The sequence below is a fragment of the Gopherus flavomarginatus genome, chromosome 18, assembly GCF_025201925.1.
Source record: "Gopherus flavomarginatus isolate rGopFla2 chromosome 18, rGopFla2.mat.asm, whole genome shotgun sequence".
Classification (NCBI taxonomy): domain Eukaryota; kingdom Metazoa; phylum Chordata; order Testudines; family Testudinidae; genus Gopherus; species Gopherus flavomarginatus.
In genome coordinates, this window is record NC_066634.1 from 6,957,627 (window position 1) to 7,096,617 (window position 138,991).

The window sequence follows — 138,991 nt, forward strand, 5'->3', positions numbered from 1 at the left end:
AGGTACTATAGAAACTGCTACAAGTAGCAAATTCTCACCTTAAAAGCTGTTTTAGGCAGATTGCAGAGATTCTTGGAAGCTAGCTGCTTTTGCTTGTAGCTTAAAACTCCAGGTATTTCTTTCACAGACGAGACACTTCCAGCCTGGGCTCAGTGCCTCTCTTTCCCCGCCCCCCAGTCTTTGTTTCTGATTTTTTCCAGTCATTCTGGGTGTAGATTCAGTGAAGAACTATCCTGTTCACATCAGTTCCCAGCTTTAAATAGGTTTTGCATGTGGTGGGAACCTTTGGTATGGGAACTATGTTTAAAAACAAATCAGTGGAAAAACACTGGTATTCCAAGATGGATTCCAGTACAGGTGACTTGATCACATGAGCCTGCAGCCATAACTCAAAAAAGTTTATATGAAGCATCCATAGGAAGCTGAGATTAGCATCTTCAAAGACCTATTGTTCTTTGAGTGATTGCACATGTGTGATCTACAATAGGGGTACGTGCCCACCATGTGCACCAGTGTCAGAAGTTTTTCCCCTAGTAGTATCTGTAGGGGAGCACCCCTGGAGTGGCGCCCCCATGGCATGGCATAAGGGCGCTGCACGCTTCCCTCCCCCCCATCCCCCCAATCCTTAGTTCCTTCGTGCTGCCAGTGAAGGTGCTTCGGAACTGCTCTACTCCAGCTTTGCTGCAGCTTGTCCCCAGAACTCTTGTCTGTTCAGTGTATGGTACCTGTAGTTAAGAGTTTGATTAGTTTTAGTTTAGTTTCATTAGTGTGGCCAGGCTAGGGCATGCCCCGTGCCCTGGGATTTAAGTTGTTACACTTGTAGGCAACCAATGCCAGTGAGTGATCCGCACATGGACTGTTTATGCTGTTTGAGTGAAATCCATCTCGGTGATCGCTGCAAGATTTGCAAGTGATTCAAGCCTCTGACTGAGAAAGAGAGACACTAGGCTCCGGGCCATCCTGATGGAGTCGGCATTGACCCCGACTCTGGCATGCTGCTCTGAGTTGGCACTGGGTACCACGTTGTCAGTGCATGGCACCATCTCCTAGTCGGCACTGCTCCCCGTCCACGGGGCACGCCAAGAAGCCTAAGAGGAGGCTTTCTCCACTGGAGCAAGACTGGGAGAGAGGCTAGACCCATACTGGGCAGTCCTTGGTCCCCATCAGCCTCTAGGCCTCTGACCCAAGTTGAGTGGTGTAGCCTGGCCTGAGCAGGCTTGTCCTGATGCCCTCCACGCCAGAGGCCCTGCAAGCGACCCGGGACGTTATGTCCATGGCGGTACCAGGAGCGCCCCCAACGTTGGCCCCGCAGTCCAGAGGCAAGCCGCCGCTGGGATCTCTGCAGTCGCCCCCAACTCAGTAGCGGTCACAGTCGAAGGAATGTTCCTGACACCATTCGCTGCTCAGCGACTGTCCCATGCGTAGGCCACATAGGTCACTGTTGACCCCCACCAGGTTGTCTGGCTGGGCTCCGTCTGACAGACTCCAGGTACCGCTCCACCTTGAGGAGTGGACACCGACGGGACTGAGGCAGAGAGGGGCTATTGTAGCCTGTCGCAACATGAACTTCAATGCTGTTCCTGTTCATCGTCTCGCTCCAGGACCCTGCCACGGCACTGCTCCAGCAGCCCTGGGCGTCGATTGCTAGCGCATCGCTGCCATGGATCTGCCTGCCGGAGCCGATCACAGAGCAGCTGCTACCGGTGGTACTGTTCCTCCACGTTGGGGTCGCGGTCTCGTGGTCGGCACCATTCCCGACACCCTTTCTCCTAGTCCAGGGACAGTGGCAGGCTGTACGTCAGCCCGGCCTCCCTTCGTAGTCGTCCATCGATGGGTCAGTCCGGCCAAGCCGAACAGCCTGTTCTGCCAGTGCCACAGTAGGTGCGGTGACACCAGGCCCTGTGGCCGGCACAGTGGTACCAGTGGGCACAGTGGCCCCCGACGCAGCTCCCAGTGGGGCTCACTCGGTGGCAGGAGCCTCAGAACAGCCATTGGCCACCGAGGAAGGAGTCGGTGGGACATGCATCTCCAGTGCCATGCCGGGAGAATGACCAGGTGGTGGATCCTCCAGTGCTGGTGGACACGCAAAGTGCCGCGCCCACCTCCTCACCCTTACCTCAGGAGGTGATTATGACCCCTCCATCCTGCAGGAGGGCTCTAAAGCCCACCAGGAGCTATTGAAAATGGTGGCATCAAACCTCAACCTTCAGGCAGAGGAGGTGGAGGAGCCCTCGGACTCCCTTTCTAACGTCCAGTCCGCCTCGGTACCAGGCAGAGTGGACTTGCCACTCCGTGAAGGGGTGGCGAAAATTTCAAATGCCTTGTGGCAAACCTCAGTCTCGCTGGCCCCCATCTCTGAGAGCGGAATGCAAGGGGCATGAATAGCTGTACACCCACCCTGCTCCTAACTCCCTGGTGGTCGAGTTGGTCAACAACAACGGAACAGCAGGGTCAAACAGCCCCTACTCAGAAATATTAAAGATTCAAGGAGGCTGGATTCATTTGGGAGAAAAATGTATCCATCCTTGAGCTTCCAGTTATGGGTGGCGAACCATCAGGCTCTCCTGGGCCCATATGAGTTCAATCTATGGTGGTCTCTGCCCAAGTCTGAGGACTCCCTCCAGGAGCATGACAGGAAGGGGTTCAAAGCTCTGGTGGAGGAGGGCACAGCGGCTGCCAGGGCAACCCTGCAGGCAGCATCAGATTGGGCGGCCACAGCTGTGTGGTCCATGGTCTCCGCAGTGTCCATGAGGAGGGTGTCGTGGCTCCTGCTCTCTGGGCTGTCCAGTGAGGCACAGAACTCCTTGCAGCACCTACTGTTTGATGGCAGGCTCTGTTTGCAGAACACACGGACATAAAACTGCGTGGCCTGAAGGGCTCCCACACTACGCTTAAGACTCTTGACCTCTATGTTCTGGCTCCGGCTAGACCTAAGTTTAAGCTGCAGCAGGCTCCCACTCAGGCCACCCACTCTAAATATGAGCCCCCTTATAAAAAGTTGCGGGACTATAGGAAATTTCCGCAGAGACAGTCTAGGTCTGCCTCCCAGCCTGGGTCCTCCAAGGGCAAACAGGCAGGGAAATGGCAGTTTTGACAGGACTCCCGGGGGTGACCTATCCATTCTCATCAGGTTATGTCTCTTTTTCCCGGAGGGGTCGCGACTGACCTCAAACCGATGGGTCCTCAACACCATCTCCTGGGCTTACACCCTCCAGTTTACCTCTACTCTGCCCAACCACCCTCCACCCCCATCCCTCTGGTGGATCCCTCTGACAAGGCTCTGCTCGAGCAGGAGTGGGGTGGCTTCTTGGCCTAGCAGCGGTGGAGGTGGTGCCAGCAGACTTCAAACGCAAGGGGTGCTACTCCTGCTATTTCCTTATCCCGAAGGCCAAACGGGGGCTCAGGCCTATTCTGGAGCTATGAGGCCTGAACTGGTACATGGTAAAGCTCAAGTTCCACATGGTCTCCATCATCCCCTTCCTGGATCCCAGGTACTGGTATGCAGCCCTCGATCTGCAGGAAGTGTATTTTCACATCCATATATTTGAGGGGAACACGCTTCCTCTATTTCATGGTGGGGCAGGAACACTACCAATTTACAGTCCTCCTTTTTGGCCTGTCCAGGGTATTTACAAAATGTATGTCTGTGGTGGTGGGCTACCTCAGGTGCTGTGGGGGTCCAGATCTTCCCCTGTCTGGACAACTGGTTGGTCAAGGGCAGCTCCCAGTCACAGGTGCAGGACCACATGATGCTCGTTCTGTTTACATGCGCCTCTCTGGGCCTGTTGGTGAAAGATCCCAAGTCCACATTAGTCCCGGTACAACGTATAGAGTTGATCCGGGCAGTCCTGGATGCCATGTTGTCCAGAGCCTCCCTCCCCCTAGACAGGTTCGAGACTCTGAAAGGGCTCATCAACACAGTCACAAGGTTTCCCGTGACAACAACCAGAGAGTGTCTCCAGCTCTTGGGTCACATGTTGGTGTGCACATATGTGGTTCATCACACCAGACTCAGGATGAGGCTCCTCCAGCTCTGGTTGGCCTTGGTGTTCTCCCAGGCCTGAGACAGGATGGTCAAGGTCCTCACTGTGCCTGAACCGGTGGGCATCTCCCTATGATGCTAGTCCAGGGAACATGCTCCATGGGGTCCCCTTCAGAGGCCGGCCCCCTGCCAATGGAACTGGTGTCCGACGCTTCAGACCTGGGGTGGGCAGCCCATGTGGGAGACGTTCAGCTCCAAGGTCTGTGGTCTGCACACTACCTGGCCCTCCACATAAACATCAAGGAGCTGTAATAATAATTAGAGATATACCTATCTCCTAGAACTGGAAAAGACCTTGAAAGGTCATCAAGTCCAGCCCCCTTCCTTCACTAGCAGGACCAAGTACTGATTTTTGCCCCAGATCCCTAAGTGGCCCCCTCAAGGATTGAACTCACAACTCTGGGTTTAGCAGGCCAATGCTCAAACCACTGAGCTATCCCTCCCCCTCAGGGTGGTCCAGCTGGCATACTTGGCCTTCTGTTCGCACCTGGAGGACAGGTGGTCAGGGTTCTTGTGGACAACATGGCCTCGATGTTTTACATCAACAGGCAAGGTGAGGCCCACTCCTCTGCCTGGAAGCCCTTAAGCTGTGGGACTTTGGTACAGCCCACAACATTGCCTACAGGCCTACCACCTACCAGGCACTCGGAACTCACAGGTGGATCACTTGAGCAGGGACTTCTCCTCTCAGCATGAAGTGGTGCACAGACTTTTCCAAGAGCAGGGAACTCCCAGGTGGACCTGCTTGCAACTCAGCAGAACCCTCGCTGTCCCTGGTTCTGCTCCTGGGGGGCTGGGACAGGGCGCTATCTTTGATGCCTTTCTCCTGTCCTGGTCAGGCTGGTTCCTCTGTGCCTTCCCCGTTCCCGTTGATCGGCAAGGTCCTGGAAAAGATAGACAGACATGGCCCGGGTCCTCCTAATTGCCCTGGCATGGCCCAGGCAACATTGGTACGGGAGCCTCACGAGCCTGGCGGTCGCCCCACCATGGCTGTTACCATCCTTCACAGATCTGCTCGACCAGGGCCTTCTCCACCCCAGCCTAGCGGCTCTCCACCTCACAGTGTGGCTGCTCAATGGTTAGGCCGGGAGGAAAGGGTGTCCTTGGAGGGGGTTCAGTGTGTCCTCTTAGAAAGCAGGCAACCTTCTGCGCACCGAGCTTGCTTGGCAAAATGGTCTCGGTTTTCCCAATGAGCGGCTGCCCGATCCAACTCATCTTGGACTGCCTCCTTCACCTTAGAGCCCAGGGCCTGGTGCCCTCGTCCGTCAAGGTGACTTGGCGGCCATATCGGCCTTCCACCCGCTGGTGCAGGGGCACTCGTTATTCTCCCGTGCTGCATCTGGCCGATTCCTCAAGGGATTGGATCATCTCTTCCCGTACGTTACGCCCCTAATCCCACAGTGGGACCTGAACTTGGTGCTGGCCTAGCTGAGGGGCCCCCCGTACAATGTGTTCCATAAGAATAAAGTCCAGCTCTGCTCACATCCTTTGTTCCTCCCGAAAGTTGTCTCCACCTACCTCCTGGGTCAGGACATTTTCCTACCGGTCTTCTGCCCCAAGCCCCATGCATCTAGTGAGAAGCAGCACCTCCACACACTGGATGTGAGACGGGCTCTGGCTTTTTACCTGGAGCGGATTAAGCCATTCAGGATGTCTTTGCAGCTGTTCATCGCCTTGGCTGAATGCATGAGGGGGCAGCCGATCTCCACTCAGTGACTTTCCAACCGATCACCTCGTGCAGCCCTACCTGTTACGAGCTGCTGGGAATCCCTCCGCCGTCAGTTGTGAGGGTGCACTTGACTAGGGAGAAAGGCTCGTTTGCTGCCTTTTTAGCCCATGTCCCCATTCAGGACGTTTGCAGGGCTGTCACATGGTCTTCCATTCACCTCACATTATGTGATCGTCTCCTAGACCAGGGAGGACGCCGGGTACGCCAGGCCTGTGCTCCGTCCCAAGAGTTTGTGAACTACTATCTACCTCCAACAGATATAGCTTGGAATCACCTACCGGGGAATACACATGAGCAATCACGTGAAGAAGAAAAGAGAGTTACCTTTTCTGTAAATGATGTTCTTTGAGGTGTGTTGCTCATGTCCATTCCACGTCCCATCTTCTGTTGGAGTTGTCTGGCAAGAAGGAAGTGAGAGTGGGGGGGAGCACACAGCCCCCTCTTATACCACGCCAGGACCCTACTGTGCTAGGTGCTGTACATTGTGCTGGGTGCTGTACATTTATTAGGGTAGCACTGGAAGCCCCTGTCCTGTCTCAGGACCCCTTTGTACTGGGCGCTGTTCAAACCCCGACCAAATCGACAGCCCCTGCCCCAAGCAGCTTCCATTCTATGTGGAACACACAAGCAGAGATGCTACAGACAGACGAATAGCCGGGTGAGAACAAGGAGACAGTGCATAATGGGTGGGGGTCTCAGCACACCCACCACCCTCAGATCTGCTCTGGCCCTGAGCGCCATCAGGCTCGTCTCCACAACACCTCCCCACTCCACAAAGCTCTCTTCTAGCCTCATAGTCTGTGAACCTGCACTAGAAGCCACCAGGCCACTATCTAATTCCCCTGGGCTTCTTCCTACGGTATTTCCCATCGCTGCTGTCTCTGGGTTCCCCAGTCTGTGCTGTCCCTGGTGACTCCTGACACAGCAGGGTCTCGGTGGGTACCTGAGCCTCTGCTTGGGTTACAACGTCTCCATTCTCCACAGCCTTGGGCTTTGGCTGAGCTGGAGCCAACGGAGCGCGTCCTTCCCCTCGGGCGGTCAGCCCCAACTGAGCTGAGCTGCTCCTGTTTAAACCAGTGCACCTGGAGCATCCCAGTAGACTAAAAGGGGAAGTGGCTTCCTCAACCCACAATGTAGGGTTAACTCTGCCCCGTCACACCCTCCTGGTTCCAGCGCCCCTGCTCCTGCGCCGTGAGTGGGGCACCTCACGCTACTGTAATACACCTAATAAAGTACAGTGCCTAGCATCATGGGGCTCTGAAATACAAGTAATAATTGTCTCTTCCCTTATCCTGCTGCTTCCTTCATCTCCTCCTCGACCATTCATTTACACAGCCCCTCCCTCCTACGTCTGCTCTCTCCTCCTGCTACCCCCATCCCCAGGGCAAGATTGAATCAAGAACCCAAACAGTCTGGGAGCTGGTGGCCGTGCCCCTCGCCCCTGCCCTAGTCTCTGGCCTGTGCTGGCGTGCAGCACCCATGAAGGGTCTCAGAGCAAAACTCTAAAGCTACGGGTCACCGAGAGGCATTGTCCATAGTGTCACAGAGCGAGCAGAGGCCCCACAAGGTCCTTGTGCTTTCGCTCCTTTGGCACAACCAATGCTGGCTGTAGGGTCAAACCCTGGTGCCCCCAGGTCTAAAAGCACAATGTTAGTGCATGACCCATGACTTCTTCCGTGCACCATCTGCAACCGCTGATCAGGCCTCCGGAGGGGGCCAGAGAGTCACGCTGCAGAGTTGGGTCACATGTCCAGTTGCACAGAATCTCTCACGTTTTATCCAACTGAGATCAGCATCACAGAGAACTTGAAACCCAAACAGGCACTCAGAGAAGACCTATGGGAGCTCGTCACAGGCTAGCTGGCCCTTCACGGGGACTTGGGCCCAGCCTCACCTGTGACAGATGAGTGGCTCTCCTGACCAATCCTGATCGGCTAGGAACCCGCTGGCCTTGTTTCTCCGGTAGGCTCTGGAGAAGGGGAACCCCCCAGCAGATGGCCCAGAGGAGGGCTGAGTAGGGTGCAGGAGTCCCGCTGGCCTCTTGTGACTGGCCCTGAAAGAAGGGAGAATCTCAGAGTCAGTGGCCTCTGCAGGAGGGTGAGAAAGAACTGACCCTGGAGCCCAAGAAAGGTAGAAGAACTTTTGTGTGTTTCCTTGGGACTATTAACTAAGTTTGCTGCCAGCACCTCACTGGGTGGTGCCAAGAAAGCCTCCTGCCAGGGGCATGGGGGCCAACTCCATTGGTGCTCTGGGGCTGCAGCACCCATGGGGAAAAAATAGTGGGTGATCAGCACCCACCAGCAGCTGCACCGATCAGCTCCTCCCCCTCCCCCGGATCCTCCCCTTTTCTCCAAGCTCCTCCCACCCACTGATCAGCCCCTCCCCTCCCCGGCTCCTCCCCTTTCTCCAAGCTCCTCCCACCCACCGGTCAGCTCCTCCCTCTCCTTCTTGGCACCTCCCACCTGCAGGTCAGCTCCTCCCAGCTCCTCCCACCCACTGATCAGCTCCTCCTCCTCCCTCCTGGCTCCTCCCACTCACCGGTCAGCTCCTCCCCCTCCTCCGCACCTCCCACCTGCGGGTCAGCTCTTCCCCCTTCTTCTCGGCGCCTCCCGCCCGCCGATCAGCTCCTCCCGCTCCTTTCCAGCTCCTCCCTCTCCCTCCCCCCCAGCGCCTCCCGCCCGCCGTGCTCAGATGCTCAGCGGCCTACAGGAGGTGCTGGGGGCATGGGCGGTGGGTGAACCACCGGCTCAGGGAGGCTAGCCCCTCGCCCAGCCCACCGCTTCCTCCTGAGGCTCCACCCCTCCAAACTCAGACTCCCCCGCAGCCGCAAGCCCCCCCCACCCCAGAGCACCAGGTGGGCGGCCCCCAGGAGCAATGGGCATGGGTGTGGTGTGAGGCCCTTCCCCCCGCCCCCCTAGAGCACAGGGCGGCATGCAGCCCCCAGCCCTGGCGCACTGGGCAGGAGGGCAGTGCATGGCCCTCCCCACACTCCCCAGAGCATCGGGTGGTCACGTGGTCCCCAGCCCCAGAGCACAGGGCAGGTGGGCGGGCAGCACGTGGACCCCGCCACCCAGCACCAGAGTGGTGAGCAGCTCACAGTCCCCCCCTTCCTTCCTGCGCTGGGGCGCCGGGCAGTGCGGCCCAATTGCCAAGAGCCCCCCCTTCCCTGCTCTGGGCAGCCCCAGCTACGCCCTGCCCCAGCCGCCCCAGCCCCATCAGGCTTCTCTTCCTGGAACAGGAGCAGCCCGTGAAGAGGCGGGCGGGGACAGAGCAGGAGTGGGAAGAGGCAGGTGGGAGTGGGGCCTAGTGGGAAGGAGTGAAGGGGGCGGGGCCTGGGGTGGAATGGAGGGCAAGTCCCCTCCCCCGGGAAATGACAAATTGGCACCTCTGACACAGGTCACTTGCCGCTTTAAACTAGTGCAAATGGAGAATTCTGTGTAACTTGGTGTCTTTAAACCATGATTTGATGACTTCCGTAACTCAGTGAGAGGTTAGGGGTCTGTTACAGGTGTGGGTGAGTGAGGTTGTGTGGCCTGCGATGTGCAGGAGGTCAGACCTAGATGATGACTGTGACAGGTTAGGTCACAGAAATCCCTTTGTGACTGCCACCTGATGTGCTGGAACTACCTCAAAGCCCGTTTTCCCTGGCAGCTTGGGACTTCAGTATCCTGCCTGGTTGTGCCGGGCACGCTAGCCTGCTGCAAACCCAGACCCAGGTCTGAACCATGCCCCCAAAAGCTGTAGGCTTAACTGAAAACAGTTTAGGAAGTGCTTCTGTCTCTAGCACCCAGATACCCAGTTTCCAATGGGATCCAAACCCCAAATAAATTCATTTTACTCTGTATAAAGTTACACAGGGTAAACTCATAAATTGTTCACCCTCTATAACACTGATAGAGAGAGAGATGAACAGCTGTTTGCTCCCCAAAGTATTAATACATGCTCTGGGTTAATTAATAAGCAAAAAGTGATTTTATTAAATATAAGAAGTAGGATTTAAGTGGTTCCAAGTAATAACAGACAGAACAAAGTAAGTTACCAAGCAAAATAAAACAAAAACACGCAAGTCTAGGCCTAATACAGTAGGAAACTAAATGCAGGTAAATCTCACCCTCAGAGATGTTCTAATAAGCCTTTTTGACAGACTATTCTCCTTTCTAGTCTGGGTCCAGCAATTACTCACACCCCCGTAGTTACTGTCCTTTGTTCCAGTTTCTTTCAAGCATCTCTTTGGGGTAGAGATGTTATATTCTGAGCCAGGTGAAGACAAACTGGAAGGGTATCCAGTGGCTTATATAGACTTTCTCTTGTGGGTAGAAACCCCTCTCTTCTCCTGTGTAAAATCCCCTCAACAAGATGGGGTTTTGCAGTCCCCTGGGCAAGTCACATGTCTATGAATGATTCAGCTTCTTGCAGGCTGACACCATTGTTTACATGTTAGTTTGAAGGTTCCCAGGAAAGTTCAGCTGTGGATTGGCATCTCCCAAAGTCCATTGTTAGCTAAGTGCTCCCAATTACTTGAATAACTCCTTTACATTTTATTGACCAAATCTGTCTTATATGCCTCCTGCAGCAAACACCTTAAATACAAGCACGGAGCCAACTCTCATAACTTCAGATATAAAAATGATACATGCATACAAATAGGATGAATATTTTCAGTAGACTATAACCTTACAGAGATATGTTACATGGTATATCTAGCATAAAACATATTCCAGTTATGTCATATTTACATGCATAAGCATATTTCTATAAAGTATTATGGAGCATTTCTGTAAAGCATTATCACAAGCACCATGGTCCCTTCTGACCTTAAAATCTGAGTCTATGTCAAGGCTAGAGGGTGGGCTGGTCATTTTCCCTAACCGTTTTTAAATGGGGAACCGGCGCCTTGGGGAAAGCAGAGCCCTTGCCGGGAACACAATGGGTTCAGTCCCTTTCTCAACTGGAAGTCTTTTAAAATGATTTTTGAATGGAAACGGGGCCTGGGGGCGTGTTCTGAAGGCGAACGTTGTCCGGGCCGGTTGCCAGCAATGTTCCACTTTGAGATTTAACGGGACTTTTTGAAAAACTCTTTGAAAGGGTCGAAATCAGAAGGAAACATTTTGATTGGCCCAAATGTGGAGCAAGGGGATCAGCCTCCCTCCGGGGTTGTTCCACACAGAATGTCCATGTCAGCCACTGGGCCATGGAGACTAGGGGAGCCAGGTCTGGGTGAGATGTGAAGGGGGTGGGGGGACACACAGAACCCCTGGGGGTTTGGGGAAGGTGGAAAGGGACGACATGGATGCTGGCATGGGAGGAGATGAAGGATTCCTGCTACAGATTGGAATAGGAGACACACAGATTAATGAGGAGAGCCCAGGTTCTGACCTCACCAGATGGGCTCAGAGCCACCTACCCAAGATGCCAGGTACAGAATGTGGCTTCTGCAGGGGCCGGAGCATGGCCAGCAGTTTACAAGCCAGCGAGTTAATGCACTAGGTCCTTTTGCTCAAGCACCCAAAAGCCAGGCTCTGGAGGTTCTGGTTTAGCCCCTGTGGGTGTCACTATGCAAGACTGCCTTTCCCTTCCCAGGGAGCATGCACCTCCCTGGCCATGGGGATCTCCAGCATGCAGGCTGGTGCACTCGGCAGGGAGGAGAAATGGTGCCTGCGGGGCAGGATGCTTAGCTTAGCAGAGGGACCCTCATCCTTGGCCCGATGCAGTCAGTCCCATGAATGAGGTTGTTACAAGGGGACTAGAGAAGCTGGGGCTAAGCCAGCCCTCACCATGGCATGAGCCCTGCCGCAGGGGAATCAGGGAATGTCCAATGAAGAGCAGAACAGGGATGCAATAAGCAGGGAAGCCCAGGGAGATGCAGGGACACTGGGATATCCCGCAGGGAGGAGAAGATGCTATGACAGGACCATCACATCAGGGAGCTGGTAGAGGTAAAACCCTGTGAGCAGAAGGCACCAGGGAGTGGGAAGCCCCTGACTGCATCTGGGACGGGAGGTCAGGGCCCCAGCAAGGGAGAGCTGGGCGGACGGACTGGGAGATCAGACTGGGATGGAAGAAGCAGACGCCAGAGCCAAGCGTGGACTTTTTGTGTCGTGGGAATGGATTGAGCTTGGGATTCTGGGTTGTCATAAGCTGGTCTCGATATTAAACTAGCCCCCGGCTGGGGTATTGTTAACCAGGGAAAGCCTCTGGGGGTTTTAAAGGGCCCAGAAGAGAAGAAAAACGGGGGGAGCCTGCCAAGAGGAGTGCTCAGGTAGTAGCCGTCCTGTTACAAAGACCGTGAGGTGCCGATCCTCAAAGGTACTCAAGTCCCATCGGATTTACAGGGCTCATTCAACGTCGCTGATCAGAAAGCTCGAGAGGGGCCATGAGCATGGTGGATAAGCACCGGAGGAAAATCCCAGGGGCTGATGGGCTCTTGAAGCTAGCAGAGAAAAGCAAAACAAGGACCAATGGCTGGAAGCTGAAACTGGACAAATTCAACTTAGGAAGAATTTTTTACCAGGTGATTGACAATTGGAGCAAACTCCCGAGGGCGATGGTGGAGCCTCTATCTTTAGTCAAACTCAAGGCTGAACTCCGGGGAATTGCCCTGTGCTATACAGGAGGTCAGACTGAATGGGCTGATGGTTCACAGGCGCCAACTTTTGTCGGCACCGGTGGGTGCTTGTGCCTCCCCCTGGCCCTGCCCCAACTCTGCCACTCCCTGCCCATATAGGCTCCCTCCCCCAAATACCTGCCCCAGGCCCGCCTCCTCCCCCAAGCGCACCATCTTCCTTCCAGGTTTGCCGCATGAAATAGCTGTGGTGGGGTGGGGAGCTGCCAGTGGGTGCAGAGCACCCACCAATTTTTCCCAGTGGGTGCTCCAGCCCTGGAGCACCCATGGAGTTGGCACCTATTTGATGGCTCCTTTTAACCTTAAACTCTACAGATCTCCAAGATAAAGCTAGGAAAAACACGCTCCTGCTGTGTGCGCAGATGGGGCTAGGCCCCAGACACTGGATGCTAGTAAATTTACAGGCCTCCTGAGGTCTTAGATGGTGCTACTGACATTGCACCCCGTAGTGCTTTATAGAAATATGCGTATGCGGGTAAATATGACATAACTGGAATATGTGTTATGCTAGATAGGCCATGTAACATATCTCTGTAAAGGTTATGGGCTACTGAATATAGCCATCCCATTTGTATGCATGGATCATTTTTATGGCTCTGTGCTTATATTTAAAGTGTTTACTGTGGGAAGCACATAAGGCAGATTTGGTCAATATCGTGTAAAGGGGTTAGTCAGGTAATTGGGAGCACTTAGCTAACAATGGAGCTTGGAAGATGCCAATCCACAGCTGAGCTTTCCTGGGAACCTTCAAACTAACATGTAAACAATGGCGTCGGCCTGCAAGAAGCTGAATCATTCATAGACATATGACTTGCCCAGGTGACTGCAAAACTCCATCTTGTTGAGGGGATTTTACACAGGAGAAGAGAGGGGTTTCCACCCACAAGAGAAAGTCTATATAAGCCCCTGGAAACCCCTCCAGTTTGTCTTCAGCTGGCTTAGATGATAACCTCTCTACCCCAAAGAGATGCCTGAAAAAAAACAGAACAAAGGACAGTAAGTACAGGGGGTATGAGTGATTGCTGGACCCAGACTAAGAAGGAATCTATTCGGTGAAAGAAGCTGATTGGAACATCTCTGAGGGAGAGATTTACCTGCATTTAGTTTCCTACTGTATTAGGCTTAGACTTGCGTGTTTTTGTTTTATTTTGTTTGGTAACTTACTTTGTTTTCTCTGTTATTACTTGGAACTACTTAAATCCTACTTTTTATATTTAATAAAATCACGTTTTGCTTATTAATTAACCCAGAGCAATTATTAATGCCTCAGGGAGCAAACAGCTGTTCATATCTCTTGATCTGTGTTATAGAGGGCGAACAATTTATGAGTTTACCCTGTATAACTTTATACAGAGTAAAATGAATTTATTTGGGGTTTGGATCCCATTGGGAACTGGGTGCTGGAGACAGAAGCACTTCTTAAGCTGTTTTCAGTTAAGCCTGCAGCTTTTGAGGGCGTGGTTCAGACCTGGGTCTGTGTTTGTAGCTGGCTAGCATGTCTGGCTCAACCAGGCAGGGTACTGAAGTCCCAAGCTGTCAGGGAAAACGGGCTCAGAGGTAGTCTCATGGGGGTTTCTGTGACCCAACCCGTCACAGTGCTTCAAAGTTCTGTGCTGTCCCGGTATTCCTTGGTCTCCGCTGGAATATGGCTCGGTGAAGCACTGTGCTTTGCAGGAAAAGAAAGAATAAACTAAGCAAGACCCAAAGCTGAGTCTCCATGAATGAGATCAGTGTGTGTGTGTGTCCCTGTGCCCGGAGCGATGCCTGCAGAATGACAGCTGGACTCTCCACCCTGCAGGAGGGCTTAGGTTACAGAGGGCATGATCATTTAACAGCTTGGTTTTGTTTTACGAATATCAGGCTTATTGGGTCTTTTCTTCCTTGCTTTTCTTGAAGCCTCCCTTGGAAGAGCTACGGAAGTAGATATTTTCTTAGCCTTTCAGCCAAGGAGCAAGGGCCGGGGGATGTGCAGGTTAGAGCTTTACAAAGAACCTTCAACAAAGACATCTTTTCTCCCTACTGTGGCGCAGGGACTGGAGTTAAATGAGTGTTTAATTGAAAACAATCCAAGCTTTCAAACGGCCTAAAACCAAATCAGATCCTGTCTCTGTTAATCGGCTGCCATTCCCCTGGTCACAAACCATACAGCCTTTCAGGAGAAACAGGGCAGGGAAGAGGTGGCTCTATGGAGTGTGCCCAAGCGACTGACTCATCGACTGCTCTAAAGTAACAAGGAACAGACCCAGAAATAAGCAGGAAATTCTGCATCTCGGCAGCTGGATACTGAAACCTGGGGAGAGGATACCCGTGACTGGCATGTTAAAAATCAGTGGTTCTAACCTATCGAGGAAGGATCAGGAGCACAAAGGGGGAAGGAATGTCAAAAATGGCATTACTTGTTTCTGAGGCACTGGCAACTCAGAAGCAAATGATATTAAATACTTACGGCTCAATGTCCTAAAACTTAACACACAAGACGGCTGCTATTGGGGTTGGCTAGAGATGCCCCCCTCCCTCCACAAACCATTTGATTTTGTTTGTTAGTTTTGACAAATATCCATATTTATTTTAAGCTAGTTTTAGATTTTAATTTTTCGAATGTTCAGAGTTGCAGGAAAATATGCGGGGGAGGGGGAGAATCAGACAATTACTTAATATCAGTGCACGCTAAGATTCAAAAAGTTAACGCTTTAGAAACCATTAAAACACAAGTTGTCGACATCACATGTCAAAATGTACAAAGTACTTATCTTTTAATCAACAACTCATACCTCACTATTCATTCACTAGTCTATTTATAAGCATATAAGCGTGGCCATACTGGGTGGGACCAACAATCCATCTAGCCCAGTGGCCTGTCTTCTGACAGGGGCCTGTACCAGAGCTTCAGGGAGAGAGTACAGAACAGGGTAATTACGGATGGCTCCACCCTGTCTTCCATTCCCAGCTTCTCGCAGTCAGAGGTTTAGGGATGTGTCTATGCCCATAATGGCTAATGGCCATTGCTGGACCTATCCTCCAGGAACTTATCTCGTTCTTTTTTCAACCCAGTTATACTTTTGGCCATCACCACATCCAGTGGCAATGAGTTCCACGGGTTAACTGTGCATGAGTGAAAAAGTACTTCCTCTTATCTGTATTAAACCTGCGGCCTATTAATTTCACTGAGTGTGTCCTGGATTTTGTATTGTGCGAAAGGATAAATAACACTTTTCTATTCACTTTTCCACACCATGATTTTATGGACCTCTATCCTATCCCCCCTTAGTCGTCTCTTTTCTAAGATGAACAGGGCCGGTTCCAGGCACTAGCTCAGCAAGCAAGTGCTTGGCGCGGCCAAGGGGAAGGAGCAGCACGTCGGGGTCTTCGGCAGCAATTTGGCGGCGGGTCCCTTTGTCTTTCTCGGAGGGAAGGACCTGCCGCCGAAGAAGAAAGTGGCACGGTGGAGCTGCTGCCGAAGTGCTGCCAATTGTGGCTTTTCTTTTTTTTTTATTCACTGCTTGGGGCTGCAAAAACCTTGGGGCTAGCCCTGAAGATGAACAGTCCTAATCATTTTTGTCTCTCCTCATATGGAAGCTGTTCCAGACCCTTGTTCATCTTTGTTGCTCTTCTCTGAACCTAGTCCAGGTCCCCTACATCCTTTTTCAGAAGAGGTGATCAGAACTGGACACAATTCAAGGTGTGAGTGTACCATGGATTTACAGAGTGGCATGATAATTTTGATCCCATTCCTAATAGTTCCTGCCTGCGGGGTAGTTGTGGCCATGTCACTCCCAGGATATCAGAGAGACAAGGTTGCTGAGGTCATGTATTTTTATTGTGGAGCTGGGAGCACCTTTCCCAGAGCCGAGGAAGAGCTCCGTGTGGCTCAAAAGCTCGTCTCTCTCACCAGCAGTTGGTCCAGTAAAAGATATTACCTCCCCCATCTTGTCTCTCTAATGGTTCTTACCGTTCTATAGCAAGCTTACTTCAGAAGTCTAGTATCAAAGGGGTAGCCGTGTTAGTCTGGATCTGTAAAAGCAGCAAAGAGTCCTGTGGCACCTTATAGACTAACAGACATTTTGGAGCATGAGCTTTCGTGGGTGAATACCCACTTCGTCAGATGCATGTACTGGAAATTTCCAGGGGCAGGTATATATATACGCCATCAAATGCCAGCAATGCCCCTCTGCTATGTACATCGGCCAAACTGGACAGTCTCTACGGAAAAGGATAAATGGACACAAATCAGATATTAGGAATGGCAATATACAAAAACCTGTAGGAGAACAGTTCAACCTCCCTGGCCACACTACAGCAGACCTTAAGGTGGCAGCAAAAAACTTCAGGACCAGACTTCAAAGAGAAACTGCTGAGCTTTAGTTCATCTGCAAATTTGACACCTTCAGCTCAGGATTAAACAAAGACTGTGAATGGTTTGCCAACTAGAAAAAAAGTTTCTCCTCCCTTGGTTTTCACACCTCAGCTGCTAGAACAGGGCCTCATCCTCCCTAATTGAACTAACCTCATTATCTCTAGCTTGCTTGCATATATATATACCTGTCCCTGGAAATTTCCACTACATGTACCTGACGAAGTGGGTATTCACCCACGAAAGCTCATGCTCCAAAATGTCGGTTAGTCTATAAGGTGCCACAGGACTCTTTGCTCATTTTGGTTACGTTGCCCATCTACATTTTTATTATTGTTGATGGAAATATTTTTTCATCCTCCCCCTCCCGCCCCTCTCCCGGGTTAGTGAAATCTCCATTTACTGACACAAAGCTAATCCTTCAATGCCTCATTATAGATAACTATTTCCTAGTTCCAACCTGGGGCACCTCTCGGTAGTAGATCTTCTCTTGACGCGTCAGGAGGGCTTGATCACAGAACAAAACGTGGATGGTCTCTGAGCTACAAATGAACATGACTTGATCACATGTGTGATGTGCAAACAATACAGGGCCAGTTTCACCAAACTGAAAACAACTAGGTACTGGAAGGAAGAATTTAAAGAGATAAAAGGCCTATGATGCTACCCAAGATTGTGTGGCATGTTGCTAGCAGTTGCCCTTTGTGCGAGGAAGGCTGGTCTGTGCCTGCCGGGAGCCGGTCCCACAGCTCCAATGGCCAGGGGCAGCGCTAGTCCCACTCCCTCAGGCTACACCGGTCTGTTGTCCCTTAGTGGTAGACACACTCCAACCCACAAGCCCAGGGAGGGTCCAGCCCCTTGTTGCAGTACTCATAGATTCGGGGCCCCCCCAAAGAAGCAGGGCACCCCAGCTTACCAGTTCCCCCTCAGCTCACCGTTCCGCCTAACACACTCCACTTGGGTACGTTCACAGCAAAAGCAAGGGAAAGTTTGCTGGACAAAGAGGGGAGACTCAGACAATGGCAAATAGAAATACTGGAAACAAAGGGTTACATTTCAAATCAATACACACATTCTAGAGCAGGGATGGGCAAAATACGGCCCACAGGCCACATCCGATCCTCCAGCTGGTGTAAACCGGCCCTCAAGCTCCTGCTGGGGAGCGGGCCTGGGGCTTGCCCTGCTCCTGCGCTCCAGCCGGAGAGCAGGGCTGGATGCTACTCTGTGAGCGCATGCCGAGGCTCCTGGAAGTAGTGGCAGGTCCTCCCTCCAGCTCCTACACTGCGGGACAGCCAGGGGGCTCTGCGTGCTGCTCCCGCCCCAAGCGCCACCTCTGCAGCTCCCATTGGCCGGGAGCTGCAGGGCAGCACCTGTGGACGGGACAGTGTGCAGAGCTGCCTGGCCACACCTCCGCATAGGAGCCGGAGATGGGACCTCCTGTTGCTTCCAGGAGCTGCTTGAGGTAAGCGCCGCCTGGAGCCTGCACCCCTGACCCCCTCCCACACCCCAACTCCCTGCCCCAGCCTAGAGCCCACTCCCACATCCTGAACTCATTTCTGGCCTCACCCCCAGAGCCCACAACCCCAGCCAGAGCCTTCAACCCCCGCATACCAGAACTCCAATTTTGTGAGCATTCATGGCCCTCGGGCCAAAAAGTTTGCCCACTTCTGTTCTAGAGCCTAATGTACAGCGCCAAGCACAACAGGGTTCTGGCGCGGGGGCTGATTTAAGGAAACGATTCTTAAACTTACTAGGATTAATGACCTGTTGTGTTAGCACGAGGCCCAGAGGGGGAGTTATGCTGAAGGCTGGGAGGTAGCTGAATACTATAGATCTAAGGAGATGACCTGCCCCAGGTCAGATATTTTCCACTCTCTTCCTAAGAGACAAACAGGTAACCACGAACGGGTCCAGCTCACCACAGGATTCTGCAAGACGGGAGTGCTGGGGGCCTTTAGCAATTAGGTTTCCATGCAATGGCTGAGCCGTTAGACCACATTTACATACAGGAACTAAGAAATAAGTGTTGCGAATCATGAATATTAATGCTTGATGCTTAATTAGAGACACCCCAAAGGCCTCATATGGATCGGGCCAGCTAATGACCTTATTATAATCAGGGTTAAAGATCAAATGCGGTTCATGGCCGTGCTTATTACCAGAAGAAAAGGTATAAAACACCACCCCTACTTCCCATTTCTTTGGCTTCATCGGGTCCCCGAGACAGTGTAAACGGAATCAGGACCTCCCTTCTGGTTGGCACCGCTCTGTTCCCCCTCCATCTCTGCTTCCCCCTCGGCTCCGTAAGCTGTAAGTATGTGCAATGCAGGACAGGAAGTATGAGCCATGCCAGAATCTACTTTACTGTGTTTATTCTACCCGTTCTGTGTATTGATCCTTGCCCAGGATATTGTCTGTATTAAATACCGTTTCTGGGTGTGTTTCACCAGCTTCTTAGTTAACTGTAAACAGGGCCGGCTCCAGCTTCCTTCGCTGGTGCCTGGAGCCTGCCCTGACTGTAAGGTATCTGCCTAGGAAAAGAACCTGTTATCTATGATTGGGGCAGGTCACCACCCAATTCGCAACCTGTGTAATCACTGTTCAGGCTGTCAGAGGCAGAGATACGAGAGAGGTCTGCCTAGCCAATGCTGCCTTGAACCCTGGAAACCACTGTGGCTCTGTCTCTGTCCCTTTGCCCCGAGTTGCTGGTGTGTGTGTCTCTGTGTGTGTCTGTGTCTGTGTGTGTCTCTCTCTGCAAAGGCCAGTTCTTCTTCGAGTGATTGCTCATATCCATTCCAGTTAGGTGTGTGCGCCGCGCGTGCACATTCGTCGGAAAACTTTTACCCTAGCAACTCGGTGGGCCGGCAGGTCGCCCCCTAGAGTGGCGCCATCATGGCGCTTGATATATATCCCTGCCGGCCCACCCGCTCCTCAGTTCCTTCTTACCGCCCGTGTCGGTCGTTGGAACAGTGGAGCGCGGCTTAGCTGACCTCCACTTCCCTAGCTACTCGTAGTTCTCGTATATAGTTATGCAGTTATAATTCTTTTATATATATATTTGTATAGTTATACGTTTTTTCTCTGCTAACATAGTTAGTTTGATAATTGTTAGCGGGGTTCAGGAAGTAGCCCCTTCCATGAACCCGGTGCCGGAGCCCATGCACGGCTCACCGGGTTTTAAAATGGGCTCGGCCTGCCAGAAGCCGATGCCAAAGGGAGATCCACACGACTCCTGTTTGAAGTGCCTCAGGGAATCACTTGACAGCTAAGTACCCCATTTGCAAGGCTTTTAAGCCGAGAACAAAAAGGAGCGGGACTTTCACTTACCCCTCCACCTTGGGCGCCGAGCGATGATCAAGTGGCTGGCAGAAGCGCCTCCTCGGCACCGGACCCCGCCGGTACTGCCAAGGCCTTTCGGCACCGGCCGTCGCCGGCACCGAAGTCGACTCGGCACCGCTCCCTTCCTCCGAGGTTGAGAGAGCCTACAATTCCTGCTGGTGCCTGACGGCTCCCCGGCACGCACCGTGGTAGAGCCCCCTGCTCCTGCTGCTTCCGTGCCACCTGCATCGCAGCCAGAGAGCTCGCCTAAGTCGGATGGCCCGACACCGACACCTGCTAAGGCACCGATGACATCGGCACCGTCGATTCCAGTCCCACAGGGCCATTGAATCCGGTGCCTGACAGCTCCCCGGCACGCGCCGTGGTAGAGCTTACTGCTCCTGCTGCTTCCGTGCCAACTGCACCGCAGCCAGAGAGCTCGTCTAAGTCGGATCGCCCGGCACCGACACCTGCTGAGGCACCAACGACGTCGGCACCGTCGATCCCGGTCGCACAAGGGCCGTAGAATCCGGTGCCTGACGGCTCCCCGGCACGCGCCGTGGTTGAGCTACTGCTCCTGCTGCTTCCGTGCCATCGGCACCGCAGCCAGAGAGCTCGTCTAAGTCGGATCGCCTGGCACCAACACCTGCTGCGGCACCGACGACGTCGGCACCGTCGATCCCGGTCCCACAAGGGCCGTAGAATCCGGTGCCTGACGGCTCCCCGGCACGCGCCGTGGTTGAGCTTCTGCTCCTGCTGCTTCCGTGCCAACGGCACCGCAGCCAGAGAGCTCGTCTAAGTCGGATCGCCTGACACCAACACCTGCTGCGGCACCGACGACGTCGGCACCGTCGATCCCGGTCCCACAAGGGCCGTAGAATCCGGTGCCTGACGGCTCCCCGGCACACGCCGTGGTTGAGCTACTGCTCCTGCTGCTTCCGTGCCAACGGCACCGCAGCCAGAGAGCTCGTCTAAGTCGGATCGCCCCGCACCGACACTTGCTGCGACACCGACGACGTCGGCACCGTCGATCCCGGTCCCATAAGGGCCGTAGAATCCGGTGCCTGACGGCTCCCCGGCACGCGCCGTGGTTGAGCTACTGCTCCTGCTGCTTCCGTGCCAACGGCGCCGCAGCCAGCTCGTCTAAGTCGGATTGCCCGGCACTGACACCTCTGAGGCACCGACAACGTCGGCACCGTCGATTCCAGTCCCACAAGGGCCGTGGAATCCGGTGCCTGACGGCTCCCCGGCGCGCGCCGTGGTTGAGCTTATTGCTCCTGCTGCTTCCGTGCCGACGGCACCGCGGCCAGACAGCTCATCTAACTCGGATCGCCCAGCACCGACGCCCACCGAAGCTCTGACGACCTCGGTACCGTCGAACCCGGTCCCACGAGGGCCGTCGAATCCGGTGCCTGACAGCTCCCCAGTATGCACTGTGGTTGAGCCTGCTGTTCCCTCCATGCTGGAGGCATTACCAACGGCGAGGGATCTCATTGCCATGACAGAGTCGATGCTGCCTGACCCCGACACCGCCGGTGCGGGTAATACAGTCTCTTCATGTGATCGTCCTCTGTCAGCACAGCAGAGCGGCACCGTTCATGATCACGGTCCCGCAGACACTCCAGATCCTGTCGGCGCGCCTGACACCACTTGCAGTCCTGGTGCTGTTTTCCTCATCGGTACTAGTCGCACTCGCTGCACCGGTCGGTATCCCATTCGCCGACCCGCTATCGGCACCGTTCCACTCCCGGCACCGCGACAGGTACCTTGACTCCTGTAGCCTCTCCCCGAGCCTCGAGATCTCGGTCGACCTCCAGGCACCATTCTGGTTGCGGGTCTGGATCTCGTTCCAGGTACCGGTACGCATCCCGGTGCCGGTTCCCGGTGCCGAGTTGGGCAAGGTCCGATAGAGTCAGAGACTCTGCCTGTGCCTTCTTTTAGTACCTCCATGGCCATCCGGACACGCATGCGTGTCATCCCACATGCGCAGATCTTATGCTCAGGACCATGGTTCTGATATGATGGCCAGCGGGCGCCAGCCCCGAAACTGGCCAAGAGTTCGCTGCCGTCTTGGAGGACGGGGGAAAAAAGGTACCCAGAGCATCCCTCCAGGCCTCGTTGGATGCAGCAGACTCTGCAGCCAGGACTCTGGCCTTTGGTGTCGCCATGAGGTGCATCTCATGGCTCCAGGTTAAACCTCCGGCCGGAGCTGCAGTATGCCATTCAGGATTTACCCTTTGTGGTAAAGGCCTTTCGCGGCAAAGACAGCCCCAGGCTGCCAAGCCTAATGGACAATAGGGTCCTAATGCGCTCTCTCAGCATGCATATGCCAGCGACCAAACGCAGGCCTTTCTGCCCCCACCCGCCATACTCTGTGCCTAGCCAGAGACAGGACTTTGGCAAACGGCGAGGCCAAGGCGGTCGCAGACGAACGTCAGGACCCCTAAAGAGCCCAGGTCAAGGTCCCTTGCAATTACCACTGGGACCAAAGACGAACCTTCCAAGGTGCGCCTGAGGGCGGTGTACCAGTCACAGACCAGGATCCCAATCCCGCTTTCTCCTGGCGTGGCCCTAGTTAATTTCAGATCGCTGAATCCTGCGCACGGTGGAGCATAGATACCACCTCTAATTTGTTCCAGCCCTGTCCCCGTTCAGGGACCCCTCTCACGAGCAATTCCTCGTACAAGAGGTGCAGACGCCGATGGACGAAAGGGGCAGGGGGTTTTACTCCCGTTATGCGCTAGTCCCCCACTCGAACGCAGGTCTCAGACCTTCCTAGTCCTGCACGGACTCAACCGGTTTAGGATAAGGTTGAAGTTCTGCACGGTATCCCTGGGAACCATTATTCCATCCTTGCCTCCTGGGGGCTACTATGCCGCCCTGGATATGAAGGACGCGTACTTTCGCAACGCCATCTTCCCTCCGCACAGGAGATACCTCCGCTTTCTAGCCAACTGTCAGTACTTCTGGTTTACGGCCATAGTCGCCGCCGACCTTCGCTGATGTCGGATATGCGTTTTTCCATATCTGGACGATTCGCTTATCCGAGGAGACTCTGAGACACAAACCACTCAGCGCGTGGGCATCGTCACGGTCTTATTCACAGGTCAAGGCCTGATGATTACTATAGAGCAATCCACTCTGGTTCCCACGCAGAGGTTGGACTTCCTAGGAGCTATCTTGGTCTCCTACCTAGCCGGAGCCTGCTTATCACAACTGCGGTTTTAGGCGATGGCAACAATCATCTGAGGTCTGCAGGCTTTCCCAACGACCTCGGCTCGTACTTGTCTCAGTCTCCTGGGTCCATGGTTGCCCGCAAGTTGGTAACCAAACATGCCAAGCTCCGCCTCCGTCCTCTCCAAGTCCGACTCACCTCGGCGTACCACCCGGACAGGGAGCCAATGGTCATGGTAGTCACCGTTCCCTCGAGCACCTTAGGCTCCCTAGAGTGGTGGCTAACTCCCTCCCTGGTGTGGGCAGGGAGGCGGTTTCCTCCGCCCCAGCCCTCACTGCCCCTGACGACGGACGCGTCATCTCTCTGCTCAAGTGCTCACGGTCACCTCCGAGCTTAAGGCCTTTGGTCTTCTCGGGAGCTGGCATTCCACATCAATGCCCCAAAAATGAGAGTAGTCCGCCTGGCGTACCAGGGGTTCCAGCGGCAGCTGCGAGGCCGTTGTATCTCAGTGTTTACAGCCAACACAGCGGCCATGTGCTTCATAAGTATCCAGGGAGGGACATGGTCCTCCCCCCCCCCTTTTTGTCAGGAGGCCATCCATTTCCGGGACTTTTGCATGGCCTACTCGATGGAGCTGGTGACGTCCTTTCTCCCAGGCGTTCGGAACGTCTTGGCGCTTTGACTCAGCAGGTCTTTCCTGTCTTACGAGTGATCACTCTGCCCCATGTGAGGCGTTCTGCTGTCCAGAAGGGGAGATATTTCCTCACATAGACCTGTTCGCTCACCGAGAGAGCAGAAAATGCCAGATGTTCTGCTCCTTCCAAGGTCTCTCCTCAGGATCGGTCTTGGACGCATTTCTGATGCCGTGGAAAGGCCAACTCCATTATGCCTTCCCACTGTTCCCACTGGTTCATTAGGTCCTGCTCAAACTCCGCAGGGGCAGAGCGCGCATCATCATGATCACTCCAGAGTGGTCCAGGCAGCACTGATATACCACGTTGCTCGGCCTGTCAATAACAGACCCAATTGCCCTGCCACTCCACACAGACCTCATCACTCAGGGCAACGGCAGGCTTCGTCACTCGGACCTGCAGCCTCTTCGCCTCACGGTGTGGCTGCTGCGTAACTGAGCCGGGGTGACAGGAAGCCTTCCACCTGGTCAACGTACCGGGCCAGGTGGAAGCGTTTCTTCTACAGCTGCAATACACTCGATCCTGCTCCTGCTGAGGTCTCGACCCCCTCTATTTGGTCTACCTCTGGCCTTCAGCGGCAGGTCCTGGCGGTATCATCGCTGAGGATACACTCAGCAGCCATCTCTACCTTCCAGCCAGGCTAAGGTGGACGTTCCGTGTTCTCACGCTCTATGGGTTCGAGATCCCTCAAGGGCTTGGAGAGCTTGCACCCTCGGGTGCGCCGCCAGCCCCAACCTGGGACCTCAACCTAGTTTTAATCAGACTTATGTCTCCCCCAGTCGAGCCGTTCACGACTGGCCCTCATATATACCCGTCTTGGACGACAAACTTTCCTCGTAGCTGTTACATCGGCCAGACGGGTCTCCGAGCTCAGAGCTCTTACGAGGGTTCCGCCGTACACTAGGTTTCACAAAGACAAGGTGCAGTTATGACTGCACCCGGCTTTCCTCCCTAAGGTGGTTTCGGCCTTTCATGTTACCCACAGCTCAACGCAATGGGCACAACCATTGCACTCCTTGGACATCTGTGGAGTGCTCGCATTTATATTGCGCTGCCAGAACCATTTCGTAAGGTGCCCCAGCTCTGTCACGGTAGCGGGCCAAAGAGAGGGCTTGCTTGTTTTCCTCTCAGAGGATCACATCTCGGGTGATGGCAGACTTCCGCACTTGTTATGATTTGGCTCGTATTTCCCCAAGCCACATCATCGTGCAGTTTACCAGGGCTCAGGCTTCATCTGCCGCCTTGCTGGCTCGTGTTCCTACCCACGAGATCTGTCGCGCAGCTCCATTGGTCCTCGGTCCATACCTTTGCTTCGCAGTATGCCCTGGTTCAACAGTCAAGAGATGCTGTAGCCTCTGGCTCAGCAGTTTTCATTCTGCCACATTTCACTCCGACCCCACCGCCTACGTAAGGCTTGGGATTCACCTAACTGGAATGGATATGAGCAATCATTCGAAGAAGAAAAGACGGTTACTTACCTTTGTAACTGTTGTTCTTCGAGATGTGTTGCTCATATCCATTCCACACCCGCCCTCCTTCCCCACTGTCGGAGTAGCCGGCAAGAAGGAACTGAGGAGCGGGTGGGCCGGCAGGGGTATATATCAAGCGCCATGATGGCGCCACTCTAGGGGGCGACCTGCCGGCCCACCGAGTTGCTAGGGTAAAAGTTTTCCGACGAATGTGCACGCGCGGCGCACACACCTAACTGGAATGGATATGAGCAACACATCTCGAAGAACAACAGTTACAAAGGTAAGTAACCGTCTTTTCTTCCCCCCGCCATCTGGCACCTTTCCCCAGGGCCGCCCAGAGGATTCAGTGGGCCTGGGGCAAAGCGGGGGAGCTGCAGTGCTTGTACTCACCCGCCGGCGGTCTGGGCCTTCGTCAGCATTTCGGCGGCAGGGGCCCTTCAGTCGCTCTGCATCTTCGGCAGCACTGAAGGGCCCCTTTGCAGTCAAAATGCCGCCGAAATGCCGCCGAAGACCTGGACCACTGCTGGGCCAGGGCTTGCGGGGCCCCTGTGGGGCCTGGGGCAAATTGCCCCACTTGCCCCCCCTCTGGGTGGCCCTGCCTTTCCCCTCAGTTCTCCAGCTGGGGCCTTTGCCCGGCTTCCCTGCAAAGAGGTGGGAAAATCCTCATCCTCTTGCTTGTTGGTTGCTAGCCCGTTGGTTTCTGCCAGGCCTTTACTGATCCATTGGTTCCACCCCAGACAGCGGCGTCACCTGACACCCCGAGTCTCTCGCTCTGCCCCAAGAACTGTTTATACTCCGTGCAGAGCAATGTAAAGCAAAGAGGGAAACTGAGGCACGCCTACACCTATTACCAAAATTCCCTCTCCAATAGTGCTGGGCCAATTGAATCAGCTGGGGACCAGGGACCACTGATTGCAAGGCAGCAGTTCTGCTTTACACCAGCTGGGGGTCTGGCCCCACATTTCCTTGATGGGGACGTGTATTTATCTGGGTGCTGACTGCAGAGGCCCCATAAAGTTTCCTCATGGCAAGTGGGATGTGCCAGCCCAGGGAAGTAACTTGCCAAGCTTTGATCTGAGCAGTGACTCACCCGCCCTGCACTGCTGTCTGGCTGGGAGCAGGAGGAAGTTCTCAGAGCCCGTGTTCAGCTCGTCACCCTGTTCCCTGCCCCTAGATCCCGGTGTCTCTGGCCAGCAGCCCCCACCCTAGAGCCCCTCCTGGTCTGCCAGGGGCCACACCGAGCAGGACTGGGAGTCGGTTGCACCAGGAGTGAGTGTGAGCATCTGTCAGCAGAGACACGGACCCTTCACCACCCACCATGGAGCCCCAGGTGAGCCCCACCTTTCCCCCACCACCCCTGCCCCATGGAGCCCAGGGGAGTCCTCTCTGCCCCCCACCTACCCCTGCCCCGTGGAGCCCCAGGGGAGTCCCCTCTGCTCCCCACCTACCCCTGCCTCATGGAGCCCCTGGGGAATCCTCCCTCCCCTCACCTCCTCCTGCCCACAGATGACTTCCTTCTGTGCCCCACTGCCCGCTGACCTATGGAGCCCCATGGGCAGGAGTAACGGCAGCCTTTTTGGCGCCCTAGGTGGTGGAAGATCCCACCCCCCCAAAATGGCACCCCCGACAGAGGCGGCGGAAGGTCCTGCCCCCAAAATACCGCAGACGACCATGGCGGCCGGATGTTCGGCTGCTGCGGTCGCTGCCCCCCAAATGTCAGCGTGGTCGCCTAATGGATTGCGCTGGCCCTGCCCACAGGGGGATCCCTTGCCCCCATCCTGTCGGTAGCTCACCAGGGGCTAGGACATGTGAGCTGGGGGCTCTGGGTTGTGCCCATGACTCGGGGGCACTGACACTGTGAGGTCCTGTGCAGGTGCCAGGACGGATGCCCAGGGCTGGACTCCTGCTGCTGCCCCTTCTCCTTTGCTTCGGGCCAGAGACCGCTGGAAGCATCAACCAGGCCGCGCTCAAAAAAATCGTGGATCATGTGAACAAGTGAGTGACCGACCTGGGGTTTGTCTCTGTCCTTCCCTGCCCCTGTACCCAAGTGCAAAGAGCAGCAGAGAATGTCCCTGGTTGGATCCCACTGGCTTGTAGGGATGCCCAGCAAGGTCAGGGGGGCCCCACTGTGCCCAGCTCTGCTCAGACCCTGCCTGAGAGCAGGGGCTGTCGTTGTGCCAGGCACTAGAGACACCTAAACGAGGGCAGAGAGCACTCAAGGCCAGCATGCCAGAGATGTACTGACCCCTGCATTAGATTACTCACAGTCTCGATTCTAGGAGTGATTCTGGAGGTGCAGGGGGTGACAGAGCCCACAGCTGGGAGAGGCGATTCTGGAGGTTCGGGGGGAGGTGGAGCCCACAGCTGGGAGAGATGATTCTGGAGGTTCGGGGGGAGGTGGACTCCAGAGCTGGGATGTTTTTTCAAGGGCCTATTCCCCTTTCTTTTCCTTTTACTTGGCATCTCCTGGCTCAGTCCCAGGAGCCCGGTGCCCCCGACCCCTCTTTGTCCTGCTGTCTTTCAGTAATGGTGGAGTTAACAAGCAATACGCCTTCGCCACTGCACTGCCCCATGGCACCTGCAGCAACCCCCAGGATGTGGCCACCTATCTGCCCATGGCCCAGCTAGCAGCCATGAGAATGAAGATTGGCCCGTTCGGTGCCCTGTACAACCCGTCCAACGGGAGCATCGTGGCAGCTCGGCCAAAGGCAGTGATTACACCGCGTGGGAATTACACGGAGCACAGCGAGTGGCGCCTGCTCTCCGGCCCAAACAGCCTTGTGGCCCAGCTCACGGCCAGGACCTACGGCCAGAACAGCTGCTTGATCTTATTTACCTTCAATTCACCCTGCTCCACCAAGTGTCTGCGCGAGGCCGGGCGCTTCAACATCGTGAACATGACCAGCGCTGCCTTCTTGGCCATCAACAACAACTTCAAGGCCTTCGTGTTTCAGAAGATCTTTGACTATGACATGAAGCCTAAAGTGACCCGCCAGGCCCTGCTGGACGCCTGGCACCGGCTGCGTGACGTGCCTCTGCTGCGCTGCGACAACAACGGCTGCCAGGACTGTGCTCCGGTGGACCCCCAAAACAACCCCTGCCTGGCTGGGAAGAGGTAGATGACGGAGCGGAGCCAGAAACCACGTGCGACTCTTTGTGCCACTGGCCTCCCTCGCTGCCCATGTGCTTCTGGATTGTTGAGTGTAACAGAAACACGTCCCAACCGGGAATCAGGCTGCAATCCAGGACTCCACTCTGACGTGTGCTCCAATCTAGAACCCCAATCCACAGGGGTGCTCCAATCTAGAACCCTTTTCCCGGGCATGTGTTGATCTAGAATGTGATTCCCCAGTATGTGCCAACCTAGAACCCCTGCCAGAGTGTATTCCCATCTAGAACTCCATGCATGGATGTGCTAAAATCTGAAATCTAGAGCCCCATTGCTGGGTGTACTCCAATGCAGTACTCCATTCCCATCTCTGGTTGTGCTCCAGCCTAGAACTCCATCCCTGGGTGTGCTCCAATCTGTGATCTAGAAGCCTGTCCCTCTCCCCAAGTGTGCACCAATCCAGAATTGCCACCCCCACAGTAGGCCTCAAGCTCCGTTCTAAACCTTCGTCCCCCACAGTGCATCAAGCTCCAATCGAGAACATGGTCCCCATCCCTGGGTGGTCTCGGAGCTGCAGTCTAGAATCCACATTCACCCAGTGAACTCCAACTCCGATCTAGAACCCAGCCTCCATCCCTGCACAAGGCCGGAGAGGGGACCGTGGACGGGAGCAGGCCTGACGACTGTATTATGGGGCTGGATCAGAGGGGAGAGTCCCTTACTCAGATATTGGTGGGTGGGAGGATTCCTGGGTATGGACCATAGCCAAGGTAGGACAATGGGGATCTCGGAGCACAGGGCTCCATCAGTGGGGGCTGCTTTGGGGTTGTTCCATTCTGCAGGTGACACTTTTTGCTGATTCTCTGACATACAATTGCTGCCAATAAAGCTTCTGAGCATCTTGGGGCCTCACGTCTCTGGCCACGCGTCCTGGTCTCCCATCTCTGTCTGTGTGTCGGGGGTCTCATGTCGTCCCCTGGGTGGGCTGGGTCCCCAAGGGCAGCCCCTCATCGAGCCTGGGTCCCAGCTGGCAGCCTGCAAGGCAGATTGGGTTTTACTGGGTCCAGAGCCCCTGAGTGTTCCTCTCCTCATCCCTAGAACCCTCATCCCCTGCTCCTTGGGCAGGGATCACCTGAGCAGACAGCCCTGATCCCCCAGGGAGAGGGGGTTGTGACACTCTGTACCCCAAAGAAATACCCTGGCATGGTTTCGGGTAGCTGAGCTCTGTAATGAGAAGGAGACAGGCCATGGGACAGACCCCGGCATAGTCACTGCGCCCCATCCTTACCGCACAGTCCCAGAGATGTGGCCCCTGGGAGAAAACCCAGCCAGAGGAACCTCTCTGAGATCCCAGAGATTCATCGGAGCTACGACTGAAACTACTTGAGGACCTAAATCCAGAGCATCCTCTGTACCCATCTATCTACTTAATGGTCCCCCCCAGCCTGGTTGCCAGGACGCCTGGGTTCTATCTCTGGCTCTGGGATGGGACTGGGGTCTAGTGGTTAGATCTTGGGGGAGAGGGGGCTGGGAGTGAGAGGTGCTGGATGCTGCACAGACACGGTGAGAAAAAGCCTCCAGCCTAAAGCCAACCTGACTCTCTAACCAGACACATGCTGCAGGGAGGATGATTAGCCCCCGTTCATACAAGGGGAAATGGAGACACAGGCAGGTTAAGTGACACCACAAGGTCCCCTGGGAGCAGGGATCCCCCTGCCTCCCTCAGCCCTGAATCTCAAGCAGCTGGGAACACGCCAGTGACTCCATCCCTGCTTCCCGGCCGGGTCAACCCTCTGCTGGGCCCAGAGCTCAGGGCAGAGCCTGGCTCTGAGCATCCCATCAGCATGGAAACCCTTTGTGGGTCTGCCTGGGTGTGGGGCTGGGAGTGGGGATGCCGAGCCAGGCCTCAGATCTGTTACAATGATCTCCACAGAATTACTGGGATCCGACCAGTTGGGAGGCTCCGATCTGGAGCAAGATCGGCAGTTGTACAACCCTGTGTCTCCACATCTAGCGCTGGGCATGGTGAATTCACCCCTGTCCCCAGCAGCATCCAGCTCCTGGATTTGGATTCCATCTTTATACAGAAATAACCTCCTGGCCTCGCACCGGCACTGACAGCGGAGGGTAACAGCTCCCTCCACACTGCTGGGGGTGATGGCGATGGAGGGCCAGGTGCAGGGAACTCTGCGTTCACACACAAACAGAAGTGAGAAAGGGAGACACAAACTCCTTCCCCATGCGTCTGTAACCTGCCCTTAGCGCCTAGCCCCAGGGGAGCGCCAGGGCTAACAGACACCTCACTGCAGCCACAGGGAACCTGTGGGTTGGGTTCTGATCTTAGCCCCCAGGGTCACTCCGGAGTCACCCCTGACTGCACTGGGGACAGGGACAGGTTCTGATCTCAGCCTCCCCAGGGGCAATACAAGGAGGCTAAAGTGAATTTTGGGGTGAAGATTCAGGTCTCAATGCCTCTTTTCCCCTCCTCCTTCCCACTGTAGGATATAGATATTCAGGCCTGTCTGCAAAGGCCTGTACTTTAAGAATTTAGGTGTATTTTTATCTCTTAGCTAGTTATAGAGGTATAAAAGAAAGAATCAAAATCACTGTCTGTGTAATGGCCTTCTCTTACTGTGACAGGCTAAGATGTAGTTAGGCAGCCATAAGCTGGGAAGTGTATGGTCACATCCTCACATTCCAAACTAGTCACATTAAAATAAGGTGCTATTGGGCTATTAGGAATACAATCCTGTCCTGATATTCCTATCACCTCCAGAGCAAGGGAAGAGCCTAGAAGATGTAAAAGGAAACTTAGTTTAATAGCATCCTGTCTGGCAAGAACTCACTTATCAATAGACACAGCTGGAAAGCCCTTATGTCTGTATAGATGTAGTTGCAAAATACTCACTTCTGTATTGTTTTGTATGTTTATTTGCATGGTCTCTGTCTGGTTCTGTAATTGTTTTTGTCTACTGTATAGTTAATTTTGTTGAGTGTAAACCAATTAAGGTGGTGGGGTATAATTGGTTAAATAACCATGTTACAATATGTTAGGATTGGTTAGTTAAATTTTAGTAAAATGATTGGTTAAGGAATAGCTAAGCAGAACTCAGGTTTTGCTATATAATCTGAAGTCAATCAGGAAGTGGGTGGGAGGAATGGGAACAGGGACTGGGGATGGGGGAATTGGGATCATGTTTTGCTAAAGGGGGAATGGGAACAGGAACAGGGACACAGGCAAGGCTCCGTGGTGTCAGAGCTGGGAAGGGGGACACTAAGGAAGGAAACTGGAATCATGCTTGCTGAAAGTTCACCCCAATAAACATCGAATTGTTTGCGCCTTTGGACTTCGGGTATTGTTGCTCTCTGTTCATGCGAGAAGGACCAGGGAAGTAAGACGGTGAAGGAATAAGCCCCCTAACACCCACCCACCCTGTCTTTAACAGTAAAGTTTCCCCAGACCCACAGATATTCATGGCCCGACACCCTGCTCCACCCGGCCAGCCAGCAGCCTGGTTTGAGCACAGATCCTGCCGACTATGCCACTGTGACAGGTTAGATCACAGAAACCTCTTGGGAGCTGCCAACTGATGTGCCAAGACTACCTCTGTCCCTGCTTTCCTGCCCCGTCAGCTTGGGACTTCAGTGCCCTGCCTGGTTTAAGCCAGACACGCTAGCCTGCTGCAAACCCAGACCCAGCTGCAAGCAGCTTACAGAAGTGTTGTTTTCTTTAACACTCAGATGCCCAATTCCCAGGGGTTCTAAACCCATATAAATCCGTTTTACCCTGTATAACGCTAAACTCATAAATTGTTCGCTCTCTATAACACCGATAGAGAGAGATGCACAGCAACAGACAGAATAAAGTGAATTACCAAGTAAAATAAAATAGAACATGCAAGTCTATGTCTAAGAAACTGAATACAAATACCTCACCAGCTCCAGTAAGCTTCCTTTTAGAGACTGGTCTCCTGCTAGTCTGGGTCCAGCAATCATTCACACCCCCTGTAGTTACTGTCTTTTATTCCAGTTTCTTTCAGATATCCTTGGGGTGGAGAGGCTCTCTCTTTAGCCAGCTGAAGACAAAATGGAGGGGTCTCCCATAGGCTTAAATAGACTTTCTCTTGTGGGTGGAGACCCCCCTCCTCTCTCCTATGCAAAGTCCAGTTCCAAGATGGAGTTCTGGAGTCACCTGGGCAAGTCACATATCCATGCACGCACGACTCACAGTTTTTGCAGGCAGAAGCCATTGTCCACAGGGTATCTTGAATGTCTCCTGGAAGACTTCTTATGTGGATTGGAGCATTCCAAGATGCATTGTTCCTTAATAGCTGAGCCATTACAAACATTGAATCCTGGAAGTCCTGGCACAGTCAAGGAAGTATCATGTGATTGGAATAACAGAGACTTGGTGGGATAACTCACATGACTGGAGTACTGTCATGGATGGATATAAACTGTTCAGGAAGGACAGGCAGGGCAGAAAAGGTGGGGGAATTGCATTGCATATAAGAAAGCAGTATGGCTGCTCAGAGCTCCGGTATGAAACTGCAGAAAAACCTGAGAGTCTCTGGATTAAGTTTAGAAGTGTGAGCAACAAGGGGGAAGTCATGGTGGGAGTCTGCTATAGACCACCAGACCAGGGGGATGAGGTGGACAAGGCTTTCTTCCAGCAACTAGCAGAAGTTACTAGATCGCATGCCCTGGTTCTCATGGGAGACTTTAATCACCCTGATATCTGCTGGGAGAGCAATACAGCAGTGCACAGACAATCCAGGAAGTTTTTGGAAAGTGTAGGGGACAATTTCCTGGTGCAAGTGCTGGAGGAACCAACTAGGGGCAGAGCTCTTCTATACCTGCTGCTCACAAACAGAGAAGAGTTAGTAGGGGAAGCAAAAGTAGATAGGAACCTGGGAGGCAGTGACCATGAGATGGTCACGTTCAGGATCCTGACACAGGGAAAAAAGGAAAGCAGCAGAATATGGACCCTGGACTTCAGAAAAGCAGACTTTGATTCCCTCAGGGAACTGATGGGCAGGATCCCCTGGGAAAATAACATGAGGGGGAAAGGAGTCCAGGACAGCTGGCCGTATTTTAGAGAACCTTTATTGAGGTTGCAGGAAAAAAAAATCCCGATGTGTAGGAAGAATAGCAAATATGGCGGGCGGCCAGCTTGGCTTAATAATGAAATCCTTGCTGATCTTAAATGCAAAAAAGAAGCTTACAAGAAGTGGAAGACTGGACAAATGACCAGGGAGGAGTATAAAAATATTGCTCAGGCATGCAGGAGTGAAATCAGAAAGGCCAAATCACACTTGGAGTTGCAGCTAGCAAGAGATGTTAAGAGTAACAAGAAGGGTTTCTTCAGGCATTTTAGCAACAAGAAGAAAGTCAAGGAAAGTGTTGGCCCCTGCTGAATGATAGAGGCAACCTAGTGACAGAGGATGTGGAAAAAGCTAATGTACTCAAGGCTTTCTTTGCCTCTGTCTTCACAAACAAGGTCAGCTCCCAGACTGCTGCACTGGGCAGCACAGTATGGGGAGAAGGTGACCAGCCCTCTGTGGAGAAAGAAATGGTTTGGGACTATTTAGAAAAACTGGACGAGCACAAGTCCATGGGGCCGGATGCGCTGCATCCGAGGGTGCTAAAGGAGTTGGCGGATGTGATTGCAGAGCTATTGGCCATTATCTTTGAAAACTCATGGCGATCTGGGGAGGTCCCCGATGACTGGAAAAAGGCTACCGTAGTGCCCATCTTTGAAAAAGGGGAGAAGGAGGATCTGGGGAACTATAGGCCAGTCAGCCTCACCTCAGTCCCTGGAAAAATCATGGAGCAGGTCCTCAGGGAATCAATTCTGAAGCACTTAGAGGAGAGGAAAGTGATCAGGAACAGTCAGCATGGATTCACCAAGGGCAAGTCATGCCTGACTAACCTAATTGCCTTCTATGAGGAGATAACTGGGTCTGTGGATGAGGGGAAAGCAGTGGATGTGTTATTCCTTGACTTTAGCAAAGCTTTTGATACCGTCTCCCACATGCATCTGACGAAGTGGGCATTCACCCACGAAAGCTCATGCTCCAAAACATCTGTTAGTCTATAAGGTGCCACAGGACTCTTTGCTGGTCTCCCACAGTATTCTTGCCAGCAAGTTAAAGAAGTATGGGCTGGACGATTGGACTATAAGGTGGATAGAAAGCTGGCTAGATCGTCAGGCTCAACGAGGAGTGATCAACAACTCTATGTCTAGTTGGCAGCCGGTTTCAAGTGGAGTGCCCCAAGGGTCGGTCCTGGGGCTGGTTTTGTTCAATATCTTCATTAATGATCTGGAGGATGGCATGGACTGCACTCTCAGCAAGTTTGCAGATGACACTAAACTTGGAGAAGTGGTAGATACGCTGGAGGATAGGGATAGGATACAGAGGGACCTAGACAAATTAAAGGAGTGGGCCAAAAGAAACCTGATGAGGTTCAACAAGGACAAGTGCAGAGTCCTGCACTTAGTATGGAAGAATCCCATTCACTGTTACAGACTAGGGACTGAATGGCTAGGAAGCAGTTCTACAGAAAAGGACCTAGCGGTTGCAGTGGACGAGAAGCTGGATATGAGTCAACAGTGTACCCTTGTTGCCAAGAAGGCTAATGGCATTTTGGGCTGTATAAGTAGGGGCATTGCCAGCAGATCGAGGGAGGTGATCATTCCCCTCTATTCAACATTGGTGAGGCCTCATCTGGAGTACTGTGTCCAGTTTTGGGCCCCACACTACAAAAAGGATGTGGAAAAATTGGAAAGAGTCCAGCGGAGAGCAACAAAAATGATTAGGGGGCTGGAGCACATGACTTCTGAGGAGAGGCTGAGGAAACTGGGATTGTTTAGTCTGCAGAAGAGAAGAATGAGGGGGAATTTGCTAGCTGCTTTCAACTACCTGAAAGGGGATTCCAAAGCGAATGGATCTAGACTGTTCTCAGTGGTAGCAGATGACAGAACAAGGAGTAATGGTCTCAAGTTGCAGTGGGTGAGGTTTAGGTTGAATATTAGGAAAAACTCAGAGAGTGGTGAAACACTGGAATGGGTTACTGAGGGAGGTGGTGGAATCTCCTTCCTTAGAGGTTTTGAAGTTCAGGCTTGACAAAGCCCTGGCTGGGATGATTTAGTTGGGAATTGGTCCTGCTTTGAGCAGGGCGTTGGACTAGATGACCTCCTGAGGTCCCTTCCAGTCCTGATATTCTATGATTCTTATCTATCTCCCCATGTAAGTATTCTCACACTTCTTATCAAACTGTCTGTACTGGACTATCTTGATTATCACTTCAAAAGTTTTTTTCTCTTACTGAATTGGCCTGTCAGAGTTGGTAAGACAACTCCCACCTTTTCATGCTCTCTGTATGTGTATATATATCTCCTCAATATATGTTCCATTCTATGAATCTGAAGAAGTGAGCTGTAGCCCACAAAAGCTTATGCTCAAATAAATTTGTTAGTCTCTAAGGTGCCACAAGTACTTCTGTGCTTTTTATTGTTCCTTAAGTGCTTCTTGACTGGGCACTTAACTTTTGCAAATTCCTTTCTAAAGAAGCTGACCAAATGCCTTACAAAGCTTACCTAGAAATCAAGCCAGTATACAGCCAATATTCATAACTTCAAGTACAAAATGATATATGTGTACAAATAGGATAAATAGATTCAGTAGAACATAACCTTTACAGAGATAAGTTACATGGCACATGTAGCATAAAACATACTCGTTAAGCCATATTCCCAAGAAGCATTATGGGATACATCATCACTCCCCCTCCCATGGACACACCCCATTTGTCTCTGATACTCACCTAGGAAGAGGATGGTGAGAGCAGATGCCATGATGAGGACAGCAAGGGGCCCCTCAGCACTGCCAGCAACACCCTGGTGTACAGTTTCACAAGCCCCGAGCAAGGAACTCAGCTGGTGGCTCCAGCTACAGGAAGCTGCTGGTGTTGTGTCTCTTCCTGCGTCCATCACACCATGTCTCTAATCGGCAGCTGAAATCTAACATGGCCAAAGTAAGCAGAGGTCCCTGCAAAACCCTGGAACCATCAGCCTGGTCAAGCATCATGCAGCTCATAGCTTGTCTGTGTCTCTGTAGGGAGGGGAGAGTGGTCACCCTTGATGTACCCTGCAGCCTTGGGGAAGGTGCACCAGGCTGGGAGCCAGAAGGCTGTAGGGTCTGGTCTTCAATCTTCAGCAGATTCTAGTCCCCCTCTCCACCTTTTACAGGCAACCCATGTAGGTAACGTTAATACGTGATCATGCAATTAAAGAGTGGAGTCACAATGTATGTGCACGAGGGGGCAGAGTTAAGATTGTTCAGGAAATCTTAATTGTGGCATTTCGTGGTGCTGGAGCTTTTGACTCTGCAGCCTTCCCGCTTAGCCTGCACGGTGTGAGGAGCGGGCGCGATGGGGAACGCCTGGGTTTGCTGCTCCGTCCACCATCGCTGAGTGGTGATGATGGCTTAATGCTATAAAGTTTTACGGGTCTTTTCTCAGCATGTGAATTTAATAAACCAGGTTCAAAAGAAAAGCCAAGGAAAAGGAATTCCATCCTGTGTCACTAGTGGGTCACCAGCCAGGAGAGACCCAGGGACCCTCTAATGTCCCCGCAGAGACCCTGCCCCCTGAGCTGAAGGAGACACTGTTAGTGGTTATGTGGCTAGGCCCCTAGAGAGGAATATGACACAGGCTTTGTTTATAAAGCCATTGGCTAGTGCAGTGGTTTTCAAACTCTTTTTCTAGTGACCCAGCTGAAAAAAATGGTTGATGCCCGGGACCCAATGGAGCTGGAGATGAGGGGTTTGGGGTGTGGGAGGGGCTCAAGGCTGGGGCAGAGGTTGGGGTGTGGGGTGAGTGCTGCAGAGTGGAGCTGGGAATGAGGAGTTTGGGGTGCAGGAGGGGGGCTCTGGGTGGGGGGGGCTCAGGGCTGGGGCAGGAGCTTGAAGTGAGGGAGGGGGTCAGGGCTCTGGGCTGGGGGTGCAGCTCTGGAGTGGGACCAGTAGTGAGGGGGTTGGAATGCAGGAAGGGGTTTCAGGTTTCGGGGCCTCTGGGCTGAGGATGAGGGGTTGGGGGGGCTCAGGGCTGAGGCAGGGGATTGGGGCACAGGGTTAGGGCATGGCCTTACCTTGGGTGGCTCCCGGTCAGCGATGCAGTGGGGGTGCTAAAGCAGGCTTCCTGCCTGTCCTGGCACCATGGACTGTGCTGTGCCCCAGAAGCAGCCAGCAGCAGGTCTGGCTCCTAGGCAGAGGTGCGCAAGCGGCTCTGCATGGCTCTCACCCACGTGCACTGCCCCCCCTAGCTTCCATTGGCCGGTTCCCAGCCAATGGGAGTGCGGAGTCGGTGCTCAGGGTGGGTGCAGCACGCGGAGCCCCATGGCCCCCCTGCCTAGGAGCTGGACCTGCTGCTGGCCGCTTCTGGGGCACAGTGTGGTGTCAGAACAGATAGGAACTAGCCTGATTTAGCTGGGCAGCACCACCAACGGGACTTTTAACATCCTGGTCCGCAGTGTGGACCAGAGCCGCCACAACCCAGTGCCTTACATTCAGCGACTAGAGGGCAGTAGAAAACTGTGGATCAGGGGACTCTATTCCTGTCCCGGGGAGGGGAGTGCTGTCTAATGGTTAGAGTGGTGGGGAGGTGAGGGTAACACACTGCTGAGTAACACCAGGGGCAATGCGACTTGGGAACAGCATTAAAGGTGCTTCAGCTCCCTGGCCAGATGGTCCCAATGGACCTTCTTAAATCCCTGACCCCACTGCTCACCACCTGCTCCCCAACTGCTTTGGAGCCTTTCCCCTAGGCTGCCTCCAGCTGCATGGAGCAGGAGGGGGACTAGCAGCAGATTCGCTGCCTAGCAGAGTCATCCTCTGTGATGAAGTGGGGGGGATTTTCTTAATGGTTTTCATGACTATGGTGTGTGCCTTAGTTTCCCCTGTGCTGTGTGTGTAAGGAGGTGATGGGAGAGGGTTTGTTGTTGCAGAGGACCAGGTGTGGGTTTGCCTAGGAATTGGGACCCCGGACAACGGCCTGGTGACTGGGGCGGCCCATGCAAGGTTGGCAGGCAGCCCGTTCTGGACAAAGGGGTGGGGGGCCAGTGCGCCTCCAGATGCAGTGGAGGAGTGGGGAGTGAAGCTCGGGCTCCAGTGGGTGAGGAGGGTGGAGGAGCTTCAGGTGGAAGGGGAGGCCGGTGGGGCTAGCCTCCCTGAAGGGGGGGTTCACGCACCACCCAGGTCGGGGGTGGGGGTTCACATGCCGCCCATGATGGGGCTGTTGGGGAAGGTGAAATAGGGTGATCGGCTGGAAGGAGGGGGCTGCTGGACTGGACCCCCTCAAACCCTCCCCCCCACTGCCCATCCCACCTCACCCCCCCCAAGCATCCCCCCTCACAACCCCATCACCTGATCCCTGGCCCTGTTTCCCCTCAAATGCCCATCCCCCTGCCCCTCAGTTAAGATGGCTGCCATCTCTTAGTGGCCCCAGTAGGCTTCGGGCCAGGCTGCCCTCTGGAAAATGGTGGCCACTAGGGCTGGGAGGGAGGGGGCAGTGCAGGGGACAGGGGAATATGGGGGTGGGAGAATATGGGGGGAACATTGGGGGTCGGGGGGGTTGAGGCTGAAGGGTTAGGACTGGGGGGGGGAGCACAATGGAAGCTGCCCTAAGGGGTTGTGGAGCATCTGGGTACCCCACTCAAGAGCATTTCAGGGTCAATCTGCCACATGGCCATGGGTGGAGCTGGGGGGCTACGCCTGCCCCTCATCCCCCCACCCCCAGCTCAGCCAGAGTTTTGGCAGGAAAACAAATACCCACCCCCACCCCATCTGCTGACCCCAACTCTATGACAGTGGATCCCCTCTCCCCACCCCATTCCCTCTCCAAACACTGTCCCCTCCAGGCTCCCATCCTGTCACCCCACCCTCCTGCCCCAGCCTCAGCCCATCTCCCCTCAAACCCCCGTCCGCCTCCTGCCCTGCCCTCAACCTGTTCTCCCAAACGCGGGTATCCCGGCTGCTCTTTGCAGAGGATCTCACAGGCCTAGAGGGTTCAAGGGGGTTGGAAACTCTCTCCCTCACCAGCGTTACACTGCGAGGGGGCCGGGGGGCTTGTTTCAAACCGAGCCCCTGGTTTTACTCTGCTCCTGGGCAAACCCCCAGCAGCAGCCGTTCAAAGCCGGTTAAGTTGGATATTAGGAAAAACTTTTTCACTCAGAGAGTGGTGAAGCACTGGAATGGATTACCTAGGGAGGTGGTGGAATCTCCTTCCTTAGAGGTTTATAAGGTCAGGCTTGACAAAGCCCTGGCTGGGATGATTTAGTTGGGAATTGGTCCTGCTTTCAGCAGGGGGTTGGACTAGATGACCTCCTGAGGTCCCTTCCAACCCTGATATTCTATGATTCCATGATTCTAAAGGCAAAGCTTTTGGGCTACACCCACAAACATCCACTGCATGCATCCGATGATGTGGGCTGTAGCCCACGAAAGCGTATGCTGAAATAAATTGGTTAGTCTCTAAAGTGCCACAAATACTCCTGTGCTTTTTGCGGATACAGACTAACACGATTGTTACTCTGGAACCCACAAACAAATAATTAAATGAGGCCTTTTTACTGAAATGGGCCGAGCGACCACAGACAACAGCTAGGGTTGCCAGGTGTCTGGTTTTCGACCAGAACACCTGGCCGAAAAAGGTCCCTGGCGGCTTCGGTCAGTACCAGCGACTGGGCTGTTAAAAGTTCAGTTGGCCGCAACGGCTGGCTCTGCGCAGCTCTTGGAAGTGGCTGACATGCCCCTCCAGCTCCTAGGCAAGGGGGTAATCAGTGGGGTTCCGCATACTGCCCCTCCACCCCCACCCCTCCAGTGCCGGATCCGCAGCTCCTGTAGGCCAGGAACTGATAGCTGGGGCAGTGCCTGAGGACAGGGAGTTGGTGTCTAGTGCAGGTAGAGGAGTGTCTGGCTGCATGCTGACAGGCTTGGGGGAGCTGGTGCTCGGGGCTAACTCATAACTGGGGGGAAGGTGTCCCCTCGGCCCTCCATAAATGGAGCCCCGGCTGCCTTGTCAGGCATGCGAAGGTGCTGGGGCTTGGAGCTTCAGCCCTGCCAGGCACGCTGGGGTCACGGTTGAAGCCCATGTGCCCTGCAGGGCTGAAGCCCCAACCTCACCGTTCTCCATGGGGCTGAAGCCTCAAGCTCTGGTGCACTCTGTGGAGGTGAAGCCCCAAGCCCCTGTGTGCCCCGCACCTGCCAGGGCTCCATTTAGGGAGGACTTGGGGGACACCAGCTCCATCTCCCCCACAAGTTACAAGTCAGCCCTGGCATCTGCTGGGGCTTCCACTGTCAGACTCTCAGGGGTGGGGCTCCATTTAGGGAGGGCAGGGGGTAAACCTGCCACCCTGATTTGTCAGCCCTGGGTGCCAGCTCCCCCAAACCTGCCAGCACCTGGCCCGTCACTGCTTTACCCGCACTAGCCCCCACCCCCTAGCACTAACTGCCCACTGCCTGCAGTCCACCCATCGACTACCCTGAGTATATTACACAGCATTGTATGTGTTCATTGAATAGGGGCATCTGCGGTGTGAAAAATGTTTCTCTGGAACCCGGACCCTGACAATACCTTGCTCAAGAAATGTGAACCTTGAGAAAAAATAATTCACTGCCCTGGCCTAGACTTATTTAACTAGATACTTTCATGTCTTTTGGAGCACAATTCAACTCAAAGACCTTCCAGCATTGTTCTGCCAGGCCATGCATTTCTCATGGAATGAAATATGCTGCCAGCTTGTCCACGAGGTAATGGATCTAGGGGACACCTCGGCACTCCCAGATATACCCAACTAGTTTTTTCATCTTAGTCAAACAGCACCCCCTCCTCCTTGTTTTTCTTGTATGTTTTCTCTCTTGCAGATCTCACAACCTTATGCTGGGTATCAGGCTCTGCAATGTGAACAGATTCCACTTCTGAAGTGAACAAGACTCAGCCCAGCGAAGGAGATGTCACCTCTGGGTGTCCTGCCTGATCTCCATGGCTTTAAGAACATCATTGCCAGTACAGATACAGAAATTATCATCTTAGTGTACATTTCGGAATGATTATGATAACCAGTGGCCTACTGGCTCCCAATAGGTACTTCATATTCCACCCTTTGTTGGGCGGATATGTATTTACCTGACCCAGGGGATCCCTGTAAAACTTTATGTCTCCCTTGTGCCCTCTGCCAGTGGGCACAGAGCGGTTCCTGGGTCATCCCTGTGGCCATCTCTTTCCCTCCTGCCATCCCCAAAGGCCATGGCACCATGTGGCTGTGCGACCCCCACTGCTGCCCCCTTCTCTCCCTATCCCCCTGCCGGCCACAGCACCTTCCAGCTGTGTTATCCTCACAGCCACCCCTTTCCCCCGACGGCCACAGAGCCTTCCGGCTGTGTCATCCCTGTGGCCGCCCCCTTCCCCGATGGCCACAGGACCTGCCGGCTGTATCGTCCCCGTGGCCGCCCCCTTCCCCCGACGGCCACAGGACCTGCCGGCTGTATCGTCCCCGTGGCCGCCCCCTTCCCCGATGGCCACAGCCCCTTCTGGCCATGTAACAGCTGGGTGGGCCTGGCATGGGTGGCCACTTGGCATGAGCGTGGTGACCTCTGACCCCAGCCTTGGTGGTACAATGACCAGAGGATCCCATCCCCCATAAAACAGAGATTGGGTTCCCAGCAGGCTCAGGCACGTTTGGGATCGGGATTCTACCAAATTCCCCACCCAGAAGCGTCAGCCTCCCTAAAAGCCCACGGACCGGAAGTCATTCTGCCCTCACTAAAGATGGCGGCCCGCGGACTTCCGCCCTGAACCATACCCGACCCCCCGAGCCCTTTGGAACGTTGCGTCATCTCCGCACCAGGAAGGCGAGGGCTCGGCGGAAAGTGCCGAGGGTGCAGCGGAAAGTGCCGAGCCCTGGGTGGGCGGTGCCGAGCGTCCGGCGGAAAGTGCCGATGCTGTGGCGGAAAGCGGCGAGGCTGGGAGTGGGCGGTGCCCAGACGCGAGACGGAATGCTGCGAGGTCCAATCCGTCGGCGGCGGAAGCAGCCGAAGCGCTTCCGGAAAGTGCCGAAGCCCTTCCGGAAGGAGCCGAGCGGGCCGGCCGTTGCCGACGCACCCGTAGCGGCAGCAGCCTGGGCGGCCCCGCTCCGCTTCCCCCCGGGCCCGGCAGCAGCGAGCGACCGACGCGGCCCAGCGCCGGGACCCCGCACAGGCCGCGCCGAGCCCCGCCCCCCGGGCCCGCCCGGCCCGGCCCGGTTCGGTTCGGTTCGGCTCCCGGCCCGGCCCGCCGGCAGGATGATCAAGCTGTTCTCGCTGAAGCAGCAGAAGAAGGAGGAGGAATCGGCCGGAGGCACCAAGGGCAGCAGCAAGAAAGCGTCGGCCGCGCAGCTCCGCATCCAGAAAGGTACCGCCCGGCCCAGGTCCTTCCCCGGCCCGGTACCGCCCCTCCCCCTCCGCCCCGGTACCGCCCGGCCCAGGTCCTTCCCCGGCCCGGTACCGCCCCTCCCCCTCCGCCCCGGTACCGCCCGGCCCAGGTCCCTCCCCGGCCCGGTACCGCCCCTCCCCCTCCGCCCCGGTACCGCCCGGCCCAGGTCCCTCCCCGGCCCGGTACCGCCCCTCCCCCTCCGCCCCGGTACCGCCCGGCCCAGGTCCCTCCCCGCCCCGGTACCGCCCCTCCCCCTCCGCCCCGGTACCGCCCGGCCCAGGTCCCTCCCCCTCCTCCTCCGCCCCGGTACCGCCCGGCCCAGGTCCCTCCGCCCCCGGTACCGCCCGGCCCAGGTCCCTTCCCCTCCTCCCCGGCCCGGTACCGCCCCTCCCCCTCCGCCCCGGTACCTCCCGGCCCAGGTCCCTCCCCCTCCTCCCCGGCCCGGTACCGCCCCTCCCCCTCCGCCCCGGTACCGCCCGGCCCAGGTCCCTCCCCCTCCTCCCCGGCCCGGTACCGCCCCTCCCCCTCCTCCTCCTCCTTCTCCCCGGCCCGGTACCGCCCCTCCCCCTCCGTCCTGGTACCGCCAGGTCCTCCTCCGGCCCGGCCCATTACCGCCTTGCCTAGACCCTCCCCGCCCGGCCTAGCCCCACCCTCTCTCTCTGGCCCGGTATCGCCCGACCCAGGTCCCCTCCCCCCCGCCCTGGTACTGCACTGACTGGCCCAGGTCCCCTCCCCCTCCCTGGTACCGCCTGGCCTAGATCTCTCGACCCCCATCCCGATACTGCCCAGACCAGACCCTCGTGGGGAACTGCCGGGCCTAGACCCCGCCCCACTCCCCAATTCAGTACGGCCCAGTTCAGATTCTCATTGGGAGTAGCTGGGCCAGCCGGGATGCTCTGACCCTGGCAATACCCGGCATGGTACTGTCTGGCCTGGCCCAAATCTTGATTGGTAGCAGCCCCCTCCCCGGCTCAAATTCTCTATCCACCTGACCTAGTACCACCCGGTCCCAGTATTGTCTGGCCCTAACCTGCTGGTACCATCTTGCCTGGTCCAGATTCCCTGACCACCATCCAGCCCAGACGCACCTACTGGTACCACTAGAATGGGCCCAGATCCCCTCAACTTAAAAGATGTAACCCAGCTGAAGCTGCTGCTAAGGGAGAGACCCGCCCAGACATGAGGGAAACCCTTACTCAGAAACATACTAGCTGGTGCAAATCCTGGGGTGATTCACAGATCCCCTACCTTCAGCGAAAAGGTACTGCCTGGCTCAGGTGGGTGCTGGGAGTTGGGGGGCCAGCCTCCTTCCTCTACTCTGCACCCCCACCAACAGCCTGTATTGGTGGGGAGAGACCCCATCCACTCATTGGGAGGCACCCACAGCCAGACCCCAAAAATGCCTCCCAATGGGGGGAAGCACAATGGGGAAGATCCCCCACCTGCGCCTTCCTACACCCACACTAGAAGGTGGCTACTCCCCCTCCCCCCCATGAGTGAAAGCCCCTCTATGTTGTGGGGGCCCGGCATCCCCTGCTCACATATTGGGCAGACCTCCACGTTCTCCTGCCCATTGCAGAATCCCATGAGCCCGGTGATCCTCTTGCTAGGGAATGGGGGAATCCCTTCTCCTCCTCCAAAGGGGCTTTCTGCTCATCTACCCCCACTGGGGATCTGCTAAGTTCCCTGTAAGCCGTGTGGCCATGCAGCAGCCTATTTAGCACCAGGCAGGCACTCAGGGAATCTGGCCAGGGACTGGCCAGGGGTGGGAAAAATTAAAGGGAACACTGCTCTGCTCCCCCCTCCACCACTTTCTCTGAGCGCCACCCCCCATGGAGGTCTTCCCCAATGGGCCCCATGCTCTTCACTGCTGAGGGTTCATACAGTCTCCCCAAGATATACATACTGAAATGCCCCAGCCTAGACACATGCTGGGGAGGGCTTCTCAGGGGGAGGAATATTCACTGGAGGGGGGGAACAGGCGAGGGGATGGCGAGTGTGGCAGGGCTCAATATGAGGGCGTTCTAGTGGAGGTCCTTAGACGTGTGTGGGGAGGGTCTCATGGGATTTCCCCGGTGGGGGTGGGGGCCCCCAGTGTGTGTCTGGGGCTTCTGGGTTTCCCCAGCAGGGAAGGAGGACCCCCCGTGTGTGTGTGGGTCTCCTGGGATTTCCCTGGCGGGAGTGGGAGCCCCACACAATGGGAACTCATGTTCATGGGGGAAGGGGTGAACCCCCTGGAGGCCTCTGATACAAACCCCACTGCATAACAAATCAGGCATACCTGCAGGCAGCACTAGCTGTGCAAGTGTCTTCAAAGGGCAGAAACCTGGGTTCTCCCCACTTCTGGCTGTGCCCAGAAAGATACCAGGGTCCATACCCATTTGCTTGTGTCCCAGTCTGGCGCTCCAGTTCACTCTTCCAGAGGGGGCAGGTCAGTGCCCTTGGCTCTCTCTGCCCCATCGTGAGCTGATAGGGGATCCTGGCTGTGCTCTGGGGACGTGCCCGGTGAGGTTCAGCCTATGCCCTATTGGGAATGTGTGCCCCCTCCCTGGCACGTTTCTGTACATTGCACCTTCACCATGGGCCTGATCCTGCTGGGGCCCCATCCCATGAGGGAGGGCAGTCGGAGACCCAGTGCCAGGGTGAGCTGGGACACAGCCTTAGCACATCCTGTTGTGTGAGTTAGGGCAAGGCTGAGTGCCTGGGGGTGCACTCAATATGGCATCTCCCCCAGTCTGCTCCCTGAGAGCCAGTGTCCTGACCCCAGCCAGAGTATCATGGACCTCCAGTGAAAAGGAGTTAGTAGGAGGCCCCCAGGTCTGTCTCCCTCCCAGGGTGGGGGGCAGGTAAGGATTATCCCACCCACTGTTGCAATGCCCCTTTCTGATCCAGAGATCTGCCCCCTATGGAGAGTGCAGTGGGCATGGGGCTCCTCCGTGGGGGGAGGGATCTGGGGTTATCCTCCGAACTGACTCATCTCTCCCTGCTTCCCTTCTGCCTCCCAGATATTAACGAACTGAATTTGCCGAAAACATGCGAAATAGATTTCTCCGACCAGGACGACCTCCTCAACTTCAAGCTAGTTATCTGCCCTGATGAGGTGAGGTGGGGGTGGGCAGAGAGGGGGTCCGGCATGTGGGTGGGGAGCAGGGAGTCCTGCATGCCGGGACTTGACTTTCTCTTCCTGCTCCCGGGGAAGCCCCAGCTGCAGCTCAGCTGACAGGCTCAGCCTGTGCCCAGACTCTGGTTGCTGCTTCTTGCTGGGCGGGCACTGGCCCAGGCCCAGGGTGCCAGGCTGCCAGAGGCACAGCTGGTGCTACAGCAGACCTGGGAGGGGGGAGAGGCAGCTGGACGGCACCTCCGTGTGCATGAGGTGATGGGGTGCTGGAGCCCGGGGAGTGAGATGGGGGAGGGGCTGCAAAAGATTCATGGCTCTGCACATGCCTCTGCTGTCCCATCCCCAGATCCAGCCCTGCTGGTGCCCCTCAGTCCTGGCTGTCCCCGCCACTGCTATCCCAGCTCGCTCACCACAATGCTGCTGGTGCCCCTCAATCCTGAATATTTCCCTCCTCTTACCCCCCTGCTATCCCAGCTTGCCCCCACAGCCCTGCCAGTGCCCCTCAATCCTGACTATCCTCCCCACTGCTGTCCCAGCTCGCCCACCACAGCGCTGCCAGTGCCCCTCAACCCCACCCTGGATCAGGCCCCACAATGCCAGCTGAGCTGAATGGCACGTGGAGGGAGTGTGATCAGAGCCCCTAGTTGCTGCATTTCTGTTACCCTGCACTTGGATGCATGGGGCCGGGCTGAGCCCAGGCCCCTTGGGGTGCTGGGGGCCCGCATGAGAAACCTCCCTCGCTGAAGGTCTTTTCTCTTTCAGGGTTTCTATAAAGGGGGGAAGTTTGTCTTCAGTTTTAAGGTAAGTCCCTTCCCCGCCTCTGGGATGGAGCTTGATTTGCACAGGAGCCTTGCCCGGCTGGGGGGGAAAAGGGGGACCCTTGAGGCTTCCCCGTGTTGGACTCTCTTCGCGCTGTGTGTGAGCCAAGGAGGGAGTGTTGTCCCCACGAATCTGGTGTCTCCTCTCCTGGGAGGGATGAAGGTGCTGTGTCTGCTCAGGAAGCTGGGGACATGCCCACAGTCCCCCAGAGCTGGCAAGAGGACCCAGGAGTCCGGGCTGCTTGTGCCTTCCTGCTGCGGAGGGAGCAACACTACGGGTGGGGGGGATTCCAGAGCTCCTGTGAGTTGGTGGGTTCAGAGAGTCTGGGCCCAGCTGCTCTGCCATTGGGGGGGCCTTGGGAATGACTCTCCTATCTGTCTGTCTGTCTGCAGGTAGGCCAAGGCTACCCTCATGACCCTCCCAAGGTGAAGTGTGAGACCATGGTGTACCACCCCAACATAGACCTAGAGGGCAACGTCTGCCTAAATATCCTCAGGTAGGGAGCGCACCCGGCTGCCCCACTCTATCACTGCAACCCCCAGGCCGGTCTGGGGGATTGCCCCACCCACGCAGATCGGGGAGGAGGGCGGCCCCTTTCCAGTGTTAGGATCCTTCACTGCCCCACCTACACAGATTGGGCGGGGGAGATATGGGGTGTGACCTGGTGCCTAGAATGGACCTCACTGAGAATGCACACTCAGAGCAGACTGCAAGAAACAGGGCAGGCACACGCCAAAAACTGGTAGTTTTAACTACAGTTAGATTCACCAAACCGGTAGCAAATGAGCTGCAATACCACACCGGTTAATAAGAAGCCAAACACAGCCCTCTTATGGGCGGTCCAGCCAGTGGTTCCCATCCCAACAAACTGGTCTGATATAGTGAGAGGTTACTGAAAACCCAATTCACCCTGCGTGAGATTCCACCAGTCCCAGAGGATCAGATGCTTCCACCGGGTCAGAATGTATCTCAGATCTTACCCGGATATCACTTTGTCAGCCAATCCTTAGTAAACTAACTGAGAATGTATTAATTGCTGGCTTGTAAAGTCTCTCTGGTAACTTCCAAAAGATTGGACGGTCCTCAGTCTGTTGTTCAAAATGCTTCTCTTAGAGCAGGGGAGAGCAAACTTTTTGGCCCGAGGGCCACACTGGGTTGCGAAACTGTACGGAGGGCTGGGTAGGGAAGGCTGTTCCCCCCAAACAGCCTGGCCCCTGCCCCCATCCGCTCCCTCCCACTTCTCGCCTTGTGACTGCCCCCCTCAGAACTCCTGATCCATCCAGCCCCTGCTGCTCCTTGTCCCCTGACTGCCCCCTCCTGGGAGCCCCCCCACTCCCATCCAACCCCGCTTGCTTCCTGCCCCCTATTCACACCCCCGCCCCCAGACAGGCCCCCTGGGACTCCCATGCCTATCCAACCACCCCATGCCCTGATCTCCCCCGCCTCCCCCCCGAACCTCTGCCCCACCCAACCGTCCCCTGTCCCCTGACTGCCCCCTGGGACTTCCTGTCCCTTAGCCAACTCCTCCCTGCCCCCTTACCATGCTGCTCAGAGCAGCAGGAGCTTGCAACCCTGGTGCCCAGCCAGAAACAGCCACGCAGGAGCGGCGGGCCAGAGCACTGGCAGTGTGGTGTGGTGAGGTGAGGCTGCGGGGGAGGGAGGACAGCAGGGGAGGGGCTGGGGGCTAGCCTCCCCGGCCGGGAGCTCAAGGGCTGGGCAGGATGATCCTACAGGCCAGATGTGGCCCAGGGGCTGTAGTTTACCCACCTCTGTTTTAGAGGAAAGAGGCAAACTGGAGATGTCTCAGGTGCCTTTTATATCCTCTGCCATGTGTATGGAAAGTTGCTGTCCCAAACAAAGCCTACAGCCTATGTGTATGGACAAAGATAGAGTCTGAGATCACATGTCCACATCACTTGCCCTTACATGTTTTACTGAATCACAGGGTGGCCACTGGCTCCTTGCCCTCTGAGGTAGCCTTCGGAAGTGAGTTGATTCTTCTGAGTAGTCCATTCACAATGGGCTGGGGAGACTGAATGTTAACTACCTTGTGGGTGTTCCCCGAAGGAAAAACGCATGTGGGATACAGATAACTAGCCAATCTTCACACCCTCAGATGCCCTGGTGATCTGTGGATTTAACCAGGATAATTGTATTTGACTTTTCCATTGACACCTCACATGATAGACTTGGTATAAGATTTGTTGCAATTGTATAACAGTGGTAGCAACTGCTGCAAATGGTCATCTTCAATCATACAGAATCACGGGGGGAATCCCCTGTGGCCCACTCCCATGGAGCCAGGGGGGAGGGATATAGGGGATCCCCCGTGGCCTGCACATAGGGAGCGGGGCGGGGAGAGAGAGATGGAGGATTCCCCTCCAGCAGCACTGCCCTTCTCCTTACATACAGGTCTTGGGGCAACCCCTCCTCCCATAATCGTGATGATCCCCACCCCCCTAGTCAGATTCTGATGTGATCCCCACCCCAAAACCCCCGGCCCCATGCCACCTGTCTGGCTCTCCTCCCCAGTCAGAACCTGGGATGATCCCCTGCCATCCAAGTGTGGTGTCGCTCCTCTCCTGGGTTGGCCACAGGGTCCTCATTTACGGCTCTTTTCTGCCCCACAGAGAGGACTGGAAACCCGTACTAACAATAAACTCTATAATTTATGGTCTGCAGTACCTCTTCTTGGTGAGTACTGGAGGGGGGGAATGTTTCACCTGCACCATTGGTGGGGTGGGAGGGGGAGGACATGTTGTGGGGGCCGTGGGGCAGGAGGGACTTGGTGTCCCCTGTGGTGTTCGGAATGGAGGTAGCCCTGGCATTTCAGCAGGGCTGGGAAGGGGCGTGGTTGCTTCCTGCAATGTGTTTGGGGGCTGGTCGTAGGGTGCTGATCTCTGTCCCCTTGCAGTTTGGGGGAGTGGTCAGGTGGGGTGATTTCCTAGGGTCTCTGGGCAGGCTGTAGTGTGTGTGTGTGTGTGTGGGGGGGGGGGGGCAGTCCCCTCAGAGCCGAGGGAGGCACTGGCAGATTACTCTGTGCCAGGGCTGGGGGGCGGGGGTGTTGGCATAGCTGTGTGCTGAGCTGCCTGCAGTGCCATGCTCCAGTCCCCATGGTCTGTTGCCTGGCAAGGCCCCGGGGCCGGCTCTCCTGTTTGTTTCCATCTCTTCAAGTCCCTGGTGCTCTGCTCAGCCCTGCCCAGGGCTTCCTCACCCTGGCGCAGGCTGGGCGCCCTGTGGCTCTTCCTGCGGGGTGTGACTGGTTGCTGTGTCCTTGGGGGACGGAGCTGCCACCCAGCCTAGGGCAGCCTGCCAAGAGCCCATCACGCACCATTGGGATGCGGGGTCTCTCCTTTGGCTCAGCTGCTGTGTCCCTGGTGCCTTGGACTGACTCTGACACAATTGATGGCGCCTTTGGGGGGTCCTGGAGCTTCCCCTAAAGACTCTGGTCAACCTGATATGTGCAGAGAGACACCTGAAAGGGGACAGGGGGTAATGGGCTGATCAGCATCTGCTAGCAGCCTGAAATGGGTGAGCTTGGTGGACTGTTAACCCTGAACCCTAATGACAGGCAGCTTTAAATAGTAGCATCATGAAATATTTCGCTGCCGTTCTCTTGAGCAGACGCGTTCAGCAAATGTGCTTCTCCCCACAACCCCTTATCTGTCTCTTTCTTGAGGCAGTTCTACAGTCTATTAAAATCCCCAGGGGCAGAATCAGTGGAGTCCAATGTAACGTTAAAATACATCTTGCAGGTGGAGATCAGTACACACATTCCTGTCTATTCCTCCTCTCTCCCCCTGTCACTGTGGTAGTTGGGCGCCTCACAATCTTCCGTGGATTTATCCTCAGCAGCCTTGTGGAGCAGGGTCGGGCTGTTAAACCCATTGTACAGATGGGGCAGTGAGGCACGGAGGTGACTGATCACACAAGGGCAGTGATAGCACAGGGAAGAGATGATGCAGCTCCCAAGTTCTATAACCATTGGGCCATCCTGGCCCTTTAATCGACAGTAATGGCACAATTTCCAATGCCCTGCAGAGTGCAAGGGGATTAGATCTGAATTCTGCCCTGTTGCGTGCATTCCGAGCAGGCCCCAGGATAAAAGTCCTGTGACATGCTAGCTTGTAAAGACACCCTCTAACTTCCTTAAAAAGAAACCGATGCTTCTCCTTGAGTTTAAGACCAGGAAGAGACCATTAGATCTGGGCTGACCTCCCATACAGCGAGGTTTGGCAGACCTCGATTGTTGGTTTTTTGTAATTTTGATGGATCTTATTGTTTGTTTGTTTTACGCATTTTTTGAATTTTTATCCATTTAAATGTTTACGCTTTTCCAAAATGACGGGGTTTAAGCGTTTCTCCCCCATTTCTATTGTTTGCAATTTTCACACGTGTAGAAAATGATTGGAGGAGAGACGAACAATTATGTAGTGACCTTAGACGCTGAGATTTGAAGTTAGTTTTATCACTGTTAAAACCTAGTTGTCCACATATGTCAAATGATACAAAGTAAATAGCCTGAAATCAAACTCCGGTGAGTTCTTAAGCAACGTTTTTCTTTCTTTGCCTCCTGTAATTTTTGATGCTCAATGGAAATGTTTTTCATTGGTTGGTGGATGCGCAGTGACAGTGACGTTTACTGACACTTGCCAATTACAATGTGATCCTGCTGAGCTGCTAAATTCCATCCTCTCACTGCTGCACTGAGCCCAGTAACCTGAGTTCTGCTAAAGCATCTCCCAGGAATGGGATCTGGTCTGGATCTGAAGCCATCAGGAGACAGAGAATCCATCGCGTCCCTTGGTAGTTGGTTCCAGTGGTTAATGGCCCTCACGCTGTTAAAGTTTTGTGCCTTTATTTCTAATTGGAGTTTGTCTGGTCTCAGCTTCCAAACCTTCTTGTTCTGCTTTTCCCTGCTAGATGAGAACCTTTTAGTGTGTGCGCTGGAATCTAGTCTTCTCCCATTGTGATGGTTTGGGGGAGGGGGTCCATGGGAACAGCCTCCAGCCTTCCCTGAGCTTGGCCTTGGTTCTGAATTTGCACCACAATGAGTCACACCCAGCATCCCCTCGGCCTCAGCAGCTGTTCGGAGCCTGATTCCGGGTGTGAGCCTGGCTGGGTATGAGCCTTCCCTTTTCAAAGGGACCCACAAAGGGGTTTAAAAACCAGAAACAGGGCTTGTCCCCTCACACACATTTACAGTGAGTTTTTGAGATTTTCTCCATGTTTTTTCCACCTTAAAAAGGTTGGGAATGTCAGATCTGGGCTTTCGTGGTGTAGGCTGGAGAATCTATAGGAAGATTTTGGGATGTTTCTTCTGTGGGGGTGCTGATGTTTTAACAGTGCTGTCCTTTCTCCAAAATGGTCTTCAGTCATTGGAGTTAAATGGATCTTGAATATTTGACATAACTATGGGTTGTTTGCCATGTTGTGGTAGCCAGGTTGGTCCAAGCTGTCAGAGAGACAAGGCAGGTGAGGTAATAACTCTTATTGCAGTGGCTCTCAACTTTTCCAGACAACTGTACCCCTTTCAGCAGTCTGATTTGTCGTGATTACCCCAAGTTTTGCCTCACTTAAAAATGACTTGCGTACAAAATCAGACCTAAAAATATAAAAGTGTCACAGCCAACAGTACTGACAAATTGCTTCATTTTCATTTTACCACATAGTAAAATAAATCAATTGGGATATAAATATTGTACTTACATTTCAGTGTATAGTATATAGAGAAATATAAACAAGTCATTGTACGAAATTTTAGTTTGTACTGACTTTGCTGGCGCTTTTTATGTAGCATGTTGTAAAACTAGGCAAATATCTAGATGAGTTGACGTACCCTCAGAAGACCTCTGTGTACCTCCAGGGGTGCATGTACCCCTCGTTGAGAACCATTGTTTTATTGCACCCACTTTTCTGTGAGAGAGACAGATTGGCCTGCTAAATCCAGGGTTGTGAGTTCAATCCTTGAGGGGACCGTTTAGGGAATGAGGGTAAAAATTTGTCTGGGGATTGGTCCTGCTTTGAGCAGGGGGTTGGACTAGCTGACTTCCTGAGGTCCCTTCCAACCCTGATATTTTATGATTCTGATAACTTGTGAGCATACACAGAGCTCTTCTTCAGATCTGGGAAAGGTTCTCAGGTGTAACAGCTTAATACAAGGTGGAACAGATTGTTTAGCATAAGGAATTAACGTACGTTTAAGGAATTAACGAGGGACCCATTCATAGTGAAGTAGTCTATTAACACCTCTGCAGTTATAGGACAAAAAAGGTGGGTTAATGGGTAACAGATGGTTATAATGAGCCATAAATCCAGTGTCTTTGTGTCCATGATTTTTCGTGTCTAGCAGAGTTATGAATTTAAGCTCCCAGGCTCATCTTTTGAAGGTGTTGCAGAGGTTTCCTTAGAGGACGAGAACCGAGAGGCCAGATACAGAGTCAAGTATCAGGGGGTAGCCATGTTAGTCTATATCTACAAAAACAACAAGGAATCCGGTGGCACCTTAAAGACTAACAGATTTATTTGGACATAAGCTTTTGTGGGTTTCAGTTGCATCTGAAGAAGTGAGGTTTTTTTACCCAGGAAAGTGTATGCCCAAATAAATCTGTTAGTCTTTAAGGTGCCACCGGACTCTGTTTTTGCAGATATAGAGTGATCGCTATGTGAAAAGTGTTTGCTCAGAGATGATAAGGGTGGTCTTGTCTCTCACCGTTTTTCTGTGTGAGTCCATTAGCAATCGTAGTGATTGTCCTGTTTTGCCCATGTAGTAGTTTGGGCATGTAGTGCACTGGATAAGGTACACCACATGTAATAGGCGTGTGTACAATCCATGGGACAGGGCCCAAGATGGCGGCGGTGGCAGAGGAGCGGCTCCTGTCGGAGGGGAAGGAGGCACCATGGGCTTGGCACCCCTCTCCCTGCCCCCCCCAGCTCCAGGGGGGCCCGGCGCCCTTGGAGCAGCTCCCTCAGAGCAGCACGCTGGTGGGGCTGCCCATCGTGGCCATCAAGAGCATTCTCGGCTTCCTCTCCTGCTATGAGATCAGCCAGCTCCGCCTGGTGAGGGGTGGAGCTGAGGGGGGTTGGGTCATCAGCTCCTTCTGGTGAGGAGCGAGGGGGGCCAGGAAGGCAGCACAGGGGAAGGGGGGAATATCAAGCCAGGGCCCGACTGACCCCACGGCCCTGCTGCTGCCGCCCCCCAATTCCATCATGTCTGTCCCTGCTGCTGGGAGGGTTGGGGTGAAATCCCCCCCCTCCCCCGGGTTTTGTCTAATGCAATTACTCAGGTCTGTCTAGAGGAAAAGGGGGTGGGCGAAGGGGAGAGGGGCCCACTGTCACCATCTCTTGCAGTCTGATGTCGTCCGCTGGACCGATCTTACCTCATTACTGTGCTGGAGTTGTGGAAAAGCCAGGCAATTCCCCCCCACCCCCAATCTTCTGTTCGGCAACTTCTTAGTTGGGGGATGCATTTGTCCCTTTTTCCTTTCCCCCCCTCCAATCCCAAATAAGAGCCCCTGTGTTAAGCCTTTTGGTTTATTTGCCTCGGGAGGCATCCTATTTGTTTGCTCATCAGTTTCCTTACTTAATTGTTACATTCATCTCCTCTTTGATTTAGCTGGGGATTGGTCCTGCTTTGAGCAGGGGGTTGGACTAGATGACCTGCTGAGGTCCCTTCCAACCCTGATATTCTGTGACAGGTGGGTGCGCGTGTGGGGTATTTATCCTCCTAGCAGTGAAGATACAGCTGCAAGTTTTGCATCAGTTGTTCTGAGAGGGTCTGGTGCTGCTTTGAGTGGGTGGGGAGCCTGCTTCTGATGGATGTGAGGGGCTGTTTGCAGACCAGGGGAGGGGCTTCGGGAAAAATTTCTTTCTGGATGTGATCCCCATCCAGTATGGGTTGTAGTTGTTACCTGATATCCCGTGCGGACCCTGGAGCGGTAGGAGACAATCAGGTTGTACCGTAGGAGTGTCTTTGTTAGACACAAAAAGTCAGTAAAGACACTGGATTTATGGCTTACTACAGCAGCTGATGACGCGCTAACCTCCTTTGTCCTACACCTGCAGAGGTGTGTTAAGTGCCCACTTCACCTTGAATGGTCTCTGACAACATAATTAGAGGTAACGCTGCAGGGATTTCAAACGAGCTGACTGTGGCCTGGGCGACATGCAGAGATTGTGCCACTGTAACTTCGTCAGCTAGAGTAGTGATGTTTTACCCACTCACCTGCAGTGGTATGACCTTAGCCTGGCTGCGGTTATACTGGTATAAAGGTGTCTTATAGGACTATAATGGCATCCGCTGTATGTGATGTACTGTGTTAACTGTAGCGGGGTAGTTGGTGATACAACTTTCTGTTGCTATGCTAGCTCTGATCTAGAGCTTGACCAAAGATCGTCAGTATCCGCCCCCATTTTACAGGTGGGGAAACTGAGGCACTGACCGGGACGGTGGCGAACCAGGACTAGAACCCAGGTGTCCTGTTCAGTGCTCGGTCCACTAGGTCACAGAGTCTCCTTTGGTTAAAGTGACTGGAGGAGGGGGGATGCAGCAAGGGGCCCACGGAAGTGAGACTAAGGATTGTTTTGCAGCTGAACTCAGGGAAGGACGGTAGGGCTGGTGCGTGGCAGGGGGGTGCAGCCCTGACTTGGGGGGGGGGTGGTGATCAGGGTCATGGCCAGCCTCTAACTCTGTCTCCTCCCCTTTTGCAGGAGCCAAACCCCGAAGACCCCCTGAACAAAGAGGCTGCCGAGGTCCTTCAGAACAACAGACGCCTGTTTGAGCAGAACGTGCAGCGCTCCATGCGGGGCGGCTACATCGGCTCCACCTACTTCGAGCGTTGCCTCAAATAGAACTGACCAGCCGCCCCCACCCTTCCCACGAGAGACTCTGCCAACACCGCTGCCTTCAGCCACCGGGGGGCATGGGAGCCTGGCACTGGCAGGGCCTCCCTCGCTGCTCACGGCCTCTGCCCCGGCAGCCTTCCCCCCACTCCTGCCCCCTGGCTGGAGGAGAGGTGGCTGCTGAGGGATGGGGCAGGGCTTACGTTTGTATCCCCTGCCCCACCCATACAGCCCCCTCTTCCCTATTGGTCGCTCTCCTGCTGGTTTCCCAGCATGCTCAGGCCCCGAGCAGAGCGCCCTCTAGCCGTGGCCCAGCGTGAGCGCACTGGCTCCTCCCCCTGGCTTCGCAGAGCACATCTATTTATTAGGCGGGGGGCTACAGCAAGGGAGTAAGGCAGGCTGGGGGTGCATGCAGTCCTGCTGTGGGGGGGCCGGGCCCGTCCTCCTCTTTTACATCCCTCTTGTGTCTGGTTTTTAAAAACAAAGTGCCCCACTTACAGCAAAGCGAAGGCTGATTATTCAATGGGACTGGGCTGGAGGCAGGGCCTGGGCTGATCGAACCCCGCCCCCTTCTGCCCTAGGCCTCACCCTCCCAATGAACTGGTTCTTTGCCATGCTGGGGCCTCCTGCCAGCCCCGGGGCCATGAAGCCACTGTACTCTAGCGTGTCGGGTTATTAAAGGGGAATGTTAGCGCACTTCACTGCCCAGGGCCTGTCTGTGCCTTATTGCTCCGCCGCCCCCTCCTCAAGGGGTCTCTCGATGGGCTGCCCACCCAGCTGCCCCAGCAGGGGCCACAGGAGTCCATATCTACCCTCAGCCTCCCCTCCTTGCTTAGAATCATAGACTATCAGGGTTGGAAGAGACCTCAGGAGATCGTCTAGTCCAACCTCCTGCTGAAAGCAGGACCAATTCCCAACTAAATCATCCCCGCCAGGGCTTTGTCAAGCCTGACCTTAAAAGCCTCTAAGGAAAGAGATTCCACCACCTCCCTAAGTAACCCATTCCAGTGCTTCACCACCCTCCTAGTGAAATAGTGTTTCCTAATATCCAACCTAGACCTCCCCCACTGCAACTTGAGACCATTGCTCCTTGTTCTGTCATCTGCTACCACTGAGAACAGTCTAGATCCATCCGCTTTGGAACCCCTGTTCAGGTAGTTGAAAGCAGCTATCATATCCCCCCTCATTCTTCTCTGCTGCAGACTAAACAATCCCAGTTCGTTCAGCCTCTCCTCAGAAGTCATCTGTTCCAGGCCCCTAATCATTTTTGTTGCCCTCCACTGGACTTTTTCCAATTCTTCCACATCCTTCTTGTAGTGTGGGGCCCAAAACTGGACATAGTGTTCCAGATGAGGCCTCACCATGTCGAATAGAGGGGAATGATCACGTCCCTCGATCTGCTGGTAATGCCCCTACTTATACAGCCCCAAATGCCGTTAGCCTTCTTGGCAACAAAGGCACACTGTTGACTTAGCCCCAGCAGCAGGATGGGCCCCAGGCCTCTGGCATGCTGTGCTGTTTGAAGTGGTTTGTGGGTAAGAAGTAGGGGTTGATCCCCCCTGCTCCCTAGCACAGCGGGTAGCTCCTCCTTCTCTCCACACTTCTGCAACTGGCTTAGAAACCTCCAAGCCTTGTTAGTGGGCGCTTGCTGCCCCGAGGCTGCCCAGGCAGGCTTGAGAGAAGGGCAGATGTGCAATGGTGGGGGCGGGGTAAAGCCATAATATGGGCTAATGCAATTGCTGCCCCCTCCTGGCTAGGAAGGGAAGGGCTGATCTCTGGTGCCAGGTTGAGAATCAAGTGGCCAAGAGGGGCCCAGCTGCCTGGAAGTAGGGGATGGGCATCCAACCTCTGGCTGGGCCTCAGCATGGAGGGAGAATTCCCCATCAGAAGGAAACTGTAGGGTGGGTGGGTGGCCTGTTCCTACAGCCGCCTGGCTCGCGGCAGCCAGTTCTGTCTGCCTGTAACCTGCAGCCTGGATGCTGCAGCAACTTCTGTGGGGTCCTCTGCCCCTGTGTGAGGGGAGAGGGTGGAGCCAGCTGCACGAAGGGGGTGGTGGTTGGGGGACGTTTCCGATCTAAGCTCCTTCACCTGCCCCCTGCTGCTGACCCACCTTCCAAGCACCCTGTAGGGCTGCCTTTGCTCCTCCCTGGCTGGGTGTGGACTGAGCTTTAACCCGTCCCCTTGCCGAACCAGCACTGTGTGGGTGCCTTGGTGGGTGGCGATCCCTGTGGGAAGGAGGCTGTCAAGAAGCTGGGACGGGGGCAGGCAAAGCTGGGCCTCGTCGCCAGGCCTGAGGCAGTGTGAAATGTTGTCTCCCCACATCATGGTGGCGGGGGGCTCGGTTCTGCATGGAGCAGGGCAGGTGGATGAGATGGAGGGCTGGGGGCTGTGAGGGCAGTTTCCTGCCCAGGAGCAGGGAAGTGTCACTTTGTTCTCCTGTTATCCCCCACAGGGAGCTGTTTGTGCTGGAGCCCAGCTTGCAGATGAGGTGATTTCCCCCTGCCTTGACTGGGCAGCCCCTTGTCCCCTTTTCCTCACTAGGCTGGGGCTCCAGGGGTGCTAAGGTTGGAAGGGAGATTGTGATCATCTCATCCCATCGCTGGCCAGCCCAAGCTCTCACACCACCTGCTCCCGTGGGTGGCCTCAGGGGAGATGCGGGTGAGCCCTTGCTTGGCAGTCCTGACGCAAGGAGGGCCCAGTCCCTGCCCAGAGGGGCTTCTAGCCCTATGGATCCAGAGCCCCGGTGACCGCTGCTGTCACTGGGCCCTGGGATGAGGCTGTGTAGCAGCCGGGGGCCAGGTTGAGTGAGCGGGAGTATGACCGCCCCAGAGGGATGCCAGGACCTGGTAGGGAGCCCCATGCTTCAGGGGGCTGTGGGGGGAAGGGCCAGGGGATGACCCAAGTGTGTGTCTGGCCCAGGGACCACTTGGGAGAGGAAATGGGGTTTACAAGCCCCCCTTGGGCAGGTGCAATGATCATGAGGTGAGAGGAACCAGGGGAGGGACGTGTCTTAATTTTGATCCAGCAGTGTCCCTGCAATAACAGCATTTGGTTCCTACAGCCCACCCCCCCCAGCCTTGCCCCAACTTGTCCCCTTCCCCCCACCACCAACCCCCCCGGCCTCCCACACAATCTCCTCAATTGGGCTTCTCCTTCCCACCTCACCCCAGCTTGTCCCCTTCCCCAGCCCCCTGCTTCCCACACACATTTCTCAGCTGGGCTCCTGCTTCCCAGCCCTCTACCCATAGTCCTGCCTCAACCTGTCCCCTTCCCCCCCACTCTGCCCCCCCCAACCAGCCTCCTGCTTCCCACACAACCTCCTCAACTGAGCTGCTTCTCCCTGAACCCAGACCTCCCTGCATCATAGCCCCACACAGTCCTGTCCCCTCGACCCATTTCAACGCCCACTTAATCTGTCTCCCAGACTGACTGTAGCCCAATCCAGCCACCCCAGCGTTCTCCAGTGTATCCCCTGCCCTCGCCATCCTGCCACTAGCCCCTTCTTCCCCTCTGCTCTATCCAGCCCCTCCCTCTGCCCCACCCTCCCCCTGACTTCTATCAGCTCCCTCATGCACCCCAGCTTCTGCACCCCTCCCCCTGCTCCCACTCTACTCACATCCCAGCCCCACCCTAGGATTGCAAGGTGTCCGGTATTCAACAGGAACTAGTCAGAAAGGGACCCTGGTGACTGGTCAGCACTGCTGACTGGGAAGTTAGAAGTCCAGCTGGCGGTGCAGCAGGGCTCCTGGGACGTGGCTGCCTACAAATAGGGGTGGCCACAGGGGTGCCATTTGCTGCTCCTGCCTGCAGGTGCCTCCCTGAGCGCCGGCTCCGCAGCTCCCATTGGCTGGGAGCTGCGGCCAATGGGAGCTGAGGGGGCAGTGTGCCTAACCCTTGGGTTACCCCTCCGCCTAGGAGCTGGGGCCCCGAGGGACATGGCCCCGCTTCCTGGGAGCTGTCTGAGGTCAGTGCCAGCTGGAGCCCTCACCTGCCCCTGCCCCCCAATCCCCTGCCCCAGCCGGGAGCCACCTCATGCACCCTGAGCCCCGCGTTTCTGGCCCCGCCCTGGCTCCGGCACCCCCGCTGGGGTGACCTGGGGGTGGGGGGGTAATAGGTGCCTACGTAAGACACAGCCCCAAACCCCGGCTCACACGAGCAGGGCAGTGGGTCACCTTCACCCCCTCCCACATCCCAATCCCTGGGAGAGGGGGCGAGTGGGCGGGGCCTCAGGAAAGGGGCGGGGCAGCGTTCAATTTCCTGCCATTAGAAAGTTGGCTCCCCCTAGCGGCTCCCTGCGCACCCGCCATCGCCCTCAGCCCCTCCCCGTGTCTCTCCTGCCGGAGGCGGGGCGCTAGAGAGACGGGGCGAGGGGAGGAGCGCGGGGGTGCCCCTCTAGCCCTCCTCTCTGTGCTCTGCCGGAAGGGGGGGGTCACTCTGCACTTCCTCTTGATGGTGACTTCCGGGAGGGGGACGCTCTCTCGCTGTGGTACCTGCGGGGGCGGGGCTCCGCCCACCACCACCGTCACCTGACGCCACGCCCTTCACGTGCTCTGTGACGTCATCGGGGCGAAGGCGGAAGTGAGAGAAGGAAACAGACTGAGCGACAGCGGCGGCGGGTGAGACCCCGGGGGGGGGGGGGGGTCCTGGGGGTGTCTCCGTCATTTCCGTGGGGCGCGCGGGGGGCTCCGCTGGGGGAGTCCGGCCAGGGGCCGCAGGGCAGAGCGGGAGGGGGGGGCATAGTGGGATGGGGCTGGGCGTGGGGGGGCATAGTGGGGGGGCTGTGTGTAGGTTGTGGGGCATAGTGGGATGGGGCTGGGCGTGGGGGGGCATAGTGGGGGGGCTGTGTGTAGGTTGTGGGGCATAGTGGGATGGGGCTGGGCGTGGGGGGGCATAGTGGGGGGGCTGTGTGTAGGTTGTGGGGCATAGTGGGATGGGGCTGGGCGTGGGGGGCATAGTGGGTGTGTGTGTAGGTTGTGGGGCACAGTGGGATGGGGCTGGGCGTGGGGGGGCATAGTGGGGGGCTGTGTGTAGGTTGTGGGGCATAGTGGGATGGGGCTGGGCGTGGGGGGGCATAGTGGGGGGCTGTGTGTAGGTTGTGGGGCATAGTGGGATGGGGCTGGGCGTGAGGGGGCATAGTGGGGGGCTGTGTGTAGGTTGTGGGGCATAGTGGGATGGGGCTGGGCGTGGGGGGCATAGTGGGGGGCTGTGTGTAGGTTGTGGGGCATAGTGGGATGGGGCTGGGCGTGGGGGGCATAGTGGGTGTGTGTGTAGGTTGTGGGGCATAGTGGGATGGGGCTGGGCGTGGGGGGAGCATAGTGGGGGGCTGTGTGTAGGTTGTGGGGCATAGTGGGATGGGGCTGGGCGTGAGGGGGCATAGTGGGGGGCTGTGTGTAGGTTGTGGGGCATAGTGGGATGGGGCTGGGCGTGAGGGGGCATAGTGGGTGTGTGTAGGTTGTGGGGCATAGTGGGATGGGGCTGGGCGTGGGGGAGCATAGTGGGTGTGTGTGTAGGTTGTGGGGCACAGTGGGATGGGGCTGGGCGTGGGGGAGCATAGTGGGGGGCTGTGTGTAGGTTGTGGGGCATAGTGGGATGGGGCTGGGCGTGGGGGAGCATAGTGGGGGGGCTGTGTGTAGGTTGTGGGGCATAGTGGGATGGGGCTGGGCGTGGGGGGGCATAGTGGGGGGGCTGTGTGTAGGTTGTGGGGCATAGTGGGATGGGGCTGGGCGTGGGGGGCATAGTGGGTGTGTGTGTAGGTTGTGGGGCACAGTGGGATGGGGCTGGGCGTGGGGGGGCATAGTGGGGGGCTGTGTGTAGGTTGTGGGGCATAGTGGGATGGGGCTGGGCGTGGGGGGGCATAGTGGGGGGCTGTGTGTAGGTTGTGGGGCACAGTGGGATGGGGCTGGGCGTGGGGGGGCATAGTGGGTGTGTGTGTAGGTTGTGGGGCATAGTGGGATGGGGCTGGGCGTGGGGGGAGCATAGTGGGGGGCTGTGTGTAGGTTGTGGGGCATAGTGGGATGGGGCTGGGCGTGAGGGGGCATAGTGGGGGGCTGTGTGTAGGTTGTGGGGCATAGTGGGATGGGGCTGGGCGTGAGGGGGCATAGTGGGTGTGTGTAGGTTGTGGGGCATAGTGGGATGGGGCTGGGCGTGGGGGAGCATAGTGGGTGTGTGTGTAGGTTGTGGGGCACAGTGGGATGGGGCTGGGCGTGGGGGAGCATAGTGGGGGGCTGTGTGTAGGTTGTGGGGCATAGTGGGATGGGGCTGGGCGTGAGGGGGCATAGTGGGTGTGTGTGTAGGTTGTGGGGCACAGTGGGATGGGGCTGGGCGTGGGGGAGCATAGTGGGGGGCTGTGTGTAGGTTGTGGGGCATAGTGGGATGGGGCTGGGCGTGGGGGGGCATAGTGGGTGTGTGTGTAGGTTGTGGGGCATAGTGGGATGGGGCTGGGCGTGGGGGGCATAGTGGGCGGCTGTGTGTAGGTTGTGGGGCATAGTGGGATGGGGCTGGGTGTGGGGGGGCATAGTGGGATGGGGCTGGGCGTGGGGGGGCATAGTGGGGGGCTGTGTGTAGGTTGTGGGGCATAGTGGGATGGGGCTGGGTGTGGGGGGGCATAGTGGGTGTGTATGTAGGTTGTGGGGCATAGTGGGATGGGGCTGGGCGTGGGGGGGCATAGTGGGGGGCTGTGTGTAGGTTGTGGGGCATAGTGGGATGGGGCTGGGTGTGGGGGGGCATAGTGGGTGTGTGTGTAGGTTGTGGGGCATAGTGGGATGGGGCTGGGCGTGGGGGGGCATAGTAGGGGCTGTGTGTAGGTTGTGGGGCATAGTGGGATGGGGCTGGGCGTGGGGGGGCATAGTGGGGGGCTCTGTGTAGGTTGTGGGGCATAGTGGGATGGGGATGGGGGCAGGGCGCAGGGGTGGGGCATAGTGGGGAGGGCTCTAGAGGGTCCAGCTGTGGGAGGGGGCTGGGTGGGTTAACTGAAATCACCTCCTGTGAAGCCTCTATTAAAACCATTGATTTTAATAAACTTTTCTCTTTGGGTGCCAGTTATTTTCCAAAGAAAGATGCCTCTACCCCAGTTGGGGTCACTAGACCCATTTACACATATCGGTTTACAGCTAATAACAGAGCTTGGATGCCAGAAGTGGGACATCTTTGTGCTACCTGGGAGAGCTCCCTATAATTGTATATGTTTGTTTAAGTAACTATGTAGCTTAATACTCTCAAATTCTTATAAATTAATTGGCTTTTTTCACTGTGTTACCAAATAGCGAATTCCAAATTGCTTATCTCCTAGAGAATTAACTGTTCACTCAGGATTTGTGTCAAGCTGCATTTGGATGGTAACTGGACTTTAACTGCCCACACGAAACAACATCTAAAATGTACTTTTATTAACCAAAACAACCCTAAATGCTGTAGATCCATAAATGTCTCATATCAGAACAGTTTACAAGTTTACAGCAAAATGATTCATTATTAACCGGAGGGTTTAATTGTCCTCAGTGAATTAAACTGATTATTTCAAATCATCCTGGAGGGAAATTTTCAGATGTCCCCAAGTGAAAGTGACTGAGCTTAAGTTCCTACTTCCCTGTCTTGAAAACAAGAGTCTCTCTTAAATAGCTGGTTTCAGAGTAGCAGCTGTGTTAGTCTGTATCTGCAAAAAGAAGATTGATGAAGTGGGTTCTAGCCCATGAAAGCTTATGCTCAAATAAATGTTAGTCTCTAGGGTGCCACAAGTACTCCTGTTCTTTTTCCTAAATAGCTAGCAGCAGATATCTCCAATGGCTAGTGATGGGACACTACATGGGTAGGGAGTTACTACTAAATTCCTTCCCAGGTGTCTGGCTGGTGGCTCTTGCCCACATGCTCTGGGTCTAACTGATTGGCATATTTGGGGTCGGGAAGGAATTTTCCCCGGGGCCAGATTGGCAGAGACCCTAGGGTTTTTTTTTGCCATCCTATGGGGCATGGGTCACTTGCAGGGTTAAACTAGTGTGTATGGTGGAATCTCTGAAACTTGAAGTCTCTAAATCATGACTTGAGGACTCCAGTAACTCAGGCAGAGGTTAGGGGTATATTACAGGAGTGGGTGGCTGAGGTTCTGTAGCCTGCAATGGTTCCTTCTGACCCTGAAGTCTATGATGCTGTGATTACTTTGACTGAGCCATTGGGCTGTCTTTATAAAGCTTGATCTCAGGTGTTCGGTATCCCCACCCCCCCAATTCTTTGTGTAGAAAAACCAGCTGTTGGATTCAGCATATTTACTTTATATTTAAGCATGTGAAGAGATTATCATAAGTTTAGGCCTTTTAACATACTTGGTATTAAATTCAGATTTTGTTTTAAAAAGAAAAATGTATTATAATTTATTGTAATTATATTTTAACACACAAAATAAAACATTCTGGTTTAAATTAAAAAAAATAATCTGATTTCAGCAAAAATTATTGTTTTTTTCCCAGCCTGGCTTGGGGGTTTGGGGCTTGGAGCACTGTGATGGGAGCAGGGGGTCTTGGGGGCAGAGTCTTCCTAGGCCACTGGGGCTGTGCCTTCTCCTGCAGTGCCACTGGGCTCCATTCCCTCTGGCAGCGTGTCCGGCCAGAGCAGTGCCCCAAACCCAGGCCTCAGCGAGACCTTTCCACCACCACTAACCTTCCCCTCCTGTCTCTGCAGCTCGCTCTGTGTGTGCGCACCTGACTTCAGCGTTTCCTGCCTCCTCCAGCCGCCACCCCCTGGAACAAGACTGCTTTCTCCCCTGAGTGAGTACTGTGCTGGCTGGCTGGCCCTGAGTGCCTCCTGGGGTTGGGGGTAGTGTTTCCCCTTCGTTCTCAGGGGCAGCGCTGCCTGCAGCTGGGATCAGTTGTGGTCCCAGATCAATGGGGTGGGGTCTGTGCCTGGCTCGGCTCCTGCAGAACAGGTTGTCCTGTCTGTGGAGGTGCATGAATGGAGCATGGCCGGGGAGGGTCTCCCTGGGGTGAGGTCCAGGAGGTTGCCTGCTGCTCTGACACCTCTCCTCCCTTAGAGGCAGCCAGCCCCCTTCGCTGTGCCTCCCCTGCCCAGGCTGGAGCAGGGGCTGCCTGGGGTTGTGCCCTGCCTTGCAGGGTCGCCAGGCAGGTCCCTATTGCCTGTGCAGCCTGGAGTTTGGTCTGGCCCCTCTCCCGGGAGCTGCTGGGCCTGACCCCGGGAGTGGCACAGCAGTGCCCTGGGTGTGTCAGGACAGGCTGGGCTGCTGGTGGGAAATGCACAGAGGTTGTGGCAGGATGGACCCAGAAAAGTGCTGTGAGAGGAGGGGGGAACGGAATAGAGGGAGATGCCTGTGCACCCAAGACAGCCATAGACGATGGAGCCAGCCCCACAGAGACTCCTACCTTGTTACCATTGCATGGCTTGGAGGGGGACAGCCTGGCCCAGCCAGCTTTGTGGGGAAGAGCCTGAGTCCAGAGAACCCAGCCCTGAGCCCCCAAGGGGATAGAGCTGCCCTGCCCCCTGGCAGCTGCCTGACCTGCTGCCTGCCCCACTCACTGTCAGATCCAGAGGATTCGCTCCCCGCATCTCCCAGGCTGGGCTGCTCAGGGGTTCCCCTAGCTCGCCCCCTCCTGGCAAGTTCCTGAGCTGCTGCTTTCCCCCACGGCCTTAGGCTGCCCCTTGTCCCGCTCAGCATGGACCTGCTGTTCGGGCGCCGGAAGACGCCGGAGGAGATGCTGCGGCAGAACCAGCGGGCCCTGAACCGGGCCATGCGGGACATGGACCGCGAGCGGCAGAAGCTGGAGACCCAGGAGAAGAAGATCATCGCCGACATCAAGAAGATGGCGAAACAGGGGCAGATGGTGAGCGAGGGGCCAGGCCGGGGGGAGCATCTCCAGCTTGAGCCCAACCTTTCCCCCTCATGGTGGGGTGAAGATTATGGGGGACGGGTATCTCCAGCTGTAACCCACAGTGAACAGTGGGGGGAAGGACGGGTACGTAGGGGTGTTCCTCACTGTAACCCATCCCCCCGGCAGGAGGCGGTGAAGAGCAGGGGGGATGAGGGGTCTCTGGCTGTAACCCATTCCCCCCCCAGCAGGACGCGGTGAAGATCAGGGGGGATGAGGGCAATGAGGAGAGGGAGTGTGAGGTCTCTGGCTGTAACCCATCCCCCTGGCAGGAGGCGGTGAAGAGCAGGGGGGATGAGGGCTATGGGGGGAGTGGTCTCTGGCAGTAACCTATTCCCCCGGCAGGACGCAGTGAAGATCATGGCCAAGGACCTGGTGCGAACCCGGCGCTACGTCAAGAAATTCATCATGATGCGAGCAAACATCCAGGCCGTGTCGCTCAAGATCCAGACCCTCAAGTCCAACAACTCCATGGCCCAGGCCATGAAGGGTGTCACCAAGGCCATGGCCACCATGAACAGACAGGTACGTGGGCTTCCGCCAACCGGGCTGGGCAGTGGGGCAGGAGTGCTGGCTAGGAAGGAGCTGGCTACTCCAGCCAGGCCTCTCCCAGCAGGGGGCGCTGTGGGGTGCGAGGCAAGGTTCTGACTCATGCGTGGGGGTCCCTGGCTACTTCAGCCCCATTTCTCCCAGCAAGGGTACTGTGGGGAACAGGGCAGTGTGCTGGCCACGGTGTGGGGGCTCCTGGCTACTTCAGCCTGGCCTCTCCCAGCAAGGGGCGCTGTAGGGCCAGTCCACTTGATTTCCCCAAGGCAGTGACTGTATATTCTCTTGCCCTCCCCCGCCCAGCTGAAGCTGCCCCAGATCCAGAAGATCATGATGGAGTTTGAGAAGCAGTCGGAGATCATGGACATGAAGGAGGAGATGATGAATGACGCCATCGATGACGCCATGGGGGACGAGGATGATGAGGAGGAGAGGTGCGGGGGCAGGGCAGGGGGGACTGGCTGGCTTGGGGGCTAGGGGGGGAAATGGGGCATGGGGCCTTTTCCCTGCTTGTGACTGCCTGCTCCTATCCGGCCGCAGGGTGGGGATCTGGCTGGCTCAGAAGGGTAGGGAATGGGACCCTGGGGCCTTTCCCCTCTAGGGGGCACCAGTTCTCATCTGGTCATGGGGCTGGGGGGACTGGCTGGCTCGGGGGGTGAGGGGGCAGGGAATGGGACATGGGGCTTTTCCCCCCCTACAGATGCTGGCTCCCATCCAGCCCTAGGGTCTATCAGCAGGACAGGTGACAAACTGAGCCCCCAGGAGGGGTTCCCCAGGCCGAGCGACACCCTTGGGGTGGGGATGAGCTCACTCAGCTGGTGCCCGCTCCAGGGATAAACCCAGTGTATTGTTCTGGCACGTTTCCCCAGGTGTGTGGGGACCTGGGCTGCTGGGTGCGTGGGGTGCTGGCTCCTCTCCAGCCCAGTTATCTGGGGGCGTGGCTCTTTCCTTTCCGGGTGTGGGGGGTCTTGGCAATGTCCCTGCTCTCACCTGCCCATCTCTGCCCCCCAGCGATGCTGTGGTGTCCCAGGTGCTGGATGAGCTGGGCCTGACCCTGACGGATGAGCTCTCCAGTGAGTATCCTAGCTGCGGGTGTCGGGGGGAAGGGCTCTGGCAGGAGGCACTCACAGGCCCTGGGGGCTGGGAGCCAGGTCCTCTCTGCAGCTGGGCAGTGCGGGGGAGGCCTTTGCTGCCTGACCCTGCTAGCGCCTGGGAGATGCGGGGGCTGTGGGGTGCTCTGGGTGGACTGTCCCCTCCCCCAACCATCCTGCCCTTGATGGGGGCCTGGGGCTGTGGGGGCCTCTAGGCAGGCTGACCCCCTTCTCCCCGCAGACCTGCCCTTGACGGGGATCCTCGCTCAGCGGGAGATGTTGGGGCTGTGGGGTGCTCCAGGCATCCTGACCCCCCTTTCCCCGCAGACCTGCCCTTGGTGGCGGCCTCGCTCAATGGGGGGCTGTGGGGTGCTCCAGGCATCCTGACTCCCCTCTCCCCACAGACCTGCCCTTGGCGGGGGCCTCACTCAGTGGGGGGTTGTGGGGTGCTCTGGGCTGGCTGACTCCCCTCTCCCCACAGACCTGCCCTTGACGGGGGCCTCGCTCAGTTGGGGGGCTGTGGGGTGCTGTGGGTGGATTGGCCCCCCTCCCTGCCCTCCTGCCCTTGGCGGGGGCCTCGCTCAGTGGGGGCTGTGGGGTGCTCTGGGCGGGCTGACCCCCCTCTCCCCACAGACCTGCCCTCGACTGGGGCCTCGCTCAGTGGGGGCTGTGGGGTGCTCTGGGCGGGCTGACCCCCCTCTCCCCACAGACCTGCCCTCGACTGGGGCCTCACTCAGCGTGACGGCCGGGAAGAAGGCTGAGCCCTCTGCGGCGCTGGCGGATGCCGACGCCGACCTGGAGGAGCGGCTGAAGAACCTGCGCCGGGACTGAGGGGCTGGGGCTGCCCCCCTCCGTCCCCACATTGTGCTCCCCCAGGCACCCCACCCACCACTGGCCTCTGCTCTCAACACCCCAGGGGCTGCGACTGCTGCCTCTGCCCTTCTCTGGGTACTTCCCCCTCCCCCCCACCCGTCTGCCTGTGTGGGGGACTAGGTGGTGGGGTGGAGGGTTCCTGCCAGTTTGGGGAGGCAAGTCCCCACGCCGAGGTAATGGGGGGAGGTTTGACTGTGGGGCTGCTGCAGCTCTCTGGGGGGGCAGGGGAATCATTTCTGTGGGGGGGAGTGGGGTTCTTAACCCTTTAGCTTCCAGCTCAAGTACACTACAGGTGGGGGTGTCTTTTCTGCAGTGGCTGTCACCCCCCAGGAGCTGCCAGCTCAGGCTGGTTTCATCCCTCCCCCCACCCCCCACAGAGAGGGGGAGGCTGGCTCTGGAGAGAAGCAGATTGGAAGATGCACCAGCCCAGGGATATATATATGTGTGTGTGTGTCTGTGCTGGTGGTGGGGCTGGGCTTATAGGATGGGGGCAGCTGGGCACACCCACTAAAGCCTGGATCTGGGGGGGCACAGGTTGGGAGCCCCCCCCCTTCCTGGCACAGAGCTCTCCATCCTGTGCACAGGGACAGTGGGGGCTGCGCTCAGGCTCTCCTGCCTCCATCTGCTGGCTGGCTGGGGGAGGGGCTGTAATAAAGGCTGTAAATTTGTATCCAGGGTGCCTGCTGGTTGATTCTTGCCCCATAGATTGCGGGAGGGGGCAGAGGCCCTCCCCCATCTCCTCTGGGGTGAGCTGAGGAGGAGCTGTCCTATGCGGTTGCCTCCCCCTGACTTGGAGCAGAGGAAGGGCCATGGGGATCCCCCGCTCTGCTGCTGGCTTCCCCACAACTCCCTCCTCCAGGGGATCCTGGAGCCCTGCCCCACTGCAGCTGGATGCATCATTGTTCCTGGGGGGAGGTAGGTGCCCCTCGCCTAGTGCTGGGCAGGAAGGGACTGACGGGGATGGGTCAGGAGTGGTGGCTGGGCTGAACGGGGTAGGAGGTTGGAGGCAGGGGCACTGGAGGCATGTTATGAGGGAGTGTTGAGTGGGGGTGGTGTATGGCTGGCGTTCACTGGTCACGCACACCCAGCCCAGGTAAAATGCTGCCAGTTTATTACCCTGCCCCCCGAATCCAGAGCAGCTGCCCCCTCCACGGCTGCTGGCACGTCTCGGCGGCTCTTTGCCCTCACAGCCGGGCTCCCCTGGGTGACGCTGTGCCCACTGGCCACGCCAGCGCCTGCAAGAGAGGAGCAACTGCTGAGCCTAGTGAGGGGAGGGGGAAGACCTTGGTCCCTTCATGTTCCTGATCTCTGCCTGCCGCTTGGCTGGAGTGGCCAGCAGGGCAGTGCCCTCCCCTCCACCCGGCGCCCTGCTCCCTCCCACCCCGAGCCTGGTGCTCCGTTTCCCAACTCCCTTTAACCACAACGGGGCAAAACTGGACCCTGGGCTAGAAACTTTGGAGATGCTCCACATCAGAAGGAACTTGGGGGTAGAAAATGGGGGAACAAAATAATACAAAGTGTGAGACTTGGTCTAAAAAAAAAAAAAAAAATCCCTTTCTGCCCCTAAACAAGTCTGTGTAAACGCACGGGAATCCAGTGCTGGCAGCTGGAGGGGGACGGGGGTTGCTCTGACTACACCTTACACAGGTGCATGAGGACTTCAACTGTCTAGTCCTCTGCACTTCCACAGCATGTGGATGTGAACTAGGGTTATAAATGTGATGCCGCGGTTTGTGTGTGTGTGTGTGAACCAGGGACGGTTGTAAGTGTGACCCAGGGGGTGTAAATTGAACCAGGGAGTATGGATGTGAATGATGGGGTGTGGCTGTGAACCAGGGGTGTAAAGTCAACCTGGGGGTGTCGATGTGAATGAAGGGGTGACACTGTAGCTGCCGCTTACCATTAAAAAAGTTAAGTCAAAAGCAAATTGTCCCTTTAACACAAAACTGCTCTCTTGCAAACCTGGCGTATCTCTAATGCCATCACTGGGGAGATGGTCACCTGGCAACTAGTGCTGGGGGCCTGAACCCACTGGGATGCGGGAGCTGTCCACCTCTGGGGGTGGGGGGGTTGCTTTGGGGAGGCCAAGCCAAACTGAAGTACAGGCTGCTCCGGGGCGGAGAGTGGACCCAGCTGTGGACATGGGGCTCTGGGCTGAGGCTGTGCCCCTCTGGGGCTGCCCAGGGAAGCAGCTGAGAAAAAGCAGGGGCTTAGGAGCGTGGTGCAGGGTGGGGGACACAGCACTGCCCCCCTGCTATCCCAACCCTGGGCTCCCCATGCCCTCCCCACGAGGCTGGGGGAGGGGAACTCACCGTGTGTGTGTGGGGGGGAGAGGGCCTGCTAGACCTTGATGCCCAGGGCACGGAGACACTCGTGGTACGATTCCATCAGCTCCTTGCACGACTCCTCCCCGTTCTCACGCACACTGCGAAGACATGGGGGGGTCATTAAATGGGGAGGGGGACCTGCCTGGCTCACACCCATCGGATGATCTAGCCCAGTATCCTGCCCCTTCCCTGACCCCTGGATCAGAGCCACAGGCCCATCTACCCTGGTATCCCGTCCCCTCCCTGGATCAGATCCAAGGCCCATCTAGCCCAGTATCCTTTGTGTCCACCTCCCTAAAAGCTGAACCAAGAGGCTGGGAAACCGATAAGCCCCTCTTATCTCATCTCTCCTCTCCCTCCTACACCCCCCTCCCTCCAGTCAGACCCTTATCTGCAAGGGGTGCCTATGGGGAGGGCTGGCCGGTGGGTTAGATTAGTCACACACACCCCATCCCCTGCAGCCTGTGCAGGGGTCTGGCATGGTGCCCATGTGGGGCTGGGGGAGCCGTGGTGCAGGGAGGGTGACAGGCTCGGGGTGCTGTGCTCGGAGCAGGCCAGGGCCAAGCGAGGACAGCACGGTGCCAGCTCTGCTGGAGATGCCCTATTGCCAGGGCTGGTGGGAATGGGGACCTTGGTGCTGCAACGGGTGCCCCACATAGGAACTAACCCCATGCAGCGGGGTCCCTCCATGCGCCCGTTCCCTGACTGTGAGATCCTGGGCCATGTTCTGGCTGCTGGGGGTTGGGGGAGAGGAGAGCTCCTACTACCGTAATACACCTAATAAATAATGTACAGTGCCTAGCACAGTGGGGTCCTGGACCATGACTGGAGCTTTTAGGCACTAGCATAATACCCCTAATAAATAATGTACAGTGCCCAGCACCATGGGGGCCACGACTGGGACTCCTAGGTGCTACCATAATAAACTTAATACATTATAATAATCATAGTTTAGGGAGAGGCAGTGTTGCCTAGTGGAGAGAGCACAGGACTGGGATTAACCTGCTGGGTGACAGTGAGTAAGCCACCCCCGCCTCAGTTTCCCCATCTGTACAATGGAGAATAACTGACCTCCGTAAGGTGCTCTGAGATCTGCTGGTGAGTGGCACTGAGCGAGCCCTAGGGCTGATAAAAGGGGACCCAGACCTGCAGGTAGGGTGAGCGGGGGCAGGCCGGGTTCCTTTTCATCCCAAAGCCAGGCTGCTTGGGAGGTGCGGATGCCCCGCCAGTCAGTTAGGGCTGCAGGTTGCAGATAAGGGGCAGCTGCAGAGCTGCGGGGAGGGGGAAGGGAGGTCACAGGGCAGGGGCGGGGTGCTGAGGAGCCACAATTGCAGGGGGCTGGAGCCTGGTGCTCTTTGGAGCCGATACAAATGCCCCCCCATCACTGCACCCGCCCCCTCCCCCCAGCCATGAGCCAGGCTGCGCGGTTAAAGCCCTGAGCTGAGGCTCAGGACGCCAGGGATTGAGCCCCACTATACACGTGTGGGGCCCGGAGATGGCCCCAGATGGGAATCGGGGGATCCAGTTGCCACCACCTCTGGGGCTGGGTGGGTGGTGGGCCTGAATTGCCAGGGTCTCGGTTAGTGGTGAGGAAGGGACAGTGAGGGGTTAATGAGGATGGGGGAGTGTTTCCACCCCAGCCACTGAGGGGTTAATGCCCGCCATGTGCCCGCACCCCCTTCCTGGCCTCCCCGTTACTCCTGCCTGGCTGCCTCGGCGGCTCCTTTCTCCGCAGCTAATGAAGCCGGGGCTGAGTCAGCAGCACCACGTCCTCTTGCCCCACGCCGCCCGGCCCACACGCCCCAGCTCTGCTTGGCCCCACCAGCCCGTACCTGGGGGGGCTGGCGAGGGCGCCAGTCACTCTGTAGGGGTAGGGGGTGAAGGAGGTGTTGCTCTGAGACACTGGGGGGCAGGCGGGGTGGACGGGGTGTCCCTAGGGGTCACTGTGGGGGTGGAAGAGGGATCTCTTGGGGGCACCATGGAGCTGGTGGGGGTAAAAAAGAGGTGTCTCGGGGTCACCACGGGGCAGGCAGGGGTGGAAGAGGGGTCTCGCGGGGTCACTGGGGCAGGCGGGGGTGTAAGAGGGGTCCCTGGGGGTTACTGTGGGGCAGGCGGGGGTGGAAGAGGGGTCCTTGGGGTTACTGTGGGGCAGGCGGAGGTGGAAGAGGGGTCTCTCGGGGGCACTGTGGGGCAGGCGGGGGTGGAAGAGGGGTGTCTCGTGGGCACCGTGAGGCAGGCGGGGGTGGAGGGGGTGTCCCTGGGGGGCACCATGGAGCTGGTGGGGGTAAAAAAGAGGTCTCTCGGGGTCACAACGGGGCAGGCAGGGGTGGAAGAGGGGTCTCTCGGGGTCACTGTGGGCCAGGCGGGGATGGAAGAGGGGTCCCTGGGGGTTACTGTGGGGCAGGTGGGGGTGTAAGAGGGGTCTCTCGGGGGCACTGTGGGGCAGGCGGGGGTGAAGGAGGTGTCCCTGGGGGTCACTGTGGGACAGGTGGGGGTGTAAAAGGGGTCTCTCGGGGGCACTGTGGGGCAGGTGGGGGTGTAAAAGGGGTCTCTCGGGGTCACTGTGGGGCAGGTGGGGGTGTAAAAGGGGCTCTCGGGGGCACTGTGGGGCAAGCTTCCATTTCCTCCCCCTCCTCTGACATGCCCGGTCCCTGCTGCCATGGGAACGGGGTGGCAGAGCTGAATGTAGGTCATTGGCCGTTGTGCTGGTAGCAGCTTAGCCAGCCCCATGTGTCCCGGCGGGTGCCAGCCATAGGGGGCATCTGCCCCGTGGGGCCATGACTCAGCGTAGCCACTGCACCGGGGTCAAGGGGTTGCTGACACCAGGGGATGGGGTGGAAGCAGTGTGTGTGTGTGTCAGCAGGAGTGGCCGTGGGGGGGGCGCTGGGAGCCAGGACTCCTGGGTTCAATCCCTGGCCCTGGGAGTGGGGTCTAGTGGTTAGAGGCAGGAGGCCTGGCAGCCAGGACTCCTGGGTTCTCTCCCCAGCTCTGGAGAGGAGGGGATCTAGCAGGTGGACAGGCAAGTGGAAGGCCGGACTCCTGGGTTCTATGGTGCCCCCATCTCCCCTGTGACCTTGGGCACATCCCAGGTGGAGCTGTGGGGATCAGGACGCATGGGGGGAGGGCACGGTGGCCTCGCTAACCCCCTCGCACAATTAACCAGCCTCCTCAGCGCCCGGCAGAGCAGGTGGTGCCAGGTGCTGGATCACGGCACGCCCCTGTCAAGCTACATTAGCCAGGGCTGGGAGATGGAAGGTGCTGCCGGGAGAGGCATCACACAGTGGGCTCTGCGGCCTGCGTGCCAGTGTGGGGTGGGGCGCAGTGGGGCTGAGTGTGGCGGAGTTGGCCGGGGGCACCCCATGGGGGAGAATGGCGTATGGCCTGGGCATAGCCAGGGGGCACCCAGGGGTCACGCGCAGCCCGTCGGCTGGATCAGCCCAGCCACAGGAATCGCAAGTGGGGGATTTATAAATCATAGTAATAACTCCTGGCAGCACCGCCAGCAAAGCGCCTTACCCTGCAGGGGGTGCTCAGCCCCAATTACAACCCAAAGGGGGGGGCATGCACATGCCCAAGGTCACACGGGGGCAGAGGTAGAGAGAGAACCCAGGAGTCCTGGCTCCAAGCCCCCTCCCCCTGCTCTAACCACTAGCCCCCACTCCCTTCCCAGAGCTGGGGAGAGAACCCAGGAGTCCTGGCTCCCAGCCCCCCCTGCTCTAACCACTAGCCCCCACTCCCCTCCCAGAGCTGGGGCCAGAACCCAGGAGTCCTGGCTTGTCTCTCTGTGGGTCTCTACTGTTACTCTGGGGCTATTAGGGGGGCACCCCATCTGCTGTGCCCCCCCATGCCTCGCAAGGCCCTGGGCTCTGTTACCCCCTCATCCAGCACCCATAGGGTAGGTGTGTCCCTGCTCTAACTCCCCATAGCAGCTTTAGCTGTGGAGTTATTTGGGGGTGAGGATCCGGCAATGGGGTCTGCTCCCCTGCGGGGGGAGGGAGGAGCAGGGACCTGCTGGGGCCAGAGCTGGGCACGGCAGCCCAAGGGCAGCTGTGGGGATGGGGCGAACTCTTGGGGCGGAGGGTGAATGAGGACAGGGCATGGCTGGGGGGTGACAGCCACTGCACTGGGCTCGGGACCCCGAGGACTGACTCCGGGGGATGGGAATGCCCTCGGTAACTGCCTGAGCCCCCTGCCCCCTGCCCCCTGCCCAACCCCCACTGAGCCCCCGCCTCACCCCTACTGAGCCCCCCGTCCCACCCCCACTGAGTCCCCTGCCAACCCCACGAGGCCACTGGCAACCCCCACTGATCCCCCTGCCCCACCCCTACTGAGCTCCCTGCCCCCCTGCCTCATGCCCACTGAGACCCCTGCCAACCCCACAGAGGTCACTGGCAACCCCCACTGATCCCCCTGCCCCACCCCCACTGAGCCTCCTGCCCCCCTGCCTCATGCCCACTGAGACCGCTGCCCCCAACCAACCTCCACCGATCCCCCACCCCTACTCCACTGAGCCCCCTGCCCAACCCCCAGTGAGCCCCCTGCCTCACCCCCAGTGAGCCCCCTGCCCTTCACTGAACCCCTGAGCCCCCTGCCTCCCACACTGAGCCCCCTGCCCCACCCCCACTGAGCTCCCCGTTCTATCCCTACTGAACCCCGAGCCCCACTGAGCCCCCTGTCCAATCCCTACTGAACCCCCAGCCCCACTGAGCCGCCTGCCTCCCATACTGAGTCCCCTGCCCCACCCCCACTGAGCCCCCATCCAACCATCGCTGAGCCATTCCCAACTGAGACCCACCCTTGTCTCTAGTTGACAGTGGGGTGGGGAACCAGTAAGGGGTGATGGGACTGACAATACCTGGGGGTGACCCACCCATCCCCATACACACCCCGCCATCCATCCTTGTACACACCCCACCATCCCCATTCACCCCCTCTATCCCCGTACACATTGTTCCATCCACCCCTGTACACACCCCTCCATCCCCACACACATCCCGCCATCCATCCCTCTACACACCCCCCCATCCATCCTCATACAAACTCTGCCATCCCCATAAACGACCCTCCAGCCATCCCCATACACAACCATCCATCCATCCCCATACACACGCTCCCTCCATCCATCCCCATACACAACCCTCCATCCAACCCAACTGCCCTCTATTCCCATACACACCCCATCATATGCAACCCATCCCCATATACACCCCTGCATTCATCCCTATACACACCCCTCCCTTCCCATACACACCCCTCCATCCATCCCCATATGCATACCTCCATCCCCATACACACCCTGCCACCTATCGCCATACACAGCCCTCCATCCATCCCCATACATCCCCTTCCTCCAGCCCCATACACACCCTGTCTTCCCCATACACACTCCTCCATCCCCATACACACCCTGCCACCTATCGCCATACACAACCCTCCATCCATCCCCATACATCCCCTTCCTCCAACCCCATACACACCCTGTCTTCCCCATACACACCCTGCCATACCTCAGTCCCCATACACACCCTCCCTCCCTCCATCCCCATACAAACCCCTTCAGTCGTCCAACTCCAAATACATCACCCGGTCTATCACTGACTCCAGCTGCCTTCACTCCCCTCCCTGCGAGGCCCCCACATTCACACCTTGTAACAAGGCACCGCTCCCAATGCACACCCATGGCACCAGCTCCCCTTTCACATCCCTCATTCAATGCCCTCTGTCAGCCCCTTTACTAACCCCCCAACCAATCTATGTCGCTACATGTCTTTCTCCCGCCCCTCGTGCCCCGCATATCTGGGGCTGGATGGGTGGGGCGGGGTTTGGGCCTGGAACCGCTGGGTGGCTGGGCCCATTCTCCCAAGTGGAAGGGCCTTTGCCCCACGGAAGCCCCTATGTTCCCCATGGGGTTGGTCATGCTGGGAGGGGTGCTGGGCTGGCTGCTTCCTGGGGGTGCCCTGAGGCCACAGAGCTTTCTCCAGGCTGGTTCCCTGAGGTCACGTCCTGCTGTTCCCTTCCGGTCCCTGCACCACATGACCAGCGCCGAGGGCCCCTCTGCCTATCCCGGCCTGGGGAACCGTGAAGCCAGGACCCACCGGCTCCCACCCTTCTGCCTCATCTGGGCTGGGGGCACTGGGTATGGAGTGCATGGCACAGCTCCCTGCGCCACCCCACTGAGACCCCCTGTGCTCAATCCACTGAGCCCTCCCTGCCCCACTTAGGCCCCCATCCCCTAACCCACTGAGCCCTTCTGCCCCACTGAGCTCCCTGCCCCCACTCTACTGAGCTACCCTGCTGCCCCACTGACTGCAGACCCACTGAGCCCTGCCTCCACTGCCTGGAGCCCCTGCCCTCCATTCCCTGTAGCAGCTCTCCGTGGATCAGGTTGGCAGGATGCCAGACTCCCCCCAGCGGTGCTCCCCACCCCTCAACCCTGCATCATGGCAGCTGCACCGGGACTCACCATTTCTCCACAGCTGCTTTGAGCTCGGCGCAGGGGGGCTGCCCCTGGGGTTCATCGGGGGCCCCCTCTTCGAGGGCCCCTCCTGGTCTGGGGCTGTTGGACATGCTGAGCCGTGTGTCTGTCCGTCCGTCTGGGTGCGGGGCGGGAGCGGTACCCGGGCAGCGGCAGGGGGTGGAGGATCGCGCTTGGGTATTCGAGATATGTCATAACTGCTCCGGGGTTAATGCACAGCGGCTTAGCCTGGGCCAGACGCCTCCCCCCAGCCCTGCCCTCCCCTCTCGCTACCGGCTGAACCTAGCCAGGGACCGGGCTGGAGGTTTCATCATGCGACTTGATCTTTAATTAAAGATTAATCTTTAATTCCTGGAGAGTCCAGGACAATCCTGGAGGGTGGTGACCCTAATGGGTCTCTGGGGACCTGCCCCCGAGACACTCCTTCCCCCTCTATGGCCTGGAGGCCACCCCCTCACAAACTTGCTCCCCCCTGGAAACATAGAGCCCTGTGGGCCATGGATCCCAGCCACGAACTTGCTGGGGAGAAGTGGGGCAGCCCCTGCATTGTGGGAACAGGGACTGATGATGTCCGGGTGGGTGTGTGTGTGATGGACAGGGCACCCTCCTCATCAGAGGGTGTGCGTATGTACTGGTGTGTGTTTGTTAGTGTGTGTGCAGGGGTTGTTGCGTGTTGGGGGGGTTGTGTGAGCATGTGGGCAGGGGTATTGGGGTATGTGTGGGGTGTTGGGGTGTGTGTGTGCAGGGTGTGTTGCAGGGTGTGTGTGTGTGTGTGTGTGTATGTAGGGATTGTAGGGGTTTGTGAGTGTGTGTGCAGGGATGTTGGAGTGTGTGTGTGTGTGCATAGAGGGTGTTGCAGTGTGTGCGCACGCAGGGAGTGTTTGTGTATGTGTGTGTGCAAGAGGGCATTGTGGGGGGAGTGTGTGTGTGTGTGTGTGTGTGTGCAGGGAGTGTTGAGTGTGTGTGTATGTGCTTAGAGGGTGTTGTGGGGGGGGTGTGCAGGGGATGTTGGGGTGTGTGTGTGCAGCAGATTGTTTGCAAGGGTTTTAGCAAGGTGTGATGGGGCCCGGATGGCTCTTGGTGAGCTCTGAGGGATTCAGCCCAGCTCACTGGGGCTGGGTGGGTCACAGACAGGGCTGTGTGGAACTCTGGGGCTGCACGCTCCAGTGGACTGGGATTTGCTGGCTCATGGACCCCTCACATCGGGGCTCCCTCCTGCACTCCCCAGGGAGCTGCTCCACCAGGTACAGCAGGGTGCCCACAACCAGCCCCCAAACCCGGACCCCTCCCACACTCTACCAGCCCCAGCTGTGCCCAACCAGCGATGTGCTGCCCAACACCACCCCCTCTGCCCTGCTCCCCCCTGCCCTGCATCCCAGGTGGGGCCTTGGCACGGGCATGCCACACCCCAGAACCAGGCGCAGCAGGGGAGCGATCCTGGCACAGACAGGAAAGGCCTCGGTGCCCCCAGGGAAGAATGAATAGCTGAGTCATTTGGGGATTATGCAACACTGCCATCCACACAGCCACAGACAATCTGGGATGCAGTGCCCCCAGTGGCCATGCTGGGTACATGCAGTGTGACTGCTGCGTGTGCTAATGGGGAGCTTCAGTGCCCCCTAGTGGCCATGCTGCTACATGCAGTATGAATGCTGTGTGCTAAGAGGGACCTGCAGTGCCCCCCAGTGGCCATGCTGGTACATGCAGTATGAATGCTGTGTGCTAAGGGGGAACTGCAGTGCGATGTTGTGTGTGCTAATGGGAAGCTGCAGTGCTCCCAGTGGCCATGCTGGTACATGCAGTGTGAATGCTGCATGTGTTAATGGGTGAGGGGGCAGCAGTGTCCCCCAGTGGTCATGATGGGTATATGGCGTGTGAGACACACTGCTTGTTCCCTAGTTCTGACTCAGACCAAAGCCTGTTCTAGCTGGATTCCCCTGAAAGTGGTCCCAGGGCTGAGGCTGTGGATGAGGGGGAGAGGGTGGGGGGCTGTGCCCCCAAGCATGGTGTGAGACTCAGGAATGAGGCCTTCTGGCCCCACAGTTCTTGATCCACCGTCACCACCGCAAGGGGCCGTTTATTTCCCAAGCCGCATTTGCAATGGGGGGAAGGTCCGTCTGGCAGGGATGCCCAGTGTCTGGAATGATGCCTGCCCTGCCCCATTGGCCCCAGTGGGGGCCTGGCTCCCACACGCAGCCTCCCCGGGGCGTGGGCACTGGTTGGGCGCAGATGGGACATAACCCAATGGCTCCCCCGGTGGTTAGAGGCTCTGTGCCTCCCTCTCCTCGGCCACACGTCCAGCCAGTCCCCATGAGGCTGTCGCTGGCAGGGACGGCTCTGGGAGACCCAGAGGGAGGGAGTCCAGCCTTGGGCGTAGCTGGAGCGAGAGCAACAGGGAGCCCCAGCGATGGGGAATCGCCTCATCCCTCTGGGGAGCTGCCCCAGCCCGGATTCCCCCTGCTGACCCCTGGGCACCTGGCTCCCCAAGGACTCAAGCACCCTGGAGCCCTGGCCAGCAGCTGTGCCCCTGGTCTAGCCGGCTGGGGGAAGGGGCCCTCAGGGGTCAAGGGAGGGTGTCTGGGTGCCTGGCACCACCCAGACTTCCCTGGGTCGAGTTGGGGGGTTGCAGGGCAGACTGAGCAACACCTACACAGCCTGGTCTCCCCTGCACCCCCTCCTTTCCCCTGTGCCCCTGCTCTGCCCCCTGCCTTGCCCAATGCCCCCCTGCTCTCCTCTTTGCCCCCTGCTCTTCCTACTGCCCCTGGCCTCCACGGTGACCCCTGCTCTCCCCCACCCACCAGAGACACCCTCTCTGCATCCCTCCCTGAGAAACCCTCGCTGTGCTGCTCCACCTCCCTCCTGCCCACTGGAGACCCCGGCTCCGCCCTGCTTGGCTCCTCGTTCTAACCTGGATGTCAGCCGGATTCTCCCTTGGAGTCCCAGGGCTGGGGCTGGAGGAAGTGTGAGGGGCTCAGGAGGGATGGAGGCCTCTGCCTGCTCTCCCCTCCCTGCCGGAGGCTGCTCCCGTGGGGGCTGGAGGCTGCTGACCTCATGGCTCTTGCACCATCATCTAGGCCGCAAGGAGCCACTTATTTCTCAAGCCACGATTGTGCCAGCCTGATGCGGGGAGGTGGTGGTGGTACGGGGGGGTTGGGAAGGGGGGAGGGATTGTCACACTCAGCCAGGCTGGGCTATAAACCCCGTCCCCAGGGCAAGTGCCCGCATGGTTTTACTAAAGGTAGATCGTGCCAAAGCAACCTGATCTCCTTCTTTGAGAAGGTAAGAGATTTTTTAGACAAAGGAAACGCAGTGGATCTAATTTACCTCGATTTCAGTAAGGCATTTGACACGGTTCCACACGGGGAATTATTAGCTAAATTGGAAAAGATGGGGATCAATATGAGAATTGAAAGGTGGGAAAAGAACTGGTTAAAGGGGAGACTACAACGGGTCGTACTGAAGGGTGAACTGTCAGGCTGGAAGGAGGTTACTAGTGGAGTTCCTCAGGGATCAGTTTTGGGACCAATCTTATTTAACCTTTTTATTACTGACCTTGGCACAAAAAGCGGGAATGTGCTAATAAGGTTTGTGGATGACACAAAGCTGGGGGGTATTGCTAACATGGAGAAGGACCGGGATATCATACAGGAAGATCTGGATGACCTTGTAAACTGGAGTAATAGTAATAGGATGAAATTTAATAGTGAAAAGTGCAAGGTCATGCATTTAGGGATTAATAACAAGAATTTTGGTTATAAATTGGGGACACATCAGTTGGAAGTAACAGAGGAGGAGAAGGACCTCGGAGTATTGGTTGATCACAGGATGACTATGAGCCGCCAACGTGATATGGCCGTTAAAAAAGCTAATGCGGTTTTAGGATGCATCAGGCGAGGTATTTCCAGCAAAGATAAGGAGGTGTTAGTGCCATTATACAAGGCGCTGGTGAGACCTCATCTGGAATACTGTGTGCAGTTCTGGTCTCCCATGTTTAAGAAGGATAAATTCAAACTGGAACAGGTTCAGAGACGGGCTACTAGGATGATCCGAGGAATGGAAAACCTGCCTTATGAAAGGAGACTCAAAGAGCTTGGCTTGTTTAGCCTAACCAAAAGAAGGCTGAGGGGGGTATGCTTGCTCTTTATAAATATATCAGAGGGATTAATATTAGGGAGGGAGAGGAATTATTTAAGCTTAGTACCAATGTGGACACAAAAACAAATGGATATAAACTGGACACTAGGAAGTTTAGACTTGAACTTAGATGAAGGTTTCTAACCATTAGAGGAGTGAAGTTCTGGAATAGCCTTCCAAGGGGAGTAGTGGGGGCAAAAGACATATCTGGCTTCAAGACTAAGTTTGATAAGTTTATGGAGGGGATGGTATGATGGGATAGCCTAATTTTGGCAATTCATTTGGCAATTGATCTTTGATTATCAGCAGGTAAATATGCCAAGTGGTCTGTGATGGGATGTTAGATGGGGTAGGATCTGAGTTACTGCAGAGAATTCTTTCCTGGATGCTGGCTGGTGAGTCTTACCCACATGCTCAGGGTTTAGCTGGTCGCCATATTTGGGGTCAGGAAGGAATTTTCCTCCAGGGCAGATTGGCAGAGGTCCTGGAGGTTTTTCGCCTTCCTCTGCAGCATGGGGCACAGGTCACTTGCTGGAGGATTCTCTGCACGTTGAGGACTTAAGTAACTCAGACATAGGTTAGGGGTTTGTTACAGGAGTGGGTGGGTGAGATTCTGTGGCCTGCATTGTGCAGGAGGTCAGACTAGATGATCATAATGGTCCCTTCTGGCCTTAAAGTCTATGAGTCTATGAGGGCCCAGGCACCAGCACAGCTGCCAAGGGCAGGACCTGCCCTGCCCCATAGTCCCCAGGGGCACCACTTGGGCGCAGAAGGGATGTGCAGATCGTGGTCTCCCCTGATGGCTGTGTGACCTCAACCCCGCCCCCCCCCCCCCGGGCTGTGCCTTCAGCCTCTCACTATGGGGCCATTGCTCACTGGGCAGCCCCCAAAGAACGGGGCTCACTGGCGTTTCTGGGATTCTGCAGCTGTCACCACAGCCACATAAGGAATTTTCTCCATGTCCTGCGGATACCCCCTGAGAATAAGACGCAGGGGAACCTACCCTGGGTGCAGCTTTCGGGAAGTCATAGGCTGCCGAGAGCGAAGAAACTTTCTGGAAAATCAGTCGACGACTCGCTCACTTGGCCCCATGAGAGCCGGCCCCTGAAAGATCTGTGCATGGTTCTGGGCATCAAAAAGCCACCCGCCAGCCCTCGCTGCCTGCTGCCAGAACCAGTCACCCGTGCGCTGCTTGGCATGCTGGGAACCCCGGAGCCTCTGCGGAGGAAATGCTGGAGCCAGCCGGTGGCCAGCTGGCCGAGTCTATAACAGCATTTGGCCTGATGCCACAGGGCACGCACCATGGAGGCTGAAGTTTGGGCGAGACCCTGGATCTCTGTTGTGGGTGTCGTCAGCTGGGGCGCTCCTGGAATCGTATGTGGGGCATGTGACTCCCCTCAGGGATCAATTGAAGGAGGCAGATGGGATGAAATGAGCCTCGAGTCGCCTGAAGCAGCAGGCCAAAGCCAGATGTGACAGGCGGGCGAGGCTCGGCCACTGAATGTGGGTTGGGTTTGTGGCTGGCAGGGAAAAGGTGACATTGCTGATGACTGGCGGTCGCAGTCGTATGTCCCCGGGAACCCACCTGTGTAGCAGACGTGCCCTGAGGGCCGTCACGGCCCCACCAGAGCTTCCCACTGGAATCATCTGTGACCCACGGGACAAGGATTGTTTCTCGACGAGGATCTTTCTCCAAATCCTGAGCTCCCCTGTCCTGTGTGTCAGATGCTCTCCCATCACCCCCTGCTCCCCCCCACCCACCAGAGACACCCTCTCCACATCTGCCCTGGAGACATCCTCTCCTGCCCTCCTGCCCTGCTGAGAACCCCACTTTGCCTTGCTCCTCGTTCTAACCCCGATCCTGGCCAGATTCCCCCAGGGGTCACAGGGCTAGGAGGTGCCTTCACTCCTAGAGGAAGGGTGAAGGGATTGGGAGGGAGGCTTTCGCCTGCATCCTACTCCCTGCCTGGGACAAGGCCACCAGGGCTGCAAGGCCTGTTTATTTCTCAAGCTGTGGTTGTGGTTGCAGTAGCGGGGAAAGTTGGGCCGGAGCCGTTGGCAGCTCTGTGTGGGCGGGTGGAGCAGGATGGGAGTGTCCCGCTCAGCCAGGCTGGGCTAGGACCCCCTTTCCCAGGGCTCGGCCTGGATCTGGGTGACTGATAAACACCAGCTGGTTTGGCAAAGGCTGGGTGGGCACCTGGCTGCTGAGGGGGGACATCTGTGCCTGAGAGAACGGGGGGATGGTGCTGGAGGTTCCCGTCTGGAGCAGGGGAGTCATGGAGGTCACCCTTGCAAAAAGAAGGGGGCCCAGGCCTGGTCCAACGAAGGGGGCACTGCCAGGGAAACTGGAAGGCCTCGCGTGCCCGGTAAAGGCGAGACACACGGACAGAGACCGGAGGACCCGGGATGCTCTGACACTTTATTGGTGTTAATCGTATGGGGTGGAAGGGACTAAGCAAAATCATACGTGATCCAAGAAGAAAGGGCCCACCATCTCCTCCCTGGCCTCGCACCCATCCACCCCTCCCGAGTGTGTGGCAGCCTCCAACCTAGAACCCTTCCCCAAGTATTAGACAGCCTCTGATCTAGAACCCCGTCCCCTCCTGAGTGTGTGACAGCCTCTAATCTAGAGCTCCCCTCCCCTCTCAAGTGTGTGTCAGCCTTGGAGCTAGAACCCTGGCCACACCCATGTGTAACAGCCTCAGATCTAGAACACCACCCATCCCAGCATGTGCACCTGACCACAGCCAAAAACCTCTGTCCCATCCCTGAGCGAGCATTGAACTCCAGTCTAGAACCCCCATCCCTGCGTTTGCTCTACGTTCTCATCTAGAATCTCTCCCCACCCTGGGGTGACCTTGGTGTGAGCAGGGCCGGCTCTAGCCATTTCGCTGCCCCAAGCACGGCGGCACGCCGCGGGGGGCGCTCTGCCGCTCGTCGGTCTCGCGGCTCCAGTGGAACCTCCCACAGGCATGCTTGTGGATGCTTCACCGGAGCCGAGGGACCAGCGGACCCTCTGCAGGGATGCCTGCGGGTGGTCCACCGGAGCCGCCTGCCACCCTCCCGGCAACCGGCAGAGCGCCCCCCACGGCGTGCCACCTCAAGCATGTGCTTGGCACCCTGGGACCTGGAGCCGGCCCTGGGTGTGAGGATTCCCAACTGGAGCAGGTCCACTGACATCAGGGCCGATTGGCACCCATTGGGACCTGCCTGACGTCCCATTTCATTGCACGGTGCTGTTGGCACAGACAGCGCAACCTGATCTCGCTGAGCAACAGATGGGCACATTCGGCCTCCTGCCCTGTCCCCAGCCCTCTGTGGCTGACTGGACAGGTTGGGAGAGAGCCGGACACACGGACAGAGATGTGGGCACTGGACACAAGGACAGAGATGTGAGGCCCCAGGATGCGCTGAAGCTTTGTGGCCCTTGCTCACATGGTAGAAAATCAACAACTTCACCCCGACACCCCCAGCATGAGACAAACCAGGCCCACCCAGATGGGGCCAACGAGTCTGCCCTGCCCTCACCACCTCCCATCCTTTGTCTGCCTGGTCCTCGCCATGCCCCCATGCGCCATCCCCTGATCCCACATCTATCCCGGCCCTCGCCACCTACCATCCATTGTCTGAGACAATCACCCCAGACTAGTCAAATCCCCTGTGTGTGATGGATGCAGTGAAGCTGCCAGAGTCTGCAGAGAGCCTGAACCAGTTGCTGGGAAAGAGGTGAGCTGCCCCTATGTTTAAGTGGGGCATTGTCTGCCGGCCCCCCCCCCAGCAGTTACAACCTGGCAGCTGTGGATAATGCTAAGGCATTCCCCCATCATTCGGGGGGGGGGGGCCCTGCTGCTGCCTTCTCCACTCCTCCTGGCTCAGCCCCAGGGAATTTCCTTTAAAGGCAATATTGAATAAAGCATCTGAGTAGTGCCTGGGGCCGCCTCCCTTGGGCTGGGCACAGGGACAGCAGGAGCGGGCACTGCCCCTCTCCAGAGTGGGCCAGGGAAGGGAGGGAGAATGGGTCTATAAAGAGACGGGCTGGGATTTGAGAGCCCATCACTAGCAATCTGGTGTGAGCCTCTGTCAGTGAGTGTCGGCACCTCCTGCTCCTGCCCTGTGGAAACCCTGGTGAGTCCCTCCCACCTTCTCCTGCCCCATGGAAACCCTGGTGAGTCCCTCCCACCTCCTCCTGCCCCATGGAAACCCTGGTGAGTCCTCCCTCCTGCCTCCTGTCCCATGGTGTCTCCTTCCTGCCCAGGGGCACCACCCTTCCTCCTCTCCTGTTGGTAACACAGCAGGGGCTAGGGGATATAGGTCGGGTGGTTCTGGGTCTGTGCCCCAGGCTTGGGGGTGCTGACACTGCAGGGTCCTGTGCAGGTGCCGGGATGGATGCCTAGGGCTGGACTCTTGCTGCTGCCCCTTCTCTGTGCTGTGCTGCACGTGGCTGGCTCCAGCCGTGTGGCACGACTGTAGCGCCATCAGTCACCGGTGCTCCAGGCAGCGCTGTAAGGCGGCAGGGAAGGGGGGGTGTTGGATAGAGGGCAGGGGAGTTTGGGGGGTGGTGGTCAGGGGGTGGCAGTGCTGTAAGGGGGCAGGGAGCAGTGGGGGTTGGATAGAGGGCAGGGGAGTTTGGGGGGTGGTGGTCACAGGGTGGGGGTGTGGATAGGGCTTGGAGCAGTCAGAGGGTGGGGAACAGAGTGGCTGGATGGGGCTGGGGTCCCGGTGGGGCCATCAGCAAAGAGTGGGGGGTTGGATGCGGTGGTGGGAGGCAGTCAGAGGCAGGGGTGCCGGGGCCAGTCACGGAGAAGGGGTGGTTGGGTGGGGCAGGGGTCCCGGGGGGCAGTCAGGAATGAGAGGAGGGGAGTTGGGTGGGGGTTCTGGGGGCGGTCAGGGGACTGGGAGTGGGATGATGGTGGATGGGACATGGGTTCCAGGGGGGCAGTCAGAGAATGAGGGGGTTGAATGGGGCAGGAGTCCCAGGGGGGCACCAGGGGGTGAGAGTCAGGGGAGGGGCCGGGGGCAGGGGCCAGGCCACGGCTAGCTGTTTGGGGAGGCACAGCCTCCCCTAACTGGCCCTCTATACAATTTCCGAAACTCAGTCTCCTGATGTCTGTCAGACATTCAGTGGGTTCCTCCCAAGCACTGATGGATGTGTGACCCCCAAAAGCCCAGCTCCCCAGCCACGCATTCAGCCCCGTTGCTATGGAGCCGTCACTCGCCAGGCAGCGCCTGGAACCCCGGTGTCAGACTACCTCGCTGTATTCACACCCAACACGCTATTGTAACAATCTTCAGACTAGGTCTGGCTTGTAAGGACTCCCTTGAACAGTCATACGTTTTTGGTCATTATTGTCCTGGTAAAATGTGTGTGGCAACACAGTATGTGCAGTTAGATCTGTATGGTGTTATTAACACATGTTCCAAACCGCAGAGTCCCAGGCAGACAGTTGGCAAACAAGTCTGTCCTAAGTAAAGGAATGTGTGTGCTGCATAATTTGCACTTAAGCAGTAAACAGAATCATCAAGCAGGAAGGGAAGACAAAGGCAGGTCAAAAAGGTGGAAACAAAACCAGTGGAGAACGTCCTTCCACACAGATTTTTTGTCTCTTAGTGCTCAGCTTGGAATGTTTTTCATGAGGGGGACAGAAACTATAAAAAGGAGGGAAAAATATCCCAAGGACACCGCTCTCTCTCCCTGCCCATCGCATTCACGGCACTGGAATGACAAAGGAAGCATTTGTTGGACTCTGGGAGAGGGGTCCAGACCGGGATTTGGGTCAGTAACACAGCTGAACGCACAGAGGGAGAAACTGCTTGAACCGAATATAGTTTGATATGTTAGGGATTAGTAAACGTCTTATCTTTAATTTTCTTGTATCCATGTTTGACTTGTACATCTCTCTCTTTGTAGTTAATAAACTTTATTGTTTTAGCTGATCCAGTGTGTTTAAACTGAAGTGTTTGGGAAACTCCATTTGAGGTCACGAGCTGGGTGCATATTATTCTCTGAAAGGAACAATGGACTGAATGTAACTTGCGCTGTCCGGGAGAGGGCTGGGCGGCACAGGACGTAGCTTTTTGGGGGAAATATGGGATTGGGGGAGTGTCGGGGTCACCCTGCAATATAACCCAGGCTGGTGATAGCCAGAGTGTTGCTGGCAGGCTGCAGTTACACACAGACACTCAGGGTGGAGCTTGCGTGCCGGAGGCTGTTTGTGAGTGGCCTGCATGGGAGCTATTTCAGCAAAGCATTGTAAGGCACCTAAGGGTGCAGGGCAGGGGTGACACAGCTGCTCATTAGTCTGGATTGTACTTTGGTATGTCACAGCCCCTGAAGGACAGGGTGGTGCCTGAGCTTGGCCCCAGCTGTGGTCCAGGCTGGTCCTTCCTGTGCTCTTACCCTTCCCAGCACCTACAACCTACCCCACATTAACCCTGCGTTAGAACAATATCGTGCCCACTTGGGGCTTGATCCCCTGTGTGCCAAGCCCCCATGGCCAGCCAGGTGCTGGAGAGAAGCCACACGGTCATAGTGCGGGCCGTCCTGGCGTAGTCCCTTGTGGCCCGGCATGGCTCAGTGGATGAGCCCTGCCTCAGTTTCCCCTCATCTGGAAAGCAGACCTTCAGGTACCAAACAGCGACCCCTTGGAGGTGACCAACACAGACTAAACCTTTGTCCCAGTGTCCCCCAGGAGGCTGGGGGGTGGGAGTGAGACACTGATGGTCTGGGGTGCTCACTTGCTTGTCCCTGTCTCAAACCCATCCCAGCCCCTTCAGTCCTGGATCCCGGTGACTGATAAATGACGGCTGGCTTGGGATGCCTGGGCTCAGGGGGAGGCCCAGACAAAAAGTGGGGGCCCAGGCCTGGGCCAATGGAGGGGGCACTGCCAGGGAGACTGGGAGGCCTCAAGCCCCCTGTGAAGCTGAGACACACGGACAGAGAGGAGGGAGCCAGAGGCACAGACAGAGACACGAGGGCCCAGGATGCTCTGACACTTGATTGTTGTTCATCACAATGGGAGGAGGGGAAAGAGTGGTGGACTTGGTAAAATCACAGGTTGTAAGAAGAAAAGTGCCACCACCTCCATCCCTGGATCACCCCAAACACCCTGATGGTGCCCCCTGCCCTGCCAGCCCCCATCCCCCTGATGGTGACCCCCACCCCCATCCCCTCGATGGTGCCCCCTGCCCTGCCAGCCCCCATCCCCTCGACATTTCCCCCTACCCTGCCATCTGCCTGACATTGCGCCCCACCATCCTCTCAATGGTGTCCCCTGCCCCACCATCCCCCCGATGGTGCCCTCCACCCCCATCCCCTCAACAGTGCCCCTGCCATCCCCCATCCCTTCAACGGTGCCCCCCACCCTGCTATCCCCCGTCCCCCTGATGGTGCACCCCACCCCACCATCCTCTATCCCCTCAATTGTGCCCTCGCCCTGCCAACCCCCATCCCCCTGACGGTGCCCCCTGCCCTGCCATCCCCACCCAACTGTATCCCATCTTCCACCAATCCCCACCCCCCTGCACTGCTGGCCCCAGGACCCCCACTCATCTAGAACATGATGGAGGCTGCTGGCAGGGAAGTCGCATGTTGGTGCAGTCGCTGCCCCACGGTGCACATCCTGGCCAGGCAGGTGTTCAGGTTGAGGTTGTTCCTGCCGAAGTCTCAGCAGCTGTTGTTGCAGCGCAGCAGGGGCACGTCATGCAGCCGGTTCCAGGCCTGCAGCCTTCTCTGGGGCATCACGGCCTCCTGGTAGATCTGCAAGAAGACAAAGGCCTTGGAGTTGTTGTTGATGAGGCCAAAAGTGTTGCTCACCATCCATAGGATGTTGTAGGGCCTGTTCTCGATGCAGGGCGGGTCGAGGGGGAAGATCAGGCACCTGCTATTCTTGTAGGTCTGGACCAGGAGCTTCTGCACGGGGCTTTTCCGGCCACCCTGGAGCAAGCGCCACTCAGTATCGTGCCCCACCCCGCTGAGCAGGCGGCTGACCCCAGCAGCCATGATGTTCCCCTGGCCTGGGTTGTACAGGCTGTCGGGATTATTAATGGCCTTCACCATGTCCTGCAGATGCTCCTTGGGCAGCTGCTGTTTCAGCTTTGCAGGCAGAGAGTTGAGAATTGAGCCCTTATGCTATACCTAAGGGAAGGCAAAGCAAAGGGCAGTGAGGGCACACGAGGCTCCGGATGGCTCTGCCCCCAGCCCTGAGCAGCAAATGGCTGCAGTGAAGGCCCTTGGGCTGGGTTGCATATGGCGGCATCACTGGCCGGTTCTAGGCTCTCAGGGCACCAGCCTGGGTCAGGGCATGTTTGCGCCCTGGAACAATGAAATACACTTGGAGGGTGGTTTTAAGAAGATTGGAAACTACCACAGATGCCCCCAGGGGACGGGGTCATCAGCCTGGTGTGAGCTTTGGTCCCTCAGTTCCACAGGCCTGAGTGTTACCACTTGAGCTCCAGGAGCAAGCCAGAGCTTTTACACGGAGCCACCCCAAGGCAGGGATGTGACACACAGTTGGCTCCTGGGAGACACAGCGATTTGCTGGAGAGCTGAAGAATATTGGAGATTGGGGCTCCTTGGTTCTCCCTCAGGTTCTGGGAGGGGACTGTGACGGTGGTTAAAGGGAGGCTAACAACAGCACAGTTATGTGGCACATTCACTGTGAAAGGCTGAGTCTGAGGTTGGGGTCTCATCCCACTTTTGCCTGAAGTGGCCTTTTGCAGCTGACTTGGAGAGGGTTGGGGGTTCATAGCTGCCTGCCAGCCAGGACTGAGAAACAGGGCCCTGCTCTTTACCAAGGTCTATGATGTGCACTAGACAGCAGACATGGGAGCAGATCTCCTGGCTCCCAGCCCAGTGAACCTTCGCCTTAGCTATGATCTACTGGGAGGGAATCTTGCTCTGGGCTGACACAACATGGGCTTGGGAGAGCACAGGTGTCACCTGTGGAGGCAGAGTTAGCTCTGCCCCCACAGGACCCTTCATCCTCTAAGTATCAGGGGGTAGCCGTGTTAGTCTGTATCCTCAAAAGCAATGAGGAGTCCAGTGGCACCTTGAAGACTAACAGATTTATTTGGGCATAAGCTCTTGTGGGTAAAAAACCCACTTCTTCCCATGCATGGAGTGAAAGTTACAGATACAGGCACACGAAGAGAAGGGAGTTACCCTACAAGTGGAGAACCTGTGTTGACAAGGCCAATTCGGTCAGGTTGGATGTGGTTCACTCCAAATAACTGACGAGGAGGTGTCAATACCAAGAGAGGGAAAATTACTTTTGTGGTGAGACAGCAACTCCCTGTCCCAAGAGGGCTGGGGCAGCTGGTGAATGGGACAGAGGTGGCAAGGGGCACGGAAGATGGGGTAGGGGATGGCTAATGTCAGATTGTCTCAAGAACGGCACAGCAGTTCATATCTATATAATCAAAATGGGGCTTTCTCATAATTTAAAATACAGCTATCATAGTAATTAAATTAACACAATGTTGCTTTCTGATAATTTTGAAAATTCAACTGTACTATACAGTAATATCTAGTTGTCATATTAAAGTTCAGATTTCAATATAAGAGTTGAAATGACGAGAACCGAAATGATAAATTCAAAATGAACCATTTCCCCCTCCTTGGAAGGAAATGTGCGGAGCAGTATTTTGTAATAAAGTAAAATGTTTCAGTCCAACAATTACAAAGTATTATATGGAGTTGGCACCTGTGGTAGGGCGTCTTTCCCCCTTTGATCCTCTGGCTAAACAATAATAATCCCTTGCTCGTATGCAGTAGATCTCCAGGCTCTTTGCAAAGGAGGTCAGGGTCATTATCCCCATTGTACAGATGGGGAAACTGAGACAAAGTCCTGTAGCAGAGCCTAGGTCTTGTGCTCTCCCTCATCACTAGTCTGCCCCACATCCCTGCGGCCTGCTCTGGATTGACTCTGCTGAGCTCAGGCTCTGGCCCTGACCCCAGGGCAGTTCTGGGGTGTGTGTGAATTGGGGGTTTGTCTCACTGGAGGTGAATGGGCCCTTCCGGTCTCCAGGTCAGTCGCTGGGTTCCTGCATCCCTCCTGCTCCTGGCTGGTCCCCCAGCTCTGTCTCCAGCCGTGGCTGCAGTGAGCATGGGACTTGGGCAGGGAGGAGGCGACGCCTTCCTGGTGGAACCTGCTCCGCAGGTTCCGGAGCTGACGCCCTGCGCCATGCGGCTGGGAGTGATAGAGACAGTGGCACTGCGAAGGCTGTAGCAGGTTCTGAGGAGGATCAGCAGCGTCTCTGGCTCTAGTGGGCTTGTGGGGGCAGCATCTCTGGCTCTAGCAGGCTCGAGGGGGCAGCTTCTCTGGCTCTAGCGGGCTCCATGCAGGCTGGGATGATGCCGGCTGGTGTCAGGCTCCTGGCCTGGGGCTGGCTGCTCCTGCCCGTCTGCAGGGCGCTGGAAGGTGAGACCTGGCTCCGTGGAGTTGTGTGATGTGGTGCCTGCAATGAAGCCACCTGGGCACTGTTGGGACGGTGAAGGGGTAGCATGCGGAGGTCCTGCCCTTCATTGGCTATCGCTCTGGTGTGTGGGACCCTGGCATCCGGGTGCTCCCAAGGAGACAGGCTGGGAGCAAGCGTCTTTCACTGGCAGACACAGGACCCTGGAGCACAGCTGAGCAGGGGGTGCAGGGGAGGGGCACAGTGCACGGGTGCTGGGCAGGGGCTATTGGGCGCAACTGCCAGTAGCATCCGGACCCTCTGCCCGGATCTTCCACCAGGCACCGACGGAGCCTCCCGCCTTGTCCTGCAAGATCTGCCTTGCACAGCCCAGAGGGCCTCCCCCCCATGATCCCTCTGGCACAGATTAGCCCACCCCCCGCTTTTGCTGGCACAGCCCGAGCTCCCACCCCATGTTCCCCCCAGCAGAGACCAGCCCCGCACCCCCAGTGCTCTGTGTTTCCTGTCACTCTGTGTCTGTGTCTCTGACCCTCTCTCTTCCCGTTTCAGACTGCGCCGCCTGCGTCTTCCCCTTCATCTACCAGGGGCGATCGTACCCCACGTGCACCCAGGATGGGAGCTGGGCCGGGTGGACACTGTGGTGCGCCACCACCGCCAACTATGACCAGGACTCCCGCTGGAAGCGCTGCTATGAGACGGGTGAGGGCTGGGGTGTTCCCCCTTCGGCCTGAGGTGGGGGGCACCATCTGGTTCCCTGCGCTCCCTCTGCAGGGCCAGAACCCCAGGGCATCAGGCCACAGAACAGCCAGGAACCCACCACATGTGTCTCACACTCCTTTGCTGACACAAAGCACGGTGGGAGGTGCAGAGCTCAGGGGACTGGACTGAGGGGAATGGGGCTGTTTGCACCTCTCCCAGCTGTGGTTTCAGGCTCCCTGCAGATTCAGACAGGGTCAGTTACATTGGAGGTAGCTTCCCTCCCTCAGAGCAATGGGTTCAGGCTGTTGGCAGACTCAGGCAGCATCACTGCATTGATCACACTTGGGGCAGCTCCCTCCTCTCACAGCAACAGGCTTAGTCTCTCTGCAGACTCAGGCAGCATCGCTGTGTCAGTCACACTCAGGGCAGCTGCCCCTTCTCACAGTGATGGACTCAGGCTCTCAGCAGACTCAGGGAGAGTCTCTGCATTGGTCACACTCTGTTCATTATTTTGAGGTTCTCTCCACACCCATAAGGGTGGGAGGTGGGATTTTTTGTTGAAATGAAAAGGTGAGAAGCAGAGAGAAACAAAACGAGTGGAGATGTCCCCGGGTGTGACCCTTGTGTCCCTCCACCTCCTGCTCAGGCTCTGTCTAGGCCAAAGAAACCTACTTCCTACAAGGAAATTGTCTCAGCTCCAAAGAACATTTTTCTAGGACAATAGTTCACTGATTCCTAGAGATGCTGGACTCAATGATCACTCGGTTGCTCTCTGTCTTTCCATGCATTGGAGCATCTATTGTTCCTTCCTCACCCCAAACTCAACAAAAAATTCCTCTTGGTCCATCCAAAAAAAGAAATGTTTGAAATTTTTGGTGAATCAAAAAGTTAAAAAAAAATCCTGTAGGGTTGAACAAATTGTTTCTTTTCAATTTAAGCATTCTAAAAACATTTTACTTTACAAAATAAAATGAAAGGAAATTTCTCAAGGGAAATGTTTTAGGTTTTTTTCGCCTGATGGAAACATCCTGCAGAGGTGGATGCGGATTTGTGAAATGTTTCCGTTGACCCTACTTGGCATTTTTCACAGAAGAAAAGATTCGGTCAAAGAATTTTACCCAGAACCACTTCTACTATGTCTGTGCTGCGGCCACCAGCGTGGGGCCTGATCTTGGCTGGGCCTCTGGACACTACGGCAATGCACGTCTGTAATAACCATGTGCACTGGACCCCAGTGCCATGTGTCCTGCCTGTGCCATGCAGCTGAGGGTAGTGGCTCTAGCGAGGTGGGGACATGCTGCAGATAATGGAACGGGCACAGTCCTGCCCTGCCTCAGCCTGTGATGCCCAGAGGCCAGCTGGGCAGGGGGGCAGTAAAGGGGATGTTGCTTAGGAATCTCAGCAGTGACCTCAGCGAGTGTCCCCAGAGCCCCAGGATCCCCGGGTGATGGGCTGTTCTCAGGTCCTGCCAGGGCTAGGATTGGGTGAGATGCAGCCACCGTCACGGAGGGGCGGGATAGCTCAGTGGTTTGAGCATTGGCCTGCTAAACCCAGGGCTGTGACCTCAGTCCTTGAGGGGGCCATTTAGGGATCTGGGGCAAAAATCTGTCAGGGGATTGGTCCTGCTTTGAGCAGGGGGTTGGACTAGATGGCCTCCTGAGGTCCCTTCCAACCCTGATATTCTGTGCTTGAGGGGATGTCGGTCAGTGGCAGAGCGGGCTCTGATGGGGGTGCTCCAGTCCCTCCAGGTGGGCACTGCTGTGCTAATGGAGAGCAGGGTGGGTTGGGGATGAAGGCCCTTCTCCTCTCCATGCCTCAGTTTCACCCCCTGCCCTTTGTTTGCTGCTCTCTGGGGAAGGGACAGTCTCTGGCTTTGTGTCTCTGTGGGGTTCCCTGGGGCGCAGCAATGAGAGCAGCCCTGCAGAGCCCCCCACGCAGCGGTGACACCTCTTTGTCTGTGTCTCTCCCCTCTCAGAGTATGGAGGCAACACAGACGGCCAGCCCTGTGTCTTCCCCTTCGTGTACCGGGGCCGGGCGTTCTACACCTGCACCGATGAGGCCGCCAAGCCACGCAGGTTCTGGTGCGCCACCACAAGGAACTACGACCGGGACCGGCGCTGGAGCTACTGTGCCGACACCCGTAAGGATGGGCAGCGGGGGTGTGGGGGAGGGGATCAGTGCAGGGCTGTCGGGGGCCACTCACCTCGCAGCCACCCCAGGTGGAATCCCAGCCAGGATCCCTACCGCACCCTCCTCCCAGTGCAGGTGTGCTAGGGTGCCGCTTCAGGGACATTTCAGCCTGAGACACTGGAGCAGAAACGTCAGACCCAGTTCCCAGCACTGGCAGTTTTTGCGGGTTTATCCTGAGTCTCCCCACACTTAACATTATTATTTATTAGGTGTGCTATGGTAGGGCCTAGGAACCCCACTCATGGCCAGGACCCTGTTAATTATTTATTAGGTGTCTTACAGTGGCACTGGAAGCCCCAGGACCTCGTTGTGCTAGGTGATGTACCTTATGTATTAGGTATATTATAGTAGCACTACGTGCCTCAGTCATGACCCAAGGCCCCATTGTGTTAGGTGCTGTACATTATATATTAGGGGTATTAAGGTAGCATTGGGAGCCCCAGCCATGCTCAGCGCTTGGCATACCCAGAACATAAAGGCAGCTCCGTGTGTCAAACCTCAGCTCCTGGAATCCTGTGACTATGGGGGTAGCTCAACTTTCAGTTTAAACGTAGAAAGGAGGTTTCTGCCCCTTGGAGCTTCAGGGAGAAGCTGGGACTGGGAGAACGGCCCGGGAACCCTTCTGCTGATTCATAGACTCATAGACTCTAGGACTGGAAGGGCCCTCGAGAGGTCATCGAGCCCAGTCCCCTGCCCTCATGGCAGGACCAAATACTGTCTAGACCATCCCTAATAGACATTTATCTAATTGTTGACAAAAGATTGTTGACAACCTTGCGATTTTGGGAGGCCAGAGTCCCCATGAACGTGTGGGTCTGGTGACACTGAATCTGCTTGACACAATATGGCGCCTTATCCCAAACTGTGTCCGGGAGCTCAGCAGGGTGAGGCAGACCTGTTGCCCCAGGCATGACACGTAGGGCAGCTTTGGGGTGTTATAGGTGTAACAGCACAGGGGTCCCTCCCGGAGCAGGGTTTGCACTAGACAGACGGGTCTGGGGCTGTGGACAGGCTGGTACAACCTTGCACTCTGACACTGATGTAGTATTTGGTAACTTACGGTGCAGAAGCACCTGAAACCAGAGCTCAGGGGCCCCATTGTGCCAGGCGCTGCACTGACCCTGATCGAGATCAGGGCCTCTGACAACCAACGGGGGTTCCCAGGACTGTGAGCCTCTATGTTACCCCACTCTGCTGCGGCTAAGCTGAGCATCAACTCCCCAGCCGGCTTATCTGCCCTGCCAGCAAACTCTTCAGGACTCTGCCAGTCCAAACCTCACAGCCTTTCATGGTAGCACACACAAAACCTGATCCGTTTCGCTGCTCCGTCAAAGGGACAGCACCCAGCCGCTTATTGGCTTAACTGGGACTGACAAACCCTCCGTGTCCATCCAAACTCCGAGCTGGTCCGTGGTAAAAGTAAGACAAGTTTATGAAGTAAAGGACATGGGTTGAAGTGGTGGCAAGCCGGAGGACTAAGGACAGAAACAGTCACAAACACCAGCCGAAACATACTTCTCAGGCTAGCACCGAATGTCAGCCAGTTATGATCTTTGTCTAAGCAGGTTTCTCACCTGTGCTCTGTTCCCTTTGGCTGAAGGATCCACAGATGTCCAGGAGCCCCAGCCTCTTGTGGCTGCCCAGTCACGGACAACCCCAGGGGGTTCCTTCCCCTTCTTTTGATAGCCCTGAAAATCTTTGCAATGTATTCTGTGCAATGTGGGTCCAGCCAAAGTTTCTCTCTCCTGCAGAGGCTGGGCTGTCTTTTCCCCTGCTTGGTAGCTTGATGGCTTTGTTTACCTTTGATGTAAATGGACTGGCATTGTCTCTGCGTGAGGAGCAGGCTGCCAGAGAAGCAAATGTCCATTCCTTACTCTAGGGCTTATTCATTGCTTGTCAAACACATCTGAGGAACATCATTCCAGCCCCTCTTTATAACTCTTTGTACACACCCCACGCAACAATTTTCAGGATCAGTGTGTTGTCCATTTGTATGTGATCTGCCCATGACCCTGGTTAGCTGCAGATTCTGCCAGGTGTGTGAGGTGTATTGAGTACATCAGGCCTGACGGGCACTGCTGACCCCTGCGGTGCCTCCCCGATGGGCCTCTGTGTCACTGGGCCCCACTGCGCTGCACAGAGCCCGACTGAGGTCAGGGTCCCATCGCTGCACAGACACCTAGTGAGCGCCAGTCCCTGACGCAAAGAGCTCACAGTCTAACTGACCTATGGGCAGGGGAGGTGACAGGCACAGAAGGGGAAGTGACTTGCCCAAGGTCACTGGCAGGGAACCCAGGAGTCCTACCTCTGAATGCAGTGACTTAACCTCTGCCCCATGCTGTCCCCTTCCCTCTCTCTCTGTCTCTCCAGTACTGGCCGGCAATTCCACGGCTCCTTGCGCCTTCCCGTTCACCTACCAGAACCGGACCTACTTGGGCTGCACGGCACATGGGGATGCCAGCGGGAGGCCCTGGTGTTCTCTGACCAGGAACTATGATGTGGACCAGAAACGCATGTACTGTCTGGACTCAGGTAGGGGCCAGGGAGAAGGGCAGAACTACATGGGGCTTTGCTGCCTGGCTCGGCCTATGGGGACCAAGCATCCTCTAGGGCTGGTCGGCCCCAGACAGCCCCACTGCAGCCTCGGACACTTGTCCGGGGGTCCAGAGGGAGAGAGATGCCCAGCGCTGAGTTCAGTAGAGTTTCTGCACAGAACTGCAGTTGGCATCTTGCATGAACGGGTGGCCCAGTGGTTACATGCCTAGCCCGGGACTTGGTCACTATGAGATGAATTCCCTGCTCTGCTGCAGCCTTCCTGTGCAACCTTGGAGAAGTCACATAGCAGCTCCATGCCTCAGTTCCCCCACCCATGTAATGAGGATAATTGTCCTGCTTCAGAGGGAGTTAGGAGGGTAAATACCTCATGAGCTGTGGCAATGGGGCCAGAGGAGTATGGTGAGTAGATAGACTGGAAATTGCAACTGGGGTGTGTCACATCCCAGGGTATTTGGGTGGCTGAGAACTGAGCTATCACACACAACAGGTCCAGCCTTGGGGGCGGGGTGGGAAAAAACCCCACAGATGTTTCCCTGTTGTTCCTGGGAACAGTTCTTGACACTTACCGAAAGCCGGGCTTCCCAGCCCGTGAAAAACGCCTATGTCCCGGTTTCCAATAACCGTGGGATGCCGGAACATTTTCCATGGGAATCTTGATGGTAAAAGTTACTGAAGTTTTCATTGAAAAGGAAACTTTGGACAGTCCCAAGTGTCTTGTGAAAACTGCCATTTTTATGGGAGGAAAAAGGCCATTTTTGAAGGGAAAAAAACCCCTTTTGTTTGACAAACATCCCCCACTTAGCTCCAGCATCCCCATAGCCCTTGGAGTGAGTCTTCCCAGCCCCTGGGATCTCCTAGTGTAGCCAAACTTTTAGACAGAAGTGGGGAGATAACAGACCCCCCTTTGCTGCATTGAAATCATTTGGGGCAACAAAACCTGCCCTGGGGCAGCATAAGTGCCTCACTGTGCCCCCTGCTGCCCAGTGGGGGACGTGTAAACAGGGCCAGGGGAGGTGCAAGGATCCCCAGCCTGTGGGGCAGCCTGGGTCAGAGCTCATGGGGGTGACTGGCCCAATCCCCCCTGCTTGGCTGCACTGACATCAAGGGTCCAGCCTGTGCGGGGTTGGGGCCTCCCTGCTTGTGGGCCCAAGGTATCAGCACATCCCTGGTGTCCCCTCCCCTCCACTGTGGGGGTCATGGAGCCCCTTGGGTGGGTCCTGCACAGCTTTTCCCCATCAGCGGGAGCTGGTGGCCATCTTTGTTGCCATCACTCACAAGCCCCGATGTCTCCGCCACTGACCCCAATGGAGGGGAGCAAACTGTGAGGTTCTAGGGGAGGGGGCTATGGGTTCGGGTATGGGGGTGCAGCTCCCTCAGCCCTGCTGACCCCCCCCAGGGTGTGGCACAGTGGGGACCAGGGCAGGGCTGGCTGCGGGAGGGCTCTGAGACAGCCTGGGCCCCGGAGTATGTAAGAGCTGGGCTGGGTGACCCACAGTGGGTGCTGCATGCTCTGTGGGGTCCCAGCTATTCAGGGGGCGGTGTTCATGGGGCTGATGGGAACTCCTGGGGGTGGGTGTCTTGGTGGGGGGGCGCAGTGTGCTCTCGGGGGGGATGTAATTGATAGGGATCCCCCTCCTAGCTATTTTTGGCCCGTTGTAACTTTGACCAAATTTCCCCCAAATGAGGGGAATTTTAGGCACCCAACTTGAGAGGCCTCAGTGAGGCTGGACTGACAGAAAGCGCCACCCTGGCCTGTGATGCAGGACACCTGGGTCTTCCACTTGCCCCCACTGGATGAGTAGGCGGTGTCCCTTCCTCAACTGTGCCTCCATCTCCCCTCCTGCCCAGTGTCAGTCTAGTCAATTTGGGTTCTCAGCTGCTTGGGTCAGGGCCTGTCTGTTGTTGGGTCTGTGCAGTGCCTGGCGCTGTGGGTCTTGGATCTTGGTTGGAGCCCCGGGCACTGCCCTGATACAAACGCTGCCATGTCTCACGTTGGGCTCCCAGGATCCTGAGTCTCGCCCGTAGCCCTGGCACGGGGCTGTAATTCCTCTGGGGTGGGGCTCCCCGGACAGGCCGAACGCTGCGCTAATCCAGCCTCCCTTCACTGGCTCGTTACAGATGGGCGCCCGGCTGACACAGTGGAGACCTCAGCCCTGACCTTGCTCCCCCAACCTTTCTCCAGAGCCGGCAGGCGGGGAGCTGAACAGGGCCGGCAGGGGAGGAAGAGACGTTGGGCGAGAAAGTCCACGGGCCAGTCAAGATCCAGCCATTAACACAGGTGACGTGGCTGCGTGGCTACTCCAGAACCTTCCCCCTGCACCTGGAGCCGCGAAAGCCTAGAGAACAGGGTGTTAAAATCCAGCCCCTAGCGGCCTGCATTTTGCTGGGCTTTGCTCCTATCTCTGTCCCCTTGCCTGTCCTGCTCCCCCCAGCAGCCACACACCCCCTGCATCCAGCTCCCGCGCTCACACAGACTCTCGGAGCCCCCTGCTCTTTGGACAGCTGGGCCCTGCAGCCTAGATGTCTGGGGACGTGGACGGAGGAAGCGACAATTGCACTCTGCGATGGGTGTGTAGACAGTCATAGCCAATGTGGTTTCTGTGCTAGTCCATCTCCCCTGCGGCCGTCAGTGTCGCTGCCTTGGGGTGTGACCAGCCGTCTTTGGACTCCCGTTTGCCCATTAAGGGACTGGCCCTGGGCCGTGTTCGCCCCATGGTTTGATGCTGCAGATGATTTAACGCAGGTGTCGCTGCGTGTTCATGTCACTGGCCATGCTTTGCCCTTGCTTTGGGGCTGGGCTGGCTGGACCCTTCGTTAGCTGGGGAGGGCTTGCAGAAGTTTCCCCTCCATGCCGTGTCCTTCTGGTTTGACTTTTCTTTGCTCATTAGCTGAATAAAATCTCCAGTGCAAACGGCGCTGCTTGACTTCATAAGCAATTTGGGTTGGAACCAGAGAGAATCTTTGCCACGTTGTAGCCAACTCGGGAGCCCAGAGATTTCCCCCCAGCTCACCTCCAAGTTCACCATTTGATTTTAACTGCTTGTCTGGGGCAGGACGTCCCCTGAACGGTGACTCTGCCCCAGTGCAGGCGTCCCGCTGGCTTGGCCCCGTGGCACAGGCAGCCCCGTCCCACACAGACTTTAGCAAGTGGCACCTGTGGCCCAGCTCCATGTGCAGGGTCTGTCCAGTGCCACGTGCCCCGTACCTGTTTCAGGAGCAGGATAGTGAGCGACCTGGGGACTGGCCCCGCTCCCCTCATACAGGGGATCTGGCATCGGAGACTCACCCACAGAACCATGCGTTCCTCACCCCCTATGTCTCTTCGCCCTATCGCACGTGGCCACTAGGGGGCCTCCTGGGCACGGGGGTTCACTCCAGTGGAGCGGGGCTGCTTGCCACCCACCTTGGCTCTGGCCCTGGCTATGCAATACCTCTGCTTCTCCCCACACCAAGGGGGTGCGAACCGAACACAGACACAATCCCGGCCTGCAGGGACTCAGCCTCCAGCTCAGCCCCTCCTCATGCCACACGGATGATGCCATGAGGAGGGGAGCTGGGGGCCCATCCTGCACTTTGTTCCCTGCTGTCCCACACCCCCAGGCAGGAGCTCTCCGCTCCCTGGGAAAATCCCCAGTGAGCTTGATGGGTTCAGGCTCTGGGCTCCAATCCTGCACTTGAGGAATCAGTAGGCGCAGGTCAGTGGGAGTCACTGGGGCAAGGAACCTTGACCCAGCCTGGGATGCTCCATGGGGAGCAATGGCGAGTGAACGGGGATTGCTGGGAATAAGACCCCAGCCCTGGGAGTGCAGAGAGAGAGAGAGTGGGGTCCTTGCTTAGGGGTTCAGGGGGCTCCTATGGGGGATGCCATCATTCCCTATGGCATCCAATGGCGGGCACCATTCCCTATGAGATCCTATAATGGGGGCACCATTCCCTCGGGCATCCAGTAGGAGGCACCATTTCCTATAACAGGGGTTCCCAAACTTCCCCCCTAGCTAATAAACCTGAAAACCATCCACGTGTTTTCAAAACCGTGTGAAAAAGCGCAGTTCCCGCTCTCACCACACGGGTGCAGCCGAGCTCCAGTACTGCTCGCATCCTCCTGGCAGAGCTCTCAAACTTTGCCCAGTGAAATCTGGGGGTGCTGCAGCTCCCGCTGCACCCCTAGTTCCCAAGCCTGGGACACCCTGGCCGGGGGCCCCTATCGTGTGCCGGGTTCCAGCTGCTAGTTCTGGCTGGGCTGGGACGGGACGGGACTCCTTCTTCCCCTGCGCCCTCTCCCAAAGCCAGATCAGACCCACCCTTGGGAACCTCCCTTGGCTGCAGGATGCGTCCCAGTCTCCTCCCCGGCCAGGCTGCCATTTCCCTAAGGCTGGCCCTGGTGCTGGGCAGCAGCAGATGCTCCTGCTGGGCCTGGCCATTTCCTTGTTGGTGCTGATCGCCCACCACAGAGCCTGGGCCCTAGGGGGCCTGACACTCCAGGGAGCCCAACAGCCACGGATTGCAGGGTGCGGGGGCTTGGAGCGGGAGCAGCAGTGAACCATCCAGCCATGCCAGGAGCCGCCACCTCTCAGGGCCGGCCCCGTCTCCTCACCCTCTGCCCATCGCTTGGTAGCTCCACTTCGCCCTCTGCCACCCACCGGGGCGCTGGGCTCCTCCGGTCCTGGGAGGGGGCCGTTGCCAACTGCCACTCTGCCAATATGTGCCAATGTTCCCCCTGTCCCCCCCAACTCTGCCTATGGGGGACCAGCCAGGACTGTGTCGCAGCCCACAGTTTGGGAGCCCCTTCCCTATGGGATCCTATAACGGGGGCACAAGTCCCCATGGATCCTATAGGGGGTACCATTCCCTAGGGATCCCATGGGGAGGTTTCCCGTAGAGCCCTTCCCCTCTGTGAAACAGGCAGCCGGACCCAGAGCTGGTGGTGGTCGGCTGGAGTCATGCCAATGACTGCAGCTGGAATCAGCCTCAGACCCTCATCTCAGGATTTATTATTAGAATGACCGTCTACCGAGATCAGGACCCCACTGTGCTTGGTGCTGCATGGACCCTAATCGAGATCAGGGCCCCACTGTGATAGGGGCTGCACAGACCCTAGCCAAGATCGGGGCCCCATTGTGTGAAAAAATATGGGATGCCTGAGAGAGATTAAAATCCATACAGATGAGATAGACAAGGTGTGTGGGGGGAAATTGAGGCACAGGGTGGTGATGTGACTGAGCCAGGGTTACAGAGGAAGTCATGGATTGGTCAGAGCTGAATCCCAGGTGTCTTGACCCCTGGGGCAGAGCCCTAGTCCTGCAGTACGAGCAGGGATGGAGACTCACAATTAAAAATAACAAGCCCTGAGGATCCTGAATCATGTTCTCCAGTCTCTGAAGATCTGAGCTTCCCCCCTGCCATGATGCTAGAATTGCGGTAGCAGCAGCCAGGCTGAGTGTCTCTCTCTCTTTCCCCTCCTCTCTTTTTTTCTGTCTCTTTTTTTCCATTCACGTGTATTTTCCCAGCCTTTGTTTTCCATCCTCAATCCTGTTTTCTCTCCCCCTTCCTCCCGCGTCTCCCACAGTCCCACTCTCTCTTCGCAAATGCAGCCATTGTACTGGTTCCCCAGGGACGCTGCTTGGAGTTGGGCTAATGGCCGGAAGGTTTCCCAGGCAGAGATAGGAAGGCTCGGACCTGGCTGGGAGATTCAGCAGCATCTCCGTGACTAAGCAGCACAAGTGCCAGGGGAAGTCACCCACTCCTGTATATTACACACTCCTTGAAACTTTGCTAAACTACCTCCCACTGGATGTGTGGCAGGGAGATACACAATGCTGGGGTGGGACGTGTGGGTGAGGTTTTGTCAGCATGGATTCTGGATGAAAAGCACTAACTCCTGCCTCTTCTTTCTGGACTAATGTGGCCAAATCAAATTTGTGTGGCTCAAACCTTTATAGATTCATAGATGTTAAGGCCAGAAGAGACCATTCTGGTCATCTCGTTGGCCCTCCTGTATAACACAGTGGTTCCTGCATCCAGCCAGTAGCTTATAGTTGAGCTGGAGCAGATCTTTGAGGAAGACGTCCAGTGTCCAGATGAGGACACCTAGAGAGTCTCCATCATGTGGCAAGTTGTTCCAGTGATTAATTACCCATCCTGCAAAACATTTTATAAACCTCCTTTCCAGTCGGAATTTGTGTAGCTTCAGCTGCCTGCCACTGGATCTGGCTAAACCTTGGCCTGCTAGATTAGAGAGCCGTATTTCTGAATACCTTGATATCTGTGACACCACCACGCATTCCCCGCACCATCTCATTCCTTCTCTGTGTGTATCTGAATGGTATGGAATTGTAGGAGCTTCTTTGTCTGATTGCACTGGGTGGGAACAACAGATATTCGTGCAAATGGAGAGAGGGAGAGAAGGTGAACTATCCTTAAACCCAACGCTGCTCGGAGAGGATTAACTGGTGCCCCGGGAAAGCTTGGTGAATGGATTTGAAGCTGAGGCTGTTTCCTTGCTGCAAGGCTGTTTCCCTGGCATTATCACAGTGCAGAATGACGCTGTGCCCTGCAGCGGGAGGGAGCAGGAGGTGCGGACTGTGGAGCTGGCAAACCAGCTCAGGATAAAGTTAACAGGCTGATTCACATGTGTGTGTAATCCTTAAAGGCAGGCCAAGAGGCACTGTGGTGTAATCCAGCCCATTCACTTGTGTGATAAAAGTCAAGAGTAGGTGCTAATTGTATTTGCCTGTATTCCCCGACTTCCTGTGTAACATACTCTGATGTCACTCAGTGGTTATCGCTACATGATGTATGCAATGTACACTCAGTCGCCATTAGATCAACAGGCCTGTATTTATCAGTTAGATGTTTACTAGAATGAGGATCTTATTGTCTTCCAGTGGTTCTCAGCCTCTGGCTTGTGGTTCACTTGTGGCCCACTCAGCACACAACTGCGGCCCATGTGACATCCTCAGGGCCATACAGGTGGTATGTATATTGTGTGGTTGCAGCCCACATAACCCACAGAGAGTTGCATATGAGTCCCGCAATGGTAAGTCAGTTGAGAACCTCTGTCTTGGTCTATCTGAAATGTGATTTACATTGAAAACCCACCTGTAAACCAGCTTTGTAGTTTGAATGGCTGCCTGAATTGGACTGAACACTAGCAAGGGTCATGGCATTGACCAATGGGAACACAAGCTGTCTGTATTGCTGCTTTCTTCATCAAAGCCAGTTTCCACGTGGAGGTGATGACAGTCAGCTTGTGGGCCTGTGAATGGCTTGCCAACTACAAAACCAGTTTCTCCTCCCTTGGTTTTCACACCTCAGCTGCTAGAACAGGGCCTCATCCTCCCTGATTGAACTAACCTCATTATCTCTAGCTTGCTTGCATATATATACCTGCCTCTGGAAATTTCCACTACATGCATCTGACAAAGCGGGTATTCACCCACGAAAGCTCATGCTCCAAAACGTCTGTTAGTCTATAAGGTGCCACAGGATTCTTTGCTGCTTTTAGGGATTTAACTGCAGCTCGGCACAAGGGGCCAGAAGCCAAGCATAGTGACTCTAGAATCAGTTTGCAGGCAGCTCTGACTGCAATGGAGTCAGACCCACGTTCTGATCTCAGGATTTATTGTTACTGTCCTCCCTCTCCCCCCACAGCAGGGCCAACAATGGCTTTTCAGTTCACTGGCAGTTCTGAAAGTGTTTTGCAAAAGTTTCATTTTGGATCGAACCCAAACCAATGTGTTTCAGATTTTTCAGCGGCCTGAAAAAAGTGGAAAAAGTGAATAGGAATGAAATAACCAGAGCACGGTCTCAAGTCTTCCACAGCCTCGGCAAGAGTCATTCTTGGGAGCTAGACACAAAATTGTGAATAGTTTTAGGTCCACTGACACTGCCTTTTTTCAGCAACTAAACTGTCCACCAGGAAACCCACTGTGCCAGGCGCTGCCCAGACCCACAGGGAGAGACAGTCAATGCCTCAGAGAGATCTTAGTCAAAATTGCTGAGTGAGACAGACAAAGGGTGGGAGGGGAAACTGAGGCACAAGGTGGGGAGGTGACTTACGCAGGGTTACAAGGAAGTCATTGAGTCAGTTGACCCAAGTTCTGAGACTTGCTGCTGCAGGGTTTTGTGGTTTTGTTTGTTTTTGCTAGGTAGATGTACCCACAGCATTTTAGGTGCCTACTTCCCATTCTCCAAGTCATTTAGGCCCAGATTTTTACAGGTATTCAGGTGTTGCTGCACTCGGCATTGCAAAGCCAACTGAGGTGTGAGACTAAATCTCTTCCCAAGGGATTTAGGCACTTAGTAGACCAAAATCACATTGTCAATGTCAAAATGCTTTTTGGAAATGACATTTAGGATCTTAAATCAGTTGGCTTTGGAACACTAAGGTAACAACTGCTAAATACCTTTGCATACCCGGACCTTAGTTGCCCGGGGCTAAATTTTCAAAGGTCTTTCGTCTCATAGAGATGAAGGCAGGGGCGTTTCCCAAGGCACCTTACTGCAGCTGGAAGTTATGGTCTCAGAAAAGCCTGGCCAGTGGATTTGGAGCTGGGATGTTTCCTTGCAGTGAGTGGGACGGCTTCCCTGGTGTTAGGGCCTAGCGGAACGGCTACTGTGCCGGGCAGGGGAACAGAGCGAGAAGCACCCGTTGGAGAGCAGAACCTCCACTGGCTGTCCTTGGCGTAGCTGCCGGTGGTTGTGCACCAGAGCTTCTTGTGCCGCGTGGGAAGCCTGAGCCTGTGAGGGAAGCAAAGAGAGATCGATGAACAGACAAACGAGATGTTCTGCTCTCGTGAAAGCTCAGACCAGCTTTCTGTCTAAAGCTCGACTCTAATTATGCTAAAATCTGCACAATTACTCAGATTGCCTTGAAACTTGGTGCATCTCATGGGGGCAGAGGTTCGGCTTCTGATCCATATTTGGTCCCAGTTGACCAAGGGATCACCAAGTTACAGCCCCCCTGAAAAAAACCGCTTGGCTTAAAGTTGACTTTTTTGGCAACTTTTTTTTTTTTTTTTTTTTTTTTTTTTTTTTGCATGTGGCTAGAGATGAAGCCGGGGCCCAGACCATCGCACCAGGGCCTCAGCCACTTGAGGCTCACTCCCAACCGAGGGCATGGCACCACTTAGACCTCTGGGGAGAAATCTAATTCCGGTGTCACTGGTCAAAGTTTGGGTCTCCAGTTAGTCGCATGCTGAGCAGCTTTAAGGCTCATGCACGGAACACTTTGCAATGTGTGTGATTAGGTCAGCATGGACAATAGCAGCCGCTGCATCTGTGCAACACAGAATTAGCACCATGAGTTCAAACTCAACCCAAGGCAGAAATCTGAAGTGAAACAAGGGGTCATCTTGCTATGCTGTGCCTCTGCCACAGTGGAAATGAAATCTGACCACAGCCGAATATCCAGGCAGTGCTGAACGGAGTTTTGAACGGAGAATAAATTACAGGTGCAAATCCCTACTGGGAGGGGAGGGTGATTGGGGTGGAAGAGTAAGTTGGAGTAAGGAAGGATTTGGAGGGGCAGCAAGGGGAGTGGAGATTGTGGGTGGGGGGTCAGATGGAATGGGGCACTGGGAAGTGGACAGGGTTTGAGGGACTGTAGGAGAATAGGTGCTGTCAGCCCCACATTCTCCCCTCCCATGTGTGTCAGGATCTGGGGGTGGGGTCTGATTCCCCTCTCCCTATCTTTGTGTGTGTGCTTGGATGTGGGGAGCCCTTGTTCCCCTAGGGGGGTCTGAGCTCCACTCCCTGCACCCCATTTGTGTGGCAGGCTCTGGAGGGCTGGTGCCCCCTTTTCCTCCTTGCTCATGTGAGCAGGTTCTGGGTGATTTGCCCTTCTTGGGGTGTCTGAGCTCCTCTCCTTGCCCCCCATGAAAACCAGTATGTGGGGGAGCCCCACCCCTGTATATGGGGAACCAAGAACAGCCACCCTAGTGTTATGTCCAGAGAACACACAGCTGACCCGGGGTTGAGAAGCTGAGGATGGATGTGCTCAGTGCATCTCACAGGCTCTTTAGCTCTGGGGTGAGGGAGGGGGACCACCCATGGAGATGAACAGAGTGTCTCAGGGCTCTGGTATCCAGCTGTGTTCACCTCCAGGGGGCGTTCTCCTTCAGCTGACAACACCTCACCGTGCTGAATGGGTCACGTCACTCCCATTCCTCCAGGCTGAGCCCGGGCTGGGGATCTGCAGAGAGCAAAGCAGTTGCTGCTAATTAATTTAATCAGTATCGTAGTGCAGCGCCTCTGCACCAGCCCTGCCCTGGTGATGCCGGAGATGTTTTTCTGTTTAAAGGTTTTTTTTCCCTAAGTGTTGCAAAATCCACATGCACATCCAGATTGTCCAGAACTTTGTCCTGCCTCCAGGGGGTGTGGGACAAGGCTAGAGAGCCAAGTCTGAGATCATTTGAGCAAGAAGTTCCTGAGACATTGCCCCAAACAACTTGTCTTAAAGTTCACAGATTCTCCCAACATTTTGGGAGGCACACCTGGATTCCCAAATACAAATGGTTTAATGGGACGGGGGGAGTGGGCTGAACCAGACTGCTGGCATAAAGTGAATGTAACCACTATGTAATAAAACTGTCACCTTCTTGGGACATGGATCACATCGGAGATTTCTCTTACTGGCTCTATTAGCAGTTACAGATTCGATCTGTTTTAAAACATGATTGTTATCCTCAGACTGCTACCACAACGTGTATAGAGGATGGGGGGTATTTAGGAATCACAGTGCCTCACAGCAGCAGTGTGACCTAGTGGAGAGAACAGCGCACTGGGACTCAGAAAGCCTGGGATGCTGCCACTGGCCTGCTGAATGATCCTGTGCTTCAGTTTCCCCACCGTAACTAGGTGAATAATGATGTTTCCCCTGATTGAGAGCTACAGCTGACAAGTACTCTGTAAGAGTTTGGCATTGTCATTGACTGTCCGCAGAGGTGTCTGAACTGCCTACATGATCATTACAACGACCTGTGGGGCCACTAGCTCCAATCAACAACTTTTCTCTTTCTGGACCAAAGGCTGGGAAATTAAATAGCAAAAAGTTTTTTAAAGCAGAGTTAAGGTTGTCCAGCACCAGTTCATGCCCTTTCAGGACATCAAATTCAGCAAAACTCAAACTGGTGAGCACCAGGCAGCATGGAGTGAAGGTAAGCACCCATGCCACCTAAACTCTGCCCTCTTGCAGCGATGCCCCAGTGAACCTGCACCACGTCCTCACCTGGCACTGACCAGCAGCTCCCTACACTCAAACCCTTCACTTGCACCACAGAAAGACAACCACAGCTACTGAATGTGACAGCTCCTGCCCCCCTTGGTTACACAAGACCATCACTCTACATTCACTTACCCACCGCCCTGCTCTCCCACTTCACTGTTGACAGTCCCCATGGCAAAGAGCCCCTGCATCTGCCTAGTGGCACAGCTGACTGCAGTGGGTCCCAAACTTTTTTGTCATTTAATTATTATGTATTGAAGGCAGGGGGAATCAATGCACCGGGAGGAAAGTGATGACCCCTTGAGTGAGTTAGCGGAGATGGTGCTAGACTAGGAGGCTAGCGACCTGTGTTCTAATACCGTTGCTGCCCTTGGGCAAGGTTTTGCCTCAGTTTTCCCATATGACAAATCTGTTATTTACTCTCCCTACATAAAAGTTTTAAGCTGTGGAGGAGAGTCTGTAGAACAGTCAGAGAGATCAGGTGGGTGGGGTAGCATCTCTTATATCTTATAAACTGCACAGGTTGGACCTGAAGACGAGGGCCATGTGAACTCCAAAGTGTGTCTCTCTCACCAGCAGAGGCTGGTCCAATAAAATCTGTTACCTCCCCCACCTCGTCTCTCCAATATTCTGGGACTGACACAGCTACGACATTGCTGTATAGTACAGTGAGCAGCTGTTACTCTCCGCTTCCTCTGCTCTCCATTTGGGGGGTGGTGCAGAGGCAGCTGCCTCACCCACTGAGCTGGCCTTGGGTGTCCAAGCTACACACCCATTAGCTATTGCCTGTACTTTATGTTGCATTCCCCCAGCCCTGCGCAGGGACCCTGTATCTGCCCCCTGGATGCTCTGCAGCTGAGTTTGGACACACTCAGCTATTTGCAGATCAGTAAATCAGAGCAGTTTTTCCACAAGAAGGAAAAGCTTCCGGACGATTCCCCTCTATATTCATAGAATCATAGAATATCAGGGTTGGAAAGGACCTCAGGAGGTATCTAGTCCAACTCCCTGCTTAAGGCAGGACCAATTCCCAACTAAATCGTCCCAACCAGGGCTTTGTCAAGCCTGACCTTAAAAACCTCTAAGGAAGGAGATTCCACCACCTCCTTAGGTAATCCATTCCAGTGCTTCACCAACATCCTAGCAAAAAAGTTTATCCTAATATCCAACCTAAACCTCCCCCACTGCAACTTGAGACCATTGATCCTTGTTCTGTCATCTGCTACCACTGAGAACAGTCTAGATCCATCCTCTTTGGAACCCTCTGTCAGGTAGTTGAAAGCAGCTATCAAATCCCCCCTCATTCTTCTCTTCTGTAGACTAAATAATCCCAGTTCCCTCAGCCTCTCCTCAGAAGTCATGTGCTCCAGCCTCCTAATCATGTTTGTTGCCCTCTGCTGGACTCTTTCCAATTTTTCCACATTCTTCTTGTAGTGTGGGGCCCAAAACTGGACACAGTACTCCAGATGAGGCCTCACCAATGTCGAAGAGAGGGGAATGATCACATCCCTAGTCCTGCTGGCAATGCCCCTACTAATAGAGCCCAAAATGCCGTTAGCCTTCTTGGCAACAAGGGCACACTGTGGACTCATTCTTTCTCTCCCAGTCCCCTCCCAGGGAAGCAGTTAGATTAGGGTCCTGGAGGGCACAGCCTGGGGCTACCCAGGGGGAAGGCATTACCTGGGGCTGCCAAGCACAGGGCCAGGGTGACTGAGTCCCAAGCCAGGAGCCTCCCACTGGACGGCATCTCCCTGGCTAGCGCAGGACAGCCCTTGGAGTCACTATCTGGTTATGGATTCGCCAGGTGGGCCCCTCCCAGAGCCACCTGCTAACAGCTGTTCGGCTGCACATTGTTTCTGTTCCACCCACCGGAATGTGCCGGGAGAGGCAAATCTTCCTCTCCCAGCCCTGAGGCTGGTGCCTGGTCCCTGCCTTTGTTAAACTGCCTCGCTCCAGCTGTGCCCCATTGGCCCACTCAATGGGCCAGGGCCCAGCTGGTGGCAACCAGCCCAGATTCAGCCACATGCTCAGATTCTTGTAACTTTGTAAGTGCCAAGCTGGGGAAATCCGGGGGCAGGGGGGAAGGTGGGATAATGAAAAGGGATGTGTGTGGGGGGTGCTCAGGCAGCACTCATGGTGTGGGGGTTGGTGCAGGGTGGGGTCTCTTCCCCCTGGGCCAACCTTCACCCCATCAGGCTGTGCCCTAGCACCAGGACCCTTATTCAGGGGGAGAGACCATCCCAGCACCACTGGGTTCTGAAAATCCCAGTTCAACCGTTGCAGCTTTGCCCAGGAACTGGGTTTTGAAAAGTGCTGTTTTTCTACAATCCCTAAGTGAACTAGGGCCTGTCCTCAAAGGGCCTTTGCTCCGGGGGTTCCAACGCGCTGATGGAGCAGAGACAGAAGTGGGGAAGCCGGGCCCTTTCCCCTCCCTCCTCAACGGATACACCAATCACTCCACAGTTCCTCTCCATCACTGCTGCACCAGGCCAAGGGAGAGAGCTCCAGGCTTCCCCACTTCTGGATGGGAAGGGGGGGTCAGAGCAGTGCAGTGGGGGATGGGGGGAAGCCTTTAGCTCAGTGCCACCTACTCCCACCTCTGTGTCCCCCCGAAAAGTGCCCCCTGCTGACTCCACATCAGTCCTTGCCCTGCTCCTGCATCCTCTCCCAGCTTCTGGACCTGTGGGGCCCCAGCTGACCCTGTCCCTGGGTGGGGCGCAGGTTGTGGGGGAGGACCAGGCTGGGCTGGACAGTAAGAGACAGGAGACAAGGAGATGGTGCTGCGACAGCGAAGGGACTCGCGTGCAGCCAGGACCTGCTGAGTCCAGGGTGACCCTCCCAGAGCAGGCAGAGGTCGGGGCGGGCAAGAGCTGGGGTGTGGGACCTGGGGAAGCTGTGGGGCGATTTGCAAGAAAACCATGGAAATGATCTGCCCAGAGTGAAGGGTGTGCGGAGCGGCCTCGTGCCTGCACAGAACATCGAGCTCAGCGACACTCAGACTCTGCAGCCCCTGTGAGAGCCCAGTGCTGAGGGCCACGCCACCCCCACGACACCAGCACCCGGCTCTCACAGAGGCTACAGAGCACACAGGGGAGGGAGCACAAGGTTCTGTCTAACGCCTTTGCTTTGCCAAGGCAGAGCACAGATTTGGGGCAGGTGCAGTGACCAGGAGCTGTCTCCAGCTACTAACACACCTGAGCCTGTCCCACGCAGCCCAGCCCTGACTGGCCCAGCATTCCCCAGTCCCTGAGGGTTCCCATGGAGGTGCTGCCATCACTCTGCCCTGGAGTGGGCAGGGCCATACGCCAGCCTGTGGACGGTCCCTCTGGCAAGGCATGATTTACCCCATCACCCTGGGGAAATAGAGGGTTAGGATTAGGTTGCTTTCCATCCAGAGCGCCAACTGCGAGTCTTTTTCCATGCACGCCCCATGTGCTCTGCTGGGGGCTGTTCTCAAATGCCTGCTCAGTACAGGGTCTCCTGGCCTAGCCTGCAGAACAATGGCTGTCAGAGCGACGCATCGGTCCTTGGCACTACTCTGCTCCATGCACGGAGCCCTTGCAGCTTGAGGCAGTCCCTTCCACATTCCCAGCCTTGCTACCATCCATCCCTGGATCTAACAACCCCACTTCTCTGCCCCAAAGCCCACCATGAGTGGCGGCCTTGATTTTCCAAAAGTAATTAGCCAATTTGGTTGCCTGCCCTGGAGCAGCTTTGTGCAGATCAAGATGTGTCAAGACAAGGGTTTGTTAGAAGTCTTAATAATAAGATGGGTGAACTAGAGCGCCTCACATTAAATGAAGATATTGATATAGTAGGTGTAATAGAAAGAGGGCCTGAGCCATAAGCTCTTGTATCAGAGGTCTGGTATAAGACCTGAGGCCTGGCCTAAAGTTGTGGTCAAAGCTTTGTTACAATAAAGCAAAGTCAGGCTGTGGCTAGAGGCAGGACCTGCTCAGAGACTGTGACAAGAACATCTTAGATCTCACACCACAGACAACACTTGTTGCCAGTCCCACAATAAACTATGTACGGATTGATTAACTAGGAACAGGAAACAAGAGTTATTTTCAAGGTTAAAGCAGGTGAACATAGATACACAACGGAGTTACAATCTTCAGTTTCAAAAGGTAATAGAAGCTTCTGTAATAAGCAAGCTCTGTGTCACCTTTAAGGCTAACCAGAGCTAAGCAGCTGGGGATCTCTTGCTTATGCCATGAAAACCTTGCACCCCAGAGTACAAGCAGCATAGAGATACAGTTGCTTCTTGTCATGGATTTTTAACCTCTTCCTCCCTTGTGCAAACTGCTGATGGACAGAATCCACTTACATGACTCATCTCCATGGGGGAGGGCAGAACAACCAATGACCTTTGTCCTCTTTAACAACCCACAATGGTCCATGGGCATAAACAGACCTTTCTTGTGGGCAGGATGTGACACCTTCTATTGGAGACTTCTCCTATCTGATGATTTGCACCATCATGCTCAAATATTCCTGTACGCTCTGGGGTACAGATGCTATAAGTGAGATTAATGTACCCAGCAACTCACAAGCACTAGGTAAAGTCTCAACCTGAAACAGCTGTTTGGAATTCTAACACCTGCATGACCAGCACCAGTGAGCCAGACTGAGCCCTGCTTGGGTTTTGTCACAGTTCCGCTGAGACACACGGACCTTGGCACGAGCTGGGACCTGGTCTGCCAGCGTCACTTGCAACGGAGGAATCATCTGCCCTGTCTTTGCAGGTTGCTCTGCTGTATTGGATGTTCCCAGGACTGGGGGATGGAGATCCTGGGGTGAGATGGAGCTGGTCTGAGTTTGTACAGCACCTAACACAATGGAGTCCTGAGGCATGACTGGGATTGCTAGCACTACCGTAATACATCTAATAAATGATGTACAGATATGCTGAAGGCTGGGAGGGAGCTGAAAACTGTAGATCTAAGGAGATGACCTGCCCCAGGTCAGATATTTTGTACTCTCCTCCTGGGAGACAAACCGATAACCACAAACAGATCCAGCCCACCACAGGATTCTGCAAGACAAGAGTGCTGGGGGCCTTTAGCAGTTAGGTTGCCATGCAATGGCTAAGTCGTTAGACCACATTTACACACAGGCATTAAGAAATAAGTGTTGTGAATCATGAATATTAATGCTTGATGATTAATTACAGACACCTCAAAGGCCTCATACGGATCAGGCCAGCTAATGACCTTATTATAATCAGGGTTAAAGATCAAATGCGGTTCATGGCCGTGCTATTACCAGAAGAAAAGATGTAAAATGCCACCCCCACTTCCCATTTCTTTGGCTTCGTTTGGTCCCCGAGACAGTGTAAATGGAATCAGGACCTTCCTTCTGGTTAGCACCGCTCTCTTCCCCCTCCATCTCTGCTTCCCCCTCGGCTCCGTAAGCTGTAAGTATGTGCAATGCAGGACAGGAAGTATGAGCCATGCCAGAATCTACTTTACTGTGCTTATTCTACCCGTTCTGTGTATTGATCCTTGCCCAGGATATTGTCTGTATTAAATACCGTTTCTGGGTGTGTTTCACCAGCTTCTAGCTTCTCAGTTAACTGTAAAGTATCTGCCTAGGAAAAGAACCTGTTATCTGTGATTGTGGCAGGTCACCTCCCAATACACAACCTGTGTAATCACTGTTTAGGCAGTTAGAGGGAGAGATAAGAGAGTTCAGCCTGACTTGCACTGCCTTGAACCATGAGACCCTCCAAACCACCTTGGGTCTGTCTCTGTCTCCATCCCTTCGCTCTGATTTCCTGGTGTGTGTGTGTCTCTCTCTTTCTCTCTCTGCAAAGGCCGGTTCTTCACCCAGACAGCTGATTCCTTTCCCCTCGGTTCTCCAGCTGAGTTCTTGGCCTGGCTTCCCTGCAGAGAGGTGGGAAAATCCTCTTCCTCTTGCTTGTTGGTTACTAGCCCATTGTTCTTCCAGCTTCTTCATTGATCTGGGTCAGTTTCTGCCAAGCCTTTACTGACTCACTGGTTTCACCCCAGACAGCGGCATCACCTGACACCTCGAGTCTCTCGCTCTGCCTCAAGAACGATTTATACTCCGTGCAGAGCAAGGCAAAGCCCAGAAGGAAACTGAGGCACGCCTACACATATTACCAAAATTCCCTCTCCAATAGCTGGGCCCAATGACTGCAAGGCAGCGATCCTGCTTTACACCAGGTGGGGGTCTGGCCCCACATTTTCTTTAAGGGGAGGTGTCTTTGTCTGGACTCTGACTTTAGAGGCCTCACAAAGTTTCCTCTGGGTGGTGTGGGAAGTACCAGCCCAGGGCATTAACTCACCAAGGTTTGATCCAAGCAGTGATCCCCCTGCCCAGCGCTTCTTTCCAGTTCAGGAGCAGGAGGAAGTTCTCAGAGCCCCTGTTCAGCTCCGCATCCTGTTCTCTGCTCCTAGATCCCAGTGTCTGTAGCCAGCCGCCCCCCCCAGCGCTTGCTTGGTCTGCTAGGGGCCACACCGAGCAGGGCTGGGAGCCTGTTGCACCAGGAGTGAGTGTGAGCATCTGTCAGCAGAGACACGGACCCTCCACCACCCACCATGGAGCCCCAGGTGAGAGCCACCTTTCCCCCACCACCCCTGCCCCATGGAGCCCCAGAGGAGTCCCCTCTGCCCCCCATTTTCCCTGCCCCAGGTGAGCACCCCTTCTTCTCACCTTCCCTGCCCCATGAAGCAGCAGGGCAGTCTTCGCCTGTCCCCCAATTATCCCTGCCCCATGCAGCCCTAGGGGTGCCCCTTCCCCCCAAATACCCCTCCCCATGGAGCCCCAGGGGAGTCCCTCTGCCCCCCACATCCCCTGCCACATGGCTCACTAGGGGAGTGCTTCATGCCCCTCCACTACCCATGGAAACCTTGATGACTCCCTCTTTTCTCCCACGGCCTGCTGCCCCATGGAGCCCCAGGGATGTATCCCCTGCACCCTCTCCTGTCGGTAGCACAGCAGGGATTAGGAGATGTGGGTCAGGTGGCTCTGGGTTTGTGCCCCGGGCTCAGGGACGCTGACACTGCGGGGCCCAGTGCAGGTGCCAGGACGGATGCCCAGGGCTGGACTCCTGCTGCTGTCCCTTCTCCTCTGCTTCGGGCCAGAGACTGTCGGGAGCATTGACCCCGCTCAGCGTGATCGTGGATTATGTGAACCAGTGAGTGACCAGCTTGGGGTTTGTCTCTGTCCTTCCCTGCCCCTGTAGCCCAGCTGCGAAGAGCAGCAGAGAATGGCCCTGGTTGGATCCCATTGGATTGTAGGGATGCCCAGCAAGATCAGGGGGCCCCCACTCTGCCTGGCTCTGCCCAGACCCTGACCGTAGTCAGAGAGCACCCAGCATGCCCGGTGATGAACTCCCCCCTGAATTAGATTAGTCCTGGAGAGGGGCGATTCAGAGGTGCAGGGGGGAATTGGAGACGAGAGCTGGGAGAAGGGTGAGTTGGGGTGTGCAGGGGGAGAGGGAGCCCAGAGCTGGGAGGGGGTGATTCTGGGGTACAGAGGGAAGACTGAGCCTACAGCTGGGAGGGGTGATTCTCAAAGGTGTAAGAAGATGGGGCCCAGATCTCAGGAAGGGTGATTCTGGGGGTACAGCGGGGAGATGGGGACCTGAGCTGGGAGGGGTGACTCTGGGCTGTAGTGGGAGATGGAGCCTTGAGGTAGGAGGGTATTTGGGGGGGGTCAATTCCTGTTTCTCTCCCTTTTACTTGGCATCTCCTGGCTGCTGGGAGCCGTGCTCTGATCCCTCTCAGGCCCCTCATACTAGATGAATCTCAATACACCGTCGTGAGCCTGCCCGTGAGAAGTGTGACTAACCCAACAACCTGCAGGAGCAGCTGCCCGAGGCAGTGCTGAATGCCATGAATCAGGCACTCGCTAGGCAAGGTGTGCCGTACGCCCGGATGACTGGCCTATCCCAGCTGCCCGGCCTAGACGTCTGAAGAATCACTGGCAGCACAGCGAGAGGCGTCTGCTCTATGGGAACGAGAACAGCTTGGTGGGCAAGCTCAAGGCCAGGACCTGCAGACCGAACTGCTGCTTGATCTTATTCACCCGCTACTTGCCCTGCATGAGATTGTGCCTGGTAGAAAACGGGCCCTACAACATCCTCGGCATGACCAGCATCGCCTTCTCGGACATTGACAACAACTACAAGGCCTTTGTGTTCCAACGAATCTTTGGAGATGACGACACGGTGCCTGAAGTGACCCGCCAGGACCTGCTGAATGCTTGGCACTGGCTGCCTGACATGCTCCTGCTGCACTGCGACAACGTCTGTCAGGACTGCGCTTCGGTGGACCCCCAAAACAACACCTGCCTGGCTGGGAAGAGGTAGATGATGGAGGTGAGCCAGGAAGTGCTTGGGGCTCTCTCTGCCACTGGTCCTCCTTGCATGGGCTTCTCACTGAGTGTAACAGAAACATGTCTTAACTTGGCACCAAGCACCAATCTAGAACTCCATTACTGTGTGTGTGTCCCAATCTAGAAGCCCGTCCCTCTCTCCAAGTGTGCTCCAATCCAGAGTTGCCACCACCACAGTGCATCTCAAGCTCCGTTCTAAACCTTCATCACTGCCTCGTGCATGTCAAGCTACAGTTGAGAACATGACCCCCATCCTTCAGTGATCTCTGAGCTGCAGTCTAGAACCCACCTCCGGTGAGCTCAGAACTCTGATCTGGAACCCAACCTCCATCCCCCATACCAAGGAGGGAGGGATAGCTCAGTGGTTTGAGTATTAGCCTGCTTAAACCCAGCTTTGAGAGTTCAATCCTTGAGGGGGCCATTTGGGAAACTGAAGTAAAAATCTGGGGCTTGGCCCTGTTTTGAGCAGGGGGTTGGACTAAATGACTTCCTGAGGTCTTTTCCAACCCTGATATTCTATGAGGTGAGTGGATGGGAGCAGGGCACATTGTCTCTGGTGAGTGTCCTGGGGCTAGATCAGGTGTGGGAGCCCCTTACTCAGGTGGTGGTGGGATTCCTGGGCATAGACCATAGCTGCAGTGGGGAGCACAGGGCTGCTTTGGGGTTGTTCCATTTTGCAGGTGATGCTTTTTGCAGATTTGCTGCAGTGCGATTGCTGCCAATAAAGCTTCTGAGCATCCTGGGGCCCCATGTCTCTGTCCATGTGTCCAGGTCTCCTATCTCTGTCTGTGCATCGGGGGGAGGGGGTCTCACTTCATCCCCTGGAGGTGCTGGCTCCCTAAGGGCAGCCCCTCATGGAACCTGGCTCCAATGGTGCATGTAAAAATCATTTCTTGCCAGTACTGCACTCATGGGAGGGACACAAGGTGTGTGTGGGGGGAATGTGACCTCCCCACGTGACCCTCCATGTGACTCCTCCTTGCCCCACCCCCAGCCTGGGGTCCCCACGCTCTCCCTGTCCCCTCTGACACCCCCCTTACCTGTCTAAAATTTTACAGCTGCATCAGTGGTAAAATGATGCTTTGGGCCCCTGGTGCCACCTGGATCAGATGGGATGGAAGCTCACAGAGCAGCAGGGAAGGGGCTGAGCGGGGTTGCGTGTGGGGCCCAGGGCAGGAGGCCGACCTCAGCCCCGCACCGGGGGGCTCCACAAGCAAAATGTGCTACAAACACCTGACGTGTGTGTGTGTGTGTGTGTGTGTGTGATTCACACCATAACTGACCCAGCATCAGAGTTGTGAAGCACAAACCTGTTTTCAAGGTGGCTTTTCACTGCATGAATCATATGAAACCAGAGCATGGCAGAGCCTAGGACCCTAGCCCTGCACCAGGCCCCATTGTGCTAGGTGCTGTACAAACCCCGAAAGAAAAGACACTCAGCCCCCACACAGATCAGCAGCAGGATTTCAATCCCTCAGACCCCCAGCTTGTTCTCTGAGCTCCAGGAGCCCCTTCCTCAAGTAGCTACTGAAGGCGGACATGAGCAATGCTGTCTCAGTGGGTTACCCAAGCACAGGTGCTGAGTTTCTAAACTGCTGGGGGTGCTACTGCTCGGCTCTGCCCAGACCCTGCCTTTACTGCACCCCTTTCCTCAGTGCCCCACCCCTGCCCTGCTTCTTCCCACCCGTGCGCCGCTCCTGCCCAGTTCTGCCCCCAGTGTGCTGTGCCCTTGCTCATCCCCACTCCTCCCCAGCACCTCCTGACACCACGAAGTAGCTGATCCCTGGTAGGTGCTGATCAGCGGGCAGTGGGCGGGAGGCACTGGGGGCAGGGAGAAGTGTTGATAGAGGGGCTGCTGGTGGGGGGTCTCCAGCCGTGGAGCACCCACGGAGTCGGCACCTATGTACCCAAGTACTCACTTGTCAGCAGCAGCGTATTGGTGCCCAGGAATCCTTGATTTCCCCCCCGCACCCTCCTGGCTCTGGGAGGGGAGTGTGGCTTATTGGTTAGAAACCTGAGACCCCCGACCTGGGTTAGTCACTCTGAAAACAGTGTCAGGCTGTAGCAGATCAAAGTGGACTTTGTCATTTTAGAGCCCTGGGTCCTGGGCTGCTCCTCCTTTCACTCATTTTTAGCCATTTTTCCAACACCACATTTTTGCCATCAAATTAAAATTTGGCACCTTCAAACTGAGGCACAAAATTTACCACAATCACTTTAAAGTACTTTACCTTGTATAGTATCAGAGGGGTCGCCGTGTTAGTCTGGATCTGTAAAAAGAGACTCTTTAGTCATGTGGTACCTTATAGACTAACAGACTATAAGGTGCCACAGGACTCTTTGTTGCTTTTTACTTTGTCTGTGAACAATGCTGTATGCAAATGTGGACCATGTCAGTGATGGGATCTTGCTGCTAGAGGAGTATGAAGAAAATAGCGCACACACACACACATCACCAACACACCTGTTTTTCAACAATTTATTGCAAACATTCTAGACCCTCAAATTGTACAATCAACTCACCAGACAATCCATTGTGGGCCAAAACTGACAACTCAGGTTTTATTTTATTAAAACTCCCTCAGCCACACGAGATATTCAACCATTTTTGCCACTGTCTAAACACAGAGGTGTTGCACACAACCCTAGCTCTGGTGTCACTGCCGCTGCACCTCGTCCAGACAGATTCCAGCCCCTAGTTACATTTTGATTTTTTGGTGCTTGTTCAGGGCGATGACCACACACCGGCCCTTCCGCTGTAGAGTGTGGGAAGAATGATCCTGGGGGCTGAGTAGGGGTCTGGGTGCTTGGACATCTGGGTTCCAGCCTTAGCTGTGCCGCTGTCTTTGGCAGGTCCCCTCCTATCTGGGTGCCTCAGTTTGCCCCTCTCTAAGCTGGATCTAGAACATTTGTGTGCTTCATAAGGCTGTTAACACCCAGCCCAAATCTGAAAGCCGCCACGGAAATGACACTCCAGCAGTGTGTGCACAGAGCCAAGGCCCACAGGTGATGGACATGATGAGGAAGTTCTTCTCCACAGCAACTGGGAGACGCAACGCAGCTCGTGCAGACAGACCCGTGCCAGCAGGGGCAGCTCTAGGCATTTTGCCACCCCAAGCACAGCAGGCAGGCTGCCTTCTGGACCAGCGGACCCTTGAGACCAGGCTACCCATGGGACCAGAGTACCCTCCGCAGGCATGCCACCGAAGGCAGCCTGCCTGCCGCCCTCACAGCTACCGGCAGAGCGCCCCCAGTGGCTTGCCGGCCCAAGCACGCGCTTGGCGTGCTGGTGCCTGGAGCTGCCCCTGCATGCCAATGCCTGTAAACAGCCAGACAGGTGCAGTTGTGCGGTGGGTGCTCGGCCCAGCTGCCCGAGTAATCGATCACTGTGGTCAGACCTCCGCTGTCACCCGCCTCATCCCCCTCCCATCCTCAGCCCCCATACCCTGCCTATCCCCCAGCCCATTCTCCCCGCTTCTCCCAGACCAGCTTATTCCCCACTCCCTCTTCCCCAAGAAAAGACTTTTTGGCTTTGTCTCTCAGGTGTCTGATTTCTAGCAAGGGTTTTAGGTGAGAATTTGCTGTTCACAGTGATTGTGTTTCCAGGGAAAAATCAAAACTAAATGAACCCCAATCTGCCTCTCTGTTTCCCTTTTACAGGTATGGGTTCCTGGTCTTGTTATCAGGGTCTATCACCAGAGGCATAGGCGCCGACTTCTACTGGCGCAGGTGGGTGCTCGACCTCCCTCTGCCCCCAGCCCTGCCCCGACTCCACCCCTGCCCTGCCCCTATTCTGCCTCCTTCCGCAAATCCCAGCCCTAGGCCTGCTTCTTCCCCGCCTCCTCCCCTGAGTGCACTGCGTTCTGGTCCTATCCCCCTGTGAGGGAGGGATAGCTCAGTGGTTTGAGCATTGGCCTGCTAAACCCAGGGTTGTGAGCTCAATTCTTGAGGGGGCCACTTAGGGATCTGGTGATTGGTCCTGCTTTGAGCAGGGGGGTTGGACTAGATGATCTGCTGAGGTCCCTTCCAACCCTAATAATCTATGATTCTACCCCCTTCCTCCTACAGCTGTTTGGTGGAGGTAGGCAGAGGAGCAAGGACACAGTTCACTCAGGGGAGGTGGGGTGGGGAGCTTGGCACTACTAATATTTCCCTGTGGGTGCTCCAGCCATGGGGCAGCACCAGCTCAGCAAGCATGTGCCTGGGGTGGCAAGCCCAGTCACTGTGAGGGCAGCAGGCAAGCGGCTTTCAGCAAGGTCTGCTGGTCCTGTGGCTTTGGCAACAATTAGGCGGTGGGGACGCTGATGGCACAGCACCCGTGGACCTCCTGCAGGCCCGCTGCTGAATCTGCATTGACCAGTGGACCACCCGTAGGCACACCACCAGAAGCAGCCTGCCTGCCTGCCGTATTTGAGGTGGCAAAAAGCATAGAGCCACCCCTGGTAGGCGCCTATGACCTGAGGAAGCAGCTCCTGTGTCCCAAGTGTGGTGTAGAAAGGTACGTTTGACACAAGTGTGTAGTGGGTTAAGGGTTGGTGACACGAAAGGGGTGTTGCAGACACAGCAGTGCCAGAGGCAAGCAACAGTGGTTTGTTGCCTAGAGTGGTTAAGCGCCAATAAACACACTAGGGTGGAGAAGCAAACAACCAAATTTATTTGAGCTCAAATAAGGTGCCAGGGAGAAATAACAATTTTAGATTTTGCACCCCTAAAACAAGCAGTTTTTTTTTTATATTTTAGTTGTTTACTACAAAACTTTTTTGGTGACTAGCTGATTTTTTACTTTTTTCTTTTTTTTTATTTAGCTGCAGTATTTTTTTTTATTTAATTTTTTGACTTTTTTCTTCCTCCCCCCTCTCTGCTGCTGAGACTTGTACACAGTATCTTAAAACGGCCTTGAGCGGGCTTTAGCCGAGCTTCAGTGTATTACAGCAGAGAACTGGCTGTTACAACCAAAACTAACTGCTAACACTACATTTTTGCAGCTGTTAGTACATTAGGTTACACAAAGTGTTTAACGTGGAGGAACACTGGTTCATTGAGGCCTACAACAGGAGGGCTTCATTGACACTTGTGGTCTATCACCTTTCCGAGTTACCTAGGGTTATGCCAGAGTGACACCAACAACTCCCTTCTTTGAGAATACTCAACAAACTTTTGGCTGAGTGTTTTTACATTTAAAGGATAACATGTGATTAAGCTTTAGGGAGCTGGAGTGCTTTACAGCAAGCAAGCAAGAGAAGAGTAACGATACACAACACCACACCAGTGAGCAGGAGGTGAACAATACCTTTTTCAAGTTTTTTTAGGTTGAGCAACCAGCCCCAGGGGGAATTAGAAATAGTAGGGTTTTTTTTTTGGGCCTTTTACTGTTTAAAAGCCTGTTTGGCTGACAGGATGTGCTTGTTAATATCCTGTGCGCTTTTTGGGACATAAGTACAGTATTTTTTTTTTATAAGGGCACACACCCCGCCCTGGGAAGCCACACTTTTACCCAGGAAGTGTCCACATATGTCTTTATGATTACAGATCAGATGGTATTTCTGATGCGTTTGTAAGGGCAGTGGGCCAAGTTTGGTACTTAAGATTACTTCGAATGGCCATTAGCTGGTTATTTAGGAAATTCCGAATTTCTAAACATACTGGAAATTTCGAATGTCTAAACATACTAGATTTCACTGCAATGCCTTTCCAGCCTTAGTTATATTTAATACCATTTTTTTTGGTGTAGTACTATAATACACCTGTTATTTAACTATTTTTAGGTACTGTTAAAAGGCATTTTTATTAAGAGCATACATTATTAGTTACTGGAATGGGTTTAATATGGGTAAAATTTTTAGTAGCAGAACAAACTTTTTGGGTACTTGTTATTTAAAATTTAATTAGAGAGAGCTATATATGCTTAAGGATTTATTTAAAACACAGGGCGCAGCCTGTAGAATAAACCCCAAAATTCATTTAATACCACATTTTTAAACATGGGTTTCATAAATGTCCTCCCACCAGTGTATAATTTTTTGTTTTTTTACCGGGGTTAGTTTTTAATGTTTTTTTTAGTCAGGAATTTCTGGACTTTGGCAATTTTAGTGGAGCGAGTGTTTCTTTTTTTTTTTTCAAAACAGTTGTGGTACAGCATTTTACAGGGCAGAAGTTACTAGTCCATAGCCTTGTAATGGTTTTGATTTTTTTAGAAAAATTTAAAGGCACAGTAGATTTGTTAGTGGATAAGGGAGAGGTTACTAGCACGTCACCTTGTACTTTTTCCCTGCTGTCCAAAAGGCACAGTGGAGCTAGAAGGTGAAATAAGCTAATTATTAGTAGGAGAATTCTCCCGATGTGAAGGGGTTTTTTTGCAGTGAGAATTTTGGGTTCAAGCAGTTAGTCTTTGACATTTTACAGCAATGTTGGTAGTTACCGGGACTTAAGGGCCTTTCCAGGGTGGAGCCAAGGCAGTTTTTTGTCGGTGGACCTTTACTTTAATCCCGTTTCCTGGTTTTAAGGAGTGGCAGGGCTGCTAGGGTTTTTGGGTAGCGCTTTTTTACCTGTGAGAAAAGAAACTTAACACATTTTATTAGTGCCTGGCAGTGTTTTTTAGATTTTATAGCTGTGTGGGCAAATTTAGGCCCTTTTTTTTTTGGTTGTTAGCCAAGTCTTAACTGTGAGCAGTGTCCTTGAATGGAGTTAGTGTTTTATTTATAGCCTGAGCTTGCTAGCTAATTTTTTTTTTTTAGTTAACTTATTTTGTTTTGTTTTTTTTTTGTCTTTTTTTAACCTGCAAAGGAAACTTTTACTTTTTACTTATACACCTTTTTAAAAACAATGAAGACATAAACATTGTTATTATACAGTACATTAGTTTTATTATTTAATATATGCCACACACACCCTTTTACTAAAATAACCTTATTACAGAGCTTTGGAGCAACAAGCCAGGACAAGCACACCCACTTTGAGGAGTTTATTTAATTTAACCTTTAGTTTAATAGCTTTTTACCATTTCCAGCCCTTTGGCTAGAAATTTGAGGTAGCCAGAAAGATCCCATATACAATATGGGGAGTGGGTTAACTTTTTATGTTCTTGCTTTTAAAGACTGTTGGTATGCAAATTTTAACAATAATTTTTGCAATTAACAGTTTGACCAATGAAGTTTCTTTTCCTTACTTAAGGAAATGCATTAGACTTTAGTATATTACACTTTTTTGATTTACCCAAACGCTTTGTATTTTAAGTTGAACAAAACAAGTATTTGCATTTTAATTTAATTTTTTTGTTTGATTTTAAACTAGACTATTTTATAAGAATATTAAACACAAAAATTTTGGCCACAAGACAAACACCACAAGACAGAACATAGAACACAAAACATAATTTTTATTGTGCCAGTAAATGCATGGTACGTTGAATGCTGTTCAGCTGGCATTAGTTTTTTTTGATTATTTGAAAGACAAAAAAAAACAGAGGTTTACCCACCCCTTTTGGGCAGACAATTATTGCTTGAAATATACAAATACCCTTGTTGATTTTAGGCAAAAACAGAGGAATTACCCCATATTTTTTTGTATTTGTTTTATAGGCAGCCCAGGTTTTTAATTACATAACACTGTATACATTTTTTAGCTAATTTAACTAAATTGTTTGTAGCCAAACCAAATGATTGCAATTTAATAATTTTTTTGCCTGAATTTATTTACAAACGTTTTACAAACACCAAAAACCTTTTTTTTAGCATTTTTACAAAGTTTAACTGCTGTTTTTTTTAGCAACTACAGAGTTAACTTTTTACTTTTTTTTAAATTACTTGCTTGTTTTTTAACAGCCACTTTTATTAACTTAAATTACCATTTTAAGTAAGTTTTAGGTATTTGAAATTTTTATGCTTACACTTACTGACTTTTTTTTTTTACTACACCCTTAAAGTTTTTTAACCTGTTTTTTAGGTTTTTTTTTTGTTGCCTGTTTGCCTGGGCCCGATTTTGCTTTTTTTGCTGAACCGTTTCTTTTATGGGCACCAACTTGTTTTACTACCAGTTTAGCTAGGAGGGTGGGCTTTTTACCTAGCCCCCACCCTTCCTGGTCTCTTCCCTTAAACATTCTTACTCACAAGACTACCCGAGTCCTCCTTCATGAGGCTTGTTACCTGGACAAAAACACATGACCCATTGGGCAAAGGCCGTTTACTTAACATATAATTTAAAGGACTATTTTTAGAGGGATTACCCAGAGACTCATTCACCTGTTTGACACTTAAACAGAAAAGAGAAATTACACAGAGCGCAGAGGGAATTACAGTTTAAGCCAGACTTTCCCACTTTTATACACTGACCACTACAAGGGACGGGACAGAAGGATTTCAATTTAACCTCAGAGCTTTCTCGCACACGTGGCTTCCACTTGGAGGAATTACGAACAAGAGGTTTAGTTCCGCCCACACTTCTAACGTCCAAATGAACAAAGCAGAAAAACAACAGTAACCGGTTAAACAGAACAGAACCAGAACCAGATAGTGTTTTCTTATCCTATTAGGGCTTACTTTTACTCATGCAATTTTTAACATATAACACCAACAGTACCAAGCAAAGCAAACATAAAATAACAAGGGTAAAACAAATAGATGGTGTAAGTTTTGCAGGGCTCCCTCCTTCTTAATTGCTCACCAAACTGTGACAAATTTTTGTTACCAATCTATCCCTCGTGTCAGGTGATCAGGCTGACACTACAGGATCGTTGGGGGAAGATAAAGAAAACACACCATATAACTGAATTTTAAAGCTTCATTAATAAAATAATAAAACAACAGAGAGTGTTGGGAACGCTCCCTTATCACTCAGGAAAACATTAATGCCCAAGCCCCTTTCATACCCACACACGTACGTCCAGACTGCCCACTTCTGTGTATAATGTTCAGAGGAGGGGGAGAGGTGGACAGGAGATTATTTTGTATACAGCTTGTCCAGAATTTCCAACATGCTTTTGCTCTTGGGAGGGCTGTTCTCTTACACCCTGGAATCTCCTGCGGTGTCTCTTTCGGAGATTCCAGTCCAGATCGGCTGCCTGCGGCTTCTTCGGTGTCACCAAGCCACACTGACTCCAGGGTTACAAAGGCACACTTACTGGACAGTTACGCTTTGCAAATGTAATTTCAGTTTTGTAACTTGTATTGCCTTTGGTTCACCTTTGTCTATATATTTTTTTTCACAGCTAGCTGGGGCTGAAAGCAGCCCCTCCCTGCACCAAGCACAGTCCGCGCCGATTCCTGACCCTGAATGCAGAGCAACCCCCCCACCCTTCCATCCCTGGGCCAAGATGATTTTTAAATTAACCCATTCCTTTCCTCAATAGACAAATTTGCTCACGCTGTGTCAGGGCTTTTTGGTGATTAAACGCTCCTCTTAGATGTATGATCTTATTTAGATTGAAGTACCTTTTAGTGGGCATTGTTTAGATGGATTTTCACTCATGTAAATATTCCAATTTTCTAAATACCTGCAGGTTGTTGAACCATAATGTACGTACATGTAATATGCTGGGGTACTCTTAGGGGGTGAGATGGAATGTTTAGACTGCCCCCCACCCATTTTCCACTTACACACACAGGGAGGGTGCCCTGTCCGCACTAGCGGCTCATAAACTAAGGATTTTTTCCTACAGGGTACTCACACAGGAGAGGCTAACGAGGATGGCCACGACCCTCCTACACCTCCCTTCAGCAAAGAGCGTCGGCTAGTCTCTGGGAGACGGCGCCGCTTACTCTGATTGCATCCAGTGAGATGATCAGACTGTCAGTAGCCCACACGGAAAGGAAAGGGGAAGGGAAGATGGGTACACACACTTCTAGACCCAGGTAGCTTCCTTACCGGACAATGCCAGGCCGAGTCAGCCCACCATGGGTCGGACCTCCTAAAGATCCACTAGTTACCGGGCTTGCGTTAGAGTAGTCCTGGTCACGAGCTTTTGCTTCACAGGGTATTCTGGGCGTCTTCCGGTAACAGTCACTCATATTGACCCCCCCCATTTTTTTTTTTTTTTTTTTTTGCAGCCACAACAGGGAGAGAGTGCACTAGGACATAGGGTCTCCCATTCCTAGACAGGTTCCTCCTTTGTCCCTGAACTATCCCTAACCTGCTTTTGGATCCTTGCACTCCGCCAGACGGGGAATAACAGGAGTTACGGTTTTTTTTTTGGTTTTTTTTGTTTTTGTTTTTTTTTAACCAGAGCTTTTCATACAAACAGTTTCAGAACCTACCTGTTCACTGACAAAACAGGAGTAATTGTACTGTAATTTATTGATCCTTCAGGTGGCCACCTTTCCTGACCCTTTAATTTGTACTGAGGCCAGTCCACTGTACAAAACCTTTGTAACCTAGTTTTGGATAACGGATCCGATCCAAACACCGTCCAATTCTCCAGAATGCATTCTAGGGGGGAGCACCTTGCCTTCCCCGCCTTGCTCTGCCCCTGCCCCGTGTCGCAGGTAGATGCTGGGCGTCCCCAGATCCTAACAGAGAAAGTCTGGACAACCGGACTGTTCCTACCTTATCCAAGGGACCGGTTCCTTACCGTCTCCCGGGACCGGTTCCACACCATCACCCACAACTGCTTCTCCACTATTTGAGCGCGTTGCACCGTTGTGCCCTCTGGGGTCACTCACACCGCGTCTCCGCCGAGGCCCCCGGTGAAGTCACCGGTGTGCACTGGGCGTCGGTCGTCACCGCAATCCGTTGACCTCCAGGAGGGATCCAGGCAAGGCTAATTTTCGCCTCTAGCCCACCCAGGGATGCCAAAAACTGTTGCAGACACAGCAGTGCCAGAGGCAAGCAACAGTGGTTCGTTGCCTAGAGTGCTTAAGCGCCAATAAACACACTAGGGTGGAGAAGCAAACAACCAAATTTATTTGAGCTCAAATAAGGTGCCAGGGAGAAATAACAATCTCAGATCCTGCACCCCTAAAACAAGCAGTTTCTTCCTTTTATATCCCAATTGTTTACTACAAAACTTTCTTGCTGACTAGCTGATTTTTTTACTTTTTTCTTTTTTTTTATTTAGCTGCAGTATTTTTTTTTATTTAATTTTTTGACTTTTTTCTTCCTCTCCCCTCTCTGCTGCTGAGACATGTACACAGTATCTTAAAACGGCCTTGAGCGGGCTTTAGCCGAGCTTCAGTGTATAACAGCAGAGAACTGGCTGTTACAACCAAAACTAACTGCTAACACTACATTTTTGCAGCTGTTAGTACATTAGGTTACACAAAGTGTTTAACATGGAGGAACACTGGTTCACTGAGGCCTACAACAGGAGGGCTTCATTGACACTTGTGGTCTATCACCTTTCCGAGTTACCTAGGGTTATGCCAAAGTGACACCAACAGGGGTAAGGAGAAAGCCACAAGTAAACACATGAAACTCAGCAACCAGTGGACAGCAACAAAGACGCTTGAAGCTCAGACCCCTCCCTTGGCAACAAGAATATAACAAATCCCCAGTCTAGCCAATTGCTAGTCATGTCATCTCTGGGCAGGTCATATGGTAGTGAGCGGTGGAGCCAGGACCTGCTACCCTCGGCTGAACGCTGGCCTTTGGGAAGGAATCTTGGGTCTCGGCTACCGGACGGTAACAAGCTCCTGGAAGGGCAGCTGCTGACTGGTAGACCAGAGGACCCTGGTGTCACAGGATCCTTCCCAGCTCTCGATCCGGAGATCTGCACAAAGGCCGACTGCACACGGCTGCCTCCTGGCCGGACAGCACCGTGGGGATGTGGCGCGGCTCCTTATAAAGAGTGAGTGGCGGGAATGCTCTGAGGCGATGGCAGTTCCAAGCCGGTTCCAACTGGTTTGAACCAGCGCCTCGCACCACAGCTTTGGTGCCTTTATGTTCCTGCCTCTGGGGACAAAATGGAGTCTGTGGCCGAGCGCCACTTTGAAAGTCTGACTCCATATTGAAAAGTACCAAAGCCCATATGGATGAAGGGAAACAATATAAAAAAACCTTATCCTGTACATTTAAAATCACTGAACATATAAAATCACCAACAATTCGGCCTCCCGACCCCAAGCCCCAGGCCCAGCCCCAATAACTCCATGGGGACGGAGCTGGCTCCTGCCAGGCCCAGCCCAGCTCTGCGGTGAGGGTTCCAGTCCCACTGATCCCCTGGGAGCAGTGCTGGGTCCTAGCAGGGCTGGTTTGGGGTTGGTCTGTGCTTTACAAACCCCATCTCTCCCCTGCATCTGGGGTTGGGGGGGCTGCGTCTGTGCCCCTTACCCTGGGTAGGAGAGAGGGATGTGGAAGCCGGAGGCATGGTTGGCACACGGCACTCTGTAGGGGAAATGCCCTGTGTCCCATTCCCCACCCCCTGGATCAGCCAGTCCCCTGCCCTGGGGCTGGATGGGAGCTGGTGCACACAGGAGGAGAAAGGTCCTGTGTCTTCCCCTTCCCTTGGATCAGAACCAGCCCCTGCTATGGGCCAGGGACAGAACCAGACCTCCTCAGCTCACCAGCCGGGAGCCCCCATCTCCCTCAGGACATCAGTAATGGGAGCGAAGGGAACACTTCAGTCGTGCTCCGACTGCCATCTCCTTTGGGGGCTGCTCAGTGCAGCTGCCCCAAGAGCTGTGACCCACCAGCACCTGCACTGTTCAGATGTACCCCCAGGGAGGTCTGTGACTTGCATGCCAGGGGCTGTGTGTGTCTCCCATTTTCCCAGCCACCCATGCCAGGGTCCCCCATTTCCCCCTGTGCAGGAGCTCTGTGCACCCACCCTGTTCCTCCCCTCCCCCCATACCCTCATTTCCCCTCCCACCCGTGCCACGGTGGGCTAGTTCGTGGAGTCTGTCTTCACAGTGCTGGGTTTGCTGGAGCGGGGAGAAGATCTGTCCACCCCCTGTCTGAAGGGAGGAGGCCAGGGGAGAGCAGCGGGATGTCACCAACACATAGCCAAGAAATGGGATCAAAGCAAATGGTTCCAACTGGCAGGAGCGGCGCCAGGGTTTTTGGTGCCCTAGGCGCAGGGCCGGCTCGCTGGTCCCGCGGCTCCGGTGGACCTGCCGCAGGTGTGCCTGCGGGAGGTCCACTAGAGCCACGGGACCTGCGGACCGTCCGCAGGAACGCCTGCGGGAGGTCCACCGGAGCAGTCTGCCACCCTCCCAAATCCTGGCACCCTAGGCGACCACCTAGGTCACCTAAATGGAAGCGCCGGCCCTGCCAACTGGACTCATGGGTGAAGACTTGTGAGAGCTGCCGGGAACAGGCAGCGCTGGGCAGGAGAGAGGAAGGGCATGGCCCAGTCCAGGGCACGGCAGGCCAGCTGGGCTAGAGAAGGCCCTGTGTTTCAGCTCACAAGCTGTACATGGTGGCAGATGGGCCTCGGGTGGCTCCAGCCCTGAGCAGCAATGAATCCAAGGCAGGGGAATGCCTGTTGGATTGGGAGGGGCGGGTGGGTCTGTTTCAAACTCTGTGCAAAGCATTTGTGTGTTTGTGCTGCACCTCCCAGGTGGGCCGGTGAAGAGGGACCCTCCAGGGCTCCCACCTTTGGGTGGAGCTCTGCCAGAGGGGTGTTAAGCTACAGGAGACTTTGAGGGATCATCTCTGGTTTCAGGGGCTGGGCAGGGTGCCGTGTGTCTAAGCTGCCAGGGCAGGTGATAGGCAGAGGGTCTGTTCCCCTGGAGTGTGCCTGGGGACCCCAAGACAGGGTCTGGGCCTGGCTCTGTTCAGACTCTGGGATCCAGGGGCTGGGTCCCTTCACAGCAATGTGGTGAGTAGCCAAGAGGGTGTGCTCATCAGCCATGCACTGTCTGGCATTCCCCTAAGGGAGCTGGGGCACTCACCTGGGGGAAGTGGGGAGCACTCATGGGAATGGGGAAGTGGAGAGAGATTGAGCAGACAGGGTCGGAGCCCAGCTGGTGTGAACCAGCCCTGCTCCCTTGGAATCAATGGGTCAGAGCCCAACTGGTGTGAACCAGCCCTGCTCCCTTGGAATCAATGGGTCAGATAGAATGCGCCAGGCAGATAGACAGAGACGTGAGGCCCCAGGAAGCTCTGAAGCTTTATTGGCCTGGCTCCTGTGGCAGAGAATCAGCAACTTTGCCCTATCACCTCCAGTGTGAGACAAACCAGCCCCACCGGGATGGGGACAATGCTCCAGCCTGGAGTCTGCCCAGCCTTTGCCACCTCCCATCCCCCATCCCCATCTGGCCCAGCCTCATGTTCCAGCCCGCATTCCCCCCTCCTCTCACCACGTCCCATCCCTGTCTGCTCCATGCTCGCCACATCCCTTCCCACCTCTGCCCTGCCTCTCGCCACATCCCACCCCCTGTCTGACCCGCCCCCCCGCCATGTCCCATCCCCCATCTGGCCCACCCCTCCCCCTATCCCATCCCCAGTCTGCCTCCACCCCTTGCTATTGTTGCCGGCAGATAACTGCCTGAGGCCAAGCAACAGTGTAGGGGGGGGTCTGTCGCCTGGTGTGCCGCGCCAATAAACACACCAGGGTGGAGAAGCAAACCAAGTTTATTTGAGATCTCAAAGCGGTGCAGGGAGAATGACTCAGATCAAGCACACCTAAAACAAGCAGTCTGTTCCTTTATATCCATGAGAACTTTTCTCACTGACTAGCAATCCCCCGTTTTCCCTCCCTCTTCTGTCCAGCTGCAGCATTCTTTTCTTACACCTTTTTTTGTTTTCCCCCTCCCTTTTCCCCTTTCTACTGCAGAGACATGTATGCTGTATCTAAAAGTGGCCTTGAAACTTGCTTTAGCCTAGCTTCAATGTATTACAGCAGAGAACTGGCTGTTACAACCAAAAGCTAACTGCTAACATTACATTTTTGCAACTATTAGTACATTCGGTTACACTAGGTTACACAAAGTGTTGAACATGGAGGAACATTGGTTCATTGAGGCCTACAACAGGAGGGCTTCATTGACACTTGTGGTCTACCCCCTTTCCGAGTTACCTAGGATTATGCCAGAGTGACACCAACACTATCATGCTCCCCATCTGCCCCATCCACTGACACATCTCATCTGTGCCACCCTTGTTTGGACTAAGAGCTCCATGCTAGAATTGCACCCACATGACACCGATATAGCTGCGGCACCACATAGAGCGAGAAAGATTGCCGGGCAAATCCAGGACTGCTGTAGCAGGGTGGTGGGCACCCTAGAAATGAGAGCAATGGGGAGGAATTGCCACCCCCCCGGTATCTATGGAGATGGCTAGATAGGGGATGTGACAGAGAGACAGAGGGGCGTGTTAGGGAGATGAATTGACTGGTGTGTTAACTGGTTGTATCCCAGCCAGCCAATTCATCCCCACTGGGATCCCATCACTCGTGGGCTCTCTGTGGCATGGCCCTCATCTCTGGCACCCCCTTGAGGCAGGGGTTTTGGCTGAGGATCTTCTCCTCACAGCTGGCACAGCCGTTGTTATCACACATGTACATTGGGGCGTTTTGGATGGTTTGCCAGGCTTCCCACAATGCCTTCTGCTTCTGGGCCATGTCTTGTGGGTAGACCTGCCGGAAGGCCAACGCCCGGAAGTTGTTATTGATGGCACCAAAGACCCCATCCATGAGGTCCCGGATGTATAAGCAGTTTGAGCTGTTAAGGCAGGTGCCCAGGCACGGCGAATACTTGGTGAAGAAGATGAGGCAGCTGTTCCAACCACAAGGTTGGTCCGGGGACCACTTCTGGTAGCAGTTGTTGCCGCATTCCTTGCCTGGGACATGGGTTTCTGGGCAAGTCCTCTGGTCCCTGGTCTTGTCCAAGAGGCGGGAGATGGGGCTGATGCCATTCTGGTCTGGGCTGAGCAGCAGGAACTCAGAGTGCAGGGTGGGCTTCTTTTTCTGGAATTTGGGCCGGGCAGCCACAATGTTCTGGCCCTCAAACAGCTCCTTGCTGTTGAGTTTTGCCTTCATCTCTTTCAGCTCCTCCTCACTCAGGTACTCCCTCAGCTGCTGCTCCTCGAGGAGATTACACGCTGCCTGAGGCAGGCTCACTGCGGCTGCGTATTGGTTATTACTGTCAGGGCGAAAGCTTTGTGGGGAAAAGAGGAGAGAGTCTGGGTTACGGATTCATAGAGTTTAAAGCCAGAAAGGACCATTGTGACCATTTAGTCTGAGCTGCATGGCCCAGGCCAGAGAGCCTCCCCCAGGGATCCCTGCCCATGACTCTTGTGTGAGCTAGGGTGGATGTTTGAGAAAGAGCCACCCAGCCCTGGTTTAAAGACTCCACATGGTGGAGAAGCCACCACATCCCTTAGTAAGTTGTTCTACCAGTTAGACATTGTGCCTTATTTCCCCTCTGAAATTGTCTCGCTTTAGCATCCAGACACTGGATCTCGTTCTGCCTCTATCTGTTTGACCGAAGCACCCTCTGCCATAGGCACCGACTCCATGGATGCTCTGGGCTGGAGCTCCCATGGAAAAAAAATAGTGGGTGCTCAGCACCCATCAGCCACCCGTCAATTGGCTGTTCGGTGGTGGGTGGGAGGCACTGGGGGAGAAAGTAGAGCTGGGGCAGAAAGAGGCAGAACAAGGGTGGGGCCTTGGGGAAAGAGGCAGAGTGGAGAAAATGAAAGTCGGTGCTCGTGCTCTCTGCTGTCAGAAATCTCCTCCCCACGCAGATACTTACAGACCCTGCTCAAGTCATGTCTCTTGGCCTTCTCTGTGATAAGCCAAATACACTGAGCTCCTTTAGTCTCTCTCTAGGAGATCCAGACCTCGGATCCATCTGTTCTGATCCCTTTCCGATTGTCCAGCATCCTGTTTGCAGTGTGGACCCCAGAACTGGATGCAGTGTCCCGTAATGGTGTCGTTAACATTGTATACAGAGGTGATCCCACCTCTCTGCTACCCAATATTCCTGTTCATCCAGACAAGCATTGCTTTCGCCCCCTCAGCTCCAGCACTGCACTGGAAGCTCATGTTCAGCTGGCTTCCACTGTGACCCCTGGATGCCTTTCAGAGTCGACGCTTTCCAGGAGACAAGCCCCATCTTGTACCTGTGACCTGCGCTCTTTGCTCCTAGGTATCTGACCAGGCACTGGGCTGTGTTAAAACATCCTCCCTTCTCTGGGTCTCAGCCCCCCACACCTCCAGACACCCACACATTCCTTATGAGGGGGCATTGGGTGAGTGGGTAGTGAGGGAAGATGGGACTCAGAGTGGAGGGAATACAGGTTGGCCTACATAAACAATGACATGGGCAACCCTCTAGGAAAAAGGAAAGACACAAAGGCTTTTACACAGAAGGAAGTGGAGCAGATCAATGAAATAGAGAGAGAAGAGAGGTGGCACCCAGGCATCCGGTAGTGGGGGTGGGAGGGATGGAAGGAGACCAGGGGTGTGTGAACTTGGCTGACAAGCTAGGAAGGCTGCAACCGCCATGTGCATGTGTGTTTGCATATATATATGTTCTTGTCCCAATACTATATAGATATATTTCCAGATCATTGATACAGATTTCAAGTAGTATCAGGCAAAGAACAGAGGCCTGGGGAATCCCACTGGAAGAGTCCCCATTCTCTGAGGATTCTCTCTTTGCAGTGACGTGCTGAGATCTATCAGTCAGTTTTTAATCCATTGAATGTAAGCTACATTGATTTTGTAGAGTGCTAATTTCTTTTATTAGAGTGTCACATGAGACTAAGTCAAAGCCCTCACACAGGCAATGTCTAGAATGTCAGCGTGACAAGCTTGGGAATTTTGGTAATATTTTTATGATTTTGATGAATGCCTCAGTTTCTCTCTACTTTGAATTGCTGTGCATTGGAGTGTAAAGAGTTAGAAAGCAGCTTTTGGGGCAGAGCAGGAGATATCAGGTGCTGGGTCATACAACTGTCTGGGGTGGTATGCATGGGTTGTTAACTGGCTGAAACAGAGCCATACCAATGGAGGATCCAGAAAAACAGTGGGAACCCCAAGGACAGACCAATTGACACCTAACAATGGGAATCTCCGTTAGGTAGTACATGTGAACTCAGCAGGGCTCTGCCGGAGGACGATGGGCCAGGAGGTGACAGGAAGCTGGGATGGAAGCTGCCCTTTGGAGAGACACAGCAGCTCTTACCTGGAATGATAGAGGCCTGGTAGATTGATCCCACTGAGTGATGTAGTTAAGCTAGCCTATGCCCTGGTGTAGCCAGCGTGAGGTCGGTGGACGAACTCTTCCCTTGACCTCTCAAGGAGGTGGATTAATACAGAGATGAGAGACCCCCTCCTGTTGGCGTAAGTAGTGTCTACACTGCAGCACTGCAGAGGTGTCCCTGTAGTGTTTTAAGTGTAGACAAGCCCAGAAAGATGGGGCCCAAATGGATTCCATGGCAGCTTGGCCGGGTACAGCCCTGACATCAGCCAGTCTGAACTGTGTCATAACCTTCACTCCTCTGTGCTCACCTACGACCTGCCCAGTGCTGGGCTCCCGGTGACTGCTAGACCCTGCTCTGGGTTGCAGAGGCTGCCTGGCATTGCTGCAAAGACTGGCTGAGATACATGTGACCCTGAAGACCATCAAAGTCTCTGACCGGGATGGGGTGAAGCAGGAGGGCGGGAGCCCAGGGGCTCAGTCTCGGAGGTAGGGAGGCCGTGTGGCCTGCCTTTAAGGAGGAGTGGGACCCCTTGGGGGGCTGGCACACTGTCAAGGGACTGTGTAAAAGCTGGGGCTGTAGGCCATAGGGCTGGCTTGCCCTATTCCATTAAGCTGTAACGCAAGGAACCTACAGGCTGTATCCTGTCAGACATTAGTTTAGGCAAGTTAGCATAAATGTAGTCAAGTATCGTCGGCCTGTGACACAGTTAAATGGTCTGACAGTTACCCTGAGATTTTGGGGAACTAGGAATAGCAGGAGTTGGAACACGATACACGGCAGCTGCAGGAACATGGACGTGAGAACCACAAATTTGCTTGAGCATGAGGTGACGGGTATGATAATGAGCTAAAACAGCATGAATATGTATCACTGTGTACGCCTATGGGATAAGTGCCCCCCTCATATTATCAAGGTGAGGATGTTAGATTTGGGCATGGAAGGGTGAGCATAAGCATGAATATTCATGATAGTGCGCAGGCCTTATAATAGGGCAAACCACCATGTGGAGGGCTGGTTTTTCCATTATTCGACCTTTCAGCTCTATTGTTATCTACCATGAACCGTGTGCAGCGAGGAACCAGCACCTGAGCACCATCAGACTCATTCGGCTTGCCAGAGAAGGGGCGGTTCTTTGTCTCTCACCACCAGATCCTTGAGGAAGGTTGTGAATATGCAAACCTAAGAGCTCATGCATAGAATGATACCACAGGTATCCCCAATACTGGATTAATCCTACCTCTCTATGTGGCTTGGAGCTTCTCTGGCTTTTTCACTGATTTTAATCAAAATCTCCAAGACTTGGTTTTGCCTTCAGCATGAATGTCCATGCCACACACCTTGAGGTTCCCTACAAGATATTGAACTTCTTGGTTTTAGTTGTGTCTAGCTTGATTCTGGGACAAGAACCCTTTTACTCTCAGCCCATTCATCAATTGGCAACGAATACAAGTATTACGAACCATTAAAAAGTATCAGGCAACAGATTTAGCACCCATCCTGGGGAGCTGTGGCAGTCAGCACAGTAATCTTTATCAACCAAACACCCAATCTCCTCCTAGAAGATACTGAGTTTGTTTCCCAAGACCTGTTTCTGCACCAATTCTCTTTCCACCCTTTAATGCTTTATTCTTGGCGCCCTGTATGAAGCATTCTCATGATTCTGCCCAGGGTCAATGTCAGAGGAAATGAGGAGACACACTGAGTCACTGGCATGGTGTGTGTGTGTGTGTGTGTGTATGTGTGTGTGTGGAATGAGAACTCTGATATTGAGGCGAGGGGACAATGGAGGCACATACAGATTTTGCCCAGGATTGGTGTTGGGTACCAGCCTATACTTCCCCAGACTGTCCCATTTACTCTTTGTAAATACAGGCACAACCTTATCTCCCCTCCCCCCGATCCGCTAGAACTTCCCCAGGGTTCCAGGTTGTGTTAAAAATCTACATCAATTGCTGAGAGAGCTCTCAGCCAGTTCTTTTTAGACTCTTGGGTGCAAATTATCTGGTACTGATTTATTTCAATTTGGGCAATTGATCTTGAATTACCACCAGACAGGTCTGCTCAATGGTCTGCGGGGAGATGTTGGATGCGATGGGTACTGAGTTGCTGCAGAGAATTCCTTCTTGGATGCTAGCTGGTGACTCTTGCCCACATGCTCAGGGTTTAGCTGATCGCCATATTTGGGGTCGGGAAGGAATTTTCCTCCAGGGCGGATTGGCAGGTGCCCTGGAGGTTTTTCGCCTTCCCCTGTAGCGTGGGGCACGGGTCGCTTGCTGGTGGTTTCTCTGCAGCTTGAGGTCTTCAAACCACTTTTGAGGATTTCAATAACTCGATCCTGGGATAGGGGTTGTTATAAAATTGGATAGGTGGGGTTCTGTGGCCTGCCTTGTGCAGGAGGTCAGACTAGATGATCAGATTGGTCCCTTCTGACCTATGAGTCTATGAGTCTATGAGTGTATAGCAAGCACATGACTATTGCTCATCAAAATATTTCAGACAGAACAGTTTTCCTTAGGAAAAGGCTGACTCAAAAAAACCTAAAGGTTTCCAGGGAATACATCGATTTTGTGTAATTTTTTGATGAAACATAATCACAACAATTTGTTTAGATTGAAACATTTGGTTATAATTTTTTTTTACTTTTGTTATATAATGTTATATTACTGTTGATAATATACCAGTGAAAAAATCTGGATTTTTATATATTATATTATAATTATATTATATTTATTAAACATAAAAGTCAAGCTGCTAAAGCTGAAATGGAAACCTTATGAACTTACTGAAATGAAATAGTTAGATATGGTCAAACCAAAATCTGTTTTCAATTTTTCCAAAACAAAATTTGGAATTCCCATTCTGTAGAAAATTTCAAATTTTAGTTCTGATTCAAAAGGAAAAAATATAGAAGTTTCAGCATTTCCGATGGAACTGGAATTCTGGTTTCTGACCAGCCCTTCACACAAGTAATGAGACCCACATCTCCCTTTCCCAGTTCTGGGCCCCATCTCCCCCTACACCCCCAGAATCATCCCTCTCAGCTCAGGGCTCCCTCTCCCCCCGTTTCCCCAGAATCACGCCTTCCCAGCTCTGCTATGGACTGAGCCATTTATGCCAGATAGAAAGCCACTGAGGGCAAATGTGAAGCATCTTCCCCCCTTTTTCCTTCGCTTTCCCCCCCAGGGAGGGCAGAGGGGTCACAGTCAGATGGGAAATGCCCCACTGGGGCCTCACTCACCTATCAACATAATTCACAATCACTTTGAGTGCATCCGGGTTGATGCTCCTGGTGGTCTCTGGCCCGAAGCAGAGGAGAAGGGACAGCAGCAGGATTCCAACCCTGGGCATCCGTCCTGGCACCTGCACAGGACCCCACAACATCAGTGTCCCCAAACCCTGGGCACAAACCCTGAGCCCCCCGACCCACATCCCCTAGCTCCTACTGCATTACCAACAGGAGATGGGGAAGAGAAGAATCCCCTGGAACTTCATGGGTGGGGGGGAGGTGTAGGTGAATGGCAGAGGGGACCCACATGGGATCACTTGGGGCAGGGGCCAGGTAGGCAGAGGGATCACCCCTTGGGCTCCGTGGGCCAGGAGGTAGGGGAACAAAGGGGACTCACAAGGGTTTCCATGGGCAGGAAGAGGTGGAGGGGGGACTCACAAGGATTTCCATGGGGTAGGAGGAGGCAGGGCGGAGGGAACTCACCATGGTTTCCATGGGGCAGGAGCAGGAGGTGCCGTCACTCATTGACAGATGCTCACACCAGATCCACAGTGATCGGCTTTCAGCCGAGTCCCTCTCAGTTCCTCTTTATACCATTCGCCCAGCCCCTCCCCTGCCACACTGATCCCTGTGGGGTGAGGGGCAGGTGAGGCAGCCTCCATTTCCCGGCTGTGCCAACAGCAGCTGCTGGGCTGGGCTAGAGGGGGGCGCCCTGGGGCCAGGGTGTCTGTGGTTTGCTGCAGAGCTCGTCTCCTGCCCTGAACAAGGACCCGGTTCCCGAGCTGGCCTGGCTGCGCCGCAGGGGGCCCTGGGGAGAGACAGGATGCTGGGGCTGACAGCCCAGGCTTGGCACCATGGAGGCTACAGGCCTGGTCCTGTGGATCTGTGCGGGGCCTTGGGGCCTGACCCACTAATGGGTGGGCAAGGGGTGCAGGGCTGGGGGGCGGGGTGAGGAGCTGGTGGGGAGTGCAGCTGAGGTGAATAGACTCTCAGGAGGGGCGGGGGAGGGCTGGGGCCAGTAGCCAACCAGCACCAGGCCCAGCCCAGCCCAGACCATCATCACGCTGGGATGGACTGGCCAGAGCTCCCCATTGCGCCGGGCACTGCCCAGACACAGCATGAGAGACAGTCTCTGGCCTGAGGAGTGCGCCCCGACTAGTGCT

General features: G+C 55.0%; 5 protein-coding genes and 1 long non-coding RNA gene across 8 annotated transcripts; 4 read left to right on the forward strand and 2 right to left on the reverse strand.

Moving 5' to 3' along the window:
• Positions 1-7,601: 7,601 nt before the first annotated feature.
• Positions 7,602-29,394, forward strand: LOC127036594 (uncharacterized). Of its 2 annotated transcripts, none has more exons than XM_050927640.1 (4): positions 7,602-7,901; positions 26,576-26,731; positions 27,275-27,396; positions 27,926-29,394. In XM_050927640.1, exons 2-4 carry the CDS (start codon positions 26,720-26,722, stop codon positions 28,518-28,520), a joined length of 729 nt encoding a protein of 242 aa, XP_050783597.1. In that variant the 5' UTR covers positions 7,602-7,901; positions 26,576-26,719; the 3' UTR covers positions 28,521-29,394. The 2 variants fall into 2 exon arrangements, with proteins under 2 accessions (XP_050783597.1, XP_050783596.1); XM_050927639.1 differs by lacking the exon at positions 7,602-7,901 and adding an exon at positions 18,912-19,054.
• Positions 29,395-42,642: 13,248 nt separating this feature from the next.
• Positions 42,643-56,458, forward strand: UBE2M (ubiquitin conjugating enzyme E2 M). The gene is made up of 6 exons (XM_050927624.1): positions 42,643-42,958; positions 45,985-46,079; positions 46,860-46,898; positions 47,309-47,412; positions 49,547-49,610; positions 55,626-56,458. Exons 1-6 carry the CDS (start codon positions 42,850-42,852, stop codon positions 55,764-55,766), a joined length of 552 nt encoding a protein of 183 aa, XP_050783581.1. The 5' UTR covers positions 42,643-42,849; the 3' UTR covers positions 55,767-56,458.
• A 3,757-nt stretch (positions 56,459-60,215) lies between these two features.
• On the forward strand, positions 60,216-68,806 carry CHMP2A (charged multivesicular body protein 2A). Of its 2 annotated transcripts, XM_050927655.1 has the most exons (7): positions 60,216-60,373; positions 64,428-64,513; positions 65,392-65,581; positions 65,972-66,151; positions 66,476-66,606; positions 67,184-67,245; positions 67,973-68,806. In XM_050927655.1, the coding sequence occupies exons 3-7, from the start codon at positions 65,414-65,416 to the stop codon at positions 68,092-68,094; spliced, it is 663 nt and encodes a 220-aa protein (XP_050783612.1). In that variant the 5' UTR covers positions 60,216-60,373; positions 64,428-64,513; positions 65,392-65,413; the 3' UTR covers positions 68,095-68,806. The 2 variants fall into 2 exon arrangements, with proteins under 2 accessions (XP_050783612.1, XP_050783611.1); XM_050927654.1 differs by lacking the exon at positions 60,216-60,373 and having other exon boundaries at positions 64,277-64,513.
• A 424-nt stretch (positions 68,807-69,230) lies between these two features.
• On the reverse strand, positions 69,231-77,242 carry LOC127036611 (uncharacterized). Its single transcript, XR_007770189.1, has 3 exons — positions 76,927-77,242; positions 70,445-70,561; positions 69,231-69,371 (listed from the first exon to the last, which is right to left on the reverse strand). It is a non-coding gene; the product is annotated as an uncharacterized LOC127036611 (long non-coding RNA).
• Positions 77,243-91,335: 14,093 nt separating this feature from the next.
• On the forward strand, positions 91,336-99,460 carry LOC127036595 (matrix metalloproteinase-9-like). The gene is made up of 5 exons (XM_050927641.1): positions 91,336-91,490; positions 92,035-92,184; positions 94,160-94,324; positions 96,745-96,906; positions 99,049-99,460. Exons 1-5 carry the CDS (start codon positions 91,409-91,411, stop codon positions 99,201-99,203), a joined length of 714 nt encoding a protein of 237 aa, XP_050783598.1. The 5' UTR covers positions 91,336-91,408; the 3' UTR covers positions 99,204-99,460.
• A 31,749-nt stretch (positions 99,461-131,209) lies between these two features.
• Positions 131,210-138,366, reverse strand: LOC127036589 (uncharacterized). Its single transcript, XM_050927625.1, has 3 exons — positions 138,312-138,366; positions 137,841-137,962; positions 131,210-132,549 (listed from the first exon to the last, which is right to left on the reverse strand). The coding sequence occupies exons 1-3, from the start codon at positions 138,351-138,353 to the stop codon at positions 131,841-131,843; spliced, it is 873 nt and encodes a 290-aa protein (XP_050783582.1). The 5' UTR covers positions 138,354-138,366; the 3' UTR covers positions 131,210-131,840.
• Between the last annotated feature and the right edge of the window lie 625 nt (positions 138,367-138,991).

Excerpts from the sequence above, each read along its gene's own strand:
- LOC127036594 (XM_050927640.1), top strand. Across the intron at positions 27,397-27,925 it reads ATCGTGGATCATGTGAACAA|TAATGGTGGAGTTAACAAGC; the intron begins GTGAGTGACCGA and ends GCTGTCTTTCAG.
- UBE2M (XM_050927624.1), top strand. The coding sequence starts at position 42,850 with ATGATCAAGCTGTTCTCGCTGAAGCAGCAGAAGAAGGAGGAGGAATCG. Across the intron at positions 46,899-47,308 it reads AGTTTGTCTTCAGTTTTAAG|GTAGGCCAAGGCTACCCTCA; the intron begins GTAAGTCCCTTC and ends GTCTGTCTGCAG. Across the intron at positions 47,413-49,546 it reads GTCTGCCTAAATATCCTCAG|AGAGGACTGGAAACCCGTAC; the intron begins GTAGGGAGCGCA and ends TCTGCCCCACAG.
- CHMP2A (XM_050927655.1), top strand. The coding sequence starts at position 65,414 with ATGGACCTGCTGTTCGGGCGCCGGAAGACGCCGGAGGAGATGCTGCGG. Across the intron at positions 66,607-67,183 it reads GAGGATGATGAGGAGGAGAG|CGATGCTGTGGTGTCCCAGG; the intron begins GTGCGGGGGCAG and ends TCTGCCCCCCAG. Across the intron at positions 67,246-67,972 it reads CCTGACGGATGAGCTCTCCA|ACCTGCCCTCGACTGGGGCC; the intron begins GTGAGTATCCTA and ends CTCTCCCCACAG.
- LOC127036595 (XM_050927641.1), top strand. The coding sequence starts at position 91,409 with ATGCAGGCTGGGATGATGCCGGCTGGTGTCAGGCTCCTGGCCTGGGGC. Across the intron at positions 91,491-92,034 it reads CGTCTGCAGGGCGCTGGAAG|ACTGCGCCGCCTGCGTCTTC; the intron begins GTGAGACCTGGC and ends TTCCCGTTTCAG. Across the intron at positions 96,907-99,048 it reads CATGTACTGTCTGGACTCAG|ATGGGCGCCCGGCTGACACA; the intron begins GTAGGGGCCAGG and ends GGCTCGTTACAG.
- LOC127036589 (XM_050927625.1), bottom strand. The coding sequence starts at position 138,353 with ATGAGTGACGGCACCTCCTGCTCCTGCCCCATGGAAACCATG. Across the intron at positions 137,963-138,311 it reads CCTGCCCCATGGAAACCATG|GTGCCAGGACGGATGCCCAG; the intron begins GTGAGTTCCCTC and ends GGTCCTGTGCAG. Across the intron at positions 132,550-137,840 it reads ATTGTGAATTATGTTGATAG|CTTTCGCCCTGACAGTAATA; the intron begins GTGAGTGAGGCC and ends TTCCCCACAAAG.